This window comes from Rhizoctonia solani, chromosome 6 (assembly GCF_016906535.1).
Source record: "Rhizoctonia solani chromosome 6, complete sequence".
NCBI lineage: Eukaryota > Fungi > Basidiomycota > Agaricomycetes > Cantharellales > Ceratobasidiaceae > Rhizoctonia > Rhizoctonia solani.
Genome location: NC_057375.1, coordinates 1,001,046 through 1,121,321, shown reverse-complemented (window position 1 = coordinate 1,121,321; position 120,276 = coordinate 1,001,046). Strand labels below are relative to the sequence as shown.

Sequence of the window (120,276 nt, the reverse complement as noted above, 5' to 3'; positions counted from 1 at the left end):
CGACGCATGAGCAGCCGACAAAGGACGCAAAGCATGTAATCTACTTCAGACACAAGAGTAGAAGACGCCTCAGAAATACGCACACGGTGCACCCTCAGGTATACCACTAATCATGATAGAATACTGTTTGAGGTGACTCGCCCACGCGACTCGTACAGACGATGTTGGTCACTTGGCAAACCCTCGCTCGCGGAGCGGGCGTGCTAGCACATTTACCAACCCAACTGTGGTCTTTATGCAGGAGGCATAGTATATAAACAATGTAGTTTCGAATACATGGATATGGGTATTGACGACGCAATAAGGTAGCAGGCAGAGTAGAATACATTAATGCAATTTAACTTGGCCTCCGGCCGGTGCATTACGGGAGGTAATAATATGAGCATATAGCAACAAGAAAAAAACGCGCAGATGAACAGGACCAGTGGGCGGAAGAATGTTAGGGGGCAGAGAGGGGATACGCTGAACCGGGGTATGACTGGGGTTGGGACACCGATTGAGCTGGGTAGGCGGCCAAACCGGGTCGTATACTAGTAGAGGTGTAAGCGGGTGGGACTCACGGAAAAAGGGGACTAATGGTAACGACAAAACTCTGCTGCAAACACGTTATGCTCTCAGTGCGCAGTATGGAAGGAAGGAACAAGGCGCGTAAGGGCCCTATTGGAATACTATAAACAATATGCAACTACGATACATAGGTGAATAGCATTAGTGCCTGCCCGGTCTGCATGACATGCTCTTGTCAGACTAGGCCACAGAGCAAAGTAGTTACAGATGTGTTAACAAGCATTTTCTTGTTGAACCGCCGAACGTTGGATCTGTTGAATCACTTTACCGGTTTGTGGAAGACTCTTAATTCAGCTCGGTTCATCTCAAGCTACAGTCCGGACTCTTGGCCTGCAGCTTCTTGACCTGCAGACTGTGTATCAACAAGCTGCGTGTTGCGCCACTTTACTATTGATTTGTAAACTTGGCTAGTGTATTCCCATACTGCAGGTCAAGAGTCTCGACTGTATTCTAGCGTCCCATTTCACATTGTAGATTCGGAATATAAATATATGTCAACTAAATGGGCTCCACACCATGGCCATGCATGAAGAACGGGTGGTCCTAAGAGGGGTATACTGGCTTTCAGGGTGCAATACCAACAGCCTTTACTCTGCGCAAAGCTACTGGGCACCTGCAATTAACGGACGGTGTGTGATCACATTAAGAAGACGAGAACCAAACAAGACCAAAATGCTTAAAGAAGTGTTACATGCATCCCGTGGGGTGAAGCTCAAACACCGTAAACTGTTGCTATAATTGTTGTTTTCATTAGTTCATTTTGTCAAGCGGTGCTATGGGATGTCGCAACTAATTCGTATACTGGCATGATGGTGTTCTCGTATGTTCCAACCACAAGTTATAGGTCGGAGCTAATCGATGAAACAGGGTGCTGTTTAGAATGACTGGTCCGTGTTTTGTCAGTCTCGTCACTCCAGTTGCCGTGACGCTATACGGAACTCATAGCCTTGCGATACTCACGAGATTACTCAACATCTCCAATTTGCCCAGTACGTGTCATTTAACAAATGTACTATCATTTCTAAGATAATTTCCAGGGAGTTCGGCCGGTTTGCCTCTGGGAGGTGTTATACTGGAGAACTCGGGTCGAAACTGGCATGCCTTAGCAGCATATATAGTGGTACGATTCAGTTCGTGGGAGTGCTGTGCATGCTTTATGGTATGACCATCTCTTCGATGTTTATATGGAGCACTGACCCGCTTGCTAACTTAGTTCAAGCGGGAGTCATGACTATTTGCTAGGATCTAGTTGGCCATGGTGAGAACCACAATGTATCTAGGTAGTGACTGTAGGAACAGATGCTATTGGAGACCATTTTCTCATAAATTCTCAACTCAAAAATGTGTGAGCACACTTGTTTTCCTGTTCTGTGTTAGAATTTAGGCTTCGCATTTAAATTTCAATACACACTACTCCACACTTTTATTATTGTAGTGATGATGACAATGATCCAGAGTACATCATATGAAGTTCATTCAATCTGAGCTTCGGGATGAAGTTTCGTAAGCGCCATCTCGCTCTTCCATGAGTCGAATGATATGGGCATTAATAAACCCTCGGGCCTCTACTTCATCATAAGCCAAATATCTGGCGCCTCGGATCATCCCTAGGCAATTCTAATTATAGTTCAATTGAAAATCCTTGAGTCTATCCTGTTCCATCACGCTGCATATTTCAAGCGTACCTTTTCTTGACACTTGCAATTAAACGCTTGTGTCATATCCCACTCCGTCGAAGGATAGAAAAAGGTAAGGTTGTCTCCAGGTGATATATCCCTCAAAGCACGGAAGTGCCATTCATCCGAATCGTTGGAGCTTACATCAACAATGACGTTCGGTAAGCAGGAGTGGTTGGCTGAGGAAGTCACTTGGTAAGCATTGGATCTTTATGTCGACGGAAAGGGTAAAGATATACCATATACCAAGACCGAGTTAAGTTCTAGATGGTCATCTGGACCCGGCCCACACTGAACGCTGGTCCAGGTCTTGGTTGGGGTCCTCGACATCCCAGTCAATCGCGACATGATTTGGTTTTCCTTGAAATACTGTCATTGTTTCCGCGAACATAACGTTAGAACTGGGTTAAATTGGTTGGTTGAACAAGGGCTCTTACGACAAGACTTTTCAGGCCCGAGTTAAACGATCCTGGCTGAATATCAACAGCAAACAGGTCAGGGAATTGGTGAAGATGTTCGATGCTTGACATTTTCGGTAGTAGGTGTACACTTGTCGTACTAGGGAGAACGGGGCGAGAGAAGTGTATCTAATGATTAACGTTCGACTTTCTTCGACTTGTTTTAAACGACCCCGGCTCTTCCTTCCTCCCACGAACGTGGATTTCTTCGGTACAAGTCATCTTTAATCAATCTTTCAAAGGCATTCTTATTGACTTGAAAGTTTACGTCTGAGGCGTTTGTCCCATTGAGATCTAGGTTCTTGGCCGAGACTGATCTTATCTCCTTGAGTCCCCTCAGCCCCGAAAGATCTCTTTGATTGTGCGGGGCGAGAAATTCTTGTAGCTAAATCCGAGTAGCGAATCTGTCTCTTGGTACGGTACCCCAGTTCTCCGAAAGTACCCGGATAGCTAAATATATAAGTGTAACCTCTGGAAGAAGCCCACAGTTCGTTCAAGGGGCGATTCTCGGACTGAATGTACACTGAATGGCAAAGCGATCACGTCATTACCTACGTGTCGCAATATGCGTTTTACGCACATGTGTTAATAAATGACCGAATACTTATGTATGCGTGTTGGAAGGATTTTGAAGAAGCAGTTCACCTGGCACAATCGCATATTGTCGTCTCAAATGTGGCCACCTAGATGAGATGATCGTGGTGGGTGGTGCATCTAATGATGGAGTCTAGGCTCACCCGTGAAAGGAAGTGCATCAAGTGCTGAATATGCTACTGGGTGTCGGTATCAATAAGACTGAAAAACAACGACATCAAGGAAATGTAAAATGTGGGTGGAGCCAAGGTGATAGGATGGTTTCAGGTGAGGCATATATCAGACCAGTCGACATATCGGTTGACATCGAGTTAGTAGTCAGCAAGGTATAGACCGAACAAATCCAACATTCCCATAGAGGCACCGAATAACCTTAAGAAGTAGCCAATTGTCCTTTCTTTATCAATACAGTGTTGCGCTCAACAATGAAAAATGAACCAACGACCAAAGCACATGGAAGATACAAATCGGAAAAATCTTTATTTTAAGCCGCAGTTGACGAAGAATTAACCTTGTGGTAAATGTCTAGCGTAAATCTACGTAGCACTCGGGGGATTCGTTCGATACTAGCTGAGAGTTTCGTGTTAAATAATAGGAGTGTGGTCATGGTCAATAACACATATCCAATGATTTATTTCAGACAGAGACTTTCATAGCAATGTTACTATAAGGGAGGCCACCAGTGACGAGTAAATTTTGGAGAGTTAAAGTCTACACAGCAATGGGAAAGTAGATCCCTTGAGTTCTCGCGCCTGTCATGTGATGTATTTGTCATCAGCTGATCTCTGTGAAGCGCTGGGCGGCATGGGAAAGTATACTTGCTCTCATCCTCTGGCACACGACTTGAAACTGGCTTCAGTATGAGCCAGACGAAAAAAGGCATATTAAAAAGACCACCACCAGCGCCCAAGCCATTCTTTTCGTTTACACGCGATGTGCTTTCGATATCTCGACTACTTGGACCCGGGACTACACAGCCGTTGAACGCTGACGGGGAGCTTGTGCTGAAGCGAGCACACTTTATTGTGCCGGACATAAGGGTCGTATACCCCATATCAAGTGATACTGCGCCTAGTAGCACGACACAGAGTGAAGCCAGGCTAGAAATTGATGCTGCAGAACGTCTAAGGCGAGAAACTGAGCAACAGCAAGCATGGACAGCTGCTCGCGTAGAGGCCCTATACCGCGATATTTGCAAGATACGAGACGAGCGAGTGGATCCGACAATAGCCGCACAAATTCGAGCAGGAATCGCCGCCCCCAAAGTACTAGATTTATCCCGGATGCGCATGACGTTCGACGTTGCGTCGGCCTTGGCTGACCTGCTCGCCCTTGATTGGGGGCTTCAACGATTGATTTTGTCTGATTGTGATTTGGATGACTTGGTACGTGCCTCATATATCTATTAAAATCGTCCTAAATAACTGCCAGGTAGACCCTAAAGCCCATTCTCCATGCAATCCTTATTCCAGATTCCCTCGCCCACCTTGCGCTTGCAAACAATAAACGACTACGTTTCAGTGCCTTCAAAATGATCTCCACATTTCTAGGCAAAGCCCACGCGCTGGAATTTATTGATTTATCGATGAATGTGATGGATAAACGAGCCGTCGAAGCTATCCTCGCCGTTCTACCCCCTGCTCCTCCCGCACCACCACCACCAGCTGCAACCCCTCGAATGAGCAGAACCCCTTCAATTGCGTCTATAGACAGTGCTGCATCAGCTATACAGTTCTCGAATCCCTTTGATGGAAGTGCTGCAGTACGACCCACGATCGACACGTCAGTGCCGAGGCGCGTGCGGGATCCGACGCGCTATCCCGAGTCACCTGGTGCAGGCCCTAGCTCCCCACGGCTGTCAGTATCAACGTCTCCCAGAGGCTCCGTATCGTCTCCACGGGGTTCCGTCTCAGGTGTCATACCTCCACTGGAGTCGCCTACGAGCGGAGGGACAACTACTCCGAGGCCTGGATCCCCAGTCTCGGCAGACAAGAATAAAAAGACTAGACGCGCATGGATGGGTATCAAATTTGATGAGTGCGCGCTTAAAGGGCCTGGGTTGGAGGCGTTTGGTGAGACCTCCAAGTTCATTGCCAATTCATTTTCTCATCGCGTTCGTTGCTTTTAATACGCTCCGATCCAATCCACGCTCTCTTGTCGCGCTTCAAACAAAATACCATATTGCCGGTTAACACGTCCTACGCATTTTACCTTCACTATTGCCAATAGCCCATGCAATACGTACTTCCCAAATCCAGACGGTATCCTTACGAGGCAATAAAATTGGCTCTGCGGGCGCCGTGGCTATAGCGTTAATGATCAAAGACTATCCGGATCAAGGTACAGGACCTGGAGGTACAGGGGCGTTAGCACTCCCCGGTGCAGTAGGGAGAGCAAGCGTAGGGGAACAAACTCTTGGATTAGGATTCGGGTTGGGAAGTCAATCACAAACTCCGCTATCCAGTGCCCCTCCTTCTCCTCGTCCACCGAGATCTCTGTCGACTCCCGCGGCGACAGGTCCAACAGGGCACAATCAAGATTCTTTAAATCACACCGAGTCGGCCAACAATCGGCCAAACGTGACCTCTCAATCTAGTTTAACTACTATTTCGACGTTCAAGGAACGGGATATTACTTCTTCGCCTCCCACAGGAAGTGAAGGTCTGGCCAACGGCTCAGATAGACAAGAAAAACTCGCGACTTCGAGCACTAAACCGCCTCCTCCCGTTATCGCTCCAAAACCAGTAGGCTTGCAAGCGCGGCTGGCAGGTGCGGTCGCGGCCGGGAGTGCCAAGCCTACACCAGCCCTACCTTCAGCCGGTGAGGATTGTCGTTATTCAATGATATACTTGGTGATTAAATTTGTTTTTAGTCCCTGACTCCCCAGCCAACCATCCTCCACAAGCTCTTGCCCTGTCAGCCAAACCCATCGCCCCACCACCTCGTCATCCAGCTGTCCAGCCTCCCCCAGTAGTTCCGGGTACCAACTATACCGCATACGTTCCACGGATTAGAAGAGCGGCTGCAGGCGTGTCAAATAATGTATCTTCTCAGCCAAGTTCAGGAACGGGTACTCCATCAGATCAGCAGGGAAGTGGATCTCCTGCTAAGTCGATGACTGGACTTCCAGGTATTACTCCAGGAGGCCCGACTGTCCAGACATCAACGGGGACAGGATCAGGAATGATTCCCGTACCATACACTCCCCGACAAACCCCGCTAGCTGTACGCCTCCAAAACGCTGCGCGCGCCGCAGCTAGTCAGCCTTCTTCTCAAGCACCTCGCGGCGGAGCGCCTCCCTTGACTCGACCAAACATTCCTCCTCGCCCTGCGGTACCAAGCCCTGTTACGATGATCACCAGCTCGTCTCTGGGAGGCGTAACGACTCGACTGCCTTCCAATCCGCCAGCAAATGTCAGTACAGCGCTTAGCGCCGGCCCAGCTCCAGGGACGACAGGAAGTAGAACGTCGGCTGCATTGATGGATATTGTACGGAGCATGGAAGGTGTACCAAAACTCGGGTGTTTGACTTTGTTGGACTTGAGATCAAACGACGTTAGAGTGAGTTGATCTTGATTCTCAACTAATCTTGACGATAATATACTCACCTGATCCAAAATATAGGGTGGGGTGTCCTATATCGCCCAAGTACTGAAGCGTAACAGGACGCTGAGGACATTAAATCTTAGTGATAATAGAATTGAGGTTCAGGGGTTGGTTCAACTTGCTGAAGCTTTAGTAGGCCTTTTTAACTCATCTTTTTTCGCATTAAATTGGGCTAATTTTTGCTCTTTAGAAATACAATTCAACTCTCGCATCGCTCGACCTTTCCAACAACCCTTGTTCCTCCCCTTCATTGGAAGGAATTCATGTTATGCGTAATGCATTGACTCTCAATACGACACTACGCCACCTATCCCTTTCTTCTACCGGTCTCACGTCTCAAGGTGCCATCGCTCTCGCCGAATTTATACCTGATTTTCCCTCTCTACAACACCTTGATCTCACATCTAATTCTCTCGACGTTGCAGGGGTCCTCGCCCTCAGCGTGGGGCTCAAAGTCAATTACGAACTGCGATGCCTGGACCTGAGCATTTCACCGGGGGAGGAGGAAATGGCGCGATTGTGTAGGGAAATACTGAAGATTTGCTTGCGAAATACTGAAAGGGCACAAGCTACCGAAGAAGCGAGGGCTGGAAAGCTCGTAGAAGGAATAATGTCGCCTGTTTTGGAAGATACAGCCAGCGCCGTCTGGGAGCCGATTGAGCACAGCACATTGGCCCGGGACGCACAAGTTAATATCAATGCAACAGCCGCTGCTGGTGTAGACCCGGCCGGCCGAATCGGGGTATGGAAGATGAGCCCAACAGAGGTCATGTCCGCTGCACGCTCGTGTGCAGACGACTTTTCTCGTGAGGAACGGGGGGAAAAATTGTTGAAACGAGCGAAGGAGGTGCGATCCGTGCTTGTAGAGATGATCCGAACGGAGAAGGACGAAGCTGTTCTGGGGCAAATGCTGGCACTCAATGACGGACTTGTGCGTTTGCTGGCGAGTACCCCAGGACCAACCGTTGGACTCGGGCTGGACATTCATGGGGAAGTATCTGCCGAACAAACCAAGGAGGAAGAGCTAGGAAACATCGAAGATGTGGGAGGAGAAGGCGACGGAGATGGTGATGGTGAAACTTCCCCAGCGGAGAACTTAAGCCGATCTTGGGTCGCAGAAGAAGTAAGTTCCATACGCTTAGAGCTCCTAGTGATATTAACCTCTCTATAGGGCGAGATTTTACGCAAGAGTCGTGTACTTTTATCGCCCAACGAACTCGAATCCGAGTCTGGTGCCGATAGTGAGGCTTTGCGACAAGAGCTACTCGAAGCACAGGTTGAACGTGCACCTGCGCGCGTCGTGGAGGAAGTAGAGGAGTTACCTATGCGTCCAGAGCCCGAGCCCGAACCTGAACCTGAATCCGAAGAGACAACGGAGGGGCCAAAGGTATAATTGAGGCTATTTTCGTTATATGCTATTCCTAGAGTGTTAGGCTTGCGGCCAGCAAATAATTATTTCCTTATATTGTCCTTAGCACCGGAATCGCTAATTAAATTACCCGGGCACGCGCTCTTCTTTTCAATAGAAACTACCTCAAGGAACATCTGGATGTATTTGCAATGGTTAGATTGTACATGTGGTACCAAATGGCTCAGTAACCGGTTGAGGAGATAATGTTGCTCCAGCCTTCGACCTCCTCAATTATATCGTGACAATTATTAATCAATGGCTCTTTTGCATCCCTGAATCGGGAAGATGGGCATCAATTTCGTTAATATTGATTATCAGGGCGTAACTGAGCCAACCTACTTTCCCAAAGGGATCCGTACTGGCACTACTCTACCAGCAGCCATACCACTCTGAGTAATCACTTCGATTATACGTAACACTCCCAGTTTGGGATCGTTGGGTTCGTTTCCCATCAAAATTTCCCGAATTTCGTCGTACCGATCATTAATGGGCTTATAATCCGGAATAACTTGAGCCGCCTTCTTGAGGTTTGTGTCTCTTTTGAACGCTGAGGTTTTGAATACTCCCTTACCAAAGCATTCCGGAGAAGAGATATTCAAGTAAGATTATCAAGCAAACACTTATGTTTGTCATGGCAACTTACCAGGTCAACCGTAAGTACCTTGATCCCTAAAGCTTCCACTTCGTCTTTCAGTCCTTCCCCTATCATTGACACTGCTGCTTTCGTAGCAGAGTAAATGGTGATTCCTGGAAAGTATTGTCTTGATGAAATGGATGAGATGATTACGATACCGCCAGAACGACGTTCGCGAAAGTGAGGAAGGAACGACCGCGTAACGTTCAGAACACCGAATACATCTATCATCGGCCATACCACATACTATCAGTTCTGGTACTGACAATCACAAACATTACATACGTACTCGTGCTAAAAACATCATAAGTCTCTTGGTGGCTCACTTCCTCGATTGCACCTTGACACGGGTAACTGGTCGCGAATCAAATATTAATTAGTGGGCCTCCTCCGGCTCAGTGCTCCTATACTTACCCAGCGTTATTGATTAGGTAGTCCACTCTCCCATAGGTCCCGATAGCGCTTGTAGCCACTTCTTTCAGCTTTTCTGGCGACCAGGTGACATCCACTGTCATTACAGCCGCCCCTGCTTGCTCTATATCACGGATCCTATCGATGTTCCGAGCTGTTGCGATGACCTTTTGTCCCATGCTCAAAAGCGTCTAGGTAGCGGTATGTATGCGCATGCGTATGATGGATGTCAGCGCATTGGAGGATGCTCAGGGCCCACGACACTGGATCTACTTACCAGGGCAAATTGTCTGCCCATACCAGTGCTGCATCCTGTGACGAACCATACGGAGCTGTCTTTCGGCCTTTGGTCAGACATTGGACTTGATCTATATGGTAAGGGCGAAAGGGAATGGGGAGCCGGGGTACTGATGGAAGCCTTATTTACCCTACGGGCACATCGAGTATGTCTGGCTTCGAAGGAGGTGTGCAAAGGTATACGAAAAATGAAAGTTCGAATTTACTTCGGGTGTACATGTGCATGGGAATCCTATATATTTATTAATTTCATTTCACACAGCAAATAGGAACCGAGTTCTAAAAAAAAAAGGCGAGCAGACATCACTATGGCGTGATAAGATCCTGAAAATCAGTATATCAGTAAAAGTCATCTTTTTTCAGTATAATTTGGTCTGAAAACTACAACGTCAGTATGATTTCCTCAGTACGAATCAGACCAAGGGAGAATTGATATTTAAAGTTAGCATATATTGGCCTTGATTTCAGTTCAATTCCTACTTAAACACACATCCTTATTTTCAGTATTTTAACCTTGTACAGTGCATACGGACTCGTTGTTTTTAGCCGGTATAAAGTTGCATCGCTTTACCAATACAAAATAGGCTATATTGCAACATGAAACTGCAAGATCTCCATGAGTTCTTCCCGTAGACCAATCACGCAAGGTACAAGAATCTACTAGCCACTATGATATCATCTTTGGGTTGTCGTTATAATAGACCCACTACCACTACATCCACTAGTACCATAGAAGTAGTTATTTCACAAAGCACTTTAGTCTTAAATCTACCTTTCATTGCCCTACAAGGCAAAGATCATAATGCCTGGCCTTGCAATCGTGGGATCCTTTGGTCAACACATTTGAATATTTCGCCATGAGAATGCACAGTGAAAAGGGAAACAGTTAAACATATATACCCGGCTGTCTGGGTTTTTTATATATAGATATGACAGATTGGTAAAACAGCCAGCCAAAAGTATCCTGTAGTTTGACGATTTCCCTACGCGGCAAGCTCACACTTGTAAACTTTACATGAAAAGATCTACACCTTGATCATCTGGAAAATTTAAAGTTGTCAATAGTGGGGATGCTAATAATGATATAATTAAACACAGGCAAATCTACCGTTTTATTCCGGATCCTGCATGCGTTCGGGCCGGCAAAATTGTCTTACACATGTCGGAAGAATGAACAATTGTATACTATCCACTTGGCACCTATCGTATAAACTTCTCCAACGAAGGTTGGTTCTCGATCGGAGAAACGTCGGGGATTACTGACTCCATCCTTGGATCTTCTTCCGCGCTCAACTGGCTTTGATTACACGCCCTAGAACCTGAAGTTTTGGGACTCCTGAACCAAAACATAGAAAGCTCGCGAACACTTGGGAGCACAATGTGGCCATGAAGCTCACCATATTTGAGAAGCCTTCTCTGCGGAGGCCTTGAAGTCTCCGGAGCGCTCGTGGGCCCGTGAAGGTGAACTAGCAGGAGACTGGAGATCCTTCGGACCTCTCTCTATTTTCTCGTGTGTTCTCATGAACCATTTAATATGACACAGAGTCCTGACGGGTAAAAAAAATTGATTCATTTGAAATGTTTTGGGTATTTTCATCTAGATGAGCCGGCCAATACACTGGACATATTACTTATACATGCGAGCCATATGCAAAGCATCTCAAAACAGGATCAGTTTATAAGTGTAGTTACGCTATGTCACCTTACAATTAACTATAGTTGCAAATTATTAATCCACCTCACGAGTATCCAGCGCTTTCTGTCACAGATTTCATTCTAGGGTGAGTACGGTGTACGAGCATTGAAACTCGCTGACTTACCGAGAGACCACCTTTTCACGCTGGGTAGTCACTAGGTTGCCTTGGGAACACTCGAACTGGCTAGACGGACTGATGGACGGGTGGTAATGGTATATACACACTAAGTGACAAGCGGGCCGGGCGGGCACCCGGGTCTGAAAGGTCAGTCATTCTGCGAAGTAATCTATCATTGTCCCTTTCCAGGCGAGCACTGAGTGGGTCCAAGCAAATTCCGGTGTGTTAGATTATAAATCACACCTAAGGCTTGACCAGAACATGAAGGCTTGCGCTCAAAGTGGAGGAGGGAGGTCTCACTTTAGACCCCGCACTGTACAAGGTTACAATGCTGAAAATCAGTATGTGTGTTTAAGTGAGGATTGAGCTGAAATCAAGGTCAATATACACTGACTTTAGGTATCAATTCTTCCATGGTCTGATTCATGCTGAGGGAGGCATACTGACATTGTAATTTTCAGGTCATATCCTACTGAAAAAAGGCATCTTTTACTGACGTACTAATTTTCAGGATCTTATCATACCACAGTGCCGGGAGTGGCCTTACAGAAGCAAGCGGATCTCAAAATCAGGTGGGTAAATTTTAGCTGAAAACTTTGCCTTCCGGTCGCATCTAAAAACTAATTATTCCTACCTGGAGCCATAGATATTTGGATGCATTCACAATGGGTCAAATAATGACACCCAAACTGTTTAGTAGCCAGTTGAACAGATAAAGTCGCTCCAGTCTTCGATCTGCTTAATTGTGTCCTAGCACATTGTCATCAACGGCTCCTTCCCGCAACTAAAATACGAATTTAATGGTTAGTGCTTTCGATATTTACTATGCTTAATTGACTCACATTCCCAAAACTATACGTGCTGGCACTTTCCTACCGGTAGCCATACCACTTTGAGTAGTAGCTTCGATCACACGCAGCGCTCTCAGCTTGGGATTGTTGGGCTCGTTTCCGATACTCTTCTCTCTAAAGTCGTCGAACCAGTCATTGATAGATTTATAGTCGGGGATAACCTGAGATACTCTCTTTATATTGGTGTCTCTTTCAAGGATTGATGTTCTGAATATTCCCTTATTGAATCATTTTATAGAAGAAATATTAAAGCAAGATCATTATGGAGCCGCTAACATTTCTCTCAACGACGTACCAGCTCAATCGTTAGCGATTTGATCCCCAAAGGTTCCACGTCGGCCTTCAGCTCCTCACCCAATACCGACACTACTGCTTTTGTAGCGGAATGAACGGTGGTGCATGGAAAGTATTCTCTCGATCCAATAGATGGTGTTATCACGATACCACCAGAACGACGTTCGCGAAAGTGAGGAAGGAACGATCGAGTAACGTTAAGAACGCCGAACACGTCTGTCATCAACTAAAACAGACACCATAAGATACTCAACTTTATACTGCTCGCATTCAACCTGGTTTAGCCGCGCGCCCAACTCGCTCGGTGGCGCGGCCCGGTGGCACCCCAGTTCGGCGTACCGCCTCACCTGCCCCATCCCTCTTTGTCCTCCGATTCCGGTCGTCTGTGTATTCCCTATATCCGTTCCCCACGTCTATTCCCTAATCGTTGTCCTGGCCCAAGGTCAAGTTAATAGTCTATTCCGACGGTCTCGTGTTGTCGTTAGACTGCTTCTCTGACACGTAGAGATGATCTCGTAGCCCACGGTGTGACAACTCTGCGAAATCCACCGGAGCTCATGGGTCCAACATGCTCGAGAAGCTTAAATGAGACGCTCATAATAATCTCGCCACTGTACAAGGTCAAAATACTGAAAATAAGTACGTGTGTTTAAGTATAAATTGAGCTGAAATCAAGGTCAATATATACTAGCTTTAGGTATTAATTCTCCCATAGTCTGATTCATACTGAGGAAGGCATACCGACATTGTAGTTTTCAGGCCGTATTATACTGAAAAACAATATATTTTACTGACATACTGATTTTCAAGATCTTATCACGCCACAGTGCGATCGTTTATACTTCTCGAGCATTCCAAGCTCACAAGCTCCGATGGATTTTGCAGAAAAGGCCAATGATGCGATAGACTAGGACTGGCCCTTACGTAGGGTCCATATCGCGTGGTACAGTAGTCCGAGCAGCTCCTTGCTCGCGGCCACATCATTCGCGAGTTTTGCTTGGCACGTTCGGTGTTTGTTTTTCCACACTCCATCCCTCTTTAGTCGCGATCGGAGTCTTTTGTTCACCCGACCCACAAGTCGTACTCGTCTCTCAGGTGCTTCCCAAACCGCTGTTTTGATCCCTTTCGTAGTCCGACTGGCGAAATATGCATGTGCTCGCTATTGGCACATTCTTCGATATGTATATATATCAGGCGCATTGAAAGAAAATCTTGACCGCAGCCAAACGTCATATCGTCGTGTAGTATCCTTTCTCACCAATTTAGCTACCATGTATGTATACGTCTCAGACTTTAAATCTTTTCAGGTGATATGTTTCTACAAGATGTTTGAGCCATTGTGCTCCCAAACCACAATAATCGTAAAATATAAGTCATGCAATATATCTCCAAAGCGCACGCTCATATCAGATCTTCGCAAACACCCTCCTCTCTTTGGTAGTTCGGGCTAGAGTTATATCAGAGCAATGGTCACGGACAAGTGCTAAACCTGATTCACCATAGAGAATACACAAAACTCCCAGGAACTGAACGAGGCCACTATATGCGGTTAACACATGCCAGTTCCGCGTTGAAGTGTCAAGGATAAGACCAGCCAAAGGTGAACCACCTATACTTCCTACAAATTTTATTGAAAACAAATTATTTTTGGTCTGTAAAGACGTACTTTTCTACCTACCTGGTATATAAAATACATTGAGTAGCCCAATGAGTGTGGCTAGATTATGCGTTCCGTACAGTTTCGTTGCGGCAGGTCCTACCAAACCAATGAAGCTTGGTCCAGTAATCCCATAAAGCACTCTGTAAGCAATTGTGAGTTTTATCGAATATAAATCAGTGCTTGAGTTGACTGACGAGAATACAATGATACCCGCATATGATTCGGCCGCCACGTTCCATAGCACCGCTTGGCAAAACGAGCTGGCCAAAACGATTAGAATGAATGTGTTCACGAACCCAATTCGGTCCCCCATGAGTCCAACGGCAGTTCGACCGAATGCACTAGCAAAGTTCATTACGGGGATGGGCAGATTCGTGAGCTGATCACTCAGTTGCGGGAGTTTCTCGCGAGTGTAGACAGATATAAACACGAAAGGGACTAAGAACCCGCTTGATTAAGAACTGGATGTCAAGCCTGGTTGTAGCTCACAACGAGATGAACGATATACTCACAACATTGTAAACATCAGAGAGGTACAAATACTCCAGAAGACAGGATCCTTGAAGTATTGTTTGTCGAACCACACTATTTTGTTTTGTTTGTTTTGGATCTGGGAAGCCGGGAATCGTGTCTTGATGAGTGAGAATCCAACCAGCATTATTCCGCCTTGGACAAGGGAGTATATGAATAGAGTCTTATGAAACCCTAAGTGTTCTAACATGGCCTAAGTCATTCAACGTTAGCTTTGGTTAAAGTCAATCCATCTCACAACCCCATGCTCACTTGAACTACAAGCGAAGAAACTGCACCCCCAAACGAGGCTCCAGCGACTACAATTCCGGTAGCTACTCCACGGCGTCGCCTAAACCACTGCGATGGGATAGCGCTAATCATGGGAAGTAAACTTCCGCACCCAAGTCCTTGAAGAAGGCCCTAATTAAAACGGCTTTAGTTACATGATATGCTGGTGACCGGTCTGTTCACCTGAGTAAGAAATATTGACCAAAGATCGCGAGACCAAGACGCTCCAAATTGTCCAAGGAACGTAATGATGCAACCCGTTGCAATAAAGCGCTAGCGATACTTAGCTAAATACGTTTGATATCACACCCCTGCACGATCACCAACCTTGTATCCGCTGATAGACAATTTAGTAACTCAGTATTTGGTGTGAATACTCGGGTTACTCACTATTTATCGCCTAGCTTTCCGGTGAAGAAAGCAAGCACATACATAATCTAATATTCGGTCAGATACTCGTGAGTTTATCCCACGAGTTTGATTAGTTCGGTAATTTAGTTTCCTACCATGTTTTGTGAAGCCCCAATAGCACTAAGCTTGGCATGAGAAGTTCCTTTAAGAAGTGTCTTTGAATGGTACGCTTGAAAAGTTCCCCACATCATACTAGCATTGGATAAATGACGTGGGCGTATGGGGTGATTGTTATACACCTACCTCCAGCCTTGTGTGTAGCCGTACTATGAGTCTCGAAACACGAAGTAAAAAGTAAAGTCAACACACCACCGGTTACTGCTATGACAAGCGTACACCCTAGAACAGCCGTCCAACCCTCTAGCCCACCTTCAACAAAATCATCTTCGTTGACCTGGCCTACCAAGTGTGCGGTCGAGCCCGAGGCTTGAACACTTGCAAGTCCATCAACTACTTCCTCTGGTTGCTTGGCATCACTATCTTGGTCGGAGGCTGTATTTGGGGTGGACGCCTCCATGTCGACATCGGAATGAATGGATGCCGAGGAGGCACTTAGTTGATTTGGATCAGCCATGTGAGAGCATGGCTTGAATCACAAGAGTCAGCGTTTATGTACCTGACCCTTAGCATGAGGTGACCCTTTGCCGACCGACGCGACTACCGCACTTTGCCCAAGTAAATCTCACAATGATCCCCGTTCGCATCGATAATTTCGAATTTAAATTCGGATGATGTGGCGGCCTTGTCTTTGTTTGCCTAAGGCTAGTAGCGCCTCTAGACCCCTGAGACCCGTTTGGGACACAAGATATACAGGTGTGCAATGGAGCCTATTCTGAACAGTGCTCGACGAACAAATTTTGCTGCATCCTAATTAATCCAAATGAACAGACTCGTAGTAGGATCTCGAAAGGGTAACTTAGCTAAGACTCCTAATTCCACAAAAACCCCTAGGGTTCGCGAGCGCTCGAGAGTACGCATGGTTCTCCGCACACTCGCCGAGCTCCACAGAGCTATAGTCACCTGTGGTTTATGCTATTTTGGGATATTGAAGTGACACTTATGCATCCAAATCGAATAAAGCGTGTGATAACTAAGCCTCCTATAGATTGTTTTGTGAGCTTCGGCGAGCTTGCGGAGAACCACGCATGCTGCCGAGTGCTCACAAACCCTAGCAGCTTTTGTAGAGAAGAGATTGCAACTTAGCCTGGGCGTGCTCGTGGCGTGAGATAAGTTTATACAAATGACTATATGAACTGTGAAAGTATACAAGGTGGATCTGGGACGCCCAACCACGAGCGAGGCTCGCGGGTGGGTAGCCCAAACTATGCCCAACGAGTGGTGTGATGGGTGGGAGAAAAAAAAGGGGGAGGGGGATGTCCCTATGAGAGAATATGATCGAAAGCGCGAAGCGGGCAAGGAGAGAGTGAAAGAAGGAAAAGGTACAAAGTACAAACTCAACACTGGGGATCACATAATTCGCGCCAGGGCTTTGGCTAAGTCCTGGTTGTGCGTCTGGGCTACGATGCACAACGCACTAACTTGGATTGCAAACAACAATTTACAATCCATCACTATTCAAGCATTGTCGCGAACTTTGGAGTTTGCAAGAACACTGTCTCACTAAGAGGTTGTTCAAGCTGCTGGTGGTTCCACCCACCAGCCAAACTTTAATAACGTGATAAAACTAGCACCTCATTTAATGTTACTTTGTGAAATAAATGAAAATAGCGCACGCGCAGCTACAATCAATCAATTTCCTTGTGAGTTTCAAACAAAGTACAGCTTCTAGGAATATTCATTTGTACTGGAGTAGCGCTACTTATTCGGGAGAAGCCCCGGTGTGAGCATCAAGTCGCAAGAGCAATACCCGTAGCAACCTTAGACCCAGCGAAATACTGTGTTGATCAATGAGTTAGACAAATATCACGTAACGACATCCAAAGTTTTCAGTAACTAATTGAGCAAATAACGTCACTCCACTCTTCAATCTGCTCAAGTGTATCTTGACATCTCTTAACTAGTGGCTCTTTCCCGTCACTATCAGACGAGCTTGATAATTAGCATTATCAACAGTTGCTGAACTGAACTAACTCACGCCCCCAAAATGATACGTGCTGGCACTTTTCTATCGGCAGCCATACCGCTTTGAGTGATTGCTTCGATTATTCGCAGGACCCCCAGCTTGGGATCATTGGGCTCATTCCCTGTTGTTCTCCCCCTGAAGTCGTCAAACCATTCATTGACAGGCGTGTAATCCGGAATAACCTGGGCGGCCCTCTTGAGGTTGGTTTTAAGTACCGGAGTCCGGGCATGTCCCTACCAAGCGATTATGGAAAGAGGTAGATTAGTCAGCTGTTAGGCCATGATGAGGTAGTCATTTCTGCAACCTACTAGGTCGATCGTAAGCACCTTGATCCCCAAAGGTTCAACCTCATCCTTCAGTTCCTCTCCTATTTTCGACACTGCTGCTTTTGTAACGCTATACATGGCAGCTCCCGGGTAGCTTTGCCTTGATGAAACAGACGATATGATCACAACGCTACCAGAGCGACGGTCACGAAAGTGGGGGAGGAATGATCTAGTAACGTTAAGAACGCCGAACACATCTTTTGCCACCCAGAATAAATATGTCAGATACAGGACTGTCGCAGATAAGCACAGGCACTTTATACGCACTCGCATTGAAGAGGTCATAAGTCTCTTGATGGCTCACCTCTTCGATCGCACCTTGACATACATAGCTAAGCATGAGTCAAAAGTTAATTAACAAAGCTCCTGCAACTAAGAAAGTGTATACTCGCCCAGCGTTATTGATTAGGTAGTCTACTCTACCATAGATCTTGATCGCATTTTCAGTCGCTTCTTTCAGCTTTTCCGGGGACCAGGTGACATCCACTGTCATTACAGCCGCCCCTGCTTGCTCTATGTCACGGATCCGTTCGATGTTCCGAGCTGTTGCAATGACCTTTTGTCCCATGCTCAAAAGCGTCTAGGTAGCGGCATGTAGATGATGGGTATGAATCCATTCTGACCGGGGTTGGCAGCATTGGGCGTACGTACCAAGGCAAAGTGTCTGCCCATTCCAGTGCTGCAGCCTGTGATGAACCATACAGAGCTGTGGGCGGGGCTTATATAAGTCATTGAACTTGATGCACGCTATGGAAGTGATGCGCTAATGTGGGTAAGGTGGAGAGTGTACATTTTCTGGAGTGTATACAGGTCTTATATGCATACAAGCTTTCTAGAAAAGAAGCATTATGTCATTGTTATTCTTAGTAATCATGATATCACGCCACTATACGAGTACAAAATAGCTTGCATCGTGATAGATAAAGCTTCCATGAGCCCTTCGTGCATATGGGGACCAATCACGATAGGCACCAGAATTTATTATTGACTACGATGTCTTCGCTAGGGGTTTATTTTAGCAGATACAGAGCCATGATAGTCAATCACATAAGAGAAGCAGCTTCTCCACATACCAGACTAGTCTTACATAGTGAGTAAAATGGGCGAGTCAAATTCACCCGCAGTCAAGTTTGTTTGTCTTACATCCCCTGTGATTACAAAGCTTGGAAACTGAGACACTATATTTGGAGCAACGAGTCGGTGTACTATAGCTACAGAAAAGATGGTTTAAAGTCTACTAGCAAGACGACAAGCAAAATCTCATCCATGGGTGAATTTGATTTACCTATTTTACCCCTAGTCTTACATCTGCCCTGCATTACTTTACGAGGCAAAAGATGGTATGTCTAGCTTTGCAAGCATAGGATTCTCCGGACAGAAGACTTTACTATGTGACCATGAGAACTTATGTGACGTCGATTGCCACATTGCCATGCGGTATTGGTTCTGGAGTGTTCGGCCAGCTTTATGTATAATCCCGACAACGAAAATACATTCACATTACATGTCACGGCATAGGTGGAGCGATATTTCCGAAACACATATTGATCCTCCTCTCTTCATTGCCTAGGGCTAGAAGCTAATTATACTGACAGCCGGCGCGAGTACTGAAGCTGGTTCGTGGTGGTGCAGAATGCGTGGGACCTTCATAAATCAAACTATTTCACTATATGCGTTTAGGGTATGCTAATTCAGTGTCGAGTTTATTAGGAGCTGACGAGATATGTCAAGACAGATATTACTAGCGTGTATTGTTCTTAAAAAATAGTGACAGAGCGGAGCGTCACTAAGGTGTTCCATCAGTTCAGCAGTATGATTTACACCCAGGTCTCTATACTTTGTTTCTGTATGAGTGGGCGAATTTGTTTCCTTCCGAGTGTGGGGCCTATCATTTCGCTACTGGCAATCCTAGTATTGGGTCAGCCTGCGAGGCGGGCGGTTGACGTAGATTATGTACTTGACCGTGTCGAAGGTAGATATATTCGGCAAAACTAGCGAGTGTAAGTGGGTGTCATGAAGTATTAATGTAATTTTACCTAGCAATGGGAGGTGTGTGAGAATCGCTTAGTCACCGATGTGCAATGGTTATAATCACCGCGATAAGTGCCGAAGCTCATTGAACTGTGGAGATGAGCGGCAGTTTCGTGCAATTGCCTGTGCCTGAGAAACGAGGGACGAGGTAGAGATGATCGCGCTATTACCCCTTCCGCGAATCTGAAAACCACACCTCTAGTTGGCCAGGTCACAGGCTCGTAATCATGGCAGGGGGTTGTTCACTCTACACCTTCGAACCTTGCTTACGACTTCAATGTAGAATAACTCGGTTACACATGTATAGCTCGATTATGCAGCGTTGCACACAATTGAGTGCTATGTTCAAGATCATAAGTCAGGGTATTCTCAGCCGGTTTTTAAACTATAGGTTTTATTAATATTCTATTTCACTGCTGTCATGCTCAAGTAGTAATTTACCCAATTATTTCACATGAGCTAACGAACTGTTCTTGACGTGGCTTATACCTTCACAATGTAATTTCCCCTCTGAAGCCCAGCCCTTTGGCCTTGAAATAGTATTGCTACCTCTCAAGGTATTCTACCGCAGGCATTTTACCTACTTTCCAGGTAACCCCCGATGGCATTTGAGCTATTGTCAATCTTCCAATCAAACTTACATAGAAGCAAGTAGTACGCTCATACATCGACAGAGTTCGCTTTGTGTATTGTGGGCATAGTAATATACAGTAATGAGTTTCTTTTTACACGGTAACTTGGTAAGGACAAATGGATGCGATACTTAAGCTCAACGAAATCCGATGTGTGTCGCGTGCTCGTAGCATCTCCAAGTCAATTTAAAGTAACTTGCTGTCTGCGGACAAGTCAACATTTGGCACCTGGATACTCTAGAGCCTCAGATAATCACGATCGACGTATTCAAAGTACCACAGTATCCAGGAATAAGATTGTGTATTTGAAATTATATCCTATCCGACCAGAACAGGATAAATCTTCTGTCGGAAATATTCGGCGCTACGGGAACCAATGCATCAGACCCGGCTGAGGGGTCCACACCATAGCCGCGGCCCGGGAGAATCTATCCCCGAGATTAATTGAATATAGGATATACGTATGACACTGTACGTATGCTTAACCGCTTAACCGATTCTTCGACCAAAATGGTTATTGGGTCAAATACTCGTATGCGATGAGCCCGGCCTCGGAGCGGACCGGCTAACTTGATGATTTTCTCTTTGGTTCTCGGACACAAGGTCCCTGTCACTGTGGCACTAAGTGACGTCGGTTATCGGTTGGGTACAGATGTGTTGCCTATTTGTTAGGTGCATGGTAGTGAGTATTCCGGTGACACTCCTGGATTTTTGCACAAGGTTTGAACTATGCAGTGGCCATATTGGATATAATCCTCATTCTACGCAAACGGTAGGCATGAGCTTTTATCATTGGTCGTACTCAGAGGTTGAGAGTGGACCAAAAGGTACGCCAGTAGTCATATCCGCTTACTTTGGATGATGATACGATATATCTAATACCGCTGTTGTCTTTTCTCTGACCCAGCATGTCCCTGAATAACGTGGTGTGTGTATTCTAAATTGGTCGTCCTACCACTGTTGCCAGTAACACTGAGCCGAACGGAAGTTTGTGACTTTCCGGTTCCCGCTCGTGATGCGGGAATGGTGCCCCTTTTGTATATCCTGAAGATCATACTCCTTCTCCCAACACACTCCTATATAGCCAGAAGGTGAGAGTGTCCTTAGAGCCACCAATTCATTTTCATCCCTTCTTCACCTTCAGCTAGACTCGAGCAGCTTAGCAATGTCTCTCACCACAGTTGATGTCCTTATTGTTGGAGCAGGTAGCTATTCACGCATGCGATATTTCTGACGCAAGAGTGACGCCCATGACTTAGGCCCCGCCGGACTTATGTGTGCATACAGCCTGTCTCAGGCCGGGCTGCATGTTCGTATTATTGACAAGAAAACCGAGCGTCTCCAAAAGGGACAGGGCGACGTTCTGCAGACCAGAGGATTGGAGATTATAGATGTGAGAATCTCTCACCTTATGGGATATCCCTAAAATAGCCATTAACTTTTGAATTTAGAGTCTTGGACTGTCTTCGCAAATTTTGCAAGAGGCTCAACGATGCGTTCACACCGCAACCTATGCGTCCTCGCCTGCCAGTAATGGCGAAATTTCCCTCGTTTCCCGAAAGAGCGTTGTTCAGGGAGTTGATTCCAATATGGTATTCATGGGTTTGTATGCACAGAGCTCTGTGGAAGGAATTCTCCGTCAAGTCCTTGCCTCTGGTCGAAAGCACATACCGAGCGCCACATTCGTGCCAGAGTCTCAGCCACTAAGCCCCTCCCGCAAAGTTGAGGTTGAACAGGGGGTATTCCCAGTTGAGATGAAAGTGACGGACGACGGTGATGGTTACCCGGTTACTGCTTGTTTACAACATCCGGATGGCAAAAAAGAGACAGTAAAAGCCAAATATTTACTTGGTTGTGACGGGGCCCATTCCTGGGTCCGTACTCAATTAGGGATTGAAATGGTCGGAGAAACCTCTGGTGCGTTCTGCCATCCCTCGAAATTAACTCACCTTTTGATATCCTACTGGATTTATTACAGACCAGGTGTGGGGTGTTGTCGACGCGTATATTGATACGGACTTCCCTGATGTTCGTGCGTTGACCGTATTCGACAATAATGGCCGTGTGAGTCGACTGTTACTAGCCAAGAAAGTTGCATGATCTAACCAAGTTATGAAACAAAGCATGCAGTATTGATTCCTCGAGAAAACGACATGGTGCGATTTACCATTCAGGTTTCCGAATCGGACGTATCCGTCAATTCTGAAACCGGGCGTATTGACCGAACCAAAATTGGAGTAGAGAGAATCCTACAGGTTAGTGTTAAAGTTTGTGTCATGGAGAATCTAGTTTTAAATTGTTTTCGACCAGCTCGTCAAGGGGCTCATGAAGCCTTACCGCGTAGATTTTAAAAGAGTCGACTGGTCTGGTGTCTACGTGATTGGGCAGAGACTCGCATCAAGATACCAAGATCAAAGTAAAAGGATATTTATTCTGGGTGATGCTTGTGAGTTGGCCAATCATTTTCCGTCAGTCGGAAATCTCGAATTCAGCTAACCTTCCGTTCATTAATTAGGCCATACTCATTCACCCCATGCTGGACAAGGAATGAATGCTGCGATTAGCGATGCTCACAACCTATCTTGGAAGCTCGTCCATGTACTCAAAGGCTGGGGGGCGCCTGAATTACTTCACACGGTTAGTTCACAGCCTCCTACCTTCCAAATCGCAATTGACAAGAATGTTGACAGTATGAGTCTGAACGACGTGATTTCGCGGTTAAATTAATTGAACTCCACGAGCGTATTGCAGAAGTCATGTCCGGCAAAGTAAAGGGCACATCTAGCGAGTGAGTCTCTGAACGATAAACATATCCGACCCGCACTAACTTCTGTCAATAGTTTGATGATAAAATCCGTGAAGTTTGTTTGGTGAGTTCGATAGGATAATATACATCTTTGATGTCACTGACCTCGATCATGATGGTTCGTAACTAGCGGTACTGGGACTCACTATCCATCCTCCATAATAGTAGATTCATCTAATCAGCTACTTGCTCCGGGCATCATTATTGGAGAGGCAAGTCTATAATACTGTGTTTGAATTAGTTGATTGACTTTCGAGTAGCGCTTCCCTCACCAAGTAATAATCCGCACGGCCGACTTCAGGCCCTTTTCTACCCTCGACCTTTGCAATTCAGACAACATGTATAAGATCATAGTTTTAACGGGGGACGCGAAGGATACGACACGGAGAGAGAAGCTCGAGGAGGTTGGTAAGACTTTGAAGCAGTGGCGCCTTCAACGCCCCAATATGTTCCAAGTGTATACAATCATGTGAGTCAAGCATGCACGGACTACTAGTCCCTTCGATTCCATGCTGTGTACTTATGCTATTGTCAATAGGGCAACGAAGAAGGAGAATGGTAACTATACCGATGTTCCGGATACTCTCCGTCCATATTGGGACACGGTCTTCCTTGATGATATCTCATATGCGGAGCACGAAGGAGGAGGCAAGGCCTACCAGTCGTTTGGCGTGGGCCCAGAAGGTTGTTTGGTACTCGTTCGACCAGATGGCCATGTTGCGGCTCTCGCATCATTGGAGGAGAGCCAAATTCTTCAGGCGCTCTGTTCTGTAAAAATACCACTCGGGTTCTAGTCCATATGACTATATTTGTGTATAATCTTTTGCTCATTGGTCTCTGATTATTACTTATTTCAGCTCTAACAAAGATAGCCAGTTTAAAGGTGGAGGGAAGCTGAGATATTGAGTACTATGGCGGCGAGTTTGAAATTGATCATTAGCGCCCTCGATCAAAACTGCCCAGTTCCACGCCCCACACATGGTTATGGGCATCTCACCACCACTAATGTCGACTGAGGTAGCACCATTGCTGCCCACACTAAGCGAGCAGCCAAAGCAGTCGGCATGGCTCAGAATAAAGAAATTTACCAATGAAGCGAAGGTAAACAACTTGTTCCATGAAACCCATGCCCAAGTTGACTTCTTTAAGAAATCGTTTTAGACTCTGGTCAAATCTGCTATCCCAGTTCTAGGGTAGGAGCTTACCATTACCTCGTTGCGCTTACTTATAAATCAAGTGCCGAAAAAGAGCCCAAATTCTCGAATATTCTTTGATCCTAGTGTCGGCCGTATCGCTAGGTCATGTATCGACTGAAGCCCTGGCAGCATCAAGCTTGAGTTCCATCACAGCCACCGTAACCGGCTTGAGCGTTGTGCACGGGTTTGCCAGCGCTCTGGACTCGTTGTTACCCCAAGCATGGACTAGTGACCATCCTGAGAATGTGGGCCTGTGGGCTCAACGCATGGTAATAGTGATGCTTATCAACACATTGGTGAGTACCCATATGGTTTTAGTCACGAGGGATGCTGGCCTAACGTTTTCATATCAGCCTATCACAGCCATTTGGTTAAACGCCGAAAACATCCTATTGCGTTTGGGCCAAGAAGAAAAGATAGCTCATCTGGCTGGACTGTATCTTGGATGGTTTACGTTGACTCTTCCGGGCCTTATTATCGGTGTGGTAACAAGGTAAGCACATCAACTCTTTCTGAATATATAACACCTAACGACCTTTTCCAGGCGCTACCTCCAGGCACAGGGAATTATGCATGCGCAAACAATTGTTATGGTTTTTATTGCTCCGGCCAACTTGTTTCTTAACTGGCTCCTAGTCTGGGGACCGCCAGCATTTCGATTGGGGTGAGTGTGTCCTGACGTAGGCATGCATATTGGTAGCGAGTGCTGAACAATTATCCTAGATTTATTGGTGCCCCTATTGCCAGCTCTATATCCTTCACTCTGTCCGCCGCCATCTATGTTGGGTATGCTTGCGTTTTTGTACCAAAAAAGGCTTGGCACCCTATTGGGAGACAATCCTTCAGGGGCTTAGGCACACTTTACAGTCTGGGACTCTCTGGAACCGGACAAATCGCGACTGAGTGGTGGAGCTGGGAATTTCTTGGCTTGATGTCTTCGAGGTAAATATTGTCGCGGCGGAATCGAATTTGAGCAGTGGTGGCATTGATGTCTTTCGTCAGGTTCGGGGCAACTTCGCTCGCCGCGCAAAGTGTGTTGCTCGTATCAGCAAGCGTTGCGTTCCAGACCCCTTATTCACTTGGAGTGTCGGTTGCGGTCCGAGTGGGAAACCTGCTAGGCTCCGGCGATAGCCGCAAAGCAAAAGTGGCAGCTGAAACTGGGATTGGTCTGTCAATTATTACCGCTTTGACCATGAGGTACACGCCGTTCCTATCGCTCTTCGTGAATCTCACCGAGAAATTGATACAGCACTATCATCATGGTGCTTCGTGGATCATGGTCTTACATGTTCAACAAAGATGTGGAGGTCGCAAAACTTGTGACCAAGGTCTTACCGTTGCTTGCCATGTTTCAGGCAACCATACCATGTATATCCGGAATCCGTCAAATGCTCACAGGAAAATTGTTCTAGATTGTTGACGGGGTCACAGCGGTCACAGATGGAGTCCTGAGAGCCACTGGCAGGCTGGGGTTGGGCGCCATGGTCAATATCACGGCTTATTACTGCATTGGTGAGTGTGTGGTTACAGCGCAAGATAGAGAATGATTTATTTTCTGATCTGGAATTGTACGTACGTTTCAGGTATTCCTCTCGGTTTATATTTGGCCTTCTGGAAAGGCCTGGAATTGCAAGGCCTATGGATTAGAATCACAGCAGCGATTTTCTATGCTGCAAGCGCATCGGTATATGCAGTGTCCCGAACGTCTTGGCAGAAGGAGGTCGAGAACGCCTCGCAACGTTTGAAGCGCGGACAAAGAGACCAAATATCTGAGCCATAATAAAAATTCCTATGCTTGTAAATTCTATAGAGTTTGCTTGAATGTTAAAAACACAATTGGTACATAGTTGTTAGCGATGGGATACAGACTGACACCGCCGCGATTGAATTGTTACCTCATATTGATCAGTGGCATTGCCTTGGGTGATTGGCACCGGAGCCTGCGTGTTGGGGAATAGCCATGCCTTTGCGATCGGTAAATCGCCAATCCTAACAGCTGCGCTGTAGACCATAATACTGTGGAGAGCTCCAGTCGCTCACGCACAAACTCCACACTTTTCACGTGTATTTGTATAGTCGATTAACTCCAAGGCAGTCGAAGTCTATAGGATCGCCGAATCTAGTTTATAAAGTACGATCGATGACGCCAACATATTGAAATCAGTCAGCAACGGTGTCAGGCTCGTAGACGAAAGCTGTTGGTTCGTCTTGTTAATTTATCTTGGGTGGATATGCATTCGGGTAGGCGGCTATCCCCGAACCCATATGGCTATGTTGTATTTGGATGTGACGATACGAACAAGGCAGACTGCCAAGGCGGAATCTCTCATAGGGCGGTGTAGTGGCTAAAAGCTCAGGTCCGCAGTTGGGTCTTGTGACGCAGCTGGAGTGAGGGGTCTCATCGATCGGTGGGTGTTTCAGCACGTGTTTACCAATTTATATAGCATCGTTTTGAACTTCGGTGTATTCTGTGAGCTGGACAGTTCCTTCGTTGACATGAAGTTTATTGTCCCATGTATAGTGGCCGCCAGGCTTGTTTCAGCAGCGGTTGATATGACATCAATCAACCGCTCACCGAACAGTCGAACAGTCCTAAATGTATGTGGACCCTATATTTATTACCGGGTGACCAAGTCCCTCAACTTTTGACAACCACAGTCCTATATCGTTGAGCTTTTCAGGGACAACCATCTTAAGCGTGGGTTCGCGTCGCCTCATGAGGAACTCCACCATGACCTTAGGCGCCGTGGTGCTACCTGGGAGGTTACAAGAGAATATTCGGGCAATATCCTGACCGGAGCCGCCATTAAGCTTGCCAGCGATGCCGACCTTCCCAAGCTTGCAGGCGCAACGAGCGTGGAATCTATTACGCCTATATACCTACATCGAGCTCCCAAGCCTGTTTTTCAGCAAGTGATGCAGGTGACTCCAAATGGAACGGCGTTCAATGAGCCATTTTCAACCCATGTCATGACGGGCGTCGACAAACTTCATGCTGAGGGATACTTCGGACAGGGAATTAAAATTGGCATTATTGACAGCGGGATCGACTATACACACCCCTACCTTGGCGGCGCAATGGGTCCTGGCAACAAGGTCATAGGAGGATACGACTTTGTTGGGGATGCTTACACTGGCCTCCAAGATTCGATTCCTATGCCTGACCCCGATGTAAGAGTCATGCTCCACTCTTCTCTACGGAAAATAACGAGTAGTGCTTGCAGCCCCTCGACCAGTGCAACGGACACGGCACCCACGTTGCAGGTATCATTGGCGCCAATCCGAATAACCCATTCAATATTTCAGGTGTTGCCCACCAGTCTGAGATTAACGCTTACCGCGTTCTCGGTTGCGACGGCTCGACTCCAGACGATATTGTGATAGCCGCTCTTCTTCGTGCCCATGCCGACGGAAATGATGTTATCAACCTTTCCCTTGGCGAATCTAATGGCTGGGCCGAGTCTCTTGTTAGTGTTGTCGCCAGTCGAATTGCACGCGAGGGCCGTATTGTTACAATTGCCACAGGCAATGACGGGGAGTACGGCGCTTGGTATGCCTCCACTCCAGCTACTGGGGTTGATGTTATTTCTGTTGGTTCCGTTGACAAGTGAGGCTTATCTAAATCTTCCAAGAGGTTCGCTAACTGTGTTGTACAGTGTCATACTTTACCAGCAGAACGCGACAGTCTCCGATGGACGTAACATTCCCTACCAATCTTTTGACGCGCTTAATATTCCGAGCGGGCTTCAACTTTATGCTACTTCCTCCGATGTCAATATTACAGCTGATGCATGCGAACCTCTTCCTTCCAACACACCTGATCTATCAAATCGTCTTGTGGTTATTCGTCGCGGTACTTGCCCGTTCCTCACCAAGGTCAACAATACTGCGGCCAGGGGTGGGAGGTACTTCTTGGTATACGACAACATAGACCAACCATTAATTCCCATTTCGACTGGTCCCTATCCTGGCGCGCTCATCAGTCAAGCCGATGGTATTTTCCTGATACAGCAAGCAATACCTCAAAACCTCACCATATCGTTCCCCAACGCGTCTTATATCATTTCAAATCCGACGGGCGGTCTCGTATCACCATTTAGCAGCTACGGCCCTTCGTATGACATGTACTTGAAACCTGCAATTGCTGCTCCTGGAGACAGTATTCCTTCCACTTGGCCGGTTAGGATGGGATCTTGGGCACTTGCTTCTGGTACCTCGATGGCATCTCCGTTTGTAGCTGGCGCTGCCGCACTTCTACTGCAGGTTCGAGGGGAGAGTCCAACGACTGCGCAGGCTGCTCGAGCAATATTCCAAAACACTGCTATGCCCGTGATGCGGATTGTCAACGCCTCTTTGGCGCCAACTACGGGTCAGCAGGGTGCTGGACTGCTGAACGTATATAACGCAATTAAAAATACCGGAAGTTTATTGCCTGCCGAAATATTATTGAACGATACGGCGTATTTTCAAGGCACACACACCTTGGTAGTTCGCAACGGTGGGACACAGGACGTTACTTATAAATTCAGCCACGTTCCCGCCGGAACTGTGAATACCATCGGTGGGATTCAGCCCTACCGTAAGTGTTGTGTAGATTTGCCTCTTGATACGCAAAACTAATCAAGTATTGCTAGTCGGGCCTCTTGGTTTAATTGACAGCTCTGCAGTTGCTACCATCGAACCGGCCGAAGTTATCGTCCCTGCTGGTTCTTCCGCTTCAATCAACGTTACCCTCAGTTTGCCAACAGCCCTGGATAAAACCCAGTTCCCGGTCTATTCTGGATATATAAGGGCTACCGGGTCGGACAACTCGACTCTTCAGTCCACATACATTGGTGCTGCTGCCGCCCTCAAAGATATGAAAATCATTGACAATACTAATGCATACTTTGGTGACGTTCAGATCCCAGTGGTTGTGAGTGCCTTGGGCGATCCTGTTCCTTCCAATGGGTCAGCGGTATTTACCATGAGCGCTTCCGACTATCCTATCGTTATTGGTCGTCTCGTTGCTGGTTCTGCGCTTATCCAATTTGATCTCATTGATTCTCAACAAAGTCTTACCGCCAATCAACGTCGCGCCAAGTACGGTGGCGAGAAACATCCCATTGATCTCCGTGCACCTTTGTACAAACGTTCAACCTGGGGTTGGCTTTTCACCAATAGATTTCAAACCACCGGGTCATTCGCTGCTGTCTCGACTCTTGGCACCCTATTTCAAGAGCGCTATACCCCTCGTAATAATGGTGCTGCAACGGCTGAAGAAGGCGGTTATTATGCTATTCCAATAAACCAGTATGCCAACGGAACTACTATCCCCGATGGGAGCTATAGGATTCTGTTCCGTGCGCTTAAAATCACCGGAAATCCCGAACTGGAAGAGGATTATGAAACTTGGACTAGTCCAACGATCATTGTCAGGCGAAACTAATTTCTCTATTTCTCTTCAATATCTGTACCATTGGTGTCTCAAGACTTGAACTTTGCAATGAACTATCAGAGTCACGAATTACTGACATTTATTAATACTGTGGTTTCGTCGAAATGTATTTCGTCCACTCGGTGTTGGTTGGCCTTAAAGGCCACGTTCGAGAGGACTTTGAAGCATTTCAATGAACGACGGTTAGCTGTATGAATTGAATATGCTTTGCCTATATACAGCTGTTTTTCTGGCACGAAAATATATTTCATACCTATTATTTCATTGGCGGCTGCAACCTGCTCTTATGATGCGCATATACCAGTTGATTGGCCTAGATAGAGATGTTGGAGCCAAGTCCTAGTAGAATTCGTCAGTGTGCCTTCATCACCTTCTCGTTTACATCCGACTTAGGCTCCGGTAGCTCCGAACATCTGGCAGGATGATATTGAAATATAAATGATGTGTGTACATGAGTATATGCGTGACCATCGTCAGATACCAGCGGGGGTGGGTGATCCGGCACGGAGTGCACAGATGAGAGCCGGGGCGCCGAGACACGAGCAGAACTCGCGGGTGGGTGGCCAAGCCCGACGGTAGTCGAGCAGGGCGGGGGGGCGGGAGCAACGAAAGACACACAGAAAAAGCGACGGACCACGAAATTGAATACGATGTAAGATGAATAGGAAGGTGGGTGGGGAAAAAACAGAATAAGAGCGCTGTGAGGGACTGAGTGCGCTGTGTAAGTATGGTCGACTCGGCACAATCGATAATCACGTGATTAACTGCATCACAAGCCCTGCGCGACCTACGCCCAAGTCTGGGCTTGTGCGTCTCCGCAGGCTCCGATACACAGCCCTTATTTTGCTTCGTGCAATCACTTAAATAACCCGCTCGCAATACCAGGTTGTGCTGTTGTCGAGGTGAAGCTTAAGAGCGCTGAAAGCGCACCTGGCTGGATTTATACACGCAATTTGATCAAATTCTAGTGTGTTGAATTAGGCCTGAAGTGAACACCTATGGGTAGGCATATACCGCAATATTTTTGTAAAGGAGTAGGAAAAGTCATTCAGCTAACCTTACTAAGTGCGTTAGTTGAAATGTAAACCTTTGGCTTATCTGTAGCTTAGCCAAAGTGACGGAGCCTTCGATGTATTATACTTGCTCCTCAATTATACTATCCTGAAAATCAAAAGCGGAACACTAGCAAGGTTCTTGCCAAAGAATGTGGGCACGCATAAATGTAGTAGAACAGCAGTCTCGATGTATAGAGCTACATCCCTGTTACATTGTAACATGCTATCCGTAAGTCTGGCCATATCGCTGCTCGACCCTCGATGGCGATCCTACTCCAGACGTCCTCCATCATTCGGATATTGCCATTTAGAGCAGATTCCGGATTTTGACATTCTCGATGACCCCGAATCCGGTCACAAATTGCGTTTCTATCTCGCTGTTTAAGCAATACCACTCCAACCTAGGGAGTCTCATAGTCAGGACGACACAGCAGTAGACTAAGTAATGGACATACGATCATCATTGGGACTACCAAGAATGCGTCGAGACTATGCCCCGGCTTTGTCTCGTTTGCGAGTCGCATGAATATTCTGCTCGCTTGCTTAACTCGTGAATCCTGAGCGTTGACGCCATGGAGTTTCTTGGGGTGATTTTCCATTTAGAGAGCGCTACCTTGAGAGTTTTCTTGTTATATTACATACCATATAAAGGTAGATGTATGCAGCCTGGCGCCAGCCCTCCTGTACTGCCTTTCTTTCAATTCTCAGTGCCGGGTCGACTGACTCTACAGGCGGTATTCGAATCTTGGACAGGTCATCTTCAATCCTACGTAGCAAACTAGGTTCGATGGCTGTTCCGCGGTACTCGTAGAGATTGTTGACCCAGGTAAGCAAGAGTATAAATTGGTCGGGAATTCCATGAAGCCACTGGAATCCATAGTTCTGCTGGCGCTGGTAGATCTCGTCACAGAGTTTGAGCGAGAACCCAGCATCGTATTTGCATAACATAGGTAGACCATAGATAACGCTTGTAGAAATATCCATAGAGATAAAACATAGGCAGCTAAAAGCTGGACTATTCAGTATACCGGGTAGGTACACTGGTTGGCCCAGGGGATCGGGGCATGCATGACCAAATACTGGCGCGATCTTGCACAAGCGCGGGTACCAGGAGCGGAATGGATAACCACACACCAGCATAGAAAGCACCTAAGGGGAATGGTATAAGTAAGCTACTATAACTTACTAGTTGTTTGTTTGTTTGTTTGTTTGTTTGTTTGTTTGTTTTTACCTCAGTATAATCCTCTAGTATAAGCATCGCTTGTTTCGGGTCCACGCCTGAGTTAGAAGCAACTTGATGCAATGCGTAACGAGCAGCCTTCTGGTCGATTGCGGTGAATAATAGGGAGATAACCCAGGTACAGGTCTCATCAGGCATCGGGCTTTTCAAGAGTGACCTCATAGCCCTGCCAACGACTAGCCTGTGAGCACGAGTTGAATCTGAGGCGGAGACTTCACGTAATACACGCTCCTTCGCGTGCCAAAGAATTTTCAATGGTTCAAAAGTGCCTATCATGATCCATTGCGCAGCTACTCTATTGTGTCAGAGAGGTTTTACATTGACATATCCCGAGGTACTCACCATGTTGCAGTACGAAAGGAACCACGTTGTCCGCCACAGTATTGTCCAACGCAAGAATTGTACCTATCATTTGCTTTAATCCTTCGAGTTCTTCACCTTCTTCCTCTTCTTCCCAGCCGACACTCGAAAAGGATTCTCCGGATTTGGGATTTGAGAGAGCCGCATTTATTCCCCAATTTACGCTATTCGAGAGCCCCCGAGCACAGTCAGCAAAATGTTCGCCGCTTCGTTGGGTCACCAAGGCTGCGGCCTGTGAGGTTTCGGAAGAAGCTGAATCCATGTGAGCTGCTAAGCTAGGAACGTTCCTGCCCTCTAAGAAATAATCCGGTCGTAGACTGAGACTGTGCGGTTGAGCTGCCTCTGGAATAACCGCCCTATTACCGGGCACGGGTACCTCTATCCCAATAGATGGATTCAACAATTGGTGTTGTTTCCCTCCTGCCAAGGCTGGAATATGTTCCAGAGGTGATTCAGAGTAGCTGCCTGACGTCAACAGAGTACAGTTGGCAGAATATGGTCCAGATACCAGATTAACAGAGGGCAGTTGGACGCCCCCCAGGAAATCCCATACAGGGAGATTCGATGAAGAGTCTAGAGGCTCGGTATTGCCGAGCTCGTTGGAGATGCTTATTTCCGAGGTGTGTGGAGGAACAGCGCTAGTTCCAACTTCCTCGCGAGCAAAGGTGTGAAGGACAGCAGGTTTAGTTCTTGGCTTCCTCTGCTTTCTAGAGCTGGAAACACTCTCGAAATACTGATATCCACTGCACTCGAGTCCCATTCTAACGCAAGTCTGGCATTTCGGACGAGTCTCATCGCATTTTTTTCGTCTGAAAACGAACCGGTCTTCTCGTACATTCATCTGGACAAACTACAAGGAAACTTGCCTGGTTTTGCATGTACCGCATCCGGTAGTAGATCGAGTGTCCATAGCTATATGGTAAATTTTCCACAAGTTTCTGTTTCAAGGCCCAGTCGACGTGGCAGGAATATCAACAATATGGTCTCCCACATTCGAGTTTATTTACCTGGCCAAGCCTCGGCAAGACAAACGATCGAGGAACGCCTGGCGCTAATTTCACAGTGGTCAAGGCAGGCCTCTGGATCTATACATGCCTAGAAAGATTGGAAAGCGAGAGACAAGTGTACTCTGAATCTTGTTGTACTCAACCAAATCCCCAAAAGCTCAGGAGCAACATGGCACTCGCCATGATTCGCGGAGCCTCACAGGCCGTACACACGTTAGTCAGCTACCACTTTTTCCTATTCTGGCAGGATTTATGCGCAGTGCCTTCTAAAAATAATACAGCTGATTGATTACTGATAGCCGTACATATCTCCAGGGGCTCCTGAGCTTCTCGGGTTTTTGGTTGAGTAGTGCAGCAATCGTTGCAGCTGCCAATTTCCAAGATTTGGATTTTGGATTGCTGTGTAAGAAATGTCGAGGTGTGTAACCAAGTACGTATTTGTGGGGTAATCCTGAGCTCTGAGAGTATCCCTTTTTTCTGCATGTATGCGGTTACATTCGCAGGAACATCGACACGACGAACCTCAAAAGTGCGGATGTTCCAGATCGTCAAAAGCGACACTTGTATGCGGGGCGCTGGGAAAATACGACCTGTACGTATCCTAGCTCGTCCCTGGGTGTTGTTGAGCTGCGGATCCTGTGTTTCTGTGTGCTGCGTGCGGATGCTTGACAGAATCTAGACGTCGTACGGGTCGTTTGTAGTTCGGGGGCTCACCGTGATATGTATTCGATTCTTGCATAGGATTCGATTGTCCCACTTGTATTGTATATGCTCGTTTTTTCCAGAGTACGTAGTCTTCACTGACCGAATCCTGGATATTGTGCAGACTAGATCTACCAAGGCCTATACGTTTTATTACAAGGCCAGAAATCCGAGCATTTTCCAAAGACGATAGAAATCATATTTGCGGTGCCGGATATCAAGAAAATGAACATGAGTATCGAGTATCATCATTTGAGTGTTGGCATACAAGAGCCGAACTGAACAACACATAAATTGCCTATTCAAGTAAACTTCGAGCGAGGATCAACGCACTGAGTAAACCCGTCACGGCCCACATGCGTCATACAAAATATAATAATCCCTCATGTCCATCCAAGCTTGACAGGGGCTAATATCGCGCTCCACCCCTTCCAGAGAGCACGACAGGACTACCCATTTCAGGTTGCGTTGTACACACGGGAGAATTGTAGCAGAAATGAGATTGCTGAATAACCCCTATCCATACCCCATACCCTAGAATCCCGGTGGTGAGTTGCTTGCATCCAACCCCGACTCGAGCATGCGTATGTTTGCCAACTGAAATTGTGTTGTTCTCGGCCACCATGGGTGTGAAATGTCTTTTGGCTTCTTCGTGCCCAAACTCAAAGCGATTGATATAAATGCGGACCCAAGTTCGTAATTCCGGTTGTCGGCCGACTGTCGGGGCTTCTGCACTAGTCGCCTTGTGGAATCCGCCTCTCTCGGAGACGAGTGCCTGACCAGGGAATTAGATTCGGGGATGATCCAGTTGGGGGATTTAAAAAGAAATGTATTGAGAAGTATGAACGAACGATGATCAGGGTATCGTCGTGGCGATCATTAGGCTGGAGTACAGCGATATCCGGACGCCCTTTTCAGGATCGGTTGCGTGGCGTCAGTATCGTGAACCAGGCCAAGGTGGCGTGCACGAGGGGAGAGGGGGGAAGGGGTCCTGAACAATCCCAGTTGCTCATGGGATAGGCTCGCTCATGATCATTTACTCGCGGTGCACTCGTGGCCACGTCGACGTGGACTGGATGGGGATATAATTTCTCGATAGGGGCGAGACTGGACCGGACTTGACATATTTTGTTCTGTCTGTTTGTGCGTGGTGCATGCTGACTAAGCACGATGCGGGGGCGATAGCAACACGCTCAAGGTTCCCACCACCGGTACTTATATCGGAGCGCGGAGAGGAGTTGTTTCCCATCCCACCATGTCTGGCTGGAAGCTTGGAAAGAGTGAGATGAATGTGTGTTTGTATTCGAGTAGCTGACCAAAGCACAGAGAAAGAGCCCAAAGACTCGCGTTCGGCCACACCGATCCAGTCGAGGCCGACGACGCCAGGACCGAAGAACGGAGCGAGCCAAGATGTGATCATGAACCCGCCACCCAATCTCCGCCACGGTGTCCTCGCAGTCCGCATATACGCTGGACGCGGCTTCAACCTCCCCACCGGTGTCGATCTCCCCGCCGCCATATCACGTGCAATGGCAAGTGCCCCTCCACCCCAGGCACGGGGCACACGCGACAGCATGCAGCGCAAACGCATGTGGTGGCTGCCCTATGTCGTTGTCGAGTTTGACAAGAACGAAGTCTTGGTCGATGCCCTTGGCGGCGAGCTCGCCAACCCAAGCTGGATGTACAAGGCTCATTTGTAAGCATTCCCCCCTCCACCTCGTTTATCGTTGCTCATTCTGTTTCCAGCGATGTGTCGAGGCAGTCTAATCTCTCCTTGTCTGCTTATTTGCGGACGGCGCCGTCATCGGGCAGTGACAATGACATGGGCAATGATATCTTGCTCGGTCGATTGGACGTTACACCCATGCTCGAAGGTGTTCAATCCGTCGACTCGTGGTTCCGCGCCACCACCGGTACTGGCGAATTCCACATGCAAGTCCAGTTCCGCCCTAGCAAGGTATGTTTCTTATTGTTGTTCCTACCTTATCTCACATGGTTGCTAGAACGAACCCCTCACGATCGAGTCGTTTGATCTTCTCAAAGTCATCGGTAAAGGCTCCTTTGGCAAAGTCATGCAAGTCCGGAAGCACGACACCTCCCGGATCTATGCTCTCAAGACCATTCGCAAGGCTCACATTGCGTCACGACCGGGAGAGATTACCCATATCTTGGCCGAGCGCACTGTTTTGGCCCTGGTGAACAATCCGTTCATCGTTCCTCTCAAATTTAGCTTCCAAAACCAGGAAAAGTTATATCTCGTCATGTCGTTTGGTAGGTTTCTCTCGATCATGACTCCGAATGAAGCTCATATTTCGGCCAGTCAACGGAGGAGAATTATTCTATCATCTTCAAAGGGAAGGTCGCTTTGATATCAACCGGAGTAGATTCTATGCGGCCGAGTTGTTGCTGGCATTGGAGCATTTGCATGGGTTTGATGTTGTCTACCGGCAAGTCGTCCCTTTTTTTTCTCTCGTTGCCACGTCCAGAGGTTCTTACTCTAAACATGTGAATTCCGACATCCCAACGATGTTCACGCGCCTTGTTGTCACACACGCATATCCATTTCCATCCAACAGCGACCTCAAACCCGAAAACATTCTCCTCGACTACACCGGTCACATTGCACTATGCGACTTTGGGCTCTGTAAACTCAACATGAGTGAAGAAAAAAAGACCAACACGTTTTGTGGCACTCCCGAGTATATCAGGTGAGCAAAGGATCCGGGTATTCAGTCTTGGGCATTGGGTCTGCTGGACGATGGTCGTGGGCACCCCATTCCGGCCATGCTGGCTTCATTAGGTAGATCATAGCTCCAGGCTAGATCAGTCCAGAATTCGAGATAAGAATCCTGACGTTGGCCCGTGCAAACTCCGTCTCTTCTTGCCTCATTGCCACTGCCTCACTGAGCGCTGAGCTGGAATGGATGGTGCGAGGCGTGGGAGCCCAGACTGCGGTCCGGGGGCGAGTCGGTTTGTCACCTGGATCCCTGGGAGCGTGGAGGATCGTCCTCGATCGAGGCACGATCGATCACATTCCAATTCATAAATATCTATTTTGCATTTGTGACTGATGACGTCATTTCCCCGCTCTCCAGTCCCGAGTTGCTTCAAAACCAGGGGTACACAAAGACGGTCGATTGGTGGACGTTGGGGGTGTTACTATATGAGATGATGGTGAGTTGTTTATTCCTCGTACTTGCGCTTCTCTTGGGCGCTTGGGTTTGTCGACTGAGCCCGGTGGGGCCGTCATGGGTCATGCGGGGAGGGGCGAGGTTGGTTCGTGTCCGAGATCCCACATCCGGGTGACCGAGCTACCCGATTAAGGCACTTCGGCTGGACAGAAGTCCAATGGGACGTCGAGCTCGTGCGTGCGTGCGAAAGATGGCTATATTTTCCCCAAGGGCGCTACAATTTCGCACGCACGCACGCACGCGCTCACGACTTGGGGATTACTACGGCATTTTCGTGCCCAGGCTGTGGAGTTGCTTGCGCATGAGGGCCGTTGGAAGGTTATGGCACGTCACCATGTGTTCATATTACCTGATAGCGGGCATGTGTTTGTAAATGTCCGGTGTATGCCTACCGGTGGAGGTGCCACTTTCCCTGTCGAACCAACGGGGATCCGTCGCTTGCTCATTTGAGCTGGGTGATAGTCTAGATACGACACCTGAGCACTTTCTTTAGTTAACCTTTTACCAATGTGTCCCTCTGACTCATTCGTCTCTCGTCTTTCTGCTCATCGCTGACACATTCGTTACACATAGACTGGTCTCCCACCGTTTTATGACGAGAACGTAAACACGATGTATCAGCGCATTCTCCGAGACCCGCTTCGTTTCCCGGACGAAATGCATCCCGAAGCGAAGAGCGTCATTACCGGTTTGCTCCAGCGCGACCCTAACAAACGCTTGGGTAATAATGGAGCCGAGGACATCAAGAACCATCCGTTCTTCAGGAACTATGTCGATTGGCATGCGTATGTGTTCTCTCCTTTTTTATCCACCGTCATAAACCAAGCTCATTGAATACGTGTAACAGGCTATCTCGAAAGAAGATCCAGCCGCCGTTCAAACCCAGTGTCCAGAGCGCCGCCGACACGAGCAACTTTGATGCTGAGTTCACGAGCGAGGTTCCGCTAGACTCGGTCGTCGAAAATTCACATTTGAGCGAGACGGTTCAAGGTACGCTTCTCTTCTCTTCTAAACCATCGCCCTTGATACTAATTGTCACGACAGATCAATTCAAGGGCTTCACGTACAACCCCGCCAACGAGCATTTAAGCGAGAGCGTGGGGTACGGCAGTGCCATGGGCTAAATCAGTTCTTTTTCTTTCAGCCCCCCCCCCCTCCCCCACTTTTTTACTACTCGAGACAATCTAGAGCACCCCACACCGAGCTGATATCTATATCCTTTTTTCCCTGTCTTCTCCTTGGTATTTACTTTGGTATCGTTGTCCGGAATCTGTCCGTGTGTACTACAGCAACAAAGTTTGTATGTACTGTACTGCTTTTGATTTTGATTTTTCTCCCAATTTTGTCGAGTGTGGGGTGGTGTGTTTGTGGGGTGAAGTCCTCGGAATTGAGAGTGTGTCGGGATATCGGTGCGTTGATCAACTTGCTCACAGGGGTGCCTTTTTCCCTGTTGCATTGTATTTACGTCATCGGCCCTGGGGAGTATGTGTGGCTTTTCCTCGGCTACGAGATGTATAAACGTTTAAAAGGTAATCTGTGTTCAGTGACGTTTTTTTTTTTGGGACGTTATCCACCCAGATCAGCCTCGTAGGATGTGGTTCGTTATTTTACTTTGCAAGGTCCTTCCAAGCCGTAACTCGTAGCGAAGTTTACGTTCAGTTAAGGGCCCCACTTGTTGTTTGTTCAATCCTATCGGAAGTCTTGTAGTTGGACTGACGTAGAGCGCTAGAGGAGATTGTATGCGTCGTATGCGGACGTGGTCTACTTATCAAGGCGCGGAGTTTACCAGTGGGAATGGCATTAATTCCTTAGTATTGAGAGATTCCGAGTGTCAGAGGTCTTTACCCCCCTCCCTGGTTTCGCCTTTAAACTCTATGATATGGCACAGCGAGACGCTTGAAAAAAATCAAAAGTTTCATGGCTATTGTACATTTGTCTAGTTTATCTCATTTCGTTCTAATCATTGGTCATAGACATGCAAGAATCTTTGGTTCCCGCTTGAATCGAGCTTCATGTACAGTACACATATTTAGTGATTTAAGGATGAGAACTAAATAAATCAACTTACCATACAAGATACATAACACACCTGCGAATTGCACAGCCCCACTATAGCCAGCGAGAGCGTGCCAGTTTCTCCCCGATGCCTTTAGGATGTATCCACCTATTGGTGGGCCGCTAAATGCGCCTATATAGAGCTTCAGCTGTTTACAATTTTACACCAGTAAGCCTTTCTTCGTACCTGGAAGGCTAGCAATGTTGAGTAATCCAGTAAGGGATGCAAGACTTTGCATGCCATATAACGTAGTGGCAATGGGCGGTGTAAGGCTCACGTAACAAGGCCCCGTCAAGCCAAAAATGATGCTTTGCACTATGCATTTAGTCACCAACAAGTTATCTTCAATATGAGAACTCACGAAAATGTAATCACTCCCACGTAAGTATAAGTAGTGACGTTCCAGAGAACCGCTTGGCTAAATGCGCTGATCGTTGCTGTTAAGATCAAGGCGTTGACAAAGCCGATTTGGTCTGCTAATAATCCAACGTTGTACGCCCGACCGCGCTTGAAAAGTTCATCACTGCAATAGGAAGAGTCGCTAGCTGTGGTGATATGGATGGAATAGTATCACGTATGTATACCGAGATAAATATCAACGGAATTTGATAGCCGCTGTATGCCAAAGTGAATATAGGATTAAAAAGATACGGAAAAAGCTTACAGAACAAAGAGGGCCAATGCGAACCAGCAACTCCAAAATACTGGGTCCTTGAAGTACACGGTATCAACCCATTTGATTCTTTTATGGATAGGTCCTGTTATATGCGACGCTAAGGGGCGCACTTTGACAAGAAAGCATCCTACAAACATGATCCCTCCTTGAGCGAACGCATAGATAAGGAGCGTCATTTGTAATGACATTCGTAAAAGCATTGCCTGCCAAACATTATTGGTTTTCATCGATATGTTAATCGAATAAACACTAACCTGAATAACCAGAGAGGAGACCGCGCCGCCGAGAGCTGCACCAGCAATGACTATGCCTGTTGCTAGACCACGGTATTGTTTGAACCATTGCGATGGTAATGCAAAGACCATAGGCAAAGTCAAGCCACACCCCGCTCCTTGTAATACACCCTAGCATAAATTGAGTGTTGTGGATTTGTCGAGTTAAATGTCACTTACTTGGGTAATAAATATTGACCAGAATTGTTTGCACCATGCAGCCGAAAATTGGCTAACAAACACTAAGTGCACCCCGCGATGATGAAGCACTAACCCTCGCCAATCAAGAAAACATTACATTCAAGTAATGTAGTACGTACCTTATAGCCACTGGATAGCCCGCCGCATATAAGTGGTAAGTAGTAAACTAATTGGCGTATATTGGATGCTCAATACATACTACCGGTCACCTAATTTCCCAGAAATAAAGGCCACAGCCGCCATTGTCTGCCCCCCAACGCAGCACGACTGTTAAGCAGCGTCCTACCAAGCGTGTCATGAGCTTACATACCGCATTCTGTGATGCCCCAATCAAGCTAAGAGTGGCATCGGGAGTTTCTCGAAGCAAATGGGCCGAATGGTATGCCTGAAACACTCCCCAAATAAGGCTTCGACACTAGTCAGGGTCTCAACTGGGTCTCGAACGATCGTACCTACTTCCAGCCTATAACGGTAAAACTAGATGTCAGTAGGGTTGCTACAAGTACCCATATTAACTGGCTCACCAACGGTTGGTGCCCCGATTAAAAAGCACCCGATGACTACCAGCCAGCCTTGCCATCCTCCTTCAATAAACTCATTGTCCCCGCGAGTGATGTCGATGGGTAGTACAATGGGATCCGAGGCACAAAGTGAAGGTGAATCGTTGACTTGTGTGCTTTTTTCACCTAACGCATCGCTGTTTTTCTCTAAATCGCGTCGATCATTACTCAACTTGTCGCCTAAAATGGTAAATGGACGCGTGTTCAACGAGCACGGACGTGAAGAGCTGTAGTTCTGGGTGACAGCTTTCTCGACACTCATTATTCGAACAGAAAGATGTTGCAGAGGATTAGAATTGGAGGGGGTTTAAAAGGCCGCCTTGAACTACAAACCGCGAATTCTTGGAATATCTAGTTCGGTTCCACCTTCTATACCTCGTGTTTTTCGTGGCGTCGAAGGCTGTTTTCAACGAATTTATTGGCCGTCTGCCAGTTTGCCCCACTAAAAAGAATAAGTGTACATCCCCACAACTTATTACATATGAATTACCGTAAAGCGTGCGGAGGGTATGTTTTTGGACCATTTAATTGCTCATCGCTGTTTTTCTCTAAATCGCGTCGATCATTACTCAACTTGTCGCCTAAAATGGTAAATGGACGCGTTTGTCGCCTAAAATGGTAAATGGACGCGTGTTCAACGAGCACGGACGTGAAGAGCTGTAGTTCTGGGTGACAGCTTTCTCGACACTCATTATTCGAACAGAAAGATGTTGCAGAGGATTAGAATTGGAGGGGGTTTAAAAGGCCGCCTTGAACTACAAACCGCGAATTCTTGGAATATCTAGTTCGGTTCCACCTTCTATACCTCGTGTTTTTCGTGGCGTCGAAGGCTGTTTTCAACGAATTTATTGGCCGTCTGCCAGTTTGCCCCCTAAAAGAATAAGTGTACATCCCCACAACTTATTACATATGATTACCGTAAAGCGTGCGGAGGTATGCCATTTTGGACACATTTAATTGCTCTTCGAGCGGACTATGTGGTCGGATATTATAAATTGAATCAAGGACCATTCGTATCTGCTACGGTTTCGTAAAATGTTGCTTAGGTCATTGGCCCCTAAACAGATTGCAGTTAACCATGGTGAATTAGTCTATTGATTCATCTGGTATGTTACATGGGTTGTGGATTGGGATTTGTGGTGATACACGCCCGAGCTTAGGTATGGGGGTCGCGGCCACGGTCACGGTCACGTGAAGCTCGATTGCAGAGGATCGATCATGCCATTACCGTGCATTCGACCTGGTTATCGCACCAGTGTTTTGCTAATTCTTTCCTCACGTGGGACTCGTCTGTGACTTTTGCGAGGGCTGTTCACCCAACCCGCCGGCCCCACTCACGTCTCAATGTCCAGAGTCAGCAAGATCACTGGTACTGATTAGCGAGGCATAGTCATGAAGCTGCCCCTCCACCGTGGCCGCACGTTGACAGTTTTAGATTTAGAGCGCCTAACAGCAATTATATCTGGTAAGAAGAGTAGAAGTAAAGTTTTCAGTTAGTAGGTCTTTGATACCAGTTGGGCCTGGGCTTGATTCTGATTGAATATCCGCACAGGGCGTAGACTCTTTGAGATTTGGGGACTCGCCTTAATTGGAGATTCGGTTTGGCGTACTGTATCCGCGCACACCAATTCAACCTATGAGGCAGAGTTGAAAAAGGGGTGGTTGAATTTCAGTACAACTGATGTGCATGCTGTAGCGATAATTTTCAGTACTCTAAATCACCATTCTGGAACTGGAGCGAACAAAACCCGATAAACACAGTCCTCGTGGCAAAGGTGCCCTACTGCCTTATATTTGCTCTTGAGGGCGCCTCAAGTCGACCCGCGATTGCGGGTTCAAGTCATCAACAGATTTTATCCAGATCCTAACCGCAAAGCTCCCTAGCGTTAGTGCGCCATGTATATGTTATTTATGCAAACCATGCCAATATAGTGTCGCTTCTATGTTTGCTACATATATAGTATTAACCTCAACACAGGCCATCGTCAATACCACCAATCCTATATACGTAAATATGTACCCCAAATTCACTGTGGTGTGATAAGATCCTGAAAATCAGTACATCAGTAAAAGATTCCTTTTTCAGTAGGATATGGCCTGAAAATTACAATTTAGTATGCCTCCCTCAGCATGAATCAGACTATGAAGGGTCGGTACCTGAAATCAGTATGTGTTGATCTTGATTTCAGCTCAATCCTCACTTAAACACGCACTAATTTTCAGTATTATAACCTTGTACAGTGAAAATGGAAGTGATTGATGTTTAATGGTCAACGAACAAGCAAAACCAAATCCCCCGTGCGTAAAGAAAGGGAGAGGTTCGTTCTATAAGCACCCATCAGACCAGAAAATAGTAGGGTATAATGTTAGAACACTCTGAAAGTTATGTAACGTGTAAGTGGTTGAGGAGACTATGCTCGAAGGCTGAAGGTCGAGTCAAATATGTTTCTAAAGCAGCTATGTGGGTTTTAGGGCCCCCATTTTGATCCTCGATATGGATATGTTTTTACATTGAGATATAAATTACCCTCTCTGGCTGATACTACGGTGTACCAGCTGCATGCGCACAAACGTCACATCATTACATATGCTGAATCGCAAGAGCGTAGTTTTACCGAGTTAATTAACATACAACATTCCTCACAACATTCTTAGGAAATTTCGATGTACATAGGTTGAGCTAACAAGAATCAAGACATTGAAACGTCGCCCCCCGATAAGTCTGTTTCTGTAGCCAGACCGATTAATTTCACTGATTGTTTTGCTTAAGCCTAAATCGGGAACTTACCAGATTTTCTAGCTTCTCAATCGAGAGTATTTGAAAACTACAAACGATCGCTGAGTGCATGGCGGAGATTGCTCCTTATATATAGCAATCGCATTTATGCCACCCTGGAACTTGGGATCGGCGGATGCGTGTCTGAAGTGTCGGCCTATTATAGAGTTACGATGGCTGGGTACTTATAAGGATTTGGGGTCAAAGCGCTTGTTTACCAGCATCGTCAGCTCTAACCCAGTCCACAATCACGATCATTTTTTCTTTAAACTGAGCCTCGACCCCCGACCATCATACCGGAAAAGTGGGCTTATTCAAATAACTGAAGAATGTGTTGTCGGCTATCCGGCTTCGTGCATCCGGATTCGGTGATGCACCACCCCACGCGCACGTATTATAAATTGAGGTTTCGTCCACCTTCCTCAATAATTTAATAATTAGCTGAATAATACAAATACGAACAGCACGCTCTTTCGTCTCCTTTCTTTTCGTACTCAACATTAGTGAACTGCAAGATGCGGCCTGCCAATGGCACCTCAAAGCTATTTTCCCCTTTTAAAATTGGGGACATACAACTATCTCACCGCGTTATCATGGCACCCCTCACACGTTTCCGTGCGGACGAGCATCATGTACACCATGATTTGCTGCAGAATACTACGCGCAAAGAGCAGAAACGGCCGGAACGCTTATCATTAGCGAGGCAACCTTTATTGCATCTGAGGCTGGGGGATTCGATAACGTACCAGGAATATGGAATAATAGACAGATTGCTGCCTGGAAAAAAGTGAAGTTCCTCTGGTTCGTTCATGGTTATCATCTCATAGCTATCCACCAGGTTGCAGACGCAGTTCATTCTAAAGGATCCTACATATTCATGCAGTTATGGGCATTGGGGCGATCCGCGCAGCTGGAGGTATTAGAACGGGAGGGTCACCCTTACGTGTCGTCATCGGCTTCAATCTTGGAACGAGAAGGATACCCGAAAGTACCGCCTCGGCAGCTAACCAGGTCAGAAATTAAGAAATATGTAGAGCATTATGCGCAGGCTGCTCGTAACGCGGTCTTTGGAGCTGGATTTGATGGGGTAGAAATTCATGGAGCAAAGTAAGCCTTCGGTGGTGATGAATTGCTGAGGAATCAACGTCTAATGTGTTTTCACAAAGTGGCTATCTCATAGATCAATTTACCCAAGATACGTGCAATAAACGGAACGATGAGTACGGAGGCAGCATTGAGAACCGTAGCCGATTCGCCCTTGAAGTGGTCGCAGCTGTTTCAGAAGCTGTGGGAGCAAAGAACAGGAATAAGATTTTCGCCTTGGGGAAAGTTTCAGGTGAGACTACTTGAGCATTCATGCTATGATTTATTTCTGATAGTTTGCTCAAAAGGAATGCGTATGAAGAACCCAATACCGACATTTGCATATTTGGTGTCCGAAATCGCTCAACGACACCCGGAATTAGCATACCTGCACTTTGTAGAACCCGTCGTCTCTGGGCCAAACGACGCAAAGGATCAGGTCCATGATGTTGGTTCAGCCACGGTTAGTTTCGATCCTTTGTGCGCTGGAGCGTTCTGTTTAATTTTCGAGAGATGTAGCCAAATACCAACGAATTCGCCCGAGTTATTTGGCAGCCACGTCCGTTTCTCAGTGCCGGTGGGTTTACAGCCCAGTCTGCCTTCGTAGAGGCCGAAACTAGGGATACTGGAGTCGTAATGGGACGATACTTCATCGCCAACGTAAGTAGGGCGTCTTAGGTGGCTGAGTTCATTCACGCATGGCTTGGTAAAGCCCGATCTTCCCGAGCGTCTTCGACATGGAGTTGCGCTTACGCCATACAACCGAAAAACCTTTTACACCCGAGGACCTGGGGCATCGGAAGGCTATATAGATTATCCTCGCATGGAGTCGAAAGCGTAAGTTGTTTTTGATACCTACTTCATCTGAGATCTGAAGATTTTTAGTAAATTATGAATGCCCTGAAAACTCTCCTTAGTTAGTCACATGGCCCAGCAGTTATGACGTTATTTACCGGGCTCATCGGGGTGTCCCAATGACTACAATAGAGGGCGTGTGTTTTTTGTGACACAATCATCTTGGCTTGGTCATCGTATGCAACATATCTTAAAAAACACGAGTTTACCAACATCGGTCGACTAATAAAGCGTGATCCCTGTGGATGACGCCCAGCAGTCATTGGAAGGCCAAGGGCTGTGGTGTGAGGGGATATTAGAGGCTTTCAAAAGAATTATTCATTCATTGCAGCTAGACAGATAGTTATATACAATAATTGGCCGAAATTTCTAGTATAAATGACTAAGTGGCTATGCCGTGGCGACTGGCGGTGTAGCTTAGTGAGCACGATTGCGAAGCGGGTGGCGGGTTAGTCAGCTAATAAGCGACCGGTGTTTCCGGCGTTATTGCAAGCTGAGGGGCTGCAAGCTGAGGGACACGACTGTAATCGAATTGCCAGTTTATACTCGGCATCAATCTTAGCGTGCGCATAATATGTAACATCCGCAAAGACTGGCTTCTGCCTGCCGAAGCATGGAAAATAAGTCAATAACCCTTGATACGCGCCCTATAGAAACATTATATTGTCTGTTCGGCCGAGTGCGAATCAGGTTATAGACTCGAACCAAGCTCGAGCTGCCACACTCTGATGCCCATTCTTCCTTCGCTATGATCTCTCGCTTGAGTTCGTTAGCCACTTTGGACCCCTGTTTCTTCTTGCCCACTTGGTTGATGCTAGGAGTGTGGTTACAACGAACGCATCGGAAGTATCGAACAAAACATATGATTACATTATTGTAGGAGGTGGTCTAACAGGTTTAACCGTTGCCTCGCGCTTAACGGAAGACCCCAAAGCTGAAGTCTTGGTTATCGAAGCTGGGCGAGACGACCGAAAGGATCGCCGAATATACGACATGTTCTCGTGAGTATCCCTGGCAGATCTGTCCATAGGCTACACGAACTTACAAGCTAGGACGCTGTCAGGTACACACAAGCATTTGGGACTGATATGGACTGGGATTGGCCTGTTGTCGACCTAGACAAAAGGATTAAGGGGGGAGAACATTAGGCGGAACCTCTTCTATCAATGGCGGTATAGCACATTTACTTGGATTCGATTTATAAATTTTATTTATTTACTTTCAATCAAGCCATCTACACCCGTGGTCATGCTGCTCAGTATGACGCCTGGTCAGACTTGTTGACTACTGACGAGCAAAATCTGAATTGGAACTGGATAGCATATTCAAGTATATGAAAAAGGTCGGTTCTGGGTTAGCCTTTACTGATATATCTTCACTCACCTTTATAAAGTCGGAGGGTTTTCTGCACCCGATTCCAATCAAACCTCGAGAGGCGCTCAATACGTAGCATCCTACCATGGAAAATCTGGTCCACTTCAAGTTTCATTTCCGTAAGCCAATCCAGTTGGTGGTTTCTCAAGACTAAACCCTACGGGATGGAAAGGAAGCCCATGTTCGGTGGCCCCCAACAACCTGCGTTTGTAGAAACCATCAAAAGTACTCATAATGTTACCTATGTCCTGACCTCAACGGCGGGGACCCGACTTGTGTCTCCTTTATTCCTCTCACCATTGATCCTCGCCGAAACAACTCCCGTTCGTCCTCTGCGGAAGCGTACTTAACACCGGTAGAGAAAAAACGAGATGGCTGGACAATATTGGTACAGCAGCAGGTAACGAAAATTCTGTTCAAGAACGGAACTAGCCCCGCCCTTGCCACTGGTGTGCAATTCGGAAGAAACGATGGGTCGAGGTATACCGTTTATGCTAAAAAGGAAGTGATCTTGGCCGCTGGTGCTTTCATGGTGAGGATTAATATTGAGACCGGTTTATTACTGTATGTTGACTAAATGGGCACCAGTCTCCCCGATACTGCAGTTGTCGGGGGTTGGAGACACATCGAAACTGTCCGAACTAGGTATTAGGACAATAGTCGACCTTCCAACAGTAGGCAAGATCTTCAAGAGCAAACAATGAACTCGTTTGGTGCCGAGGAAACGGATTCGATTATGGGGGTCCTAGTCTATCCAATGTCAATGCATTTCCAGGTCTGAGCCAAGTCTTCGGGTCGCAAAGTGAAAACGTTGTTTCACAGATCTATGTGAGTAGTGAGCTACTGAGGGTCCAGTCGTGCATTTACGCCAAGCCGAATTAGGCAAATATTGCGACATGGGCCCAGTCTCAAGCCGATAGTGGAGGTGCAACAGCCCTCGAGAAGGTGTTCCGAATCCAGGCTGACTTGATTACAAAGAAAAATGGTGAGCACCATCCGCGCTTAGTTACCCCGTGAGCTTAGCTTATGCTATAGAATATTAGTTCCAACCACCGAAATCTCGTTCAAGACGGGCAGTGTAGATGACCTCGGAATCAACATGTGGACATTATTACCATTTTCTCGTGGTAATCTTCATATCAATGTAAGGCCCCATCGACGCCAATTCTTAGCCACTAACTTTCTGGCCCTAGTCTACAGACCCGTTCGCCAAACCGAGAATCACCATAAACTATTTTCGGTTGATTTTGACCTTCAATGTCAAATTGCAGGTGCTCGTATGGCTCGCAAGATTCTGGGCGGATCACCTATGAGGTACTTGCATCGTGCCTGAGTAAATACGTTTACTTATATGCATATAGCTCCATATCCGTAGGCGAAACGATTCCTGGGAATGTCAGTGTACCTGACGATGGCTCTGGGGGATCTGACGCCGACTGGGCCAAGTGGATTAAAGCTAATTTTGGTAGCGTCGCTCACCCGGTCGGCACATGCGCAATGATGTCTCGTGACCTGGGCGGATGTGTCGACGGCAGATTGATAGTATACGGAACTAAGAACGTGCGGGTAGTAGATGCGAGCGCGATGCCGACACAAGTTAGCGCGCACCTGTCCAGTACATTGTATGCATTTGCTGAAAAGGTCGGTCTGTGCTCACTACTAAGAGAATCCCAATATATCAATACTAATGAATAAATTTTACCATATTAGGCAGCTGATCTCATAAAGGGTTGACAATGAAGTCTCATGGTTTACTGACATCAACCAAGGTGGGACTACACAGCCAGAGAGCTGTTCCCGCCACCAAATACATCAATTAATCAAGTTCTATATTTAATGACTACAAATATAAAGTAGCTTTAGCGTGTTCATAGATCCTCTTTTAGTGTGATCGAAGCGCTGGCGCTTAGGCGGTGGCAGTGCTAACGAAATAGCTGCTCCCGATGATGTTCATGGTGGACTAGCCAGCCTCTCGGTTCGGATATCGATATTCAATATCGGGTTACTCGTACATGAAGTGAATAGAGAATCATTTGGACGGCTCAACTGCTGGATTCCATCACTGTCTCGGCGATTTTGGAACCATAAGAGCATCGCGGATAATGACCATATCGGCCGAAAACACGACATGGCTTGACCCGTACGGTGTGGCGAAGCATAGGACTTGAGTTCTCAAGTGCAGCGCAAATTAGTGAGCGGGCGACATTAACTAGGTCACGTCTTCCTCTCAAGCGTCACTTCGTGGCATAATGTTTTCGAAGGTCTCGGCTAAAGATTCGTTACACTTGCATTCTAACGGTGGGTTAATATCCTTGAACCCGGACATCTTCGAAAGCATAACTCTCCGACGAATTTCGCCTTTGCAGATGACCTACTTAGGGTCTCTCAACACGTTCCCATAAAAATGCCGGTGCTCCAATCAGCAATACCCCTAAAACACAATATAATACGGGCGTTGAGGGTTGATGCTACGGCTATGAAACAAACGTGCCTCAATCATGCGAACATCTCTGCTCGCGGCATCCTTTGTGCTGTACTTTAACGCGTCTCTTGCTCTGCCGGGGGAGCGCAGACAAGCAACCAACTCAACCTGGTCCGGCCGTATGTGTTTTACCCGACTGAAATGTTTTATTCTAAAATGATCGTGTATTTATAGCTCTTGCGAACGGTGGTAGTGCATGGAAACATGCCTTCGCCAAGGCAAAGGAGGTAGTTTCTAAGATGACACTCGAAGAGAAGGGTGAGTGCCGATTATGTTCAATAGATTGATATCCCTATCTTACTTAACCAATTCAGTAAATATAACGACCGGAATTGGGTCGAGCAGCACATGTGCTGGTAACACCGGCGCCGTTCCCCGACTTAACATTCCTACCTTCTGCCTACAAGACGGCCCTGCAGGCGTTGTAAGTAGTCATTTATTGCCAGGATCAACTTGCCACTTAAGACTGTGGTTGCAGCGCCCTGCAGATTTTGCCTCCCAATTTCCTGCTCAGGTAACAGTCGCCGCAACATGGGACCGCGACCTCATATACGACAGAGCCGTAGCAATAGCAGACGAATTCAGAGGGAAAGGCGTTCATGTTGCGCTAGCTCCCGTTACCGGCGGCCCTCTTGGCCGCTCGCCATTGGGTGGCCGCAACTGGGAAGGCTTCAGTGCAGACCCTTATCTCTCAAGCATCGGGTCGTACATTACAGTCAAGGGGATACAAGATAGGGGAGTTGTAGCGACGAGCAAGCATTACTCACTGTATGAACAAGAGACATATCGAAACCAGAAACTGCTTCCCCCTCGTTATAACGGCACCTACCATCCCCTTCCAATTTCTTCAGACGTTGATGATGTAGGTACATTGTCTGATCCCAGATATAACATTACTCACATCCACTAATTGATTTTAGGCCACCTTCCACGAAACATACCTGTTGTCGTTTGTCGAGGCTTTCGTGCTGGAACAGGTTCCATTATGTGTTCCTACAACCGTGTCAATGGCTCTCATGGGTGCGAAGACGATGTCACTCTCAACCAGGTCCTCAAGGGAGAGCTCGACTATCAGGGCTATGTCATGTCTGACTGGTATGCTCACTGGACAAACGAAGGCGCTGCGCTGGGTGGTATGGACATGACCATGCCAGGCACTGGCTTCTGGGGGGCCGACCTTGTGGCACTGGTGAAGAACGGGACTGTGCAGCTGGGCGACTGGATGACATGGTGCATCGTATCTTGACACCATATTACGCACTTGGACAGGACAAAGGCTTTCCTTCGCTACAATACAACACCAGCGGCATTGGATCCCAGACATACCTTGCACTCAATCCGGGAAACACGAACGTAAATGTTCAAGCTGATCACTACAAACTCATTCGGAAAATTGGGGAGGAGAGTGCGACTCTGCTGAAGAACACGCGCACTCACGGAGGGGGGATTCCTTTGAAAAAGTCCAAGTTTGTAGCGGTGTTTGGGCAGATTCCGGTCCGAACCCCTTGCTCTATTGCGGGAGTGATAATAGGTGTACCGCCGACCATGCTAACAACGTCAGTCGATCATATCGCAAGTTTGTTAAAGTGATCCTCATCTTCCTTCTTTTAGGGTACCAGTAGTATTGGTGGTGGCTCTGGAGCTGCATATGCTCCATACATCGTCACTCCACTAGAGGGCATTCAATCTAGGACATCGGCAAACGAAACTCAAGTTAACTGGTTGCTCAACGACTGGGATTTGGGGACGGCAAAGACGAGCGCGAAAATTGCCGATACTTCCATTGTTTTCACGTATGCGTATCAAACAGAAAGTCGTGATCGGGATAACCTGACCGCTTGGAGTAACGGAGACAACTTGATCAAAACAGTTGCGGCTGAATGTAACAACACTATTGTCGTAGTCCATTCGTAAGTAGATGTTTTGCAGGCGTTATGTCACCTCTCATCGCTGTTTGTCTAGTGGCCAGCAAATTTTGTACGTTCACTTTTGAAGCCGCTATTTCTTGGCCTTGCTCATTAGTTTTGGGTGGTAGGATGGACGACTGGATTGAACATCCCAACATTACTGCCGTGATTTTTGCCTATTATCCAGGTCAAGAAACCGGAAACGCCATTGCAAGTATTCTCTTCGGAGAAGTTAATCCCTCGGGCAAGGTCAGTCCTAAGACTTCGTTTGTGCGCAATTTCTCTCAACATTCGCGCCTTGCGTCTTGGACATAGCTCCCCTTCACAATTGCTAAATCCGCTTCCGACTATCCCCCCAATGGTATTTTTACCGAGAATGTTACGGACCCACATATTGTCTTTGAAGAAGGCAACCTCATCGACTATCGATGGTAGGTTCTTGTGTGGCTCGTAAAATTTGTTACCAAGTTCGTGAACAGGTTCGACGCCAAAAATATCACGCCACGCTTTGAGTTCGGGTTTGGCCTCAGGTAAATGGACTCTCAATCAGTCGGTTTATTGACTCACATATACTCTCAATGATTCACAGCCTTACAACTTTCAATTACAGCAACCTCAAGATCCGATCCACTCCTGGAAATCCTATCGATGGTGAGAGTACTGAGTAAAAATTGGAGTGAATTTTGCCAATTTTAGGAATTTAGGTATTCAACTCACCAAGGAACCCTTCGATGGTAGTGGCACTCTTTACGACATTGCATACACTGTGACGGCAACGGTGAAGAACACCGGCTCCATTAATGGATGCGAGGTCACGCAGCTGGTGCGTTTTACATTTTTTGAGACATAAAATCGAACATTACTTAGTACGAAATATAGTATCTATCTTACCCCTCCACACAAACCAGCCAGCCCTTGCGTTCCTTGCGTGGCTTTGATAAACTGTGCTTAAATAGAGGGGAATCCAAGACCACGAGCTTCAAGCTGCGGCAAAAAGATTATGCGGTGTGGGATGTGGTGCGTCAGACATGGACCATTCCAAAGGGAGAATTCACAGTGCACGTGGGGTCGAGTAGTCGCGTTCTCCCATTGAAGTCTATGTTCAACGTATAGGTATTGCTTGCATAGATGAATCAAAGCTATGTAGTTCGTCAACAAGAAATCTGGATTCTAATGAAATGAAGTTATTATGCTCAACCATCAACCACAAGAGGAGTCTAAGAATCGTTTGGTCCTGGTATAAACGTTCTTGGGTACTCTCACCAGGAAGTAAGTCAAGTGGTTTGAATTCATATAAGATAATCGCGTGGTATTACGCTACTCGGCTAATCATTTCCCCACCTTCACATCCAAATGAGGCTTGGCCAGCCCATCTTTCCACACTAACAATTATGCCCATTTGGAACGGTATTATCGGTATACATGCATTGAGTGTGCAAAAGCTACAAAACGCGATAAACATCTCGCCCAACAACCTCGGTTACCTCAAACGACATTCGTATACTTAAACTTCTTCCATTATTATCGATATTCATTCCCGGACGAGGGATCGTTTTAAGTGCCACATCCCATTTTTGGACGCCAAGCCGGCCGGCTATTTCAGAACTCTCAAGTCGTTCGGATTCCGACTCAGCGAAGTCTAAGTTATCCGAACAATTTGATGTTAAGAACATTAAGCGGGGCCCATTTCTTGGTCACGAGCCTATGAGATAGCGGGGAGATGCGGGGACATGGATGCGGTCTGTGGGGTATATTACATCACGTTCCTTGAATCTTTCGAATTTCTGTCTCGTGATCACAAGACAGTTCCATGCATCCCGGCTCATTTACCGGCTCGAGTCCCATGGTAAGAATAACGTATACGCAGCCATTTTTTTCAACCGAATCATATTCTAAACTCACCGATTGAGGGCTATATGTCCGGTGATTGATCAGTATCGAGGCGAGCCTGGGCCGGGCATGTCCTTCTCTACGTCAAAAAAAACGCCGATATTATAACCTCAGTAGTACTAGAAAGTGGTATAAATTCATGGGATCTTCATGCCCTAAATTCAAGAGACTCTGCTCTCTAACACGGCAGTGTTATGCGTGGATCCTTTGTTGCGGCCTCTCTGGCACTCTATTTCAACTGGTCTACTGCTTCAAGGCTGGAGCGTAGACAGAGCGATAATGAGACATGGTCGGGTCGTAAGTACAGATAGTCGCTATTACTAAGTTTACTGCTAACAGGCAAATTTGTAGCCCTAGCAGACGGCGGCAGTGCTTGGAAATCCGCGTTTGCCAAAGCGAGGGAGGTAACATCCCAAATGACTATCGAAGAGAAAGGCAAGAAGCTTTCTCGAAATTTTGATCGAATACCATAGTAACATATAGATTGTAGTCAATATGACAACCGGTGTTGGAAGCAGTAGTATTTGTGCAGGGAACACAGGCTCAGTACCTCGCCTAAACATTCCGGCCCTTTGCCTCCAAGATGGCCCAGCGGGCGTGGTAAGTGTTTCTTAGTATATTCAGCATCCTCCGGTATTCACCGAGTTTATAGCGGCCTGCAGACTTTGCTTCTCAGTTCCCTGCCCAAGTCACTGTTGCGGCAACTTGGGATCGTGAGCTCATATATGAACGCGCGGCAGCACTGGGGTAGAATTCAGAGGAAAAGGAATTCACGTCGCCCTCGCACCAGTCACAGGTGGTCCTCTAGGTCGATCACCACTAGGCGGGCGAAACTGGGAAGGATTTAGCGCCGACCCATATCTCTCAAGTGTTGGGTCTTACCTCAGCGTCAAGGGATTCCAAGACAAGGGCGTTGTAGCGACGAGCAAACATTACTCTGTGTACGAGCAAGAAACCAAACGGAACCCGAATAGCCCATCTAACACTGCTCATGCACTACCTATCTCGTCGGATGTAGATGATGTAAGTCGTCACTTCCCCTGGGTGGGACCGCTGTTTGACTTAGATTCTACAGGCCACATTCCATGAGACCTATCTACCGTCATTTGTCGAGGCCGTTCGTGCTGGGACCGGTGCTATCATGTGTTGTTATAACCGCGTCAATGGCACTTATGGCTGCGAGGATGACGTGACTCTTAACCAGGTCCTCAAGGGAGAGCTCGACTATCAGGGCTATGTCATGTCTGACTGGTATGCTCACTGGACAAACGAAGGCGCTGCGCTGGGTGGTATGGACATGACCATGCCAGGCACCGGCTTCTGGGGGGCCGACCTTGTGGCACTGGTGAAGAACGGGACTGTGCCAACTGGGCGACTGGATGACATGGTGCATCGTATCCTGACACCGTACTATGCGCTCGGACAAGACAAAGGCTTCCCTGCAGTCCAGTACAACACCAGTGGTATCGGAAGCAACTCTTACTTATCAACTAACCCCGGCAATACAAACGTAAACGTCCAAGCAGATCACTATAAGATCATTCGCAAGATTGGAGAAGACAGCGCGACACTGTTGAAGAACGTCCGCGCGAACGGAGGTGGGCTGCCCCTGAAGAGATCGAAATTCGTAGCGGTATTTGGTCAGGATGCAGGTGCAAACCCCGATGGTCTACTTTCTTGCGGAAACATCAACCACTGCCCTACCGAGCACCCAAATAATGTGAGTCAATTTATTAGTTTAGAATTTAAATTGTGGCTGATCTAAGAGGAACATACAAATACAGGGGACGGTTAGTGTTGGTGGTGGATCTGGGGCCGCATATGCTCCATACATTATTACGCCTCTTGAGGGTATTCAATCAAGAGCGAGAGCCAACTCTACTCAGGTAAACTGGATGCTCGATGACCTGAACTTGGAGGCTGCAAAGGCGAATGCTGTCATCGCAGACACATCCATCGTATTCACTTATTCGTACCAAACCGAATTTGTCGATAGAGACAATCTTACACTATGGAGCAATGGCGACACTCTAGTGAATACCGTCGCAGCAGAGTGTAATAACACGATAGTTGTGATCCATTCGTGAGTCGCATTTATCAATCAAAGTATCTGTTCAAGGCACTTACAATCATCATTTAGCGGTCAGCAAGTTCTGTAAGCCCACCATACCAAACACTTTATCTTGTTGCTCGTTCTGATCCAGCTACCAGGATGGAAAGCTGGATTGACAACCCAAATGTAACGGCCGTTGTGTTTGCATACTACCCCGGTCAGGAGACAGGCAATGCCATCGCCAGCATCCTTTACGGGGAGGTCAACCCATCAGGCAAGGTAGGACCTAGAGAGTGATTCCCATATTAGTTACTTCTGACGTTATTTTTTTTAGCTTCCATTCACACTTGGAAAATCACTCTCAGATTATCCGCCGAACGGTATCTACTCAGAGGACGTCTCAGATCCCCATATCGTGTTTGAGGAGGGAAACCTAATCGATTACCGCTGGTAGGCTTCATATATGCGTCTAAAACTTCTTATGTATATTAAATACACATTAGGTTTGATGCGAAGAATGTGACCCCACGCTTCGAGTTTGGATTTGGACTAAGGTATGTTAATAGTTCGAAGTACCCCGGGGCCACCTTTTACATCTACGCCTAGCTACACTACTTTCAGCTACAGTAATATCAAGTTACAATCTACTCCTGGGAAACCGGCTGATGGTAGATATGATAATACGCAACGTTTGCCTCGCTAATAATTTCTTGTCCGTAGGTGTCCAACTGACCAAGGAACCTTTTGACGGAAAAGCGACGTTATATGATATCGCATACACCATCACCGCTTCGATTAAGAACACTGGATCGGTCTACGGATGCGAGGTTGCTCAGTTGGTGTGTGAAAACCGAGTAGTACTAAGACTATCCAAAGCTGATGTACTTGTAGTATCTCTCCTACCCAGCATCTCAAACTAATCAGCCACTGCGTTCGCTGCGTGGGTTCGACAAACTCTGTTTGAAAAAGGGTGAAACCAAGACTGCGACATTCAAATTACGACAAAAAGATCATGCGGTGTGGGATGTAGTGCGCCAGACATGGACGATCCCGAAAGGGGAGTTTGTTGTACATGTAGGATCAAGCAGTCGTGCTTTACCACTCAAGAAGAGCTTTACAGTGTGAGAGTTCGGGCTCGCCCTCTTAGGACGATGTCATGGTTGAATGTAATTGTATTAATCAGTATGGTGATAGATAGCGTAGAACTTGGTATGAATAAATAACAGATCATACCGCTTAGAAGCTACAAGTGCCAACGCAGCGCTACCAAAAATGTAGTGTTGCTACGGAGCGCTCGGAGCGCAGCGAGTGGGCAACACTTATAATTTGCTGGAAATGCCGAGGTACTCGTGCGCTGTTCGCCTGTGTGTCACACGCATACTACCGCGCTGTTTATAGTAACCTGCCATTGCGCTTGAGGCATTCCGTTTCTTCTTCCATCAAACGCAGTACGAGCCATAAGGGCTCGTAATTACTGTCTTGTTTCCCCTCTTTTTACAATTACAAGTTCCACCCGCTCACACCACAATGCAAATAAGTTGCTATCGCGTCATAGCCTTACACATGACACTACCCGCTGATAGACATGTGTCTCATACATACGACTGAGATTGGCTGCGGAACTCGTTTGACGACGCGGCTCCCGTGGCACCCGGGTCGGCGTACCGCCTTCCTTGCCCTATCGTATCGCCCTGCGCCCCTAGCCGTTCTACCAGTATGTCATACCTCTATCTTGCAACACGCAGTCCCTCCCAGTAGTAAAATCTCTGGCTGGCACGCGTGTATCATTTGAATGGCCCTCCTGGTAGCCATACAAGCTCTCTTGGGCTAGAGCATCCCAATGTGCTACGGCTAACATATAGCTGTTGAGAAATGTATAAATCCTAAACAGATTAAACACTAGAAAAAGTGATTAGTACTATCAGGTCATTCTCCGGGTGGGGGTGCATAGTTTTCTATAATTATATGATAGAACAAGGAAAGAGGGCTTCCCCTACAGAATCCATCGCCTCCTGAGCCCAAAATACTCGAGAAGCTTAAACGATCGCGAGATGTCCATGAGTGACTTTGTTTGTACCTCACGAGAACTCGTGAGTTCCGGCGGGTTCTGTAGAGGCTGTGTGAATTGACATCATCGGATAATTTGGTAACCCGACCTGGGATTATCAAGTCAGGAACTTTTGTTCCGGTCATTAACTCCAATAATCTATCGAACCGTATGAGTCTTTGAAATCTTGATCTCACCTCGCGTGCGAGTGTGAAACCATTGTAATTTACTTGATCTGATACTCTACGAGCACATGTGCCTGATTTTTGTTACATTCAGTAAGTTGACTCGGAGGGCCACCTCACTCCAACAAGAGACCAAGCCAGGTAATCTTTTCAGCTTGTCACTTACTAATACTCCAACTCTCTTTTAATGGAGCTTGCTTTCTCTATTAGGCCTGCTAAAAATCGGGCATAAACTCCCGACCCGAGAGAGGAGATAACCGGCAATTTAAGAATTTAGCTATATCTAATTAGGGTGTCGTTTGGAATGTGGAGGGGCGGGCCCAGGCTTCTCACGCCATTCAAGAATTTCAGCTATTGGTAACCAGTCTCATTTTCAGGCAGGGAGATAGCCTAAATTTCCACCTATGCGAATACTTCCAGGCCGCGTGATACATCAGCTGCTGCGACTGAAATGCTAGTCGCATGCCTTTATTACATATGACCGTTATTCTGTCATAAAATGCCGATCGCGTACAGAATGCTTATGGTGCAGCAGGCGTATAAATCGATGAGGCCGTTTGACTTCAAAGTGCTGAGTCTTCTGAAGAGTACTAGTCCCCACAGTTGGCCAAGTTGAAAGAAACTGGTCCACAATGCGCGGGGCCTTATTAGCGGCATCTCTGACTCTTTATTTCAACTCCTCTTTGGCACACCAACACGAACGAAGGCAATCAACAAACGGAGCATGGTCGGGTCGTGAGTATAATTCAACCAAGTATGGAGACTCCACTGAAGTGTTATATTATTGTAGCTCTTGCTAACGGCGGTAGCGCTTGGGAAAGCGCATTTGCAAAAGCAAAAGATATAGTTTCTCAGATGACATTGGAAGAAAAGGGTACGCCGGACTATCAAAAAGCAGAGTCGTTCCATAACAGGCTCGTATAGTTAACGTTGTGACGGGTATTGGGGAATCGAGTCTGTGCGCCGGAAACACTGGCGCTGTTCCGCGTCTTGATATCCCGGCGCTTTGCATGCAGGACGGGCCTGCCGGTGTGGTAAGTGTTTTGAACTTATTTATTTTATTGTTATTGAACTCTTTGTTAGCGCCCCGCAAATTTTGCATCTCAATTTCCCGCCCAGGTCACTGTTGCTGCCACATGGGACCGTGATCTAATCTATGATCGGGCAGTAGCTCTTGCTGCCGAATTTAAAGGAAAAGGGATCCATGTTATGTTGGGTCCTGTAACTGGTGGCCCACTTGGCCGATCTCCTTTAGGAGGTCGTAATTGGGAAGGATTCAGTGCAGATCCATATTTATCCAGTGTTGGCTCCTATCTCTCCGTCAAGGGTACTCAAGATCAGGGAGTTGTTGCGACAAGTAAACATTATTCAGTATACGAGCAAGAAACCAACCGTAACTTGAATAACCCACCCACGGGAATCAACAACCCTATTCCCATCTCTTCGGATGTTGACGATGTATGTTGTGTCTTTAATTTTGCGTTCCCTGATTTTCACTGAGATTTATACAGGCTACATTCCACGAGACTTACTTACTTTCGTTTGCTGAAGCGGTTCGTGCTGGCTCTGGATCCATCATGTGCTCGTACAACCGCGTCAACGGGTCTCATTCCTGTGAAGACAATTATACCCTTAACAAGATTCTGAAGGGAGAACTCAACTTTCAAGGCTACGTGATGTCTGACTGGTTTGCTCAGTGGAACAATGTCGATTCTGCTCTCGGTGGTATGGATATGTCTATGCCTGGTACTGGTTTTTGGGGTTCTGCCCTTGTTTCGTTGGTTAAAAACGGGACTGTGCCCACTGCCCGACTCAATGATATGGTACACCGTATTCTGACCCCATATTATGCACTTGGTCAAGACGAGGGCTATCCTTCCGTTCAGTACAACACTAGTGGGATTAACGCGAACCAATATTTGTCCCTTAACCCCGGAAACACCAATATCAATGTTCAGGCCGACCATTACAAGGTCATTCGGAAGATTGGCGAAGATAGCGCGACCCTTCTGAAGAATGTACGGACTAATGGAGGTGGCCTCCCACTCAAGGCACCTAAATTCCTATCAGTGTTTGGACAGGATGCCAGTGCCAACCCGGATGGCCTCTTGTCCTGTGGTGTCTTCAACCAGTGTCCGACAGGTCACTTCAATGTTCGTCATTTTCTTTAGATTTTCATATGGGCTTGCTTTACTATCGTATTATAGGGTACATATAGCATTGGTGGTGGATCGGGGAGCGCATACGCACCATATATTGTGACTCCACTCGAAGGTATCCAGGCGCGAGCAAAAGCAAACTCCACACAGGTCAATTGGATGCTCAACGATCTGGATTTGGAAAAAGCCTCCTTGAATGCGGCCATTGCCGATACATCGATTGTTTTTACCTATGCCTACCAGCTTGAAGCTCTCGACCGCGACAATCTCACCTTATGGAGCAACGGGGACGAATTGATCAATACTGTTGCGGCCCAGTGCAACAATACAATTGTGGTTATTCACTCGTAGGTTCTCTCACCTATTATTTTTGCGCTTCGTCCTCAAGCAAGACTCCAGCGGAGAAGCAGTCTTGTGAGCTAACATCTTTCAACATACATATATGCTTTTCTTGACTTTGTTTCAAGGATGGAGAGCTGGATTAATAACCCAAATGTCACGGCGGTAGTCTTTGCGTATTACCCTGGGCAGGAAACTGGAAATGCGATTGCGAGTGTACTCTATGGTGAGGTCAATCCATCCGGAAAGGTAAGCCAAACGTACTCCTATAGCGCCTCTACTTACAGCATCCAGCTTCCATTCACCATCGGGAAGTCGTTATCTGATTATCCTCCCAATGGTATTGCCACTGGCACTAGTAACGATCCCCATGTTGTGTTTGAGGAGCGTAACTTGATTGACTATCGTTGGTATGTGACTCACTTGGTGATAATAGTGGTTGTATTTTCTAAATTATGATAGGTTTGATGCGAAAAATTTAACCCCTCGCTTTGAGTTCGGGTTTGGATTGAGGTTGGTGATATTTATTTACGGTTGGCTGACGCATATACTCATGTCTTCCGAAAGCTACACTACATTTGAATATAGTGGTATTAAGGTGAATTCAACACCTGAAAAACCAACGGACGGTAAATCTAATTGAATTGGTGCAGGAAGAGTGACTAATATATTGCTTGTAGGCGTTCAGCTTACAAACGAGCCTTTCGATGGCAATGCTACCCTGTATGACGTAGCATACACTGTGACTGCGACCGTGAAAAATACGGGTTCGCAAGCTGGGTGCGAGGTCGCCCAACTGGTGAGTTTGAAAATGCTATAATCATACAATTATGTGGTTTTTGACGAATTTTCAACAGTATCTCTCATACCCGACTGGCCAAACTAACCAGCCGGTGCGCTCCCTACGTGGTTTCGATAAATTGTGCATAGACGGGGGGGAAGAGAAGACCGCCACGTTTAAGTTGCGGCAAAAAGACCATGCAGTATGGGATGTGGTTCGACAAACCTGGACGATCCCGAAGGGAGAGTTTACAGTACATGTGGGGTCAAGCAGTCGGGCTTTACGGTTACAGGCAAGCTTTACTAGTTGAGGGATTGATCCGAACCGAGTTATGCATGTAACGTATCGAATACAAACGATTTGAAACAAACATCTTTAACTCCACTACCTTGTTTGTGTAGCCTAACGATCGTTGCCTTTTACTCACATTCAAATCCGAATTACTCACGACAGCCACTCCAGGCCCTTTCTAGTGGCGTTATGCAGCTATGAACTTTGTGCCATCCCTCGTGGCCATAATTAATATTAAATTATCCTGTAGTGCTGAAAGATCACACCACAGGTACAACTTTCGCTTTCATTGCACCAGGTAGATATGTAATTTCAAGCGTTATTTTCGTTAATTTAGTACCCATCCCTTAACAATAGTATCAAACCCATGGCTCCGTTTAACTTGACTAACGCTTATCTTATTGATCTAAAATATGAGCTTAATATTGGGGACAGGGGGGTAATTTACACAGAAACAGCTTTGATCAATAATAGTTCTATGGCCAGTTCTGTAGCCTGGGTGCCGACGCTTATGAGATCACGTGACTGCTGCTTTTTTTATTACAATTTATTACACGGACCCGAGCACATGGTCGGACACCGTGGCTATGTCAGAGCGGGGCTACGTGCACAGCAGAGAGAGACCAGGGAAAGAGAAAGATAGGACAAGAAAAGGGAACACACAAGGCGGGTGAGAAAACGCAACAATAGGGGGGCCTGATAGAGTCGGGGCTCTGTGAGCACGACCGATTGAGGTACAGGATGAGAGCAGAGGGGTAAGAAGCGCACAGGCGCAGAGGGCATAACTATCTAACAAGAAAGACGTAACTAACGAGTAGCCGGAGTGACATATGGGCGGTCTACACGCTCAGATCTGGAAGGCGTCTGTTGAATTGATGAAGGTGGCGAGGGCGCGGAGCCCGGAGGTGGTGCCAAAAAGACTGGAGTTTAAAATGGGGCCTGAGGCTTTGCGCAGGGAGAGCCTGGCGTGGTCGTAGGAAGGGCAGGCTCGGAGGACGTGGTCAAGAGTTTGGCGGGGGGCCCCGCAAGGGCAGCTGGGGTCGTCGCCAGGTCGGAATCGCTCTCGGTATTCGCCCAGGAAGGCGTGGCCCATGATGACCTGGTTTAACCGGGCGTGATCGCGCGATGATATGGGAACGCTTTGAAGAATGGGTGGAGGGATAGTGAGGGGTTGCGGCGAATGTGATCAGCGATGAACCGAGAGTGGGGTTGGTTAGACCACTCCTGTGTCCAGGATCACGTGACTGCTGCCTCGCCAGGCGGTCATGAACGTCAACCTATCTCCTGCCGACAGATGGGTCGAGTAACGCATTCAGTGTCTTATTTATTCGAATAGTTCTTCCTTGTCACTACAACCTCGAGGACAGATAGACCACCCAGCCCGTGGGTCGTACTCACGCTCGAGCCCGCCAATTTGGCTTGGGGGTCTCATCTGCTGTTTTGCATTCGGTACTGTGGTAACAATATTTTCCATTTAGGTATACCTGCATATATGGGTGACTCGAAAACTATAACCCCTGGTCTCAGCTATATAAATTATATCTATAAGGAGCTGTCAACTATATCTGGCAATACAGCAAGACACATGGACAATGCATGAATTCGCTTCAGTCCGTCATCGGCATTCCTAAGAAAAGTCCAAATCAAAACACCATCAAGAAAATGACATAACAATGTTGTTGTATAGAGGATAGAGGTGCTCAGCTTTCCCAATCACCAGCATCGTCATACTGCATGTCGTTTAGTGACATCTTTTCTGCTACTGAGAACGTCACTCACTGTATAGCATAAGCCACTAGCCATTGTATCCATCAGGCTTTGTACATCGCGCTCCGGAGCGAACCCTAAAGTGAACATTTCATCGCCTAGGCTAGCCGTATTTGCGGTCATATTTTGTACAGTGTTTCCGGCATAATCGTGAAGACGGGTTTCGTTTCGTCCTTGCCATAAGGTCCATAGACGGTCAACTTGAGCGTGATGCAGGAAGAACTGCAAATATTATTTTAGCATAGGTGCGATTACTTGACATGCATCTCGTACCAGAGGATCATTGGAGGAATATTGGCGTTTCAAATCTCCGCCGACTATACGATGAATGTTATCGTGTGGGTGGCCTAAAAAAATTAATGTTATTAATCTGTCAAACAAGTAGGCCAAGATGCAATATATAGCTCCGTACGTTCAGTATTGTTCCAAAAGCTAAGATAGTCGGGGTATTCCATTATTTCATCCACCAATGACTTTGTCCAATTGGTCATCAGCTGCTCGCTAATATTGAATTGTCGTGTCAAGCAGTGGGGCTCAGGAACGTTGACCTTGGAAGCATTCAGTAAGTAACGAGAAGAAAAATCAGGTTTATGGCGCATACATGAAGGCCGGCATATGGTCCGTCTTCCACACACAAGCCATCCGTCCAATTTGTCTTGCCTGTGCCATCGTCTCCGAATCCTTTCTCGTTGTCAAAGATCTCCGAATTTCGGAATGTCTCTGGAGTAGAGTCGCGTGTCCAGTCCCAGTACGGCATTGGGTCCGAATAACCGCAGTCTGCCATTGCTTGCTCGCGCAATACAATGAAATACCGATGCCTGGGTGTCTTGATTAGATGGGGCCAACTCAAGCTGTATGCGCAACGTACCAAGGAAAGAAAGAGGAGACATGGTGAACTAAGAAAAATCAATGCCGGTCCAGAAGTTAATCAGGCTATCAATAACTGCTTACTGGTTTCGTTGATTGTGTAATGAACATAAGTAAAGTCGTCATAAAGATTCCGGCTCTCTTCAACGTTCAATGCAGAAGGCTTATCCTGGAGACATTTGACAGCCTTATGGAACTGATCCCTTTGGTCCTGGCTCAAAGTGCGCCACTCTTTACGAATCACAGGATTCGTGCATGGACTAGCGTCCTTGGTGTTTCCCGAGACGGGAGCTCCGAATGTGGCAGGAATAAAAGAGGCGAGCGCACTCCAAAAGATTAACATTATAGATGAAGTAGCAGTGTGCTAGTTGCTTTGCACAAGAACAGGAGGTAAGTACTGTGGCTAGAGCTGATGTCGGTATGGGTCATGAGGACATGGTATTTATTGCTTTGAAGATGATCGAAGTCCTTGAGTTGTACAGGTCAGTACTTCGGTCACGGCGGTATTGAGCATCCGATGACCGAGGGTCATTGCTTTCACGGCAGTGTGAAACCAGTTTTCTCGGCAAGAATCAGTACATTCTTGATGCGCCTGTAGGAATTCATCGCCGTAGGCGCGGTAAATGCATCCTGGGCGTATCTGCACAGCCCATTGTTGTATTTTCAGCTGCACGTAAGCACAAGGGTATCGAGAGGAGCGTAGTACAAACATGAATTGGTGTATGACTTTTTGTATGAGTGCATGACCAAGGCAATTAACCTACCGATAATTCTAAAGCCCTGTATAAGTATTGGTTGTTCATAATTGTGTATTGTAAGCATGGCAGAAATTGGAATATCAACTAGAGATTGACCAATTGTGGTTGATCTCCATATGGGGCACTGTCTTAGTATAGTACCAAGCCGTGTGTCTGCATGTAGGAACTCCAGGCGCTCCGAGTGGCGCAGCTCTCTTTCTTTCTTCAGAAATTGAACTGAGGTGATGATGCCGTTCGAGCTATGTTTTCCAACTTAACCTCGGCGCATTGCACTTTTGTTTTCGGTTTTCCCTATAGCTACGTTCATATATATACAGACATGAAGTCCCTATATGGATAAGTGTTTAGTATTTTTCTGCATGCTTACCGCAAACTAGATACTACTGATGTTGACCACCACCACGAGATCTGAATATTTTATATCTTTGAGTCTTGGATCATTATGATACTTGATGCAATACAAGACCCTTAATAAGTTTTGTATATCATGATGCATTTCCTTGGCATCTGTGGGAAGTTGAGTGGATGTGGCAGTATGGGGGTACCAACTATTAAAGCCGATTATGTTGGATAAAAACGCCTGTCATGACTCACGAGCTTCTGTATTCAAGAGGCCTCGTGACCTCCCCGCGGGACTTTCTTGGAAGCCTTTTTTTTGCAAGGCAGTCAGGTATCTCGGTTATCCATAGATGACCATAGCACATGCACGAAGCATACCAATCCAGGGATGCGCAACACCACTGCGGCCCAGATATACTTGCGCACAACGTGAACAAAGTGGAGCGCCCCGTGACAAAACCCCATTGGTTTTTTGTGTATTCTTTTTTTTTTTGCTAATCTCAAGGACAGTTATCTGTATACATGCAAATAATGCGATCAGCCATAATGATATTTATGAATAGGTCGCTATCATATTACAATGGCTACAAACTTTAACCAGAATGAGCTGATTATAGGTGTAAATTTGTTTAGAGCTATCTGAGGATATTGCTGTGGAGTCGATGATGGACTAGATCTGTGAGTGAGGTCATCAACCGTGGCTGCCACTGCACATGTGTTGACACATGACCCTGCGTCATCTGCCACCAGACCAACGACCACCAGAGTATATATTGGGACAACTATTGCAGTGTCTGCTAATTAGATATTCCGGTATCAATGCCTGTTGCGACTGTGCCACCATTCCAATTCCCGCAACCGACGATCCCAAACAACATCAATCAAGTGCCAGAGCCGATCGAAACCCAGAATTTGCCTGGAGATCCACCTTCTTATGACGCCGTGGCTGGATCGCCCAGCACTGTCAGCCAAATTTCCCCAGTCTTACCTTCTTTTTCATCTCAAGATGCATCCGCTGCATTGACGCTCTCGCGTTCCTTGATGACAGCCGTAAACAATAAAGCCGACCCCGACGAAATCTGTCGTCTGATACTCGAAGTGGTTCGACTGGCCAAAGATGAGAATATGGCGAGGAGATTGGTTGATGCAGGGGTTATTCCACATCTTACTATCGAGCTCAAAAACAGTCTACCAAACGGCCAAGGGATTAACAATATTATTTTTGCTCTCGGGCTTCTTTCGTAAGCTGATCCCTTGGTTGACTCAAGAATATCATTGACATCCAGATTCAGACATGATTTGCTCAGCGCAGCCAGTATCGTACGTCCAGGTACGGCCCGGCAATTAATAGAGATATCGAAAGGGGCGCAAACCGGTCCAATGCGTGCCTGCTTGGCCTGGTGCCTTGGCCGCATGATTCAGTCCGACGACATCGCAGCCAAATTCATTGAGGAGGGTCTGTCAGAACTTCTGATTAGCTGGATAACCGTCTCGGATGATAGGAATACCCAAAGATATTGCGCGTGGACACTGGGCACACTTGCTCGAACCGATGCTCTCGTAGACCAGCTGGTCGAAATGGAAGCAATACCCGTTCTCGCGTCCCATCTAAATATAATTTCTAATCCCCAGACTCAGCCCGATCCCGAAGACCTAGCTGTTGCTCTTTTTGCAGTCGGAAGGTTCGCCCGTACGACCAAGCTATCCAAGGCACTTGCCGCTGAGGGCTCCGTAGAACCGATGGTTCAGCCCTCAAAACTACAATCGATCCTAAAGTCCTCAACTGGTCAGCTCGGGCCGTCGGGTGTCACATGCGTCCCAATTCTTCGGATATGGCTAGAGTGCTATTGCGGGCGGGTGCTGCCGAAGGATTGGCTAGATTGCCGACCGTGGTTCAGGCCGAGGAGACGGACGCACTGGGATCCTTCGCATTTGCGATTGCTCGATTTTCGTGTGCCGAGTGGAGCCCTGGTACCCGGAAACAGCTTGTAGAAGCAGGTGTTGTTGATGCGCTGCTCAGGGCGCTCCGTGCCGCTGCCTCAGTCCCGGCGACCGATCCACAAGTCCACGCTGAACTTGCACTCGCAATTAGTTTTTTGGGAGATGTTGGAGGGTCTTCCATCAGGAAGGAGATTCAAGATTCGGGAGGGGTTGACATCTTGAAGCAGCTTTCTATACAAGAGCCCCCAGACGTACGCAAGGCCTGTGAGACCGCGATTAGGTCAACCACCGGGAATGTATTCAGTAGGCTTGGCGGTGAGTGTGCCTGTTGTATAACTTTATTACACTATTAAAGTATTTTTTACCAGCTTCTACAAAGGCTGGATTGAATCACGACTGGAGGGGAGGTTGCCCAGAGTACCCAGTTGCTCATCCCGATTTTGATGCCTGGACATGATTTCCTCGTCCAGTTTATCCAAAGAAATTGTTCCCATATCGTTCAAGGCGACATGATCTTTTTGTCCTGCTTTTCCTACTTTTTTCGCTTCCTGTTTGTTGTTTGATGCTTTATCTGCTTTCTTGAGCATACTGGGGAACACGCACATTGGTTGAAACTTCTGAGAATACCGAATTCTGTACCATTAGCATGTATTATAACACTTGACTACCAACTATTCATGATTTGTGTGCAAGATGGTAGAATTCGCTGTAATATCCGCGTTGATTAGGACTTGCAAGACAGATCTCTCCAGCCTTTAGTCCTTGCCGAATTGAATCGTGCTATTCACCTATCGTAAACATGTAAAATGACATTCAAACTTATCAAACTTCTGCTACGCCACTGTGGTGTGATAAGATCTTGAAAATCAGTATGTCAGTAAAAGGCATATTTTTTCAGTATAAATCGGTCTGAAAACTACAACGTCAGTACGCCTTTCTCAGTATGAATCAGACTAAGGGAGAACTGATATTTAAAGTTAGCATATATTGAACTTGATTTCAGCTCAAATCCTACTTAAAGACACGTTCATATTTTCAGTATTTTAACCTTGTACAGTGTACACTGACCGTAAAGCTCGTCTAGCCCTCTCACTTGTTAAATAAATTGGACGCAATGGCGTTGTGAAACTACATATGAGAGCCTACGACCTTTCGAGACACAAATGACAAGGGATGTACTAAAAATACCTCAATCGCGCTCATACCCAATAATTTGCAATATATGCGCCGCGGTGATCGGCGTTCGGTGAGGTTTAGGCGACACTGAGGTGGTGCTTCTCATCTTTTGCCGCCGTCTTTCAACTGTAACAAGGATTCCTCGTGGGCGTAGACTACGGAATTACATATTTAGATCTCACCCCCTCGAATTCGGTCTTAAACTCATGGTAACCTCGAGAATCATCGAATCATATTCAGCATTTATAAATTGTAACCACCCCCTATGATAATACTGTCCACACGAATGCAATAATTGGAAACATTTGCGTGCTCACTATGATTAGGCGTACAGCTTGATTCGCTTCTTCGCGCGGCGTCACGAAGGAGCGCTAAGAACGCACTTTTTCTCCGGGTCGACAAGACCCGATTTATGACTGCGCTTAGGCTTCTTGCTGTAGTATATATAATCAATGTTCTACACAAGTCCGGTCGCTATATTTCCAGTTCCCACCTTTCTCAAGAGTCATGTACAGCCTAGAATTAGAGGACATCGAGGCTAAGAGATCAAGTTTTGCACTGTCAGAGACAGCTGCCCGAAACAATATCGTTCTGACTACCCAACAAGATTCCTCATCCACCGTCTCCTCTAACGAAGTGTTTCGAGTGTACAAAAGACGGTGGCTAGGATTATTAGGCACTGTGAGTACATGGAATCGCGGCTGTCGAAGGAACTAATAATTTATACGTATCCTGTCTAGTGCCTTTTAAACATCGTATCTGGCTTATGTTGGCTTTGGTTCTCAGCCATAGCAGTAGACAGTAAGGTTGCATATTTCAGGCACCATATACGCATATTTACGCTCAGGTTGTAGCGTCCCAGGAGTTTGGAATTTCCCTTGAACGTGTGAATTGGCTAGGAAATATTGTCAACCTAATTTACCTGCCGGTATCTGTAGTTGTTCCCCTTGTATGCTCGCGCTGGGGACTTCGTACTTCGGTATTCTATTTTTCGCTACTACTTCGTGTTGTAGAATCCCACTAACCCCGTTGTTATGTGCAGCTCATTATTGGTTCATTGTCCTTATTGGCCTCATCATGGATTCGCTATGCTGGGACCTCGCAAGATCTTGATGCAGATGGGAAATATGCCCTCCTGTTGGTTGGCCAAGTATGTAGTGTTGCTTTAAAAAGATACATTCGTAAATGCTGAGTGTTTCGTGATTTGCGTTCTCCAGATCTTCACAGGTTTTGCCCAGCCTTGGTTCCAAATTCTTGGGCCCAGATATAGTGAGACTTGGTTCGCTATGAGCGGACGAACAACGGCGACCATGCTGATCGCCATTGCCGGCCCTATCGGAGGTGCACTCTCACAACTGATTGCTCCAGCGTTCTCCACAGTGAGCGACTCAGTTAGTCAGGCTCCCATGATTCAGATATTTTATAACAACTAACGAGATTACTAGGTATTGATTCTTGCTATCATCACGTCCGCTGTAACTCCCACTGTACTTCTGATAGGTTCGAAGCCCCCGGTACCGCCTTGTTTGTGTTTTTCTGTTACCGCTTTGATCGTGTATAACTTAATTGTGTCTCTCGACTGGCTACAGCACACGCTGGTTCCCAAAATTCGCCGCCTTTGATGCAAATACTCCGAGCTCTTGTAGGGCGGGCTCGCCAAGGCGAAGCATTTATGTCACCTCGTGAGCGGGCTGACATGGTTATCATAACCTTACTTTTCGGTTCGCTTGTCGGAGCTTTCAGCGCATTTTCCATCTTGATCAGCCAGATTTTCGTGAGTAGGATTCTTGCTTGGCCATTTGCTTCATTATATAACGATATGTATTTTGTTTAGACCCCACATGGGTATTCGTCCGACGAGGCGGGTATTATGGGTGGCGTGCTCATTCTCGCCGGTATTGTCGGCGCGGCAATATTCTCCCCACTCGTCGACCGGTACCTTTCAAATCGACTAGCTCTAGTCGCCAAAGCTTTGGTCCCATTGCTCGCTGCTTGTTATATCTCATTGATCTGGGATGGTACGTAATATTTACACGCTCTCTAAACCTTCTCGAGGAAATGCTTCAATTTTACCAATGTGTTTGCACCCTAGTCCAACCGAATAATTACGCCGGTATTTACGTTGTGATGGTCCTAATTGGGGTTTCGTCCTTCACTCTCTTGCCGATAGCGCTGGAGATTGGGTGTGAGGTCACGCGGAGTGCTGAAACCTCTTCCGCAATGCTATGGTTTACCGGAAATCTCCTTTCTGTAACTTTCGCTCTGTGTGAGTATGCGCTGTACCCTGGGCTCCCATTTAAAACTTGACTAATTTCATCCCAATTAGCTATGGCTGCATTGAGGGACGATTCCCCTGATGCCAGTCCACCATCTAATATGCTTCAGTCTCTGATATTCCTAGGATGCTTTATTGGCGCAGTTGCCATAAGCGTATTTGGTCTGAAAGCAGAGCGAACTAGACAAGAACTCGGTGGGGGTGTCAGCTCAAGTGATGAGTAGAGGCAGGTTTGACATGATACACTGCTTGTGCTACTTATTCGTCACTTTCTGTTTGCACCTTTCTTGACATTTCTAATTGCCGTAATTTTTCTGGTTTAATATCACTGCCCCATTAAAATGAATAACGCCCAAATCCACTCGCGATCCCTAGTGTATATATGCTACAGTTTTGCTATTTTTTAACACACCTCGAATAGCCGGCATCTTGTACACCTATCTTGTCAAAATTTAGATAAGCATTTTTCATTCTGAGAATAATGAAAGTTATGATAAGTTAGCAGGCAACAGAATAAGAAGGGTAATGCTGCAATCCATGAACCGCTTAGAGCTAAATCGAGTCCATATCGTGGGAAGTAAATTGATCAAATTTCATTACGTGCATACCCAACAACATATGCGTTGGAGCGAACTACACAAAAGTGATTTCTTGTGCTCTTTCTGTACACACAATGGGGTACTATAATGCAGCTTATCTGAGCTACGACTGGGCCCTATTTATGCGCGAGATACTTTACCTCAAAAATAGCGCATATAATGCTATAGTCTATCAGGTTCTTGCGTTTGAATCAAGTTCACACTGTATACAATACTGCAGGTGCCATACCAGGTATGACCAATCCTTGCTAGGCAATCGAGTGCTATTTCTGGAGCCAGTAGTGCCAGTTACAGTACGTGACTCGGCATACGCGTTCCGCATGTCAAACCGTGTTATTAATAGAGACCACGCTTGGGACGCGTATTCAGATAGCGCTGTCAAATAAATCTGTAGATCAAACAGCAATTGATATATTCAGAGCCGATCTATTCACTTTGATAATTTAGCGAAGGAGCGACATGTCAGAAGAGAGTGTTGACCAGACTTGCTTGGATTAAAACGGTTATACATGTACTAAAACCTGTTCTTCGAAGGAAGAATACTCACCAAGTTCAATAACCACCAAAAACGTGAAGGTAATGGTACTAGAAGTGTTCGTCCGCAAACTAAGACAATCGCCCTTGATTGACGACCATCAACTCTACGCGGACATCATTTCCATCGACCCAACCCCGAGCATAATGCATCGAGGCACCCCAAAGACTAAAAAACATAGAATCCAGGTAGACCAAATGAAAATTTTATTCTTCCACCGCCGTAACAGCTTCACCCCGTGGTAACAAGAGGAGAGAAACTTGACTTGGCGATGGTACAGAGTCGATTGATTGTTTCAAAGCTTATCTTTTCGGTCGCATTATCTCACTCGAAGAAACAGCAAATGTTGAATGGATTGAAACCAGTGGAGGTCGAGATCACAAGCCAACTGCGAAATTTTGTCCCGTCTGAAATAGGTCCGGCCATTTGATGATCACGTGGGAAGACCCTTCCGGTGGCAAGCCATGGCCCCGGCGCCGAGTAGACTGGGGCAAGCGAGCTGGACTGCTGCGGGCGCTGTTGCGAGGCAGCATCAAGACAGTACCAAGCTCCACTCGGATTGCCCAAGGAACGCAGTGCCAGAAATCGGACCATAGTGGAAGCGAATGTCACGTGACTCATTGTCATAATGATCAACTGAGGGGACGAATGGGCGTAAAGTTCCTTCCCCTCCCTTGCTTCGTCCCACGACTCATCGGCCTCATCTTCCCCTTGTGACGTACAAGATGGCTACAGACAGACTGGCAGCATTACGGGTAAGCAATCGATTAATATTACAATTACGTTTACTGCGACGATGAGAGCTGATTATTTGTTTGCTGGCACAGGCCGAGCGAGCGCAGCAATACCAGCCGTCTGGGTACCAGCCTCAGGACCCGTCTGCATACCAGATGAATGCATATCCACCCCAGGATAATACCCACGGCACATATGGATCCAATGGATATGGCAATGGGGGGACTACAGAAACAGAGATGACTCGGTTCTACGACGAGGTCGGTCCACTACCTTGCCTCTCACCTAATTTCTTACCTAATAATTGGTATTTTTGGATAGATAACGGCCCTCCAGGACTTGATCCATTCATACCGAGACAACATCACCCGCATCTCCAATCTCCATTCCCGCTCATTGACGGTCACAGACGACGAGTCCCTCCGACACACCACCTCCGAACTCGATGCTGTCGCTTCCCAGACACATGACCTCTCTGCTCAGATCAAACAAAGGGTCCAACTTCTGGAGGCGAACAGAGGAAAGGTACAAGGGCGGGACAAGGAAGCTTGGATCCAACAAACAAATGTCGTCAAGAGTCGCTTTGTGACCGCGATTCAGGAGTACCAGCAGGCCGAACAGCAGTACAGGCAACGGAGCAGACAGCGCGTGGAACGCCAAGTTCGGATCGGTAGGTGACCGTTTGTCCGATACCGGAGCGCTTGAATATTGACTGGGCGCTCCAGTCAAACCGGACGCGACACAACAGGAAATCGAATCAGTCGTAAACAATGACCAAGGCGCGCAGGTCTTTTCCCAGGCTGTAGGTACCCAATCGTATTCGCTTTCCTGACCGATCTCATCAAGACCCTACAGTTAATGTCCTCCAACCGCTATGGCGAATCTCGCCTCGCTTACCGTGAAGTCCAAGCACGGCACGATGACATCAAGAAAATTGAGAAAACTCTGACTGAACTGGCTCAATTATTCAGTGATGTACGTATTGCTTCTTTTGAATTTACTATTGTATTCTTATTTGATTGCTGACGTTGACTTTTTGTTTTGACAATCAGATGAGTGTCATGGTTGCACAACAAGACGAGACAATTGATGCAATTGAAACCCATGCGGTCCAAGCGGACAAGGCCATGGAGCAGGGGTAAGTGACAGCACTTTTTTCTTGGTACCACAATTTGAACCAACGCCACACTCTGCTCAGGTTACAGGAAACAGACAAAGCAGTGGATCATGCGCGTGCAGCTCGCAAAAAGCGCTGGATCTGCTTCTGGATCTCGGTTGCCATTCTTTGTGTTATTGCTATCATTCTAGCCGTCGTTTTGACCCAGGTTATTCCCAAGAACAACAACAATCGTCGTCGATGATCCGGTTCCTTGGACTAGAAGAGAAATACCCCACCTCTCCGCCCCCCACAGAATTGTATTTTATGTCTCACGATCGCAGGGAATCCTGTGCGTTACGCGAGGTTGTAGGAATACAGTACGCATGGGACGTGTCGTTTTCTTTCTCCCTGTCATTCCCCTTCTTCTCCTTGCTAGCCATTTCTATCTTTCATTCCTGGATATCCCATATTTGTTATCTTTTCAATCGGACGGCTGTACCTTGTTTGCTCCATTCCTGTTCCGTACGATTTGTTGTTGTGTGATTTTTTCTAGTACTACTAATGGCATTTTTGGATTTTCTTGAACTTGATGCGATTGTGTTATAGGTCCAAGCTACGAGTTAAAATGGGATATCATATATCATAACGTACGAAAGCGAGATTACATGATACATCATATGTATACTGCTAGAGACTTGTATTCTCATGTACTTTTGAACGGGAGTGGATGAGAACCAGAGGGAAGAACAAAGAGAGAGGTGATACAAACGAAATGATGTGGTCGCACACTGAGCAGGGGGTATAGCAATGTCAAAGCGAGTGCAAAGTCGATTAAGATGACGACGAAGACGATGATGATGATCCAGACGATCTCCCAAACAGTCCCCAACCCCATGAGTTTGCAGCGCTTTTATCCTTGGTCTCGGATTCTTCTGAGGCCGGGTGACGGGGTGGGATATAGTGTCTCGCAAAGAGGTCGTTCTGGATCCATAGAACCTATTAGGCAAGACGAGTAAGAAAACAAACGGTGTTAAGGCCGGTGTATCCGAAATGAATCCCAATAAGCTTACCTTGTTTATAGCTACTAATGTAGTTTGCGTTGTTTCGGCTGGGAGGTTGCGTGCCAGCACCGCTCGGGTGAGCATATTGTGGACGTGGCCCAGGAGCTACTTGACCGGATTAGCTTACGATCGCTAAGAAAACAATAAGAAAACATACTAGTGCGCAGTGCATATCTATCAAGCGACAGTAAGCAAAAAGTGTGGGCGTTTCGGACAAAGAAAACTTACAATCTACATGTAGAGGCTCCTTTTTCTCTCGATGTTGAAAGGCCGCGGGACCAGTATGCATCAAGCCGACTTTATCAAGGTACTCGAACGTCTACCAATCACGGGTTATTACACCGGGGAAACAAGGTCGGAAGAAGCATTACTTTGATGTCCGTATAGTCCGCGGTGAAGACCTTGAACATCCATGCTCGGAGAAAGTCTTTCCTGATTGACCGAAGAGAGACGGGCAAAGTTTGTATCGAGGACATGACGGTTGAATTTGTAGGATAATCGAGGATTGAATGAGGTACCGGTTGATTATGAGGAGTTAATATGTTTATTAGAACAAAGTCGGCCACGGTACCCACCTGAACTTGATCTGCTCCGATTCGTGTGTGATCTCTTCGAGCCTAGTGGCTAGCTGTCCCTCGAATCCGGTGTTGCGAGAAAGAAACGTCGATCGGGTGACGTCAAAGGAAAACAGCTTCTCGTCTACAAGGTACAAGTACGTTAGCAAGAGAAATCATCCGAACCGCCGGTATCTATATGCTAGACCGGCGGACTAGAACGTGGGGTCAAACCCGGCGGTATCCCAGTTCGCGAAGCCCAAACCGCCGGCGAAAACTCATATGACCTCCAACCGCCGGCATCGAAAACATACTCCGGCGGCACCGTAGGACAAGTCGACTTACAAACAGCGTCTACTGCACAATTAGTGATTTGTTTCACTATTGGAGCTGCAGCTCGTAATGCCGCAGCATCCTCCGGCCCAAACTCGATGAATTTCGTGACATATTCGACTCGTTTGGGGAGTGATGTCTCCAGTTGCTTTGAGTCTATTCTGTTGAGAATCGGACACATGACTGATGTTTGACAGTAGAGGGGAGGGGGAGCACAAACACAGATTTCAAGGGGGTGGATGATATAAGGGATCGAGGGGTGAGAAAACCACGCGCGTGAGAGGGAGTGAGATCTGGAGAAGAATGTGAGCGATAAGCGCAGACCCGCCGAGTTATAATTTGATTGTGCCGAACTTCGGGTCGTCGTTGTGAAGGTGAAAACCGAGCTTGGTATTCAAAAATCGAGTAGTGTAATGTGTTTGTTTGTGTTATTCTAGGGTACGCCGAGTAAATGATTTGCAGGGGTAGTGGCGCCCATGGAGCCTATCAATCAGAATCATGGTTTCTTCGTTATTCATAATGCTAGATCTGCTTGGTTTAACACTAAATAATGGCTGAGCAGTCTTGTCGGAAGAATCTTTTTTCTAAACGCCATGACAGCGGTCTAGGACGAGCTGCTTACGGATCCGAGGACGATCGGCACATTCCCCGTTTAGTCAACGGCCATCGGTCATGGTAACACCGTGGCTGATAAGCTAGATCGATCATATACCCACGTGCCACATCCCTATCATCTTTCATATCCACGCGACACATGAACCTGCGAACCATGTCTCTTTGGGCACGAGGATCTTACCATCACAAGTTCACAACTATACGGAGATATATTCGTCTCACACCTGGATGTTCCAGCCCTCGTACCAGTGCTCAAGCTCTGTCGCTATAGTTTGAGGGTACATGCATTCTTGGTCCCTTAGGGATACCCATTGAATGGAAGGCCCAAACCATATTGTTTGTTGCTAATACCCGGTTGTCCTTGTCATGTATGCGAAGATAATGCCGCGGCTTTGCAAGTATGATTTCGTGCCGCCGGAAGATCGATCACGGCCATCACGCCATCTCCAGCCCGAATACGTGGCACGGATCACTAAAATAACACGCACATTGCGGGATTACACTATGCGTTCAATACCAGCCCCACTTCTAACTCCACTTATCACCCCTGAATGACCCCTGCTTCATTTTGTCTATCCTCACTACACTTTCGATTACAACCCTTCCAGTCCAATGGAGTTGAAATTATTGGCTTGGTTCACCGCTACCAAACCCCTAGCATCGCACTGTGAAACTCTCTTCGGGTACGTTATTCCCGTGGCAATGTCGGTTAGCCAATATGACTCATAAATTCTATCCCGCAAATCTCCCCAAGACCCCTCTTGATTTGGAATTTAGTTCCGCACATCGAGCAGTTGTATATATTCCGGGGTTATCCGTTTCCGCCTTCTTGAACACGATTCCATGAATGAAAACGAGGCAAATAAGTCTTTGCGGCTCGGTCAACGTTTCGGCAACTTGCTGGAACAGAAATCAGGAGCATGGTGAGAACGATGTCCACATTTGTATTACTGAAGCAGCATGCGTTCTGTTCTGAAGGGACGAGATCCCGAATAGCCCATGAAAGTGCCTGTCGCTCGCTTTACCTGCTAAATGGAAGGATTCGCGTGATGCGTGAGGTGGGATGGGCATACATGCGCTAAGGAATAGAAGTTCGTTGTTCATAACTGTAAGATAGCGTCTTGAACATCCCACTCAATTCAATACTCGGGGTTTAGCTCATGAACAATCGAGAGTAATTCACACCGCCAAATTACATACTAAGCTTGTTTTCAAAGTCCTTTGATTAGATTCAGATTACAGCCGTTGAACGCCATTTGTTCTATGGACATAGTTAACGCCCTCGCCGATCAGAGGCTATTTTTGTCCACTTGTCAGTTACCTTTTTGGGAGATGCCGACAGAAGATGTCAGAGAGACGCCTACAGTCCACCGAGTGCAAATTCGGCGAACCTTTTGCCAAGAATAGCGGTATTGTTGTGAATATCAGTAAAGATCAAGATATCTACTCTGGTTGCCTCCAGGTTTCTCAAATATATGCTCTCCTTTAATTGCAAACCGAAATCCTTCCAAACCAAAGGTACGTATCGTGTCGGACGTGCCCGAGAGCGGTCTGATCAGCATGCATGATTTCCCCGACTAACCTTGTACGAATAAGTTCCCTATATTTGAGCTCCTGAGGAGGTATAAACTTTCGCATGCAAATCTTGGTTTAAAGAGTTAACGGTAATGGAGAGACTCGACAATGTCGGCCTTGGTTAGAGGTAAGCAATAATGATCCAATCACGAACGGTGGGGAAAATCGTAATGGAGCGCATTATAAGGTCTGAAAGGACAGAAAGCTCGGGGCTAAAGCTATGTGATCTCGCAGGATAAGCCGAAAGTACACGTGATAACAAATAGGTAAGAGTTCAGGGCAAATCGTAAATTGGAGTCATAGAAAGTGATGTGGAACAGAGCATTAGGTTGTCATTGTGAATAAGAAGATGAGTCAAGCATGGTGGGGTGTCACGTGCAACCATTTTACGAGCGAGAGGATAGTGGCGGCTGTCCGCGGTTGTCGGCGCCCGGGATATGATTAGATGACCCGGGACCAAAATCCCTGACTCTAATGAAAGATTTAGTCTTGCCACCACGTACTTGCCACTATGTCTTCTGTCTGACCATCTCGTCACTCTCATAACGTATCACTTTTCTTTGGTATGCTCATACTCAGTGGGCCCAGTAATTGCCGCGTGTCGCCTGCGCCATTAACGGCCATCAGACACCCTACACAAGTGTAGCTGCCGCTCCGTGTAAAAGTCATAATGCATATAATTCAGATGTGTATATATACAACTTACATAGTGAGGGAGAGGCACACATTCCACCAAGTTTAAACAATCATGTCTGTCGAGCAATCTCATTCTTCAACCCCTCAATACTGCATCACTGCAGCAGCAGTCCTTGTGAGTTCTCCACAACAATCTTCCCGGATGTTACCACTGTTTTTCTGACCTTGGTCACAGCTTGCATACTACCTCGTTCCGTATTTTAGAGACCCACATAATTACCGCCGCAGGTTCCCTGGTCCTTTATCTGCATCATTTAGCAACTGGTGGATGACCAGAAACGCCCTGTCTGGAAAGTATTCCGAAACCTTACATGAGCTCCACACAAGATATGGTAAGTAGGTTATACTTCAAGTTGCTTGTAGTGCAAATACCATAGTTCCTCCATAAATATAGGGAAGTTCGTGCGAATCGCCCCGAACCACATTAGCATTGCTGATCCCAATGCGCTAGAGGCAAGATTGATTGTGACACCCTGTACATATCAATACTGATGTTCGGTTGAGAAGGCAGTATATGGACACTCAAGTGGATTACTCAAATCCGAGTTTTATGATGCGTTCAAGACTGATTCGGAGGGCGATATATTTAACTCTCGAGACAAGGCTGTTCACACAAGTAAGTCGCGTTTGACCTGACCTTTATCGAATCACCACCTGACCAGTATGAAGTGAAACGAAAGCGCATTGCAAACATATATAGCGCTCAAAACGTACTGGCTTTTGAACCTCGAGTACGGGGTCACATCGAGCGATTCTGTGCCCAGCTGGATATTCGATGCGAACAGGCTCTTCAAGGCGTCTCTGGATTTAACTGGGAAGTCAAGGATGGGAGCGCTATCATCAACTGCTGTCCCCGTGGGTACTTGAGTAATTCATCGGAGATATCAACTTATGCGTTTACCAGAGTTTGCTTTCCTTGCATTCGATCTGATCAGCGACCTGGCCCTAGGGTTTCCGTTTGGGCTGATTGACGCACAGAAAGACTCGACCCCGACTACTCTGTCCCTTGCTTCAAAGAGAAGCGCTCAAAGCTTACCCATAATACAGATTATTTCCCAAAGTGGGACATTCGTCAAATTTATCGGTTCTTGTTCTTCACTGGTTCGAAAGTGCCTGCTTTTCTCCACGAAACTGGTTTCGTCTGCCCCCAATCTTTTTCGAAATATTACCAAGGCGGCAGTTGACGCAAGGGCCAGAAAGGTTGAAAGCGGAAAAGTCGACGAAGAGGGAAGAGGCATCGATCTTTTGGATAAACTCTTCGAGGTCAAAAACCATGACGGGTCGCCTTTGTCAAAGTCTGAGATTGACTCAGAGGCTATGATCACCATTGGTGCTGGGAGCGATACGACGAGCAAGTAAGCAGACTTTGCCTCTGATTTGCCTAGTCCTCGTTGATCTTATCCGTCGACAGCACACTTGCAGCGTTGTGCTATTACATTACTGCGGATTCTAATATCAAGAAGAGGCTTCAAGAAGAGCTGGATTCCATCCGTTCTAATGCCGGCACAGACACGAACACGCTTGAGAAAGGCCAATCTGGTTATAGAATTTTCGACTTTGAGCAGGTCAAGAACCTCCCATACCTAAACGCTTGCATCAAAGAGACTCTTCGTCTGTACTCTACAGTGGGGACTGGCCTTCCACGTGTGGTTCCTGCAGGAAGGACATTCACGGTTGCTGGTGAAAATTTCAGCGAAGGAAGCGTGATCAGTGTTCCTTCTTATTCTACGAACCGGTCAAGTGTGTGGGGTGCTGATCCTGATGTATATCGTCCGGAACGTTGGCTGGAGGAAGGCTCCGGATCGCTCAACAAGTACTACGTTCCCTTCTCTACAGGCCCACGGTGAGTTTTGGTCTGAGAAAAATGTAGGGCATAATGCTTATCTTACGGTCGGCAAAGGGCGTGTATTGGTCGGAACCTGGCCAATATGAATCTACTGCTGGTTTCGGCTGCGTTCTTCAGTCGATACGATGTCCAGTTACCCACTCCTACCACAAAGGTATTGAGCTCGCTACATCTCCAATCCATCAGAGTTGCTAATAAATGTTCATCAAGCTTGAAACCAGAGAAGGGTTCGTTCGGGAGGCAGTTCGTTTTGATGTGGCCATTAAACGTCGGAACTAACGCATGTAATTGGTGCTAAGAGTGTAGAAGATACTTGATGATACTGGTGTAACCACAATATCAATTTTGTCCCGGTATCTCTCGGATTATCTAGCATAAATTTTATGCTGTAGCGACTTGCACTCCACCTCCGCCATCCGACCTTGCACACACCAAGTACCGCGATGCGCCTTCGTGTGTCGTTTTCGCCTCATCCACCACTCCTCACGGTCAGGAAACCTAGTTTGGGCCGCCGCACTGTCAAAAGCAATCTACCAAAATTCAACTCCCTGCGACTTTAACATTTTCGAGGGTTAACGCTTTAGGTTTACGTAGGTTACCTCCCTAAGTCGAGTGTCGTGAATTCTGGGGGTTAATTTTCAAGGGGGCGACCCCCTAACTTTTGCATAACTGCCACTTGTTGATTCTCATGATATCAAACCCTATATGCTTTGTGACTTTAAAACCTTTGGTTCCTCGAGGCATATCGATTCCAAGGATGATTGTATATTTAGACTGAGCCTTCCTTCCGAGGTTCTTTTACATATCTTCATATATCCATATTGAGACAAGCAGATTATAACATAGAATATGCATTTTTATGATGAGAAATGAGGCTACTGGTATTGGTGGGTGATGGCGCAGGACACGCGTTCTTATGTTCTCTGAGTATAAACTTGGCTACATCTGTGTCGACTTGGATTAACAGTCAGTCAGAGTCTTGATTTCGTGTGCAATATAATCAATAAGGGTGTAGGAATTTGTGATGGAGCACAATGTGAGGTCTTGAAAGACAAGGAGTTCGGGGTTGAAGTCGAGTGATCATGGAGGGCAAACCAGGAGTATAAGCGAGAGGAAATAGGGAAGAGTGTACATCAGATCGTAAATTAGAGTCATGTAAAGTGATGTGGGGCAGAGTGTTAGGCTGCGATAGTGAGTAAGATGATAGGCGAATCGTGGTGGGGATATACTTAGGCTCTGGTAGCTCCGAGCATTCAACAGGGTAATATTGGAATGGAAAGGATATGTATACATGAGTGTATTTGTGACCATCTTCAGATACCAGCGGGGGTGGGTGATTGGGCACGGAGTGCGTAGATGAGAGCTGGGGCACTGAGACACGAGCGGAACTCGCGGATCGGTAGCCAAGCCTGACGGTAGTCGAGCAGGGCGTGGGGGACGGGAGCAATGAAAAATACTCAGAAAGAGTGACGGATCGCGAGATAGAATATGAGGGGAGAAGAATGGGAATGTGGGTGGGAAAAGAAGCAAAACAAAAACGCTGTGAGGGACCGAATGTGCTGTGTAAGTATGGTCGACTAAGCACAATCGATCATCACGTGACTAGCTGCATGACAAGCCCTGCGCAACCTACGCCTAAGTCTGGGCTTGTGCGCCTCCGCAGGCCCCATCCATAGCCCCTATCATGGCTGATTGTGGTTGTCGACAATGGAATATGATTGTATGACTCAGAATTAAAATGTCTGACTCAAGCTAGTGAGGCCAGCTCTTACTGTAGCATCTCAAGTCCTCAGGAATTTATGCTCCGAGATTCCATCATAGATAGTCTTACAGGAGGAGACACGCACTGGTCAACGCCTCTAAAAGATCGAATTGAGCTGGCCTAACTGAGCTTGACCAGACGGAGAAGAGACTAAATATAGCCACAGCCATCAGTTCCAAATTGTTGCCTCATTTTTACCCCTGTCCCGGAGCTATATATTCGGTGCGCCTGATTCATAGAGTAGTCTGGAAGCTCGATTGTAAAATGAAGTACCCGGTTAACATAATACGTTACATTACCTTTCCCGAAGTGAAAATCATGATCCCTAGGGCCTATCTCAGAAACGTTGCCTGATTTTGATCCCCTTGACCCATCTTTGCAAAATCCACTGAGACTCGTAGCTACTCGCTCATTCGTGATCTGCTCGATCCTCCTATCGTATACAAGCCCAATTGCGAACTGAGGTAGAGAGCGGTCCAGATCTTACAACCAGGCCAGTACCCGACAAACTTAGGCCCAGATGGAACCTGTTCGATCAGAACCGCTGTGATTCGCGAGCGCTCGGAAATACCCATGGTCCCCAAATCTCAGCCAGTTGACATTTATGCACTTCTTGGGTAGCTAATAAGACACTTGTCTATCTAATTTAAGTAATATGTCTGATGGCTAAACCTCCTATATTGCCCTATGAGCCTCAGTGACCATAGCGAGAATCGTGGGTACTGCCGGGCGCTCACGAACCATAGCGGTTCTGGTCGAGGGTGGGTGCATCATGTGTTTGATAATCAACTCAATTTACCATCTTCAAGATAAAGTGTGCCGATTGGTCCAAGTGTATTCCCCTTACTAACCGCAAGATCGGGGGCCCTGTATAAAATGGCTATGTTACCTCTCTAGCATCTATTCACACCGCTCAACATGCTTATTACTGCCGCCTGCAAAAAATTCTCCATATCTCATTCCGCGCTTTACGACCTTTCCCTGTTTCAAACTGGAGAATCTGATTGGATTCTTCGAGCTAAAATAACAAAAGAAGGGAAAAGATATATTGCTGATGACGAGGACCTTGACGAAAAGCTCGGAGACGACACAGTCAATCTATCTGCCATCCTTGGAAACAAAGATGGACACTTCGAATGGGGCTCCTCTGCGTTTGACAAGAGTGCAGTGAACATAGCTTAAAGGGACGCAAGCTGGTGGCAGATCTACAAGATCGTACTGGAGCATTTAGATCCAATGTCGAGGTTGACCTTGACTCTCATCTTGATATTTGTGAATATTCCGATGAACAGAATATGGAAAAGACACGGTATCGGTTTACCGTTACACAACTACCGCCTCCAAGGGTGCGTATCTGATTATACCTGCCAAGCATCCTCAATTCATGCCTTGACCAGAGAACTTTGGTGCTGTGCTTTGATGGAACGTCGAATCACTTCAGTAATAAGGTACTATTTCGAAGTATCTTCCATACTTTAGCACGCTGCCAATTAACATATTCCCTCTGACTTAGAATACCAACGTCGTTAAACTTGTGGAGCTTCTGTACAAAGATGATCCTAGTCGCCAAAGGGTTGGTTAGCGGTAACATATGAACTGGATGCTGAAATGATTATTGATGCGTATAAAGGTTTATTATCAGGTGTCGCGATTGATCCATTAATGTAAGGACATCATACTAACTCTTCATAGACCGGCGTTGGTACATACACACCTTCAGGAGTAGACGTTAAACAGGGAGGAAGATTATCTCAAGAAGTGGACAAGGCTGTTGCTTGGTAAGTAGATTGACTTGACGTCCATATATACGGGTCGTTTGAATAGTGTCATCCGTTTACAGGTATCTTAACCAGCACGTAAGAATATGGTTCGTTCTACTGTGACATTCTCTGACCTCACTGTTAGGTTATTGACGGGTACCGGTACCTGATGGAGACCTATCAAGGTGAGTGTGGCTATTGCACTCTACGAGATCCGTTAGAGATTATGAGATGAGAGTTTCCGAGAAGCGCAAACAAGACAGCTATTGTTCCGCTTGAGCCTCTTGAGAATCAAGATTTCATAAATTCTGATTGATTTTTCGGAGTAATATTCGTGTTTGATTTTAATAGACCCATTGTCTAGCTGGTGACCGAATCTGCCTTTTCGGGTTTTCTCGTGGCGCCTTCACGGCGCGTGCTCTCGCAGGGATGATTCATTCTGTAAGTTCCCTGATTCGTATAAGCACGGCAATTTACGCACTGAAATAACGAATAATTGATGTACAGGTTGGACTGCTTCCCAGACACAACGTTGGTGAGCTGACAGCTTTGAGAGGGAGTGCCCGATAACTGACCAACTTTAGAACACGTACCATTTGCATTCAGGGTTTACGAAAAAGCAGAAGACTATAGTAAGGACGGCGCATGGAAATCACTTCCGAATCAAAACGATGGCTCCGAAGTAGAAGAAAAGGTTGCAGATGGCGCCCTTAGTATGACAGACGGAATCGAAGATCCAGACCAAGTTAAACCTGAGGATTTTAAGCAAACCTTCAGTATATCTTTGAAAATAGACTTTGTCGGCGTTTGGTATGTTCCTTTTATATGTATAATTGAAAGACCTTTTTGGTAATGGAGCTATTCGCAATCAGGGATACCGTAGCAAGTGTTGGTGGGTCCAATCAAACATAAGCAAAGAGTATTGAATTGGATCTAATACTGTTTTATTCAGGTGCGATATGGCCAAAAACTCTACCATGGATTGATTATAACCCGAGTATTCGTCACTTCAGGTAAGTATGCGTATTAGATACAGAATCTATAACTTTGTTCTTAGGAATGTTTACAGACAAGCTCTCGCGTTAGATGAAAATCGGGGTAACTTTTCGCCGAGTCTTTGGACCCATGCCCGGACGAATACAAACAATCAAACCGCCTACGAGGTCTGGTTCAAAGGAGAACATAGTGATATTGGCGGTGGAGCAGATTACCCTACTCCGCCGCATGAGACATTCAAGCAGAGCATGCTAAGCAATATCCCACTCCGATGGATGATCCGTCAATTTATGGATAGTGCCGTTAAAAGCGGCATAATTCTCGATGCCAAAGCGGTTGAGCGATACCGGACTAAGGGCGTGTTAGAACGTGTTCCTAATCCAGATGATCCAACCCCATGGAGCAATTACGAAGCCGAACGCCGCAAACTGGCCGACGAAGCTGATCAAAGAGATATATGTCATCAGATCTATGACTCAAGAGGAGAAACCTTTAGCTGGAAGCGCTTGGGATATGGTTTACTGGAGCTAGCTCCTTTCAAGAAGAGAATTCAAACCACCGATGGCTACACTGAAAAGCGTGGGTGAGTTTATTTATGATCAGCAAACTAGTAAAGACAGAGATCACTGAACTTCTTCATACCCTCAGCTGGAATTTTTGGAAATCTCGAACAGTCTTTTTACCACCAGGCCCTTACCCTGTCAACCTCCATGCTTCAGTGTTAGCCTTCCAAGCATCATTGCTGGCCCAAAAATTGGCTGAATATAAACCACGCGCTACCATCGAGTACGTAGATAGCCGGGGCAAAAAGCTGTCTGAAGAGAGATATGAAGGTTCAAAGGCCCATGAATCACCGTCGAGTGAGAGTACTTTGTCAAAAGCTTATAATAAAGTGGCTAGTGGGGTTAGTAGTGGGGTTAGTAGGCTAAAGTCCTTTTTCAGGCGGGGATAGAACGGAGCCAGTGGATTACTACCGATGTTACGAGATGTGATCTGAAAGGGTGTAATTAGGCCGGTCAATAAGGAATATAACAGTGCGATGAAACTTGATCATTATACCCGCATTTTTAGTTGGAACCTCACAAAAAAATCATATGTTGTATGTTGTATTTGTTCTAATCAATATCAGGACCATTGCGCACTCTATACATGGCTGGGAAGAGACACCACTGAATGCGCATTCGAACCAGTCTCCGACTTTGGTACATATACCTCCACGCCACCCCTTCTATTACCTATTGGACTTAATATGTATTCATTCCCGTTAATCCCGCGGCGATAAAGTTCCAACCTCTTAAGCTCTCACTATATGGTTCTGTCGAGGGATTCGCTGTCAATCTGCGCTACCTCAACATTTTTCGTCGTTTACCGGCCGCCTTGGGTCATATGCAATAGATCACATTTCAGCAGCTTTAGTATGCATGGATCAGTTTATTTGAATTTATCACTCTTGGAATATTTAAACAAGAAAACAGGATTGGGGATTCGCTTGGGCTAGAGTCAAGATCACCTGGTGACTTTGAGACTTCGTACCAATATCTCGGCATACAGATCATTGGCTATATGTCTGGCTTCAATGACTTCTGACATCTAGCGAGACGATGTCAGTAGTTATCATTTATATTACTTCAGCAGCAATAGTGTCTTGAAGAACTAAATGAAACAATAAGAGTTCTGGAGATGATTGGCTTGAGACATCGTATAACGCGTATACTGTTGGTTATAAAATGACTTTCTGGCTTCCTAGAGTTATTAGTTTGTTTTGGTATAATTAACAGCACCTTAATCTTCCAAGCTGCAAGTCAAGGGCCTCAAAGTTGAGAAGCACTGCTTTCTGTGCGTGCTCGGAATAGTGTCAGATGGAATAGCGAACGAGTTAGAGGGAAGGGAGTTGTTTAGAATCTCGATGCAAGTTGCTAAAACATGAATTATCGTCGGGGCTCGGAATGTATTCTCGTACTAAAGGACTCATTTATCATAGCATGCTTGTTGACTAATTTGAACTCAGCACTCAGATGGATCGAGATGACTCAGCACAAGAAGGCCTGGGCGTAAATCAGATCGACGCCGATCAAGGGGCCTTCTTCGGCCAAGGGGCTTGGGGGGCCGGATGATAACTGTATGAGTGGTGACGGGAGTCCTCATTCATCTCCGTTTTTCGACTACCACCACGTCCATTCATTTGTCTTCTAGTCTCTGTCCGACGCAGTGAACACGTTCTGTTCCTGAAAACACCAGCCTACTCCCTGTGTCTTATAACTCCGCTCTTTATCCCCATTCGCTACCGGTTCACTAAGGGCATTGGAATAACCCCCACAAGCTACGACTGCACGCTCTGTCGTCATGATTTGGCCTATATCCTTCCTGCTCGCTCTTGGTGGCATTGCCACTGCTCAAGAGTCGACTCCTGACTACCAGAATCCCTTGCTTGCCAAGGTGTTGTTGTACACTTATACAAACGGGTAGGTCGGACAAGATGGGATATCCGACTACCGGGCTTACACATCCGCAGATTCCGTCATGACTCGATTCCCGTTGCGATACAACAGCTCAAGGCATGGGGTCCGTACTACAACATTTCGTTTGATGCTACGGAGGACCAAAAAGACTTTACTGTTGCTAACTTGGCCAAGTACGATGCCCTGTTGTTTGTTCATACGACTGAGAACAGTATGTGGCTCCTCCCTCCAAGGATCTCTCCGTGGCCCTAACTCTCCGTTCAGTTTTAGACACGTCTGGCCAGAACGCATTTGTGGACTACTTGTCCAAGGGCGGCAACTTTGCCGGTGTTCACGCAGCCTCAGTTGCATTTGTATCTAAGACATGGCCCCCTTGGACCGATACTCTCGGATCTTCTTTTGACCATCATCCCGCACGCCAGACTGCTACCTTTGTCAAGGAGGCTACTGGTCATCCTGCAACTAACCCGACCCCCGACCGTTGGTCGTTTGATGAGGAAGTCTATAGCTTCTCGTCGGATCCCCGTCAGTTGGGCGCCAAGCTTTTGTTCTCCGTGGATCCTACTAGCTACAAGGGTAAATATTATTCTCGCAGATTTCGGCTATCAATATTCATGTTTCCACATTTCTAGAGAACAATGTGGTTAAAGAACAGGGCACCCCACACCCGATTGGTTAGTACTCTATTCTGAAACATATTTGTTGACTAATATCGTTTTACCCACAGCCTGGTACCAAGAATACGCTGCTGGAGCAGTGATCAAACCTGGCACACCTGGACCTGGTGTGGCCGGACGCTCATTCTTCTCGTCACTCGGTCATAACAACTCGACCTGGATGGACGATACTTTCATGAAACATATTATGGGCGGCCTCTCGTGGACCCTAGCATCCAACACCACCCGCGTTTCTGCTGGGTTGTATGGCGCCAGTGGCATCCAGCCCACAGTCCGCATTGGTGCTTCGAACGCTAATGCTTCTTCTATTGCCGCTAGTCCATGGTCACCTGTCCTTGGTTCGGACCAGGTTGCTCCCCCTCCCCCTCCACCCCCACCCAAGTCCACTCCCACCCAAAGTGCCCAACCAGAGCCTACTTCCGGCAGTGTCAGCACTAATTCGAGCTCCGGTGCAGTTATGATCGCCCCGGTTGGTATCTGGGGAGTAGTGATAGGAGCCATATGTGCTACCCTGGGCGGTGCGTTCTAAGTTCTGACTCTGAACTTTGAACACTTTGACTTTACGTTCAAGAACCTTGAATTATTGGCGTTTGATGTAAAACATTTTTAGTGACGCTTGTGCTTTTGTACCCTTCTGAGATGTATTGCAACGCACCATTGTGATCATCACGACTGGATTATGTTCTATGTCTCCCGATGTCGTTGTTTGTACTGACTCGAAAGACGTCCCATCATTTCTGCATCTCTCTTTATCTTTGGGGATTTTTGTGTTGGGCCTGCCGTCCTGAAGTCTGATTTTGAGTTGTCATTTACCTGGGCGTTGCATAATTATAACTCATTTCTGTTCTTGAAAAAAACCCGAAAGATAAAAAGCACGCATTTGCGGGGTGGAAGCATCGTCCGGCGGCTGCCGTCTTCTACTTTCAGAAGGGGTTCTGGTAGATTTCGCCACCGCTTAGTCCGTTGGGGCTGGATGCCAAACCAAACTCGTACGACTAATCTTAGCTAATGTCCCTGGAGACCACAATTAAATTCGAGTACAACATGCATATTGGTTGTTTGGGGAGGGGGGGCGTCGAGTTCGGGCAGGGCTAGGACTTATTGGGAAATCGAAGGCTGGGTATTGTACAGCCACATTTGATGTCAATCCAACCAAGTGTGCCTATCTTGTCGGGGATCCCCGCAATTTTGAACAGAGTTGCGCCTACATGTCAAAAACTCAGGTGGATATATATCCTTGATATATAGTCCTTGGTATGATGGGCACTCAACCATATCCGCTTCACCTCTGAATAAGTATCCTTTTGTGCAAGTGCCTCAAAAATGGTGAGTTTCATAGACTTCAATGTATGCGCTCCATCCATCCCATATGCAAAATCTAACAAAGTTCCAATAAAATTTATTTTGCCAGGAGTTTTGATCTCACTTGTTGACCCACTACTTGGGAGGCAGTAGACAGTGAAAATGGAGAAGTGGCTCACGTTCATTCTCCCATAAATCTTCATAATATTCAGACTGCTTTGAGGCGTATAGCAACAAGTCAGTGGGACAAATGAGCTCATGGAAAACCATACTGCGCTGCTTGCGTATGTTATTCCTAGATCTTCCATAATATGCTTACCTTGAGCTGAAGGGTCACGATCATCACACATATAGACGCGACGCGGGTATGATGGTCAGACTGAATTAGCTTGAGGCCTGGTATATGCACGCCCTATCTCTCGCTCATGATTATTGACGTTGTCCCTGGCTCAAGTACAAGCCAATCCAATGCCTTACTCCGGTTCGACGTTATGCCTAGCTTACATTTCAATCCTCATTAACAGATGAAGACGGGAAAGCCACCAAGTATAGGTAAGCGTGTGCGTGACCTTGGTCATGAAGTTGAGTGGCATTACAAGAGGACTTTAATATATTCTTCACACTGTCTTGAGACATTACACTAGCAACTAACCAAAAATAAAGGCCCGTAGAAACTCGGCTATATGCCTTTGCTCGCAACTCATTTGATGTGGTTGCAATGGCGGCTCTTATATTCCGGACTGCTACTGCATTTCAGCAGGCTCGGAACGAAATCGGAACTCGTATAACTTCGGGTGACTGTGGCCTTGCGTCCCCGTATCACAACATATCCGTACTTTTGGTTCGCTTCTTTTGGTCTTCCTATGTTGGGGTGCTGAGCATGCTAAGAAACCTAGGATCGACTCATTCACGATGATCGATGGGGTAACGGTTTGAGTAGTACCAACGTCACGATGAGTGCTGTCGTGCCTGATTCAGCGCGTGAATATCAATCTCAATGCAAGTGGTGTGCTTTATAAAGAAAATAGATATTAACTAACAAACCTTTTTGTTATCATTCACAGATGGGAGCGAGTGCCGTGTTGTGTGGTCCCAGATATTTAACGTATCTGTATCCAGTTATTCCACAAAGAACCAAACCCGGACTTTGGAATACTACAGGTGCCCAATGTACCATGGAACCTTACACGACGTACAAGAATATTCTGATGTGATAGGTTAGTGGGGTAACCAGATCAGGTTTGCTGTCTGCTTATTACTTTGTTAGCATACCGTGTTAGGGTTCAGCCCATAGCAAACATATCATGGCCGATATTACTTAGTGGGCAAATGCCTCGCTTATGGTTGGTGAACCATATGGAAATTCCACAGTTCCCCAATGGTAGCTTGTCATATGCAAGCAAACTCTGGGAGGTAAGGGCGCACCTACTCCCTATGAAACTTCTTCGTGGCTCGTCAATTGTTGGGAAAGCAAACCTAATCACTCGACGATTTATCACATCGTCAATGGTAAAAGATGTTATTTTCAATTCCAAACCCGTGAGTGACCACATTTTATTCGCGCTGGCCAAAGGAAATATCCAACTTACTTATTTCAAGAACTACAGCCGTATGTCCCTGTATCCTATAGGTGAAGTGCCAACGAATTTTAGACGGGCTTACTTTAACATTCCTCTAAGTTGAATCGTCTGTGGCCCCTCTCAACGCATCTGGGGACGCTATCGCCTTGGCAACAATTAGCTCTACTCTAAGCCCCAGTCTCATGTACTATCGAAATAAAGCGGCCATTGAAGACGGTGGCGTACCCGCAGACGATGTTTGTGATTTTATCGAAGACTACAGGTCAGGCACTATACTCGATGTCATTGGATCAATCGGTGGTTTGTTCGCATTGCTTCAGGCTGCCCATCTGCTACTTTTTGGTAGACCATTGTTCTGGGGGCTGGTCGGTAAGTCTCTGCTTGTTCCTATCGCCTTTTGTCTGATTCTTGTCACAATATCCAGGCGCTAAGACCATCAGTCCATTTGGTTTACTGGGCCAATGTAGCTCCCGAGGCTTCAAACGCCGCCTGAGGGAAGAATATCACATTCAATCTACCGAAGAAGGCACGGATACAATCCATATTGTGAAGTTCCTGCGGGACTTTGTGATCGACTTTGGCCCCGCCAATCTTGACTCCGAACCTCATGCTTTGCAGCAATCAAGACCATCATCTCCTAGGGTTGAAACAGACGAAGAGAATGCAGCTGAAGCGCAAACGTAAGCACCCATAGCTGTTCTAGTACCGGAAACTAATCAATAGTCAAAATGAGTAGCCCACTAATGCGGGCACCGGCGGAAGATGAATCTTCATTAGGAGCAACCAAACCTATTGACGACCAAAGCTACCCTAACAAAGCCGTTCGTCGAAACAGCATTTGAGAAACTTATTTGTGTTTGCGCTTAACTGTCTTTGCGACTAGTAAAAAAAATAGCATTTATCTCTCGATTCTAATTCGGCAATGTTTGTCAGTCCGAAATAGCGTACGGATCCTGAAGACAGACTCAACACGTTAACGCAAACATTTTATACATAGCTGGCTTCATGTGAATGAGCCCCGCGGCTATGCCTTCGAGCAAGAACTGAGCCCATTTTGATTAACCGCTTGCATCACAATTGGCACAAGCAAGGTTGGGATGAGTTACTGCGCAGTAGCCAATTTTTAATATTAGTGTCGGCAATCTTGAATGAATCCCGTCATCATTATTACTAGGACAAAGATTACTCACCTGCTCCATAGAGGACAAAACACGTACTCCTTGAGCATTAATAACCGCTATTGGCCCCGTTGGTTGAGTGGGCTTCTTGATTCCTGTGCCTCTAGGTCACTGAAGCTATAAGAGTGACAACTTGGTGTTTGGGTTTTGTTTCGTTGGGGGTTAGAACTTAGCCCGAGCTCACTCGTGAAATGACATGAATGCAAATATGTTATGTATGTTATGGGGTAGCACATGCGTGAGGATGAGGTGAAAGGAACTGCATACGACTGAGATAAACCGGAAAGGTGAGGAACGCCAGGGTGGGCTGGGAATGCCTACCCATGGGTGAGGTTAGTAGGTGGTATTGGCTGTAATCAGAACACTCGGTGTTGTTGGCGGACAGAACGAGCATATGAGAAGACTATAATGATATTAGTATATATTCAAGATCGTAAAGCGGGTGAAGAGATAACCCCACGTGACCGCGCTGGGTTGTTACGAAATTCTGCTTGTTCTCATCAGGCGACTACTGTACGTTTCACGACGCACAAACCCCGATGACCGGAGTACACTATAACCCATCACCCAACAAGACCAGTAAAACGTACATGTGATGTTCGCTGATGCAATTTACATCGTGCCATTGCGCTTCTATCGTTGGACCTCTTCTGGACCTGAGTTCAAGAATCATACAGGCGGTTGTCTCTATGTCCTTGCGTTGGCGCTCAGAATCGGGATATGGGATGATGTAGATGAAATGTGTGTGGGAGAAAAGAACAGTAAGTCACGTAAAAATACCAGTGTTCTTCCTTCGCTTCTTCGAGTGCCAGCGATCTTATTTCATCATGGCGATTTGGTAGTGTGTTTTCTGGCCTGCACTTTTGTAATGAGTCCCAACCACCGTGCAGAGTAGTACCGTATGTAAATCAGCGATCACCGCATCGGGGCTTACAAGCCAATCACAAGAATTTGATCGGGTGGTTTGCACCCCCGCTTGACAAGGCCTAACCAGTGTTAGCAACAAACCTTGTGTAGCGCGGTTGCTGTTAGGTCCAACTGCACATTGTATGTTCGACGTCACCCTAATATCCGTAAGCCTCTGCTTATATTAGCCTCGCCGATTAAAAGTTTAATACATTCAACGTCGAGCGCCCACATCAACCTAGAAACCCCGTATTCCGGATATTTCTATTATTGGTCACAAACTCTATTCATTATGGGCTCGCTTCTTGTCACCGCGTGGACAGTGAATAGATTCCAGAAATCCCATTGCGGAGTACAGCACACAAAACAAGAACATGATCAAGAGGTCTCAACTTCCAAGTTCCATCAGTTTCGAACTACAGACATTTGAAACATGAATGGACCTTAGTATGAGATAAGTGACTAGGTACGATATCTTCTTTGCTTTTCCATCCCCCATTCCCGTTTATACTCAGCTAGCTATGGCACCATCACGACCATACCTTGTTGCGTGGCAATGCTGGATATCCCTTTTTCGTTCGTTTGCTTCCTTATACCTGCTTGGGTGGCTGGCATGGATGCTCAATAGCATCCATCGGGACCTTCAAATCGACTCTGGCTCGTCATCTTCTATCAATGCTCAACGACTCTGGTGGATTGGTCAGGATGTGCTTTGTTCAAGTAAGCTATCTTGCTGCTTGGAAACCTGGAATCTCGACTTACAAAACCGCTGCTACTTGTATTGACATTAACCTATCAATTGAACCAACGTACCAGTCTTTTGGATTGTCGTTTTGTTAAACGACCTATTCATGTAAGCACCCTGATTGAGGCAATCGGTTTGCCTGCGGCTGAATAATTAATTGTGCCATGTGACTCAGACTAACGGTGGATGTCAAACGAACGAGCACTTATTTCGGGTGCATTACTACTCAAGTGCTACTAAACTTTCTATTCACAGCTCTGCTGATTGGTTACCTTGGTGAGTTGGCTTACCGGTTCAGAGAACGAACAGCATGTAACTTTCTACAGTCCTAAATATGATTGCATACAAGGTTTATTCGGTAACCGTTAAAGGATTCGTGGATATTACGGCTGTAATATCCGTGTTTCTCGGAGCAACTTGTTCGCTGTCTCTTTTACTGATCAACATATCCCCATTTTTTAACCTGCGGTCTCATGTGTCTATTGGACAACTTCGAAGGACAAATACGAAAGATGGGTTTCGCGGTTCAGTTGCTCCTCTGGCATTTTGCGTACTCAGCTTCCTCGGGCATCAAAGAGATACACCTCTCAGAAATCCAGTAATAGTGAGCACAAAAAGATTTTTGGCTCATTCGTTCCTACGTAGAATCCGGTACGCTGGCTTTTAGTAGGATTTCGTATGCATCATACAATTATCTGATCTTCGGTTGATTCTAGACCGGTAGAAACGCGAATGTATGCATTACTTCGAAACGTCTTTGCCGTTTTTGCTGTAATTTTCATCCTGTTCCGTACCGTTACCGCATTCCAGAAGGCCCAGAACGAGATCAGTACCCGCGCAACGTCTGCTCCCTGTGACCCGCGCCCAACTCCCGATAATCATGAAATCAACATAATTATGGTATCCAGTTTTCAGCTAAATGATCCTATAACGACTAACCTATTTTCGAACAGGAGCGCAGCTCGGCTTATCTTTTCCATGATGAAGGTGAACCAAATATCTCTGTGAAAATAATGTACGGTGATACTTTGGGTAGGTGCAATAGCATGTGTGCTTCTCTGGTTTGAAAGCTCAGCATTCGCCATGGCAAAGATTCGAGAAACTGTTCGGTCCTGGCATCCAAAGAGTTAGGATATTCTCGGACTTTGGATACTTTTATCTGCCCTAGTGCCAAGCAGATGAGCCTTAACGACGATGTTTTCGATGGAAGAGTGGGGGGTGAGTATTAACTGATCGACTATACCTGTAAAAAAACTCAACCAAAGTGATTACATTTATCAAATAGTTCCTTTTTACCGCATACACATTGAAGTCAGTCGGAGTAACAGCCGACTAAACTCGCAGCGTGATATTCCGTCCATTTGGCTATCGAATGGCTTGGAGCAGCCTTCCAACCTTAGCTCGCCAAGTTCACATCCTGTACGCGCATACTTACCTGCTTGGGTACTCCGCCCAGGGTATCATATCGACGCAGAGGTGAAACTGATTAGCAGAAGGTTGATAAAGTCCTCCATTCTACAGGATGTTGTTTTAAACTCAAAGCCCGTGAGTGGACAAAAGTTTTACAATATTTAATATACACTCAAAATTACATACCTTAGACCTATACCTCGATTTCATTATACCCAATATGTAAGACTTATCGTGAGTGCGCGCTTCATGTGTTTGAATGTATTTCTGTAGCCGAGGTGGGACTCTTCAATAACGCCAACGCCAACACTGCCTCAGCCGAGCTACGCGTCACGCTCAGACCAGGCTACATGTATTTTGGAGCTCCGAAAGACTTGCGGAACCTTGATTATCCATCAGCCCGACTGCAGTTATGTGATTATCTCGATGATTACCGATCTGGTACCATACTTGAGGTGGTAGGTTCGGTCGGTGGTTTGTTTGCTGTTTTGCAAGCTATCCACGTATTTCTATTTGGAAGACCTTTACTTTGGGGGCTTTTTGGTAAGTGGTATTATCACGATCGCCAACCGGGACTATAATATTCATGAAAATATCAAAACATGAGCACAGGTACTAAACTTATTACACCATTCGGTATACTTGGAATGTGTAGCTCCAGGAGATTCAAGAGCCGTCTCAAGGATGAATACCACAGTCGATCCAGCAATAAAAACGCAGAGCCAATCAACATGGTCAAATTCCTACGAGACTTTGTGATTGATTTTGGACCAGCCGACTTTGATCCGGAGTATAGACCATCACAGATATACGTGTCTCCTCAATCATCCTCTTCATCAGTCGCGAAGGAATGCAGGGACAATGCACAAATGTATGTATACTCAAACACATAGACGCAGGAACGCTACTGACTTGTATTTAAAAGTCCCTTGATGCAGAAGGTTACCACCCCAGTAGACTCGAAAGAAATAGAAAATTACGTTAGACTGGATCTAAAGTAGAAAGGCCACAATGGTAGGCCCAAAAATCATATTCCTTCACTTTTCAGGGTTGTACTACAGTGACTCAAGTGAATGTATACCCATTTTGTTGATATATACAATATAATTGCTCCAATAGATAGATACATTCAAACATTCATAGTGTGTCATGGTGGGTCGCACACCCAGCTTGGGCTGCTTGTTAAGCGCCAATTGTGGGAATATTGTCATAGTACACATTCTATGGCGAAGGAATCAAAACAACGGTTCGGCCTAATTGACTGGTACCTACGCCAATAAACTTTTGAGCACCGGAAGAAAATGGCTCATTTGAGATTTGCACCTGTGAATTCATCGTGAGTTTTGTTCCTTCACAATTCCACGAGGGACACATTTTAATGACTTATACTAATTATATTATACGCAGAGATTAGCCAGGATACAATAGGTACGAGGATCAAGTGATCAAAAATCAATAAAAGACCAAAAACCTGGCCACGGGAACTCTACGCCCACAACAAGTACGCAAGCGTAATTGCCAAACCACCACATATTGCTGGCCATACTCGTCCGTCGACTCCAAGGGTCTTGGCGGGTGCTTTAGAGCCTGAAGACGGGATATAGTGTCGGGCGAACAAGTCGTTTTGTATCCACATGACCTTATTGATCGCAAGCAGGGTGGCGGTTTTTACTTCATCGGAGAGATCATCGCGAGCCATGACTGCGGAAGTAAGCATACTCTGGACATAGCCGAGGAGCTTAAATAGCAAGTTATAAGACAATGAATGATAATGAATGTAATAATTAGAGGCTTACAATAGCGCAATGTGCGTCTAGCGAGTGTAACCACGTGAGGCTGGTATGTGTATGCACATAAAGTTCACTTACAATCAACAAACAAAGGGTCTTTCTTCTCACGGTGTTTAAATCCAGCTTTCCCAGTGTGCATAATACCGACTCGGTCGAGATATTCGAAAGTCTGAAGCGTCAATCATGCATTAGTCAGTGCCCTCCATGAAGGCGTACTTTTGGGCTCACCTTTGGATCACTGTAGTCGGCAGTAAATACTTTAACGACCCACACTTTGAGAAAATCCTTTCTACAATGAACAATAAGAAGATGTTCCAGAGGTTAAGTAGAATACATTCTACTCACCGGAACTTGATCTGCTCCGAGTTATGATTGATGTCCTCAAGCTTCTCTGCAAGCTGCCCTGTAAAACCAGTGTGCCGTGTCATGAAAATTGTACGGGTGATATCAAATGAGAACAATTTTTCATCTTCTCGCATACCCACATAAGTAAAGCCAAAGAGGTACACCCATAGTTTTACTTACAAACAGCATCAACCGCGGCGCCAACGAGCGGCTTCACAACGGGGGTTGCATTATGTAGTGCTTCCACGTCTTCAGGACCGAATTCAATAAATTTGGCAAGATAGTCAACTCGGGCTTGGAGGTCAGTATTGACAAGGTGGGGGTCGACGTGCTGCATACTAGAAATTGAATAAACAGAAGGTTGTAATCAAGTGAATCCAAGTTGATGAGGAGCCAGCGGGACTGGAGCCTTCTTATTTATACTACCCGCATGGTGTCCGAGCGTAGACGGCACCGCCCATGATCATAGCAAGGTAGGCGCAATACGGCCGGGACCTGCGGATATTGTTGTTAATGATTCAATGGGATGAGCCGGGTAGTCGGACCCCAGACTTTTACGGAAGGTGTATACATATGTGGAAGTAATTAGTTTGGTCAATCGGGCGTGAACGTGAGAATATGTGTCACCGGGTGGAAAAGAAGTCCGCTACGCCCCCATACGATTGCTTACTATCGTCGATATTCCTCTTCTGCCGGCTTAATATTATATTTCTGGAAACACATTGGCAGGTCGGCGTAGCCTACATATGAGAACAAAAGGCCAACTCCTAACATACAAGGCCCGTTGGCGATCCATTTTACTATATAACGATATACGTCGACGTGCCTTCTTTCCTTGAAGCTCTATGAAACTTCTTGTACTCTTACCAAAACATAGCATACCCACTCGAGCTTGGAATACACTCAATTAACTGGTATGTAAACCCTTTCTGAAATTTTTTTGGAGATGAATAGATGTTGGAATACTAACTACAGCTAATTGATACACATCCGTATATAACAGTAAACTACCTTAACGTCCTTTTGGCAACCAAACCTAGCCTCGACTTTTGTCTACTACAATCATTATCATATATTTACATATGGGTCTACATATAATGCTTCGTCCTTCGTCCCCTCTTGATCTGTAAAACCGTGGCCATCAAGACATTAGTCTTTGTGGCCAAGCGAAGGATAATCGTAGCCACGATGATCGTTGGGGCCGATATAAATTGTTTATGAAATTAAACTAATAATACAGTAGATACCAGTCACACTTTAATATGTTGGAGGTACGGAATGTCTTTATGACTTATTCCATCCCAGGAACACTAGGGCGGTTGCCAAACCACCGCATACAACCGGCCATACTCGCTCATCAACACCAAGTGTCTTGGGGCTTTTCTTAGAAGCATAGGATGGGATATAGTGCCGAGCGAATAAATCGTTCTGTATCCACATGACCTTGTTGATTGCGAGTAATGTCGCAGTTTTTACCCCTTGAGGGAGGTCGTCACGGCCCATGACAGCAGAGGTGAGCATGCTCTGGACATAACCGAGAAGCTAATAGGACAGTGTTAGTGACGTGAAAGGGAACGAACAAACCGCTAGGACTTACAATTGCGCAATGAGCGTCTAGTGAGAGTAACTGTGTAAGGCCAATATACACATAAAGCTATAAAATTGCTTACAATCAACGAATAGGGGATCTTTCTTCTCGCGATGCTTAAACCCAGCCTTTCCGGTGTGCATAATACCGACTCGGTCAAGATATTCGTAAGTCTGAAATCATACATGAGCTTGAGCTTACCCAAGACCCATCATAAATCGACCCGAGCTCACCTTGGGATCGTTGTAATCGGCGGTGAATACTTTGACCACCCATACTTTTAGAAAATCTTTTCTATAAATAAATAATGAGGATCTATTGCTTAGATCGATCGATGCATCAAACAGCTTACCGGAACTTGATCTGCTCAGACTCGTGATTGATATCTTCGAGCTTCTCTGATAGTTTCCCAGTGAAACCGGTATTTCGGGCCATGAAGGTTACACGTGTGATGTCAAACGAGAACAGCTTCTCATCTATCCCCGCAAAGTCAGTTTTGGCAGAGGTACTCAAGGGCCAAGTTTGCGCTCACAAACAGCGTCTACTGCAGCACCGGCCAAGGGCTTTACAATCGGAGCAGCATTGTGAAGTGCTTCCACATCTGCAGGACCAAACTCGATAAACTTGGCAAGGTAGTCAACTCGAGCTTGGAGGTCGGTATTGATGAGGTTAGCGTCAATGTGGCGCATTTCAGGCATTCGGTGGGCAGGTGGCTGTAGGCTTGTAGTAAAATGAGTCTGGGTTGATGGGGAACTTTACTCCACTAGCAGTCAATTATTTATACTATTCGGAAATTCTGCGTACGGGCCGGACGAACGCCATCTGCGAGCCAATGAAGGCCGCCGTAATGCGGCTACCAGACGCGGATATTGCAACTGCTGATGTGATGGGCCGGAACCGGGTGGTAGATCATTGCTATTTATGGGAGTGGTGTCTTGATATGGAAGGAAAATGCTTAGTCAGTCGGGTTCGGACGGGGTCAACGTGAGCAAACCGGCGGAAAAGCACTCCGCCAAGACCGCGCATAGCTACTCACGACTGTCAAACCGGCGAGAGACTACGGGCATTACATGTGCTGGCGCAGGAACTGCCTTGCATAATTTCAATACAATTCACACCCTCTCGGATTCCATCGAGTTAACAATGAACCAATCGGAATATCACGGTTCCATATACACCTATGGTGGGTGTCTCACCGGATGGGGTTGAGTTAATGGCCTCCACCGAATTTCAAGGCGTCCAGTATCACTCAACCAGGTTATAACGAAAATCATGTATAAAAAACTATCTACTTGCGAAGTGCAAAAAAAGTCACAGAACAAACTAACATCTGCAACGTATCAGACAAAAAAAAGAAAGTAGTTATTCCGGCTAGGTATACGTATTATTGTTTAGAGCTAAGACAGACAAGGAAAGCGTGATCTAGATGGCGGTGCAGAACGTGCAGTTAAAGTGGATGTATTCTCGGAACAGAGCAGCTGAAATGTACGTGTTAGTAACATGCAGATTGCCAGGAGAGGTAAGATACTCACGACCAGCGATGAGACCAACGAAAATCGCAACGGAGAGGAAATAGACAAGGCCATACTTGATGACAACCTTGCGTCGCTGACGTTTCTGTTTGGTCGAGTACAGTGGAGCTCGAATCTGCTTGGACGGACGCAACCAGACTAAAGGTAACAAATTAGCACAAGTTCAGCAACGAACGGTAGTTGTACTCACAGAGCATGGTAGAATGCAATGTATCGACAAACGGAATCAACGTAAACGGCAACAGAATCAACAACAAGAAGTGGCAGAGCACAAAGTCACCACTCCACAACGACAGCTCAACGGTCTTGACCACAAACTCGCGAGCAGGTTGCGACATGGCGTGTGTGCCGAGACCACGACCGTACCAGGTACCTGTCCACCACGCTCGGTTGGTTTCGTCGTGCTTGAATTCACGAGTAAGGAAGATAGAGATTAGAATCTTGTGAACTGCGCGCTGAATCGCAATGACCGCAATGAGGCCAAGTACTGCGTGCGAGGCATCCCAAAGTTCGAGGAACCACTGTGAAACAAGTTAGTATATGCCTAAAAGTTGTACTCGATCCAACTAACCAAGAACTCGAAGAACCCAATCATTCCAATCACACTGAGCATATGCGCAATAAACGCGATCGTTGCACCAAACTTGGGGCAGCTGTTCTTCATGATCGGGCCCATGAACAAGGAAATGAAGAAAAGCACCAATAGGACAACACTGTTCCAGACGACCGGGCCAAGGGATATGACGGCAATACGGATAAGAGGGCTAGCAGGCGCGTTTCCGTTTTCATCAGGGAACGACTTGACGAACATGTATGCAATTGTGAGCATGGTAGCCATCGCCGAAGGGAATATAATTTCGCCAAGGAGGACAGTACGCCAACCTGCACGAGGAACGTCGCTCGACAGTTTCTCCGAGGGGTGGCCTAGTTTCTTCTTCTTGTAACCAGTGATTTGAGTACGGGACAAACGGCAGTATCCGATCCAAGAGTTCGAATGAGACCTCGAGTTACCACGCGACATCCATCGTAGGAATTCACGATAATCGATGATAAAGTCGCTGAACGAGAACTGGTGGGGGTTGAACACAAAGGGAGCGATACACAGGGCGACAATCGAGACCCAGAAGTAGATCAGGTGAGGAATCCAGATGGACATGGTGGCGTAGAGGAGCATAAGGAGCGAACGCATTCCGAGGTAGATACTGGGTCCGGCGAAGCGCGAGTAGAGGATGCTGAACGATGTACGAGTTGTCGCGAAACCACGACCGGTAGCGATATAACGCGCACCACCAAAGGTCAAGTTGCTCAACAAGGCTTGGGAATAGATCTGTGTGGAGAAGACTTCGAAGATTGGCGAGAGGGAGAGGAAGTGACGCCCAAGACGCATCATTGCATGTCCAGCACCGCGGTCCATAAGTTCTAGTAAAATTGTTAGTAACAAAGAATTGGCAAGGACAAACTAAAGTAGACTTTACCTTGCAAGAACAACGGCAAAAACGCAATAAAGAACGCAGAGAAAATCGAAGTGATGCAACGCCTGATCCAATCGAACACAGGGACGAGGTTGTAACATCCAGTCTGGCCACCCAACATCTGACCTTGCGAGTTGTACTTGCACACCGTGAGCTGCTTGTTCATCGTTCCGAGGAAGAGCACTGCATAGCACCATCAGCCCGAGCCCGAATGATCGTCAAGAAAACGCGCAACTTACAGACAAAGACAAACATGTGAATCGAGCAAATGACCAAAATATTGTTGATCTGGAAACCAGCGTGGCCATAATAAAACGTCAAGAACCTGTCGACGGGGAGCTGCGTGCCCAAATGGTAATACTCGCGAGACAACAACTGTTCGCCCATTCCGTTTCCGAGCTTGGTCTGGAAGTTGAGCACAGTTCCGAAACCTTGATCACGACCCTTGCCGCACTGGTAGTATTCCGAATGCTTGATGCGACCGCCACGCGCAAACGCAGTCATACCCGCGAAAATATCCTCGTTCAAGTGGAGACCTTTCTGAGCCTTGGATACACCGCCGCGAGTCGTCATGAACAGGGCGTGGAGGAAATCGGGGTGACCATAGTGCAGTTTGCCGCCGATGAACGCGAGAGCACGAGCCGAGAGGGTACCAAACGTCTGTTCCTTTCCGGCAGCGATATCACCCAAAATACCAATGTTCTCCGAGAAAATGTACTCGCGCGCACCGAGAATCGCGACGGGGTCCTTGGCGAATTCCTTGTGTCCGCCTTGGCCGTACGGAGACTGAGAAGACATGTTGTACTCTTCGAATTCACCGAGAAGGTTACGAATCTTGATACATTCCTCGAGATAATTGTCCTGGTTGGCGTCGACGACTTGCAAGTACTCTCCGCGGTGGAAGATGACAGCGTGGTTCTGGTTATCCGACTTGCCGTCACCGATAATCGGATTTCCGGGGAGCTCGATGCGGAACTTGGGCGTGCGTTTCTTGGTCTCGGGGTTAATCTCCGAGTGTCCGTCGATCAGCGCCGAAAAGACGCGAGGCTCACTGCCTTCCTTGCCAGGCTCCTCGTCCAAGTACGCAATCTGCAAGTCCGGATACGCGCGCAGCAAAAACTCGGCGTTTTCTTGTTCGACCTTGTTGAATTTGGCATAGCGCTGCATGGACACGCAGTACTTGAACTTGCGCCTCGCCATCCGCTCGAGTTCCTTTTCGAGTCGCTCGGTGTCGCCCTGGAACGCCTGGACCATTTCTGGGTTCTCGACGCGGTAGAGAAGCTTGATCGCCTTGGCGTAGTTCATAAAACCGGAGATGGTGCGGTAAAGCGTTTGCGCGCGGAGACTGGCCCAGATACGGGTACGGAGCGTAAACTCGGGAGAAGACGACTTGAATCCGATACAGTAGAAGGGAAGGTCATCGGCCTTTCCGGGCTTGCCAGACTTCTCATCAGGGGTAGGCACATCAACTTCCTCAGCCAAGATCTTGGTGTCGCGAACAAAGTTGTCCCATTCGAGAGGGTGCAGCTGTTTCAGGTATTCCAGGAGCGTAACGCGCGTGTTTTGGTCCTCCTCGCGAATAATCTCCCTCAGAGAGAGCAGAATCTTCTCGGAATAGTGGGGTACGAGAACCGTAAAGGTAGGCATGCATTCGACAGAAATCGGCTCGGGGAATGAAGCAGTAAGAGACTGAGCAAAGAACGAAATACGGCGTTCAGCTTCGGAACCGGGAGGAAGGAATTCGCGTGTCCCTTGGGCGGTGAAAAACAACGGCGCGCGGAGGGTCTTGCGGCCATCCTTGTCTTCGGCTTGGTGGTACATGAGCTGCTGGACATGATCTATCGAAAGCAAATGCTCGCGGTACATGGAGATGATGATCGCGTTCCAGATTTGGGAAACGAGGACCTGGACCAACGTTAACAACGATCAAAATTTAGATTAATTACTACATACCTTGGGTTTGTACTTGACCTCCATATCACCCGTGGCCAGGAGCTTGGCAAAGATTCGCTTAGGCATGCGAGTGTAAATTTCCTTCCAAGGTGTCCAAATACTCGACCCAAGCGCAAACGCACGCGCGACGGAGATGACCGATGTCCAGATGACATACCAAAGGTATGTATCGAGGAAGAACAAGAGCAGGTCCATAACGAACATGATGGCCAAGGTGAACGAGGCTTGATGCGAACACAGGGCATTTCCGAGATACCTCTCCCCGCACCTTTGAACTCGCATGCCGACCATGACTCGGATCGGGTCACGGAACGAGAGGGTAAGGAAAAAGTATGATTCGGCAAACTTGCAACCAAAGACGAGGACCCAGAGCAGGATCGAAGTCGAGCGCTGGCCTTTGGAAAGTGTGGGGTAGGAAGCCGTAAAGGTCTGGGAGGCCATGTACTTTCGGGACTTTGAACCAACGCGATCACCAAAAAGTCGCCCGGAAGGAATGATACTAAAGAGCAAGGTAGCGGTGACGGCGACGAAGAATTGAACAATGCCGATGATAAGCGGGATCGAAGAACGGGTTGTCGATGAAGTGAAAAAGATGATATACACGGTCGGGCCAGCAGTAAGTCCGAGGACAATAAACAAGAAGAATAGTCGCATCGTAAGGTGGGAGGCATTTTTCCAGTTCAGGGGCAAAAAGATAAATTCGGAGAGGGTGGCGAGGATCATGATGAGTGTGGATATGGCTCCACCGAGCGCGGTGACGGACCAACGCATAGCAGCCGTGGGCGGTGCACCGGTAGACTGGTTGTAAATGCTGGGCGAGTTGTAGGCGGTATAGTACCAGAAAAACGACAAGTGGATGATCCAGACACGATTGAAATGAACTAGAAGTTGGAAAATCGTTCGTTTCTCGAAATAGGTCTTGACAAACGAGTTTTTCCAGTCGACCTGCTCGAACTTCATGAATCGCTTTGCAGGAGGAATGTCGACCAATCGGGACTTGTCGCGCATCATGATGCTTGCAATGCCCTCGGGGTACCAGAACAGCTGGTTAACGTCGTCATAGCCGATGATTTCCTCGTGGTCCTTTTCGCGACGGACAAACTTGCCCTCTTGGGTCTCGTAGCCCTGGTCGCGCAGGAAACGGTAGATAGGCTTGATGACTGTGTGCAAAAATAGACCTTCGGGGACGGATTCGGTGCTGTTCTGACACTCGGGGGAGCGGTAGTAATCGTCGGCACATTTGAAAATAAAGCACATGCACTCGGGTGTGAACCGAACGTTGCCGCCTTCACCCCAGCAGAGCAACCAAAGGGCAATCTGGCGCAGTCTGTCATAGTGACTCATACCGCTCATGGCCTGCCTCCATCGATGGCCGGCACTGTCGAGTGACTTTTCAGCGACTGACTTGGTGCGCTGGTGACCCTTGCCACCGACAGACTTGAGACGCTGCAGACCGGGGTTTTGTGTTTTGCCGACGGCATCGTCGAGATCGAGTTGGGCGGCGAAATACCATTTTCGGTAATTTGCGTGTTGTCCACCGATATAGTCGGCATGAACCGTCGTCAAGGCCTGCTCAGCGCTCATACGGGAGGCTCGACTGTCGAGCAAGTTCATCAGGTAATCGAATTGATTCCGCATCGAGTCCCGTTGGAACCCAAACTTTTGCGTCAGGTCGAGGAATATATCTTCAATTTCTCTGCGGAAAATGAGCTTCGATACATGACTGGGAGCGAACAACGTACTCTTTCGACAGCGGAACTCCTCGGTCAGGAGTCCAGGCCGGGTATGGCTCGCGCGAGAGATTCGGGCCATGAGTGGCATACGAGTTCGCGCTCATTTCTGTCGCAAAAGAGGCCGTCGATGCAGCAAATCGGTTCATATGTGAGCCAGGAGCAGGGACTGAAAAAAAAAAAAAACAAGAAACTCGTTATTTTTCGTTCAGCCAGACACCGCAATACTTACAGGACGGTCCATGGCCAGCATGTTGTCCGTGTTGTCGCGGGTCATAGGCCATCGCGCCAGAGAAAAGAGAGGAAAGAGTGTCGTCCGAGAGCTTCGGGTGCGCCCAACTATCGTTGCAATCCTTTTACATCCGGCCCCGCACTGCATGACTAAGCCTTCTTCCGTTGATTTCCGGCTAGTCCCTTGACGACTTTCATTCTTACGGCGCCACGTTCCCTATCTGTATGGTCTATAAATGCGCCCCTATTTTCCCACTGCGCATGTACACCGTCGCAGCGACCAGACAAAACTAGTTTATATCCCATGCCTACGCCCTTTGGTTATGGACGAGGGGACACCAAGCATCAGTCACCCGGGATGCTTGGCGCCGACAGACACGTGGTGATAAGCGCAACTACCGAGCGTCTGACTAATTATAACGATGTCTTGTCTCGCACATACCAATAATAACCGACCATGCTTAGTCAATCCATCATATATTATCTCCTCCAGTAGAACAAGCGTGTGTCCCGTCGTTCAACTCTCGGTGTACACGACCCCTCGAGATTCCCGCGGCTTATATCCCTCAAGCCAAACGTCAGCCTCCTGCGTCAGAAGACTCTAGTTTTGTCACACTTGGCACCAGGTTAATCAATTTATCATTTCACTTTACACGTGTATAATCAAACACCCCAGTCCAATATACATTACACCCACTACAATATAGTGGATTATCAACTTGCTGCTGCGGCGGGTTCTCGAAGTCTCCAAGAGGAAAACGCCCCAACTCTAAAACGATATATATACATATATTTTTTCCACGCAATAAACTGTCACACTTCTTTAGCCTCTAAAGGTAAATTTGCACCCGACTCGCACAATTCTCCCCGGTGGCTAAGCAAGGGGTGAGGGGCCGATGTCGATACTTCCTAGGGCGAACAAGTTGCTTCGCCTCGCTAACTGTGGACCCGGGCCCGGCGTTTTGCCTCGCTCCGGCTTTGAAACGCCGGTTCCGGGTGTTTACCGTACTGACCCATTTTGGACGCACCGCCTCCTTTTTCGTTCAAGATCGACATTTTTTTTGTCTTACAACTAAAGTCAAGTGTGTTTTATGTTTATTTACGAGGATGATGGTCCGAGTTCTTGAGCTTTACCTGGTGTACAGCCATCATGATGGCATGCGCACATCAAGTCTCATCCATCCTTGCAGGGGTGAAGCTATTGACAAGATCTTCGTCGCACAGGTTCACGGTTGGTCCTAAATACTGATTAGATTCTCTCGGAAATAAAAAGATAAAGCTACAATATTGATGTACATTGGCAGCGACAGGCGGGCATGAATATCCCCGAGCATCGATGTAACGCGAGTATATGCACCATTTTCTCGGTGCAACCAACTATTTTGTGGCATCACTGGATAGCTTCTCGTAATGGCCTAAAGCCAAGTTAAGCTAAGCTAGACAGATCCACAGGTGAAAGCGGCTACAAAATGCAATAATCGGTTATCAATAAATAATGACAACTGTCCAGGGACCGGCATGGTCTAACTTAGATTAACTTGGTTTTAAACCTTACACAGAGCTGTATGCTCTCGCGTACATTCTTACAGTCTTGGCTGACATAGAGTATTCGACTCCAAGGCTGGTTTCCCTTGATTTTTCAACTTTTCACCACTGAACAACAAAAAATGTGCGCGAATGCCAATTATGAACCGATACAACCCAGCTTGAGGGTTTTAGAAGTGCGACAATCGAACTTACTATGTCTAATGTTATTCCAAAACTAAAAACAACAACCATTAAGCGCTTGTTCCTACCACAGCCTGCAGAATTCATTGACCCCCTTCTGAATGACACCGTGGTAAGATTTAGTGACTGTTTCTGCTGCACATGAAATCAATCTAATATATGCAAAAGTTATCTAGATACTACATGCAAAAGTTTTTGCGCCGCCGTTTTGGCCAACAGCTGGTACGTTGGTCGTGATGAATAAGCTCATGTGGCAGTCATTGCCCTTGTCTTTGAGGAATGTGGGGAACTCGTTGATAAAAATTACGTTGGTGCTATTGCTTATGCTGGTAGTACACCTGAAAGCCCTTGTTTCCTTCGAGCACCTTCATAAACCTATTCTATTGCTTCCAATCTTCATGTACGAGCCAATCGAACTGGGTCGAAGGAATGAATTGATAGGCTCGGCTATGACATGGCATTACACACTCCCCTCGCTTGCGTTTAGTATCTCTCCCAACATTCTCACGATTGTAGCAGACCCCCACGATCTTAATACATGACCCCCGTCTTAAGCGGAAAGAATCCCAGTTGAAGCTACGGTGAATCCGCACCTCTTACTTCTTATTGTGGTACCCTTAAACCTACCTCGGTTAAATCGAATCAATGGGCCACACTCGATTCTGATCGGCTAGTAATTTGACTCGCTTGACTTTGAAAGATAGAGGTATCTCTAGATTACTGTGCTGCCCCGTTATTGAGGCACACAATTGGAATCGTCAACTATAGGAACGGTCGCTTATCTTCATAGCCCCCCATATTGAATGTCATTGGTTTGTAAGAGCAACGACGCGCGTCACATTAAATTTGGATTGAATGATGCAATGAATGAACCAAACTTCCTCACTCCCACTCTGTACGTACTACCCTATTTTTGACCATCACCGCATGGACGTTGCACTGTCCGGGTATGCAAAGATAGAGTTCGATCGAGATCAAACTCGATGCGAGCACTCTAGTTGGCTTAGGTTCAAGAACTTAGATTTCGAAGGACGAGGCGTTCAGGCACTCGGTACGTACGAAAGTTTTTAAGAGTAAGTATGGCGACTACATTTGCCATGTTTGCTCAAGTTGAACATCAGTTGTGGCGTTGCGCTTGCGTTAGCCCTCACGCCACGTGACGGATCAAGCTCGGGGTCTGCTGCTACATCATATTGGACATAAATGCAGACCACACATCTTGATCATGGATATCAAGGTCATAAAGCTCAGGTGAAATAAGAATACTGGGACTTGCGGCTTGGATTCACTAGAAAGAGAGTATTGACCGACGAGATCGGCTCTGGACATCCAATACATCAGAAGATTTGCTTGATCGGCCTGGGTCTACTCGGTCTTGATACTGAAGTCACTAGCCCCTATAAAACTTCAACTAAATTAGTGATTTGATGATACAGTTTCTTGTCCGGGGTTTCCCTCAGGGGCCAACGTTATAATCATATAGCCCTTCTTCGGTAGTAAACCTGATCACAAATCAACTGATCGGCTATGTATTTCTATTCTGGGCCATTCAAGGACTATGAATTGAAGATAGAAAGCTCACTCGAAGGCATATAAGATACTTGTACCGGTGATAAATAAATCACCGGATCACCTGTTGACTACTGGACACTCGCTGATCAAGTCGTACATGGACTGACGAAAGCATTCTCATTGGTCCTATATATCATGTTTAAACCTTTGCCACCCTCTCGATCTCTCGCGTAGATCGCGGATCTGTCTTGGCTGCCGGTAGTATGTCCGGGTGATGCGTTATTTACCAACAACTAGACCGTGCCGCTTTTCTACGATGAATACGAGCGTAAATCATTTCCTTGCCACTCGAAAGCGAGCATCCCACTCCGGAATATTAAATTGATTAGGGGATATCGTGTCGCCGTAGCTTGACATTGCTGATGATCTTCATGCCAATTGCAGTGAGACAATACCTTTTGTTCAGCACTCCCGAGGCTGAAGCCCAGCCGAAGCCCAATCCCTCGTCGTTTAACTGATGAGCCCGGTCTCAACGAAGTTGGTTCACTTGTGTAGAAGACTTATGCCCCGCCACGCACAGATTTGGACGTTACACACAAGGATTTATTCATGACTCCAACGTCGTGTAGCACTACGCTTAACGATTGGTGGGAACGGGGTTAGGTGGCCACACCCATCTGCTCGAAGGAGGATACAGGGGTATTCGTGACCGATGAACTCCTTAAATAATAAGGACTTCGCAGGTAAGAATGGTATCTCTTCAGCTGGGAGGTATCGGTTTTAATGACTCAATACTTGGATGTCTGGCAGAATTGGTGAGCACAGTATACCTTGCCGGTTTGAATTCTGCGATACAAAACTACTTGCTAGGCATAGGCAACAGTCTATATCGCCACCATTACAATGGTGTGAAAACCTTGTGACTCACAACAGACAGTCTGTATGGGCATCCGAAGTAACTCGTAAGTGTTTGGAAACCTAGATTGGCTCTTGTATCATTTATTATGTAGCATATAGCTAACTACTGGTATGTTAGTGCACGGGCAAGTGATAGCTCGCAGCGTTGCCCCGTCAAAATCCGCAGCGCAAAACGACTGCGCCCGGCAGCTGCTTATTTTCTTCAAAATCCCTCACTGATAGCGAAAAGTATCTAAACTATCCGCCAGACCCTCGTGCCTCAGTGACAATGACTCAATGAAAGCAATCATCTAAACTCCCTGGCTTTGGTCAAGGACTAGGGTGGATACACATCTATCGCTCAACCTCAATGCACTTTATTTATCCTTACAGGTTATAACGGTTTAGTCCCATCGTCTTTATGTCTATTTCATGTAGTTATACTGCCGGATGTTTGTATGTTATCGTAGTTTAGCTGTCCTTGATGCATATAATTGACCTGGCCTACCCCTGCGACCGCTTTGTGCGTCTATCACCCCAGTACCTATGATGAGGACGGCTCATTAGTCAAAGTGCTTCAGCTCTCCTTCATATAGCAGTAGTTCCAGCCACTCCATGCCATAACCATAACCAATTTTCCTTGACTTGTATGCACAATTCCTACGTGCTTGAGCTTTATTCTGCGAGCTCGTATTTCCTGTTTACTCTGGGAATAACCCCCACCCCCGATACTTACTCTTTTACTCTTTGTTCATACTTTAAGACTCTAGACCTTGCATCGCCTCAATGTGAACGCTCCGAAGCGATTATGTTTCACTGCAACAAGATTAGCGGTGGCTGTGAACAGGTTCGTCAATGTGCGCCCCGGCTATGCGGAGGCCACTCAGCACCATTGATGTTCTTCTCTTGCATTATTTTCACACGGAGCTCTAATAGATGAGAGCACGCCTTCCTTACCTCAATCGTTTTTATTGCACTAAAAATTCAGACTTTGCTACCTTTTCGACCTGGAAAAACGATAAGCCAAGCCAATCTTCTATTAGTTTACCTATGTGTCTGTCGAGGATATACACTAAACTATGAGGGTTCGAATTTTACAGGAGCGTAGAAACGATGAACAGAGCCATAGAACAAAGCATAGCACCAGCCACTGATGGGATGGATTTGATTTTGGTTTTCCATCAAGCAGGTTTGATCCGGTGTTTAATACCGTGCCGGTACCGGCACGCGCAGCCGGCTTGTGATTGTGATTATGAACAATAATAATCACACAGCTTTTCCAATCAATTCGTAGATTGACACTTTGGTAATATAGTAATAGTCTTACTACAATGCTACTTAGCATCGAGGTAAGTGGGACTCACCTGTTTCCAATCTCCAAGTCGAAAGTAGTTAAGAATCTAGGCCATTTGACATACCATGAGACCGGGGCTCTGTCTTGAGAGCTCCTATCAATGATGAAAAATTCACTTCGCCTTCGCATACGGACAATACGAACAAATCCGCGATCTACCCATCGCTGTGCTTGAGCATACACGGGCATAAAATTGACCCACTTCTTGCAATGGCATTAGGTCACGAACAGTAGCCGATTAGATAGATGCCTTAACCCCTTTAAATCATCCCATAACTAGGGTGTAAAACCGGAGTACGTGCGAAATTGTTTCCAGTAGGAGTCTTTTGAAAAAAGAAAAATTGGCCACCCGCTTACGTGAAAAGACAATTTTGAGACTCGGTTCAGAAACAGGTTTAGCGCTAAGCAAGATCGAGTGGTGCTCGGCCAATGATACAACTGACAGTGTCTTTCGCACACCATCGGCTGAAGGATCACGAAATGTTTTCTCTCGGCTGTTATTTAGCCACCCCACCCCGATTTAGCAGCTTAGGTTGGGCGTTAATGCTTCGCACGATTCGGATGTGCCGGTGGTTGATATTGGGAGGCCAGGTAGACTGAAGTCCAACCTCTGAGGTCCAACACCGCCACAATGAATCACCAATATTGTAACTTTTGGTTACGGCAGCGAACACTTGGGTGTGGCCGAGCTCGTTTACTGCGCCACAGAGGGCCAAGTGTCTCTTCAACACACCTGGGTTATGCAGAGCACAAGAAGTACAATGCGGGCGACCATCGGGAAACCGGGACTAAGTGGCACTCGTTTGCTTCGCCCATGAGAGCACTACGCTGGCCGTACAAAGTGGCGATTTGAGACCTCTTCAAATACCGAGCACAATGCCCACGAAAATTATACATCTCTCCAATTTTTGAGTTCGGTTTGACAATGGCCCAGCACTTTCACATTTGGCAGAACTGGTGAGCTGAGGATGTCTCATTCACATATACCTATCGGGTTATAACATGTATAATTTAACAGGTATAGGCAACAGTCCTTACCACCTGCTGTACACTGGAGCGAGGCTCCTATGATACATAATGGACAGTCTGTATGGGCTGCTGAAGCTACCTGTGAGTATTAATCCCTCGGAATGATCAGGACTTAGATCATTTGCCCTGCACAAATTGACCCGGTTGATTGTAGTAAACGGTCGTGTGGTAGCACGTAGTGTAGCCTCTTCTAAATCAATCGCTCAAAACGAATGCGCCCGGCAGCTCCTTATTTTCTTTAGAATACCACACAACTAGTCGCGAGTGTTGTTTGAGTCTGGGCTACTTCTTAGTTACAACCTACTATAATTTTCACTTATTTTAGACAAGACTGCATGCATTTTTCGTTCTAACACAGCACCCCATCGCCTTTCAATCCTTATTCTTATCCTTATCTTACTATTGCTATAATTCCCATCCCCTATTCATTGTTTCACCATTGTAATATCAGCTTATGTATTCCTATGCTTAGACTAATTAATAGATGCACCATATTCGAATCAACCCAACGCATATACCTGCACTCATAGCTAGTACTAATGCTTGACGCTGCAGTTGATATCTCGGCTAAGTGAAAAGTGTCAGATGGTGTTGCTCAATTGAGCGCATAGTTGAGGGGTACTAACGTAGAACTCATCTCCTTGTTGGAGACTATCACTAGCAAAATGCTAGAGGATACTGAACGAGCTTCCCAATTCGTCAAGTTCTATTTATTTAGGTGGATATATGCGCGAGAGTTCCAGCTGTACTTGGTCAGCATCCACAACGCTTGCACCGTGGTTTTCCGGCGAGCCATATTTCGTGATGTTCGACCCCTAGACTAGTTGACAACCTAACCTTATCAAGAAACATCTATATACCTTCTTGAAGATTTCTATTCTTGGTAGTCTATCCCTGTTTAGACCAAATGACTAACCTGACAACCCTCCTGGTTTAGAATCGCCCGCTCAAGAATCATGTTTCACGTGTGTCTTGTACAAGTAGTCCCATAGCCTATGGCACGTGCAACTATGAATGGTAACTGGATTATGTATCCACAGTTTGATAAATTTCCATTCTGAAGCAGCTTCTAGTGGGCGTTTCACACTGTCGGAACTTAAAAGCCGAAACGCTGACCAATCGAGTATTCAACTTTTACTGCCCGCTGAAAACTGAAGTCTGTAATACACTACTTGGCACAAACGCTGCGTACGAAACCAGCCGCCATTCCGCCGTCATGCAATAATAATATATCAAGACATTAGAGAGTACAACTCCGATAATCATACACGTTTCCATTTGAATAAAAGAGAAAATCAAACTGCCGCCCTCTCCCAGCCTGTAGCGACCGCCGGCTTACCATCTCCATCCGTGCGCTTCCCTTCTTCGATATAAGTCCCGAGGCTACCGATGGATCCGGTCGCACTTTGTCGTCGCTGCGATTCGACTACGTGGACAGTCTCGGTGTGGACGCGGACGTCAAGCTCAAAAGTATCCGCCTGCCCAAGCGCTTGAGATCGTTTAGAGCTCCCTCGGATATCGCCGCTGGTTGGAATTGTGGATGATCGAAGGGCGCGGCTGCTGAGGAAAGAGGTCGTTTCATCGCGGGCGGCTAGATCAAATCCAATGTGTGATGAAAATATAGAAAAATATAAATAGAAAAAGTCCGATTCGATGCAGGAAAGCAGGGATGCAATGTTATAGCACAGAAGAGAGAGCATGTGGGTGAGAGCATAAGATAACGAAATGCGGTAGAGCCGGTAGGAAGAAAACGAAAGCAATGCCCAGCATATGAGAGACGAATAAAACGGTCATAAAGCATAGCCGACGGGCGAAGGAGGGTGAGAACGTGTTCGTGGATCCAGTAGGCGAGGGTGAGAAGGAGGGGGTTGTTCGATTTCGATAACGAAATGCGGCGGTGGAGTTCGGTCGGAGTTTGTTTGAGAAGGGGTTTCGTCCCGTTCGTCCACGACCGTCAGTTTTGCAAAGTCATGGAAATGACCGGTTTTGGCGGTACGCGGAGATAATGAAGTTACATCGGAAGATAAAGTAGGCATACGATCAGTTATTGCGATGTGTTCCAAAGCCGGAGGGGGAACTTTTATACTTTGCGTTGCTAACACCAAGCGCTGCGCCATAATCATCGTGACCTAAAGTGATAGGTTGTTCCGTAGCGCATATGTGCACCAAACCAAGGTGTTTTTGTTTGGGACAAGAATTGGAGGCCGTGTTTCCAAGACAAACCAGACGTCACGTGTGGGGAAGCATCGAAATATGCGACAAGAAAATTGAAAAGTCAGCTGAACATGCTCCACACCGAACGAAGTTGGCAAGAGATCAAAGCCCGGGGACAGGAACAGCCCAGAAATTTGGAGACCGGTGAAGCAAGGTAGTAAAACTTACCGCTACACTCAGAAATGCTCCTAACTTCTCCACGTACTTGACATGACTTGTGCCCAAGAGAACGATGATGTTGCAGACTGGGGGCGCTTTAGATGAGGGTTTGGGGACATGGGGGAGTGCGTAACTTACGGGTAGTGCCGAACGCGTAAAACTAATCAGAATGATCAGAACTCGAAGATGGACAAGAAAGGAAAGGGAATCAAAATATGGGTGGATGGGGCAATGAGAGCTTGAGATACAAGCTGATCTGTGGGGAACAAGCGTGCTGTGTTGGACTGTCCGTATCGCGGACCGTACAAGTCATCGAGATACTACCGAGGGAAGCCTTCGTATCGCGGACCGTACAAGTCATCGAGATACTACCGAGGGCAAGCCTTCGGAGTGAAGGGCGGATGGGGATAAAGAGGGGGCTGGTTGAAGACCAATTTGCACTTACCATGCCATGCTGCATCACTTTCTTTGTGAATTTAGACATAACAGCGTTCGCATTCAGGTCAATGAGATAGTAGGTTGCAATGCCACAAGCAATGATGTCAAAGCCTGGGTTGGCATCGTTAATGGTTTATTTCGATATCTTCAATCGATGGAAGCGTACCAGCCATAGCACCATAGTACATTGGTGCACTGTTGAAGGTTCCCGCGTTTTGCTTAGCAATGCATCTGTTGTCGCGGAACCTGTTAAGCCGTGGACGGGAAACAAATTGAATGATACATACGACCCGTTTTTGACATGCGCTATATGGTTTCAGTCAATACCAAGCGAACCGAATCAGGCAGGATAAACATACGCTCTCGCTTGTACACGTTTCCAATGACCATCATGGGCAGAGTAATGATGCAAGGGCCGAGAGGATGATCAAGACGACCCGTGATTTCCGAGAAATGGCCCATGTCCTTAGGAATATAAGACCTTGAGATGCAAACCGGCGAACACTGGATGAAGTGAATGAGACACAGAACCTTTCAGAGCTGGGATCTCATACTTTTGGTCACGGGCGCAGCCAAACGGTATCGGCTGCACGACTCGATGTCAAATGATGTGGCGTAGAAGCCGATGCCGTTGAGGAGTGATACTACTGAAACACTGGAAGAGGGTAGGTTAGTAAATAGTGGGTATGAGTGGGTTAAGGAGCCGTACTATCGGACTACGATGAAGAGAAAGCAGACGAGGGACATTCGCCCTTGAGCTACCTGTCTCCGGTAGAACTAGGCGATTTGGTATGAGCTGAGATCATAAACTCAAAGGCAGATGGTGCACACCTTGATCTCGCCTGGAATTGTTTGAATAAAACTGGCCGGAGGGTAAATCAGTATGATCAGGTGCCGCAAACACTCCAGAGGCTTACCAAAAGCTGCAATCGAAAATGTCCTATTATGTTCTTGTTAGCAAAAATCAAGGTACTGTTAAGGATCATGGACTCACGCAACTCGGAGATTGCTCACAAGGGGATCCAATGTTGGTCGATGGCAGATCATCAGTGTTGGTGGACATCTGGTGCGATACCGAGAAAAACTGCCTCGGGCGAGTCTATTTCCTCAGAACTCGATGGTTGTTGTGATCGTTAATGAGGGAGAAGGAGCACAGAGGAAGAAGGGTCAGGCAGCTTTGAGGCCGCATGAGATGGTTGCGGAGGGTCTGATCGGTTGCCAGCGCGGCAGTGGGATTAATATGTTATACACGAGGTCCTTCGTCGTCCCCTAGTGCTAGTCGAATTCGCGAAGCGCCGAAGCCCGGTCCCGTGCCTCGCCAGTGGATCAGGTCGGTATCACCTCGGCCCTGGACTCCAGTCTTTGACATCAATTTTAGTCAGCTCCTGGTTAACCTTGTTCAGTCAATCCTCACTCACAATCTCCCATTGCCCAAGGCTATAGACCCAGCTTGAATACAAATTAATATGTGGCGCTGGTTCATCGACGACGGGCGGCTCACCTTGTGATTTCACATTCATCCAATCCTCGCGGAGTATCTGGTTACTTCAGATGCCGCAGTCCCATACATAAGCTCCTCGCGGTTGTCTATATCTACCCCATGTGGCTACGACCGTTAGCCCAATTTGCTCGGGCTAAGATTTCACATGCGGCAACTTAGAAACACCTTCTATTATGCATCAGCATCCTTGGCAGGAAACATTTACACAAAATACTTACCAAGTGGTCTCTCTGGTCCTCTTGACGGGGCAACATTACCTTGCTTACCCAGCATGCCCGACGTGCTTATTTTCTTTGGCTTTGTATAACACGGGCCAGCCATCCAGTTTTTGAAATACCACATTCTATTACTACATATTCGGATGGGAGGCGCTCACCGAACCTGGATCTACATTCCAAGCCGAGAACTCAGGGATGATTCCCTAGTAAGACTAGGTGTACATTTGGCGCACATGGACTAGGCTACAATTGATCAATCGCAAGTTTGAAAATTCATGAACGGTGTCCCAATAGGTGGGTTGGATGCATGTGTCGTCTGGGTTCACGTGCGTTGAATCGTAGGGAATATTGGTGGAGGTGGGTTCCCGGGTTGAAGTTGAAGTTGAAGTTGGAGATCAAGTCCAGAGCCGAGCAAATGCGGCAATTAGTGTAGTCCATGCGGTGATAAATTCCAGTAAGTCATGATTAGCGTGTAAAGAAAGGTTGTGTCGGCGATGATGTCTCCCATCAATTAGTGACCACGAGTACTCACTATGACCATTGGAGAACTTCTTAAATACGAGTAAACGTTTACTATCCGTGGCCTGCAAAACAATCTTATCCTCTTCAGTTTCCTCTTCCTTTGGCCCATCCTCAGCGCCCCGTAAAATATCAAATAGACCGCGCATTTGAGAAGGAGGGACTAATTCGTCCTGAGTACCACTCAACATCAAGACCGGGACGCTCCTGGGGAGACTTCGAGCCGCGCTTGCACTATCCCAAACTTGGTGGCATAGGAATGCAAGCGGCGCAGCAACGGGAAGAACTGTAGGAATCAGCGAGGGCAACGTCATAAATGTATTTTCAACAATTAGCGCAGCGATCTTAATTTATCGTCAGAAAGGAAGCTTGCAGCCTCTCCTGAGTACCACTCAACATCAAGACCGGGACGCTCTGGGGAGACTTCGAGCCGTGGCATAGGAATGCAAGCGGCGCAGCAACGGGAAGAACTGTAGGAATCAGCGAGGGCAACGTCATAAATGTATTTTCAACAATTAGCGCAGCGATCTTAATTTATCGTCAAAGGAAGCTTGCAGCCTCAACGAATAATCAAATGTCTCACCGATTTGGCATTCGCATTGGCGAGGTAAAAGGCAAACAGCTCCACCAATCGATTGTCATAAAGGATCTGATGAAGTTTAATCGGCTCTCATGTTCTTGATTTAATGACTCACTATTCGAGTCCTCCCCAAAATAGCATGATTGACTATGTAGTCAAATGCTGTCTGCCGAGGTCATCGGTTGCATAATGTTTGGGGCGCCCAATATAACCTACCTGTGCATCAAGCTTTAGCCCCTTTTCCCGATGGCTGGCCCTCGCTAAATCATAGCTACACAAGTGTAAGGCCAACATCTTTTCGGACGCATCAAAACGTTGCATCTCATTTTGTAGTAAAACACCTTAGCCAGAGGCACGCGGTGGCCCATATTCCCCGCATTGGCATGCAGAAACAGAACTGTCGGACGCGACCGAGCAACTAGCCCGACAAGGCCGGAAAATCCAAATGTAAGTTTCGCGGTTGCGCAGCCAGGAACCGCTTGCTCACATCTGCATCATCGCCTTGGTTGTCCACTTCTGCTGTTCCTAGAGAACCATCCGCGCTTAAAAGGATCTTGCGCTGAACAAGAAGATATGCTCGGATTTGACATTATCAGGGGTAGTGAATGTAAGGTCACTGTATGGTAGCCCGTAATCTGCAGGCGTAGCAACGTCTGTCGAACAAATAGTAACGCTGTGTAATGTGCATGACTGAGGTTATTTGGCTTACTGGTACGAGATCCCTCAGGTACATTTGATGGATATATAAGAGAGTTTTGGCCGTAATAGAGTAGCCGGCTCCTGTTATTATTAAGGCCCATACTACACATCAAAACGGTTGATCCCAGTATCATACTGTGGCTACTGCACCTAGTGTTGTCGCACCAACAGCAACAGATGCAGATGTCTATAGTTATTTATAAAATTAAAGCCTAGTTATAATATTATTTATCACCTTGGCAAAGAACTTTATAGAATCAAACATGAGCGTTGTGCGCGTGAACTTGAATTCAGAGGTGATAGCGTTGATTGACACCAGCTACTGACTGCAACGGCGACCCACGCCTCTCGGATTTGCAATCACTGCACCGCCACCACAAACACGGTCAACCTCGCCTAAAATGGAACCTGATGTCATTGTGGCAATCAGTAGCCCATTCCCAATTATCTACCATAGCCACGACTTACTGTACACTATTGGTTCCCGAATACTCGAATTTTAGAATTTCGGATATCCGAGTTGGTTAATCTCATACTTCACCTGGCAAGGGTGCTGATTGTATGCTTTCAGAACGAGTTTAACCACTCAGTTGTATGGTAGATGTGTTAATAACAAATTCTTCACGTTGCTTCTATTCTTTCATTAGCCTTTTGGCATAGTTCATTTATAAGTACATTGGAGCGAGAAGATGCCTATCTTTTATGTGGAAAGGTAGATTAGAATTGCAGAGGAGATTCTCGATCGCAAGGCTCTCTGGGAATTGGCCGAGTGGCATTACGATCCAGTATCCAGGGGAAGTTCCTCCGTCTCTCCTGAAAATTGACTCTCGTCGAGAGCCAAGCCAAACGGGAGTGGTGGGACTCGAAGTCATCATAAAATCTGAACCGAAGGGTACTCCCCACTGGGGTTGCTGATTTAATTGCTGCAATAACGGATATTCAGATTGCACTGTCGTTTCAGGTGCCCCAATTTCTTCAGTGGTCTGATCATGGGGAACAATAAATTCCTGGAACATCTGAGAGACGGGATCATCGTAGTTCGAGGTAGTGGCTTCGTAAACATTGGCATTTTGGCTGTGATGATGATTTTATCAATCCCCAGGATCGACCAACCAATCATTCCCGTCAAGCACGCACGGTCAGCGAAACTACAACATATAGCTATGATAGACATACCGATCAGACGATTCCCCCCAAATTTGTTCAGCCAAGAGACTTTCGAGTCGAGATGCATAAGAATTAGCGGTCTCCCAGGTTTGTGATGCGGCACGCAAGACTCGGATACATTCTTGGACCATTTCACATGCATCGGTGCGCGGTTTACTCGATGAACTTGGAAGAGTGGCGTGCTTGGTTATAAGAATGGCCCCAGCTACGAATATAGTCTGAAAAATACCTGAAAGTAAGGACTCAAGGTCTATATACCACAAATGAAGCACTCGCCTGAAGCATGCTCAAGGGGAAAAATTGAGAACCGTAGGTATGGTCAAATATAGTAATAAGTTGCACAATGCTCTTTGCAGCCTCCTCGCATGTGTGGAACGAGAAATAAGTAGCGTTTGTTGGAACAGGCTTTCCCGAGTCACCGAACATAGACTGTGTGCGAAAAGAGAATGGACGATGCAACAGTATGCGTAACCACCAGTATGTGATATTGATGACAATGACGTGAGGTAATGGAGATACCCCAGATTGTGGTGACA

At 46.7% G+C, this 120,276-nt stretch overlaps 28 protein-coding genes across 28 annotated transcripts; 15 read left to right on the top strand and 13 right to left on the bottom strand.

Annotated features, from left to right (window-relative positions):
• Positions 1-2,043: 2,043 nt before the first annotated feature.
• Positions 2,044-2,773, bottom strand: RhiXN_05797 (SET domain protein; the record flags this gene model as incomplete). The annotated part of the gene is made up of 4 exons (XM_043325613.1): positions 2,044-2,184; positions 2,253-2,422; positions 2,483-2,612; positions 2,681-2,773. The coding sequence occupies 4 exons, from the start codon at positions 2,771-2,773 to the stop codon at positions 2,044-2,046; spliced, it is 534 nt and encodes a 177-aa protein (XP_043181045.1).
• A 1,382-nt stretch (positions 2,774-4,155) lies between these two features.
• RhiXN_05796 (protein phosphatase 1 regulatory subunit 37) lies at positions 4,156-8,294 on the top strand (the record flags this gene model as incomplete). Its single annotated transcript, XM_043325612.1, has 7 exons — positions 4,156-4,680; positions 4,731-5,367; positions 5,525-6,115; positions 6,168-6,856; positions 6,920-7,033; positions 7,092-8,024; positions 8,073-8,294. The coding sequence occupies 7 exons, from the start codon at positions 4,156-4,158 to the stop codon at positions 8,292-8,294; spliced, it is 3,711 nt and encodes a 1,236-aa protein (XP_043181044.1).
• Positions 8,295-8,493: 199 nt separating this feature from the next.
• Positions 8,494-9,536, bottom strand: RhiXN_05795 (short chain dehydrogenase; the record flags this gene model as incomplete). Its single annotated transcript, XM_043325611.1, has 5 exons — positions 8,494-8,584; positions 8,652-8,878; positions 8,956-9,170; positions 9,236-9,300; positions 9,361-9,536. The coding sequence occupies 5 exons, from the start codon at positions 9,534-9,536 to the stop codon at positions 8,494-8,496; spliced, it is 774 nt and encodes a 257-aa protein (XP_043181043.1).
• A 2,682-nt stretch (positions 9,537-12,218) lies between these two features.
• RhiXN_05794 (major facilitator superfamily transporter) lies at positions 12,219-16,059 on the bottom strand (the record flags this gene model as incomplete). Its single annotated transcript, XM_043325610.1, has 12 exons — positions 12,219-12,252; positions 12,311-12,480; positions 12,615-12,839; positions 14,308-14,413; positions 14,468-14,711; positions 14,817-14,997; positions 15,057-15,206; positions 15,258-15,347; positions 15,402-15,411; positions 15,465-15,511; positions 15,581-15,654; positions 15,729-16,059. 12 exons carry the CDS (start codon positions 16,057-16,059, stop codon positions 12,219-12,221), a joined length of 1,662 nt encoding a protein of 553 aa, XP_043181042.1.
• A 1,517-nt stretch (positions 16,060-17,576) lies between these two features.
• Positions 17,577-18,462, bottom strand: RhiXN_05793 (short chain dehydrogenase; the record flags this gene model as incomplete). Its single annotated transcript, XM_043325609.1, has 4 exons — positions 17,577-17,801; positions 17,877-18,063; positions 18,199-18,226; positions 18,318-18,462. 4 exons carry the CDS (start codon positions 18,460-18,462, stop codon positions 17,577-17,579), a joined length of 585 nt encoding a protein of 194 aa, XP_043181041.1.
• Positions 18,463-21,722: 3,260 nt separating this feature from the next.
• RhiXN_05792 (FAD-binding domain protein) lies at positions 21,723-26,339 on the top strand (the record flags this gene model as incomplete). Its single annotated transcript, XM_043325608.1, has 21 exons — positions 21,723-21,762; positions 21,817-21,950; positions 22,009-22,474; positions 22,536-22,621; positions 22,681-22,812; positions 22,868-23,003; positions 23,073-23,194; positions 23,248-23,345; positions 23,398-23,427; positions 23,665-23,832; positions 23,902-24,156; positions 24,221-24,246; positions 24,304-24,464; positions 24,525-24,556; positions 24,612-24,855; positions 24,913-25,052; positions 25,104-25,223; positions 25,283-25,501; positions 25,562-25,781; positions 25,972-26,071; positions 26,143-26,339. The coding sequence occupies 21 exons, from the start codon at positions 21,723-21,725 to the stop codon at positions 26,337-26,339; spliced, it is 3,126 nt and encodes a 1,041-aa protein (XP_043181040.1).
• Positions 26,340-27,055: 716 nt separating this feature from the next.
• Positions 27,056-29,987, top strand: RhiXN_05791 (pyrolysin; the record flags this gene model as incomplete). Its single annotated transcript, XM_043325607.1, has 5 exons — positions 27,056-27,157; positions 27,218-27,730; positions 27,784-28,166; positions 28,216-29,138; positions 29,194-29,987. The coding sequence occupies 5 exons, from the start codon at positions 27,056-27,058 to the stop codon at positions 29,985-29,987; spliced, it is 2,715 nt and encodes a 904-aa protein (XP_043181039.1).
• A 1,261-nt stretch (positions 29,988-31,248) lies between these two features.
• On the bottom strand, positions 31,249-33,411 carry RhiXN_05790 (Fungal specific transcription factor domain; the record flags this gene model as incomplete). Its single annotated transcript, XM_043325606.1, has 5 exons — positions 31,249-31,452; positions 31,507-31,632; positions 31,694-32,200; positions 32,283-32,581; positions 32,634-33,411. 5 exons carry the CDS (start codon positions 33,409-33,411, stop codon positions 31,249-31,251), a joined length of 1,914 nt encoding a protein of 637 aa, XP_043181038.1.
• Positions 33,412-35,615: 2,204 nt separating this feature from the next.
• On the top strand, positions 35,616-38,675 carry RhiXN_05789 (AGC/AKT kinase gad8; the record flags this gene model as incomplete). The annotated part of the gene is made up of 11 exons (XM_043325605.1): positions 35,616-35,640; positions 35,687-36,056; positions 36,107-36,317; positions 36,364-36,631; positions 36,681-37,068; positions 37,456-37,534; positions 37,594-37,636; positions 37,685-37,920; positions 38,125-38,336; positions 38,399-38,541; positions 38,596-38,675. The coding sequence occupies 11 exons, from the start codon at positions 35,616-35,618 to the stop codon at positions 38,673-38,675; spliced, it is 2,055 nt and encodes a 684-aa protein (XP_043181037.1).
• Positions 38,676-39,518: 843 nt separating this feature from the next.
• Positions 39,519-41,578, bottom strand: RhiXN_05788 (major facilitator superfamily transporter; the record flags this gene model as incomplete). The annotated part of the gene is made up of 9 exons (XM_043325604.1): positions 39,519-39,559; positions 39,620-39,739; positions 39,794-39,915; positions 39,969-40,130; positions 40,272-40,486; positions 40,538-40,687; positions 41,067-41,163; positions 41,213-41,219; positions 41,281-41,578. The coding sequence occupies 9 exons, from the start codon at positions 41,576-41,578 to the stop codon at positions 39,519-39,521; spliced, it is 1,212 nt and encodes a 403-aa protein (XP_043181036.1).
• A 3,107-nt stretch (positions 41,579-44,685) lies between these two features.
• Positions 44,686-47,178, top strand: RhiXN_05787 (NADH:flavin oxidoreductase/NADH oxidase; the record flags this gene model as incomplete). The annotated part of the gene is made up of 8 exons (XM_043325603.1): positions 44,686-44,707; positions 44,767-45,199; positions 45,259-45,428; positions 45,484-45,638; positions 45,695-45,835; positions 45,888-46,012; positions 46,849-47,031; positions 47,094-47,178. 8 exons carry the CDS (start codon positions 44,686-44,688, stop codon positions 47,176-47,178), a joined length of 1,314 nt encoding a protein of 437 aa, XP_043181035.1.
• A 390-nt stretch (positions 47,179-47,568) lies between these two features.
• RhiXN_05786 (GMC oxidoreductase) lies at positions 47,569-49,138 on the top strand (the record flags this gene model as incomplete). The annotated part of the gene is made up of 8 exons (XM_043325602.1): positions 47,569-47,727; positions 47,799-47,968; positions 48,154-48,232; positions 48,287-48,389; positions 48,448-48,531; positions 48,598-48,718; positions 48,766-49,045; positions 49,115-49,138. 8 exons carry the CDS (start codon positions 47,569-47,571, stop codon positions 49,136-49,138), a joined length of 1,020 nt encoding a protein of 339 aa, XP_043181034.1.
• A 764-nt stretch (positions 49,139-49,902) lies between these two features.
• RhiXN_05785 (glycoside hydrolase family 3 protein) lies at positions 49,903-52,906 on the top strand (the record flags this gene model as incomplete). The annotated part of the gene is made up of 15 exons (XM_043325601.1): positions 49,903-50,005; positions 50,061-50,144; positions 50,201-50,310; positions 50,365-50,752; positions 50,807-51,090; positions 51,156-51,352; positions 51,418-51,442; positions 51,498-51,796; positions 51,849-51,863; positions 51,922-52,063; positions 52,109-52,224; positions 52,273-52,323; positions 52,383-52,444; positions 52,498-52,616; positions 52,673-52,906. The coding sequence occupies 15 exons, from the start codon at positions 49,903-49,905 to the stop codon at positions 52,904-52,906; spliced, it is 2,229 nt and encodes a 742-aa protein (XP_043181033.1).
• Positions 52,907-53,877: 971 nt separating this feature from the next.
• Positions 53,878-56,861, top strand: RhiXN_05784 (glycoside hydrolase family 3 protein; the record flags this gene model as incomplete). The annotated part of the gene is made up of 14 exons (XM_043325600.1): positions 53,878-53,980; positions 54,035-54,155; positions 54,202-54,283; positions 54,336-54,396; positions 54,474-54,706; positions 54,759-55,403; positions 55,468-55,766; positions 55,824-55,838; positions 55,895-56,015; positions 56,071-56,186; positions 56,240-56,290; positions 56,343-56,404; positions 56,457-56,575; positions 56,628-56,861. The coding sequence occupies 14 exons, from the start codon at positions 53,878-53,880 to the stop codon at positions 56,859-56,861; spliced, it is 2,262 nt and encodes a 753-aa protein (XP_043181032.1).
• Positions 56,862-58,600: 1,739 nt separating this feature from the next.
• On the top strand, positions 58,601-62,646 carry RhiXN_05783 (glycoside hydrolase family 3 protein; the record flags this gene model as incomplete). Its single annotated transcript, XM_043325599.1, has 14 exons — positions 58,601-58,703; positions 58,759-58,842; positions 58,893-59,002; positions 59,052-59,426; positions 59,480-60,121; positions 60,176-60,474; positions 60,527-60,541; positions 60,595-60,715; positions 60,761-60,876; positions 60,929-60,979; positions 61,034-61,095; positions 61,147-61,265; positions 61,324-61,461; positions 62,494-62,646. 14 exons carry the CDS (start codon positions 58,601-58,603, stop codon positions 62,644-62,646), a joined length of 2,388 nt encoding a protein of 795 aa, XP_043181031.1.
• Positions 62,647-63,238: 592 nt separating this feature from the next.
• RhiXN_05782 (tyrosinase) lies at positions 63,239-64,515 on the bottom strand (the record flags this gene model as incomplete). The annotated part of the gene is made up of 7 exons (XM_043325598.1): positions 63,239-63,268; positions 63,318-63,527; positions 63,579-63,652; positions 63,718-63,853; positions 63,907-64,123; positions 64,174-64,201; positions 64,257-64,515. 7 exons carry the CDS (start codon positions 64,513-64,515, stop codon positions 63,239-63,241), a joined length of 954 nt encoding a protein of 317 aa, XP_043181030.1.
• Positions 64,516-66,088: 1,573 nt separating this feature from the next.
• RhiXN_05781 (ARM domain-containing protein) lies at positions 66,089-67,667 on the top strand (the record flags this gene model as incomplete). The annotated part of the gene is made up of 4 exons (XM_043325597.1): positions 66,089-66,510; positions 66,562-66,951; positions 67,005-67,525; positions 67,579-67,667. 4 exons carry the CDS (start codon positions 66,089-66,091, stop codon positions 67,665-67,667), a joined length of 1,422 nt encoding a protein of 473 aa, XP_043181029.1.
• A 1,226-nt stretch (positions 67,668-68,893) lies between these two features.
• Positions 68,894-70,885, top strand: RhiXN_05780 (major facilitator superfamily transporter; the record flags this gene model as incomplete). Its single annotated transcript, XM_043325596.1, has 10 exons — positions 68,894-69,067; positions 69,127-69,187; positions 69,241-69,365; positions 69,429-69,536; positions 69,604-69,777; positions 69,832-69,910; positions 69,976-70,160; positions 70,221-70,404; positions 70,479-70,652; positions 70,713-70,885. 10 exons carry the CDS (start codon positions 68,894-68,896, stop codon positions 70,883-70,885), a joined length of 1,437 nt encoding a protein of 478 aa, XP_043181028.1.
• A 1,635-nt stretch (positions 70,886-72,520) lies between these two features.
• On the top strand, positions 72,521-73,891 carry RhiXN_05779 (syntaxin protein; the record flags this gene model as incomplete). Its single annotated transcript, XM_043325595.1, has 7 exons — positions 72,521-72,550; positions 72,623-72,790; positions 72,852-73,200; positions 73,256-73,332; positions 73,386-73,505; positions 73,583-73,668; positions 73,729-73,891. The coding sequence occupies 7 exons, from the start codon at positions 72,521-72,523 to the stop codon at positions 73,889-73,891; spliced, it is 993 nt and encodes a 330-aa protein (XP_043181027.1).
• Positions 73,892-74,460: 569 nt separating this feature from the next.
• On the bottom strand, positions 74,461-75,758 carry RhiXN_05778 (protoglobin protein; the record flags this gene model as incomplete). Its single annotated transcript, XM_043325594.1, has 7 exons — positions 74,461-74,625; positions 74,700-74,795; positions 74,848-74,864; positions 74,919-75,009; positions 75,062-75,122; positions 75,266-75,389; positions 75,590-75,758. 7 exons carry the CDS (start codon positions 75,756-75,758, stop codon positions 74,461-74,463), a joined length of 723 nt encoding a protein of 240 aa, XP_043181026.1.
• A 2,757-nt stretch (positions 75,759-78,515) lies between these two features.
• On the top strand, positions 78,516-80,869 carry RhiXN_05777 (cytochrome P450 family protein; the record flags this gene model as incomplete). The annotated part of the gene is made up of 11 exons (XM_043325593.1): positions 78,516-78,578; positions 78,639-78,795; positions 78,858-78,928; positions 78,971-79,079; positions 79,133-79,318; positions 79,368-79,818; positions 79,875-80,306; positions 80,364-80,463; positions 80,520-80,552; positions 80,616-80,636; positions 80,702-80,869. The coding sequence occupies 11 exons, from the start codon at positions 78,516-78,518 to the stop codon at positions 80,867-80,869; spliced, it is 1,791 nt and encodes a 596-aa protein (XP_043181025.1).
• Positions 80,870-82,989: 2,120 nt separating this feature from the next.
• RhiXN_05776 (CVNH domain protein) lies at positions 82,990-91,687 on the top strand (the record flags this gene model as incomplete). The annotated part of the gene is made up of 28 exons (XM_043325592.1): positions 82,990-83,238; positions 83,265-83,417; positions 83,469-83,519; positions 83,585-83,644; positions 83,702-83,713; positions 83,764-83,849; positions 83,912-83,927; positions 83,977-84,016; positions 84,196-84,272; positions 84,339-84,366; positions 84,416-84,641; positions 84,704-84,723; positions 84,784-84,844; positions 84,901-85,410; positions 85,476-85,687; positions 87,148-87,289; positions 87,340-87,497; positions 87,551-87,862; positions 87,919-87,960; positions 88,014-88,481; positions 89,790-89,817; positions 89,929-90,106; positions 90,162-90,271; positions 90,385-90,482; positions 90,533-90,874; positions 90,945-91,214; positions 91,270-91,525; positions 91,582-91,687. The coding sequence occupies 28 exons, from the start codon at positions 82,990-82,992 to the stop codon at positions 91,685-91,687; spliced, it is 4,311 nt and encodes a 1,436-aa protein (XP_043181024.1).
• A 2,719-nt stretch (positions 91,688-94,406) lies between these two features.
• Positions 94,407-96,085, top strand: RhiXN_05775 (uncharacterized protein; the record flags this gene model as incomplete). The annotated part of the gene is made up of 9 exons (XM_043325591.1): positions 94,407-94,574; positions 94,628-94,706; positions 94,767-94,892; positions 94,960-95,219; positions 95,276-95,306; positions 95,358-95,542; positions 95,605-95,627; positions 95,740-95,955; positions 96,010-96,085. The coding sequence occupies 9 exons, from the start codon at positions 94,407-94,409 to the stop codon at positions 96,083-96,085; spliced, it is 1,164 nt and encodes a 387-aa protein (XP_043181023.1).
• A 485-nt stretch (positions 96,086-96,570) lies between these two features.
• On the bottom strand, positions 96,571-97,556 carry RhiXN_05774 (protoglobin protein; the record flags this gene model as incomplete). Its single annotated transcript, XM_043325590.1, has 6 exons — positions 96,571-96,822; positions 96,881-96,897; positions 96,953-97,043; positions 97,103-97,163; positions 97,220-97,343; positions 97,400-97,556. 6 exons carry the CDS (start codon positions 97,554-97,556, stop codon positions 96,571-96,573), a joined length of 702 nt encoding a protein of 233 aa, XP_043181022.1.
• Positions 97,557-98,503: 947 nt separating this feature from the next.
• On the bottom strand, positions 98,504-99,505 carry RhiXN_05773 (protoglobin protein; the record flags this gene model as incomplete). The annotated part of the gene is made up of 6 exons (XM_043325589.1): positions 98,504-98,761; positions 98,817-98,833; positions 98,890-98,980; positions 99,041-99,101; positions 99,160-99,283; positions 99,340-99,505. The coding sequence occupies 6 exons, from the start codon at positions 99,503-99,505 to the stop codon at positions 98,504-98,506; spliced, it is 717 nt and encodes a 238-aa protein (XP_043181021.1).
• A 724-nt stretch (positions 99,506-100,229) lies between these two features.
• On the bottom strand, positions 100,230-105,778 carry RhiXN_05772 (beta-1,3-glucan synthase; the record flags this gene model as incomplete). Its single annotated transcript, XM_043325588.1, has 9 exons — positions 100,230-100,285; positions 100,340-100,477; positions 100,530-100,860; positions 100,911-101,758; positions 101,815-101,994; positions 102,051-103,716; positions 103,765-105,460; positions 105,507-105,663; positions 105,727-105,778. 9 exons carry the CDS (start codon positions 105,776-105,778, stop codon positions 100,230-100,232), a joined length of 5,124 nt encoding a protein of 1,707 aa, XP_043181020.1.
• An 8,257-nt stretch (positions 105,779-114,035) lies between these two features.
• On the bottom strand, positions 114,036-116,119 carry RhiXN_05771 (uncharacterized protein; the record flags this gene model as incomplete). The annotated part of the gene is made up of 12 exons (XM_043325587.1): positions 114,036-114,374; positions 114,628-114,704; positions 114,757-114,778; positions 115,064-115,167; positions 115,223-115,287; positions 115,344-115,362; positions 115,416-115,560; positions 115,621-115,711; positions 115,766-115,833; positions 115,888-115,918; positions 115,974-115,996; positions 116,051-116,119. 12 exons carry the CDS (start codon positions 116,117-116,119, stop codon positions 114,036-114,038), a joined length of 1,053 nt encoding a protein of 350 aa, XP_043181019.1.
• A 180-nt stretch (positions 116,120-116,299) lies between these two features.
• RhiXN_05770 (Fungal specific transcription factor domain) lies at positions 116,300-119,871 on the bottom strand (the record flags this gene model as incomplete). The annotated part of the gene is made up of 10 exons (XM_043325586.1): positions 116,300-116,416; positions 116,475-116,505; positions 116,558-116,594; positions 117,308-117,638; positions 117,700-117,822; positions 117,878-117,943; positions 117,990-118,040; positions 118,091-118,145; positions 119,249-119,647; positions 119,750-119,871. 10 exons carry the CDS (start codon positions 119,869-119,871, stop codon positions 116,300-116,302), a joined length of 1,332 nt encoding a protein of 443 aa, XP_043181018.1.
• Positions 119,872-120,276: the final 405 nt, after the last annotated feature.